The following is a 144,179-nucleotide window of genomic DNA, read 5'->3' as shown; positions in this document are numbered from 1 at the left end:
AGTCGGCAGGAGGGAGAATAAGACATGCAATAAAATATAAAGTGTCAAAGTTAAGGCTATCAAGTGTTTTAAGGTCTAATGTTGAATTCTCTAGAGTAGAAAATGGAGTCGGCGGCTGCTTTCCGTAGTTGTGAGACCTCTTGCGGCTCAATATTGATCCATATGCAAGACTGTCTCAGAAAATTAGAATGTTGTGATAAAGTTCTTTATCTTCTGTAATGCAATTAAAAAAAAAAACAAAAAAAAAACTTTTTCATGATATTCTAATATTTTGAGATAGGACTTTTGAGTTTTCTTAAGATGTAAGCCATAATCAGCAATATTAAAATAATAAAAGGCTTGCAATATTTCAGTTGATTTGTAATGAATCCAGAATGTGTGACATTTTTGTTTTTGTAATTGCATTACAGACGATAAAGAACTTTATCACAATATTCTAATTTTCTGAGACAGTCCTGTATGCAAAACCTGCAACTATTGGGCGATTTAGTATCTACAATTGTATTGTATTGTATCTACAATCCGGATTGTAAGCTGTACTGTTGGTTTTTAAGAAGATAGGTGCGCCTTATAGTGCGGAAAATACTGTATTTAAACAACAGGCTTTTGGCCTTTCGCCACCTTTATAGATCAGGTGACAGAAAGAAATATACTTCTTATACTTTGCAGGTTTCGGAGCGTAAAGGTGGCTGGAGATGCTCGACGTGGACGGCGGGCAAAGATCTTTTCAAGCAGAAGCGTCCGGACCGATGCATTGTGGGAAGGACGAGGTCGGTGCCAAAACCGTGCCTTCAATGACTGCCTTCGGGGAGGGAAGAGCTCCAGATTAACATATGGCGTTTTCAATCTTGCGGAGCCTTAAGGGCCCCCCAGCAGTGAAGCGTACAGTGAGCGGCTCCATTAAGGACCAGCTGCTTGTTGAATCTCGGTTTTGTTTTTCAAACTGATGCGCCGCCCCCACCGTTTCGTTTTTTTTTTATTTTTCCTGTCAGGCCTTTGTTATGGATGTTTTCATAAAAAAAAAAAAAAAAACAAGGAAAAATGGTGTTTATTTGGCCTTGTTTTTTGACGTTTTCTTTTTTTTTACATGTTGTCTCATATTTGTAATCTAATGGGTTTGTAGTCCCCGAAGGCTGATATCCCAATAAATGATTTACGATATATGGGGATGTGAGAAGCTGAAATAATTTAGTTGGTTTAATGACAGGTAAAATAATAATAATAAAAAATACACACACACACACACATATTCCATTCATTCATTATACGCTTATCTGCAGCGGGGGTGCTGGAGCCTGTCCCAGCTGTCATTTGGAGAGAGGCCAGGCCTGTCAATCACAGGACCCTGTACAGGCCTGTCTCAGAAAATTAGAATATTGTGATAAAGTTCTTTATCTTCTGTAATGCAATAACAAAAACAAAAATGTCATACATTCCGGATTCATTACAAATCAACTGAATTATTGCAAGCCTTTTATTATTTTAATATTTCTGATTATGGCTTACATCTTGAGAAAACTCAAAAATCCTACCTCAAAATATTAGAATATCATGAAAAAGTCATTTTTGTTTTTCTTTTAATTGCATTACAGAAGATAAAGAACTTTATCACAATATTCTAATTTTCTGAGACAGTACTTTATGCAAAACCTTTCAACTATTGGGCGATTTAGTATCTACAATTAACCTAAATTATCCTCAGACACAGGAATAACATGGAGACTCAACACAAAAAGGCCCCACTGTGGCTACCTAACTAGGGACTTTCTTGTTGTGAAGCAACAGCAAGCTGGTATATGATTTTATTTATTCATTAATTAATTCTATTTATTTACTAATTCTTTTTTTTTTTTTTTTTTTATGTATTTGTTTTTTTAAATACAAGTGCAGCCAGATAAGCAACCACATGTTATACCAGACTAACATTGGGTTCATCTAAAAAAAAAAAAAAAAAAACTCGCCATGCCTAAGGTGATCTTTGATGAAAGATGCCTTTTTCTATGGAAATCGGGGTTGTGTGTTTACAGACATGTCCAATTGAGTCCAAACACACACACACACACACAGACACACAGAGGTGTGGTCGGACGAGGATTTTGTGCTTCTTGCATCAAGTCCTTCCCATTGTCCATCCCATTTAATTTCGGCTTTCGGAGATGGAATTCCAAAGAGCGGCATCCACCCGCCGGCCATTTTGAGTATTTCAAAACTGCTGATTTACCGGGATTTTTCTCAGCACAACAATGGTCAGGGTCAGCGGGCAACGGCGGCAGCAGAGCAGCCATCCGGCGGCGGTCCTGCGGGTGAAAATGCTGATGGCAGAGGTCGGGGGAGAACGGACGTGCGGGTCTGAGCTGATACCATGGCAACAATACCTCAAATAAAAACCTTTTACAACCGAGATAAGCCGGCGGGATCGCTGGAAAATACGACTCGCCCGATCGGCCCCGGCAGCTCGGTAACGGTAGGAATGGGAATGAATGGAAAACTATTAACTGGTGTGATTGGACTTGATTTCTCCTGCGTCGATCACCAGGTCGGGTGTGAACTTCAATCGATCAATACCTTATTTGGACTTGAGGGTACATTAAGACACTCAGTGAGAAGGGATTTGTTCAATGAATCACTGCAAACTTCTTTCAAGTAGTTAACTTCTATGTCATGCAATTACAGTTGAATTTCATTCCGGGTTTCGGACACACTTCGAATTAAATAAATTAAATACATTTTAAGGCACCAAATTATCATTCGGATTGTAGCCATACAGGACTGTCTCAGAAAATTAGAATATTGTTATAAATTTATTTATCTTCTGTAATCCAATTACAAAAACAAAAATGTCAAACATTCTGGATTCCTTACAAATCAACTGAAATATTGTGAGCCTTTTATTATTTTAATATTGCTGATTATGGCTTACATCTTAAGAAAACTCAAAAATCCCATCTCAAAATATTAGAATATCATGGAATAATAATTTTTGTTTTTTAATTGCATTACAGAATATTAAGAACTAATCACAATTTTCTAATTTTCTGAGACAGTCCTGTAGAGTTCCTATTTGAAGGGGACAGGATGGTGGATACCAGTGTATCACCCTGCAGCAGATCCCAGAAAAAATAAATAATAGTAAAAAAAAAAGAATTAAACTTCTTTGTTTTCATCTTATTTTTTATTTTTCTTATTCTATTGTCTGGTTAAAATTGAGAATTACTTGCATTCTGTTATTACCACATAAGGTAATGGGATTTTTTGTCGGAACTCAAGTACCGTACATAAGTACCTGTCGTTCACATGCACTGTTATGGTAGTAAAATCATAATCCAGGACAAAAAAAAAAAAAAAGCAAACAAACACTCATAAGTAATTTAAAAAAAAAAGATGATTGGGAGCCACAATGATGGGCAAAGAGTTTCCAAAAGACATTCAGAAGCAAAAGAAAGCAAATCAGATACGACGTACAACCCGGCCAATGTAAACAAAGCCGTCGTCGTCGTACGACGCCACTAGAACATGTCTTCACCAAACCGCTCGGCAAATATTTCCAGCACAAAATTTGTTTTAACCTGGCAAAAACCTATAAATCAGAATGATAGAGAGGACTTTTGGTAAATTTATAAGAAATGGCAAAGTAACCATGAAACGCCGTGGATCGAGGATTTCGTCAACTATGAATTACACTTGAATTACACTTGTCCTCATATGAGGACAACTGCATGCTTGTGACAGCAACTTCACATCCTAAGAAATAAAATAAAGCTCAGGTTTTTTTTTTTGGGGGGGGGGGTAAATATATATTTAGTTCAGCTTCAATGAAAAGGAGCCGTCTGTTATTTTGAAAGAGAAGTTTTGACTCTTAGAATTGTGTATTTGAAACAAAGAATGATCTTCGGCCACATTGGATCGTCATGTCATCAGCGATCGCAGCGATGCCGCGGTCGCCTCTTTCCACACGAGGACGAAGGAATATAAATTAAACCACACACGGAATAGAGAACTGGCGATCGTACCGACATGCGGTCATGGTTCTCCAAACAAAGTAGACGCCTTCCCCCCAAAATCAAGCCCCCCCCAAAAGCGTTGCCTCGAAAATTGAGGTCATTTCTATTCAAATATTTGCCATCCCGTCACAGCAAAGGCGAGATATTTCGGCGGTAACGGCGGTGACAAAAGGGGAGACTCAAACTAATCAGAGCTTTATTAAAAAGGGACTGAGGAATACAAGTCTTTATTAAATGGCGAAATGACGCGGATGTCGAGTAAATTTGAAACAACCTCCCTCGCCAAATGCTGACAAATGAGAACGTCGCCCAGGCACGTAATATTTTGGAGGACATGGAGTGAAAGTGGAAAGTGAGGGGAGAATTTGTATTGCGGCGTAATTTATCTGAACATTGGCGTTCCTTTTACCTGTTTAATGAAAGTGAAACAAAGGAGGTCCCTCCTTAAAAAGAAAATAAAATGGGTTTTCACACAATCTATGTGTAAATTTATGGAAATCTGCCGTCCCGGCTTGTTGAATTCACCCCAATTCACTACATAATAAACAGGAAAACCACCATTTCCCAGCCTGTGTCAGAATGTGTGTGGAAAATACGGTCAGATATTATGTTTACATTACATGAATTTCCTGCAAATGAACCAGCTCAATATAAAAAAAAAACATTCATTCATTATCCTTGACGCTTATCCTGCAAACAGGGTCTGCAGGATCCAATCCCAGCTCTCATGGAGCAAGAGTTGGGGTTCATCCTGGACCGGCTGCATGTAGAGACATACAACCGTTCACTCGCTCGTTGATAATTTTGGGTAATTTGGGGTCTTCGATGAACCTCTATGTTTTTAGACTGCGGGAGGGAAACTGGGGAACTCACGCAGAAAGACAAGGGAATCAAACAAGAGACCTTCATGCTGTGAACCACTGGAATATAACTTAGAATACCAAAACCAGACAGTGATAATAGCATCAACTAGCGGGCTTAAAATATATAAAAATAAATTCTCATCATTCAAAATAGTAAATAATTATAAATCATTATTCAAAATCATCTAGACCCTATGGGGTTCAACAAGTGATCGGTGAGGGGGATTTTTTTTTTTTTTTGATAAAGCTTTTTGTTTGAAAAAAATCCCCCTTTTTTTTTTTTTTTTTTTTTTGCACAAACTTGGAATATCTGCCCCAGCGTTCCAACATCGAAGCAAAACGTCCTTGAAATGATCTCAGAAAACCCGACAGACATCCAAACACATCTGTCTCTACGCCAAATCAAGCAGTAGAAGCCTCTAGCCGACGGGCCTCGAGAACTCGGCTCCCGCTTTTCTGCTTTTCAGGAATCGGCGCCATTAGGCGTGCCGATCGGGCCTCTACGGCCCAGGGCGATGAAGCAAGACACAGGTGGGTGGAGGCGTTGTCCCCGGGGACAGCGTAGCGGGACATATGGCGGGTAGGAGCCGGGGACTTGTTATTGCGCCGTAAAGGAGTCCCATTGGACCGGTTATGTAGTAATGACAGCACGGAGCAAAATGAACGAGTCGTATTTCCACAGATGCCCGCGACGGCTCGTGTTTTTTCGGCCGGACGGGCTCGTTCATCAATCGGCTCCGCTGTTATCGTAACGCTGTCGGCCAAGGTGGCGTCGCCACAGCGCTGCGGGCTAGTGCTCACCTTCCCAAGGCTAATAGGACTCTGATCACATTTGGCTCGTCCTCATCTGGCAGGTCAACAAGCGTGTAAAAAACAGTGTTCTCATTAAGGCCACAGAACATTGATTAAGATTAAAATTGAAATGCGCAACGGCAGAGCGAAGCCGACAGGCGGGAGAAATGTGCCAGCGGCGGTTGACGCTACGGTACTTGCGAAACTTTCGAGGAAAACTATGAGGAGCGGGAAATGTGATAATCAAAACAAAAATAGATAAAATTAAGAATGAATTCTATACAGAGAAGGGGACTGGCTGTCAACATTAGTGAGATATATTTAAATATTTTGCCACAATCACAGAAATTGCATTTAACCTTCCTCTTGTGTTAGGGTCGCCACCGACCCGATTTAGTTTTTAAATGCATAAGATAATCACTTAAAAAATTTTTATTGCATCAAGGCTTCTTGACTTTGTCAAGAACCTTGATTTCAACAAAATTCAACAAATTTTTTTTTTTTTTTTACTGCATTATAAAATGCTCTAGTTGAAATTATGTCATTTGTAGTGTTAGGGTCGGTTTCGGCCCGGGTATAAAAATAAGATTACAAAGCAATAATTAGAGCCAAAATCTAAATCATAAATGCATTGTCAGCCAACACAATGACAACCAACTCCTCCCCCACTCATGTGAGCTTCTGGGGATGCTCATTTGTCCAGGATTGCTGCAAAAAAACAAATCAAACAAAGATGAGCATGTCCAAACACGTCACGTCAGGTTTGAAGAAAATATATATGGGTCGAAAATGACCCATAACACCATAGATGTGACTATAGTAATTAATTTTGAAATAAAAAAAATAAATCAACAAATTCATTTCAGAGATGTGTTCTATGCCCCTTACCAATATTCTAGTAACACAACATCCTTTAATTTATTTATATTAATCTCTTGAGGTTAATTTTTCTGTTTTTTATTGAAATCGAGAGGTATACTAATAACAATAAAAAGGCCCAGAGAACCACAACAAAAATTTTTAAACCCAATATTTTCATAGATAAGGAAGCCTAACAAGGTAACCAAGAGATGAGAAAAAGAATTGGAATTTAAGTTTTTATTTTTAGTGTATTTTAAAGCTGATTTAAGACACGGGTCGAAACCGACCCGTTAACACCGGGGATGCTACCAGAAAGCTAACACAGGAGGAGGGTTAAGAAAGTACTGTTTGATTTGTAAAACTGGAATTAAAAACTTCAAATATCAAAATTAAATACACACACACACACACACACAAAGGAGGAAGACAACAACAAACGAAAGAACATCTTCCTACCGAATGTTGCTGGTGTTTTGAGGAAACTCGTGTTCAACAAACACCACATACCGGTATTTTTCAAACCCCACAGCACCCTGAGGCAAAAACTGCTGCACCCCAAGGACAAAACACCCAGGTGCAAGATATATGCTGTCACTTGCACTGAGGATTGTGAGGACGTCTACATTGGAGAGACCAAACAACCTCAACTGCACAAGCAGATGGTCCAACACAGGAGAGCCACCACATCAGGATCGGACTCCACGGTCCAGCTACGCCTGGAGGACCGTTTGCTTGAAGACGGCAATGTCCGTAATCCGGCCAGAGAAGACGGATGGTTCGATAGAGGAGTCAAAGACAGAAAAGCCATTTCTTAAAAGAAAGAGAAAGGGCCTCACAAACGTACAACTCCGTACTGGAATATCGGATTTGCACGCACGGACCAGGACCGACTCCAACCCCATAGCAACCCCCCCCCCCCCCCCTTACACCGACTTTCTGCAGATCAACTCTCCCGCTTACAAAACAAGCCAGCATAATCTGGACCCATAATCTGGGATGGGAGGTGAAACGTCTTCTTGCCAAAACGAGAAGATTTCGGCAAGAATTCACCTTGACCCGGATGACAAAGAACGTCCGCAGACGATTAAAAGTAAGAAATTCCCATCGCTTTCTTGACTGACAAGACAAATGATTATTCAATATTGATTCTTAGATTATTATTAATCCCCTCCAGGATTAAAACCAGACCGTTGTTTGCAGAGTTTAGAGAGAAGATGTGCGTCGCTGTCAGGCCTGATAGGCACATGGGCTCGCCGAGCGTTTTTTTTTCCCCGTCGCCTCGGCTCCGCCGATTACCATCAGCTGGCGTCGGGAGGCTACCGGCAAATATCAGCACATTATCTCAGGTTTAGGCCAGACTCTTAATCACAGCAGGCGCAGACATCCATTAGTTTCTGTCACTTTCTCCCCGTCCCGCCGAGCCAGATCCCAATCTGTCACTGGAATATAAGGATCGTCGGTTTCCCCTGCCGCCTTGTACCTCTACATGCTCCGCTTTTCAATCCAGGGAGGTGAATGACGTTGGAAACATCTTTACGAAAATACCTTTCTGTTACTTCTCCCTGACACGGCAGCTCGGGTTGTTATTTTCTGGGATCAACAGCCGAAGTATTAGAATAACCGGTTAGAGAAGCACTTATTCTGAAAAGGTTTTTGCCCCTTTTGACCCAAGCGTGGGGCAGGATCTCCACATTATAATCTCTCAATGGTTGTCAGATGCTGCCGAGAGAGGTCGAAGGTCAGGGTTGGGTGCGGTTCCTCTAAACCAGAGGTGGGCAAACATTTTTATTCGCAAGCCGCATGGAGATAGTGTATTAAGACACCGGGCCGCAATAACCAAAACTTTCACTTCATACCATACCATACCATTAAAATAAAAAAAAAACATTAATTTTAAACACCAAAGAAAATAATATTTTAATGATGAGAATAAAGTGCATAATGAATATTGACTAAGATAAAATTTTGCTGATATTCTAGTAAAAGAGCTCGTGGGCCGCACTGGAAACTCATGAGGGCCAAAATCGGCCCGCGGGCCGTAGTTTGCCCATCCCTGCTCTAAACACAAGGGATCAGGATTCGATCATCCTGGAACTGTCTCGTACTTAACTGACTAAATACCTGACGCTCCATTTATCCAATCATGTACTCTCTGGTTTGCGAAATGTTGTTTCCATTGTGTCCACACTATTTACCGCAACGCTATTTGCATTGCAATGCTATCTGCGCTGATGCTTGAGCTTCCCCAGATCAGGTTAGGCACCAAGTTAGGCTATGCATTGTGTGTGTGTGTGTGTGTGTGTGTACATTTGGGTACGTCTATGTCCAAAAAAAAAAAAAAAAAAAAAAAAAAAACAGCTTACTGTTCTGTATATTTCCTGTGCATCTTATATTTGCAAGTGTTATTTGCAGTGCTTATGTCCTCTATTGTAAGTCGCTTTGGATAAAAGTGTCTGCCAAATGTAATGTAATGTAATGTTATGTAATGTTATGTAATGCTATTTAAGTTCGGCTGACAAAGGATCTCCAATAGGTTGTCCCAAATTTGTTATTTCAGTCAGATGCAAACACATTTGCCAAAAAGCACAAGCATGTATTTTATGGTTTCGCAATTGGTAGGAAAAAAATAAGCGCATTGAACTGTGAGGATGCAGAAAATTCTGCAAACAGGTCTAAATTGGCTTTTTATGTGGTATTTCATACCGAGCTGAGAATTTTTAGCATCCGGGACAATAATGCAACAAATATATTTTACCTGCTGGAATCCAGAGAAATGCGCGTGCGGAGAAAACTATTTTCAAAATGCACACGTCGACAAATTAGATCGCAACGGAGATCACCACTGGAAAGTCTAAAAGATAGATGTATTTTCATATATATACACACCTGCATCCACCTGCTGCTTTAAACAGGCGGCTGACAGCATTCGCACATCACATGATCAGCGTGGATAAAAATACCGAGTTCAGAAACCGACAAGATGGCCTCCCTCGACACAGCAAAGGTGACAGAAGCCACGACAGCGACATCAAAAGGACACACACACACACACACACACACACACACAGATCAACACTTCAACTGGCATCACCCTGTAAAACTTAAGTCAGGGGAAATCAGGAACCGGCACCGTCATCGACGGGCAAAGAAAACAATCCACACCGGCTCGGAGAGAAGGGGAGAGGAAAGAACACAATTTGAAGAAAACATTATAAACCTGTTTTCGACAACCTCCCTGCCGGAAAATAGACTTCTAGCAAAGGCTGGAAAAGAAATAAAAAAGGAGCTCAGACAGAGAAGGAAGTGCAAAGGTGAATAAAGTTACAATGCAGGCGTCGAATGTAGCGCAGGACATTTCAGAAAAACACAATCAGGAGGAGGACCTTTCGGAAAATGTCATATTCCACTTCAAGCAGAGCAAAAAGCAAAAGGCCCGAGTCCCCCCTCTTCTTCCCCAGCAGCAGAAATCCGAGCCGGACAACATGGAATAAACAGACGACTGACCTGTACACCGAGGGGGGGATCGAGCAGCCGCCGTGCAGACGGAGAGGAAACGCCTCCCTGGAAAGTACGATCCTCATCCCGGCAAGAGCTTGAAGGAAGCCGTTTTTGTTAAATCCGACGTCGGATCGTCAGGTTCGATCACGAGCACGACCGCCGGGGAAACTCGGTGTCCCGGCCTGATCCCGGCCTGATCCTCCAGGTGTGCAGTGGGCGGATCCGGGGGAGTCACATGACTCATTTGGCTCCGCCCACTGCACACCTGAGCGCCCGGCGGTGGGTGTGGAAGCGAAGCAGCCTCCTGGATCGCAGATGATTTACGGCCAAAAATAATTTGAAATGTGAAAATGATAGAATGATATGCAAGACTGTCTCAGAAAATTTGAATATTGTGATGAAGAAAAAAAAAATTGTGATAAGAAAACTTCTGTAATGCAATAAAAAAATAAAAAAATTCCTTTTTCATGATATTCTAATATTTTCAGATAGGATTTTTGAGTTTTCTTAAAATGTAAGCCATAATCAGCAATTGATTGATTGTATCAAGACAAGATAAGATAAGATAAGATAAGATAAGATAAGATAAGATAAGATAAGTTAGATAAGATAAAACCAACTTTATTTATCCTGAAGGAAATTGTTGTGCCAGAGTTTCAAGCAAAACATAACAGTAATAGATAATAGTAGGAAGGAGGGAGAACAAGAAATACAATAAAATATAAAGTGTCAAGGTTAAGGCTATTAAGTGTTTTAAGGTCTCAAAAAGTACAAACATTTGAATATTCCCTTCGGCTGAAGAAAGAGGAATTAAAATCAATCAATAGAATCTATTTTAATTGTTACTTCAAAATAAGAGAATGCCATCCCAGCCAAAAAGCAACATTCCATAACATCAGTGTGTTTATTTAACACCGAAATGAATCAATATATTTGGTATTTATGGCTGATTTTCCTCATGATTACTATCGTTATTGATTATTGATGTTAATCAATTTAAAATAAAATATAAGCCTGCCATTTGGACCAAAAACCTTCTTTTCAAAATATTTACTTTTATTTAACTTTGAGATGGATCAATACATTTTTTATATATTTGTTTTTTTGCGTGATTTTTTCATGATCACTATCATTATTAGTCATAAATCATCAATCAATTCAGTCAATCAATCAAATCATCAGTCAATCAATTGTATCTATTAATTGTTACTTCAAAATAAGAACAATTGTTTCTGTCCAAAAAGCAACATTTTATAACATCTGTTTGTTTGTGTCACTTTTTAAGTGAATCAATGCATTAAAAAAACAAAAATTACTTTTCATGATATTCTAATATTTTGAGATAGGTTTTTTGAGTTTTCCTAAGATCTAAGCTATAATCAGCAAAATATTAAAATATAAGATAAAATATTAAAAGGCTTGCAATATGTCAGTTGATTCGTAACAAATCCAGAATGTACAACATTTTTGTTTTTGTAATTGCATTACAGAAGATAAAGAACTTTATCACAATATTCTAATTTTCTGAGACAGTCCTGTAGTATTGATGAAGAGTGGAAAGGCAATGTAAAATGCAATATTAAATATAAAATCGCGCAGGAGGAGTATCCCAGAGTAACCTCACTGGTGATTGACATGTCATATTTCATACATATTGCGCCAAGCAGAAACTTACAAAATCAATATCGATCTTTTTAAATAAATAAAATAAAAAAAAAACAATCATGTGGACTCGTCCAATATTTTTGTTTATGCCTGCGCAGACTATTTTTACTTATAGAAAAATCAATAGGGCTTGAGTTATCAAATCCTACGCGTCTTAGAAGAGAGTGCCAAAGGGGATCGATCCTGAGATATTGCCTTATTTAACGGGTGCCATAAATAGAAGCATGATGATGTTAACTATTGCTGAAGTGGAGAGAGACAAGGAGAGGTCAAACCACACACACACAAACACACACACACACACACACACACGTGCGCAAACACACACACAACATCCTGCGATGAATAGGTGACGGTAGGTTTCCCAATAAAAAGTCAAGCGACCCGAAAGTTCATGTACGGACACGCGTGTCGCGTAATGGACGGACACTTTTCTGAGGTGTTAGGAAACACGTGTAATAATAATAATGAGAGAAAAATTATTTAATTTAAACAAAGAGTCTGGAAAATCGATGGCTGAGAGGTGAAGAAGATCAACCTTAAAATGTTGAGAAAATTGAGAAAAAAAAATCAATCAATCGAGTCAAAAAATGATATTTTTTTCATCAGAATTTCCTGTTTATTCTTTAATATTGCGATTTTACATCAACAGCAGGTGGACGTAAAGAGGAGACCGACGCGCACTTATTCCGGAAACCTCCTCCATGACATCCAAATGTGGTAACAATGGTATCGAGAAGAGGAAACAGACGCGCTCTCGTTCCAGAACGCTCCCTCATGAAGTCCACTCCGTTATATTAGCATTGTGAGGAGGCTTCTGTCAGCTGCTGCTTTTCTTATAATTAGCCCGGGCCTCCATATCTAATCTGCCATGATGTGGCCGCGTTCCAGCTGCATCTGCTCGACCGGCATCGTCCAAACTGCAAATGAGACTGGGCTCTAACCTCGTCCTTCCCCCGCCTCCCACTCCACGTGCCGCCATCTTTGGCAGAACGACACAACCCGACCAGTCTCATCGGAGATGTTTGTTAATGTTCTCCAAAGTCGCCGCGACGCCTCGGGTGAACATTCAAGGATAAATCTTTGCAAGGGGACGAAAACTTACGGGGAGTGTGAACGTCTCAGGATGTGCGTGTGTGTGTGTCTGTGTGTGTTTGCACATGACACATATGTCTATAAATAATTTCAATTTGAATTAAAAATAAACACAATCATTCAATTTTTTATCATTTTTTTCTTTTTAATCTCATTTAAGATATGCAGGGATATCTTATTTTTCATTTAAATTTTTGATACTTTTTTTATTTTTTTTTAGTCTTATTTAAGATATCCGGGGATACCTTATTTTTTATTTTAGTTTTAATTTTTTTTTTCATATATATATACACATATATATGGATACACACACACACACACATATATATATATATATATATATGAATGATTGGCTTTCGATTGTGTGGCCTTGTGATTGACAAGGAATTAGTAGGAATAAAGGCTCTTCCCTGAGGATATATATATAGATATATCTATATATATCTATATATATAGATATATATATAAAGAGGAAGTTTGCATTCATTCAATTTTCCAATATATCACTCATCCTGGACATATGAAAGGCAGGAAATAATCTGATCCTCTACCTTATTCATACCTGCGGGAAACAGCGAGTCCTTACTTATTGTTTACAGTCTGTGGGAAGAACACGGAGAACCCAGACATTGTTGGCTGTAAACCACGTCACCACCTCCCTTTCAATCATTTATAGTCATTTGGTCTTATCGTCATGAGTAAGTTGTCTGTTTCTTAGAAAGCAGTGTGTCATCCCCTAAAAGGAAATAATACAGTATGTAAATAAAATGACAAAAAAATCATTAATCCCGACAAGTTGGAAAAGTCATTTTCTCTTTGTAGAAGATGCGCAAATAAAAAAAGCACAAAGCATCGTCATCCGGCATGTTTTGATGAAATGGAACAAGAGAAAACACCAAACAAATGGAATAGAAAGTGTCTTATCATAAAGCGACTGTGAGATGAGTCTCCCGCTTAATTAATAGTCATATACGGCATGGTTTTTGCTTCGTTTTTTTAATGAGCAGCCGGGACATCGGGATTGTACCACGCCGTAGAGCCCGTTCGTTATCCCGTTCTCACGGCAACGCTTTTATTTATTCAGCCGCTAACTGCTTTCTTACCGTCCCTTCGACCCCCACCAATATCGGTGAGCTGTATTGATCCCGTGGTTCTTTGGCTTGTTCAGTGCACAGGGGTCACGGGGTCACGGCTGTCAATCACAGGGCCACAAGTAGAACAATCCAGGGTCTCAGATGAGATTACCAGCTATTTTGTAGGATAGACAGAAGTAAAAGAAGCTACTGTTACGTCTCCAGAAATGATGCTAAATCCAGTGGAGCTACGATGGATGCTAGCAGGATGCTAATGGTATATAGCATCATTAGCTAAGAGGTTAGCACAATCATCGATTTTATAATAAATATAATGGTATATAGCATCGTTAGCTAAGAGGTTAGCACAATCATCGATTTTATAATAAATTGGATTTGTTTGTTGATTTGTGAAAGTTGTTTGTAATGTCTTCCCTGCATGTGAAGCGTTCGCTATCCCCGGTATGAAAGCCAGGGATGCTTTCAGGGAGATTTATTTTTCGTTTTCATACTGCTTCTGTCAAACTCCATTGATGTTTTTTCTGTGTTTTTTTTGGCAAAAAGTGAAACCATGCTTCAGCAGGGTCGCGGTTTTGTGTGTGTGTGTGTGTGTGTGTGTGAGACGTGATTATTGTTGCATGGTTTTCCAAGAGACAATCTACCATAAGTGTCATTAAACGACATTTCCTGCTGGATCCACTTGATTCAACGGTCGCGAGTAAAGAACTGCACGCTCGGTACAATTCGGCTCATTATTTTGCGGCCATTTGTTCGGTTGGAGCAGAGTCACTGGTGGCGAAGCTCAACAGATGAGGTCTCTCTCTCCGAGCAGCTGTTGCAGGTTATTGATGACCTCATTAAGATGCTGCCCGCGGCTCCACGACTGACTTTGTGGGACTTCACATGTGGTGGCGGCGGCGCAAAAAAAAAAAAAAAAAAAAAAGAAATGCAACGGCGCTCTTTCCGTGCCAGGATAACGTTTCCTAACGGTCGTTCAGCTGGAGGACTCAAAGGAGGGGAAATTGCAATAACTCCTTGTGAGAGTCTCAAATCCTGCAGTTAGTCCGGAGATTATTTATCAGAAAGTAATACTCTCGGTCACTTCAGCTTTTTGGGACTGCAGTTCAACACCGTGATCAACTTAGAGTTAAAGACTCTGCTATGATATATAAACACATTTATGAGTTTCTGTCGAGGAAGAGTGACCTGTAGTGAGATGTTCATTTACGCTTTGACCACCTGCAGAAAAAGATGGTAAAATTGAAAAAAAAAATTGAATAAAAATTCAATATAATAAAATTCATTAAAATAAAAATAAATCGAAATTAAATAAAATTTACTTAAAAAAATTATAAACATTTATGAATAAATAAAGAAAAACAAATTGAGTAAAAATCACCCTGAAAAAGCATTAAGACTATTTTTAAGTGTAAAAAAAAAAAATAATTGAAACAAAAAACAAACAAATGAATCAATCAATAAACATCAGGTAGAAATCGGCAAATCCTTATGTAATAATACTTGATAAATTAGTACAATTAAATTACAGGAACTTAAATTAAATCTTCAGACCGAAAAAGACTGGGAAATTAGTCAAAAAGCCTGACAAAAAGTTACAACAAGACGCTTATATTATCTAAAAAAAAAAAAAAATTCAAAAAACAATGTACTTCCTTTGCAAGGTATTAGCGTTTGCTGGTTTTATCTTTTTTTAAACCTGTCACTTTTTTATTGTTAGACTTGCGATTTACTTCCCATTTTTCTCACACAGATGAAAAGCTGCGAGCGCGTCGCTCTCATTCCGTCGTAATCAGCCGCAGGTGCTAGGCTGCGTTCGTTTCAAATCCACAAAGCTAGCACGCATTAAATAAAGCCTCATTGAGCAATAATGCTGTAATTAAATATGACTTTATATATGGCTATAAACATTTGCGACAACCGAGCACACACACACACATACACACACACGTACGAGACATAAATTCTTACCGCTTTATATTTTTGCAGCTTTTGTGTGGACATTAAAACCAGTCTCCATAAACACAATCTCTAAAAGCTGTATCACATGACCGGGGGTGAACTTTATGATCATGACGTTCATCATCGCGTCCAAAACGCAAGACGCAGATGAAGAGAACGACCTGCGGGACTTTTTACGGTTTCCTTGAAGGGAAGAGTCGTTTTGTTGGCACCCACACTGATAGATCAATGCATTCGGGTGATCAAGGATAGCCAGGACAATGTATTGAAAATTGATGGGAAGATAGAAAGAGTACTTTGTAGAGCTGATGAATGAGGAAAATAAAAGAGACGGAAGGGTAGAGTCTGTGACTACGGTGGGCTACAAACTAGCTGAGATTAGTAAAGATGAATTGTGGAGGGCAGTGAAGAAGATAAAGAGTGGAAAGGCAATTGGCCCTGATGATACACGGAAGGTATGGAAGTGTCTAGGAGAGGCAGCGATAGAGTTTCCCATTAGATTATTCAACAGGATCTTAGAGAAGAAGTGTGATGGCGCCCATTTTTAAGAATGAGGGAGATGTGCAGAATTCCGGTAACTATAGAGGGATAAAGTTGATGAGCCATACAATGAAGTTATGAGAAAGAGTAGTGGAAATGAGACTGAGAGCAGAAGTTGGCATTTGTGAGCAGCAGTCTGGTTTCAGGCCAAGAAAGAGTACTACAGATGCAGTATTTGCTTCAAGAATGTTGAGAAGGAAGAAGTGGCGTTAATAAGTAAATATATTGGTAGACGGATGTTGCCAGGCAGGAGGTCTAGAGGAAGACCAAAAAGAAGATGTAGTGGATGTAGTAAAAGAGGACATGCAGTTCGTTGCATATCTCCACCTCTCTAGATTTTCCTCAACCTGTTCTCTGCTCTCTCTACAGATTGCAATGTCATCTGCAAACATCATGGTCCATGAAAATTCCTGTCTAACCTCATCCGTCAGCCTGTCCATCATGAATGCAAACCAGAAGGGGCTCAGAGCAGAGTCCACCTCGAACTTCTCTGTTACCCCTACAGCACACCTCACCACTGTCTCACAGCAAGCATACATGTCCTGCACCACTCTAACATACTTCTCTGCAACTCCAGATTTCTTCATACAATACCAGAGCTCTTCTCTTGGCACCCCGTATGCTTTTTCTAGGTCTACAAAAACGCATTGCAGCTCCCTCTACCCTTCTCAAAGCAAATCGGTATTGTTAAATGAGACTATAAAAATGCAAAAAAAATAAAATCAAATAAAAAACAAAACAAAACACCAGATTCCCCTGAAAAATTAGAGATAACATAAAAACAGACGAAATGAGGAAACCTCTCCATCAGAGAGGAAAACACAGAGGACCCTCATCAACGTGTGGGAGTTTCATTTTCCTGCTGATGGCGTTTTTTGCTTCACATCATTCAGAGTGACGGAGGGAGGGAGGATGGTGACGGGGCTGTTTTGGACTCCCATCTGCAGGCTGCTCCAATTGGCCTTCACAGCCCATAAAGTTTGCCTCAGACCTCCGCAACCCCGACTACACACACACACACACACACACACACACACACACAAAACATACCCTGTCTCCACGGACGGGCCGTATAACGTCAATTCTCATACAAGGCAGACATGGGAGCACTGGAGGGCAGAGAGGAGAGGGAGGAAGGGGAGGAGAGGGAAGACGGGGGTTTGGGAGGCGGATCGTTCGACATCCATGTTCTTCAGAGATTCAGTTTTCTAATTTCCGGTTGAGAGAAATGGCCGTCTCATGACTGCAACCACATTCCCATCAGAGATGATCCAGACCAAGTCAAGAATGTTTCTTTAGCCTTTTTTTTTTTTTTTAGATCTCATAATTTTCTGTGACTCTGTCTTTTCCGTTTTGACCCAATGGACATCACAATTAAAAAAAAAGCCAAAAGAAAAAAAAAAAATCAGAACTTAAATTGCCCTGCTCTTAATTTTATGGACGGATATAAATGATACAGGATTGTGATCTGTTGAGTTATCAGCTATTTGAAATAAACCTTTTATACATTTATCTTATTTTGGAGAGTAAACGTTTAAAATATTGGCAAAAACTACGTACATATACACGAGTTACAATATTCATAAAAGATAAAAAAAAATAAAGTAAAAATAATAAAAAATAAATGAAAATAAAAATATGAATCCAATTTTAGGAAAATAATAACTAAAATTAAAAGGAAAATACTTTTAAAAAATGCTGCAAATCCGAAGTAATTGTAATAAAATCTGGGAAAATTCGTGAAAGCAGAGAAAATTTCTAATCAAATTTATAATCTAATAGGGGTTTTAGGAAAATAATGGAGAAATACTGGCTGAAGAATTTTGGGAAACCTCGGAATTATTTTTTAACCAGAGCTTATTCTCAATATTTCGTAATTTCTAGATAGCCATTAATTTTCTATCTATTTAAATTCTTTACAAAAAGTCAAATACAACAAAAGTGACTGACAGCATACTGGACAAAATGAAGCTAAAGAGTAGATACAAACTGATTTTTTTCATATATTTATTTTGTCTAATACAGGATCTGGTGTAGATGCATTTGTGTGTCTTGGGTTTTCTGAATGTTCTCATTTAAATCACTGTTCGTGGTAAACAAAAAAAGGTGTCTTTTTTTTGCCTGCGATAGTTTTAAATTTTTGGATTTCAAAGACGTTTACATGTAAGATTATGATGGGAACGGTGAAGGGTTGACGTTTGACCGAGGCTTTTCAATCTCATCGACCTCTGTAGGAGAATAAACTCACACCACATGGGATCATTAGGAAAATACTTTTCACTGGCAAAATATCTTTTTTTTGACAAAAAAGTGCAAGTAAATGTCAAAACTGCAAGTTCTCCTCGAGGAGCCTTTAGAAAGGAGTAAAAATGATACACCCAGATTCAAATCTATTGTCTCACTGAAATCGTGACATTCTCTAACGTTATATTGTTGTATTGTTGAGGATATGAAGAAAAAAAAGGTCCTTTAAATGGCAATAACAAGAACATCAACAATAGCAATAATACCAATCATCATCGGTCTCAGATGCACGTGTCACTTTCCCGTGCCGCTGTATCTTTTAGAAACGGCGTTGCCTCTTCTTGTGTCGTGTGGTGACATTTTGAGACGCAAATTTCGAATGTTCCACGAAAACCAAATGACTAAGGCGACTGTGAGTCATGCTTAAATGTGTGTGTGTCTGTGTGTCTGTGTGTGTGTGTGTGTGTGGGCTCATTGCGTCAGAGACCTCCCAGGGTAAATGAGCATTAAAGACAACTGGATCAATGACAATGATGCAGAACTATCCTCCGTTAATCCAGAATGGATTAGGTTCTTCCAAGCGTGGATTACACCCGATGCTCCATATCTGACGAACACTCGATCGAGCATTTTCTGTATTACCGGAGTTAAAATACTCGAAAACGAAAAAAAAAAACATGCTGCTATCATTTAATTCCCTTTAAAGGTTGGCTTGTGATCCAATTGGAGGCAGGGACTTTTGGAAAGATGTTCTACCCTTTGAAATTCTTCCAGTCACTGGGATGAAAACCAAAAAAAGAGGAAGCCAGAGTTGGATTATCTGCAGAAGGAAATAGTCCATCACTGCATGTGTTATTTAAAAACCTCTATGATACTTTTTATTTATTTATTTATTTTTTTATTGACGGATCATGAGTCCTAGATTTCCAATAATTAAATGAAAAACACAGCTTTATCATAACCACTTTTCAGAAATCTGCCATTTTAACCTGTTTCCAAAGTTCTCAATAGAGGACATGATTTTTTTTTTTTTTATCTGTTTGTGCTTTTACATGTCATGATATCAATATGACAAATCAGAAATACCTTGATCCAAGCATGGTCCCAGATGCTCCGTACAAAAAAAATACAGAGATAACTCAATCACGAAGGAAGAGATTTGCAGGAATAAATAAAGATTAAAAAAATAATAATAAATAAAAATGATTAAAAAAATCTATATATTTCCATATAGGGCGATATAACTTGATCCTCTCTGTTTTCACCAGAGACTGTTGAATTGATAGTTGCTTTTGTTTATTTTTTTTTGACACATTTTCCACCGGACTCTAATTAAAAAAAAAAAAAAGCAGTGAAACGATGTCATGTGATGACAAGCTAAATGTAGAGCCATTGATCTGAGAATAAACGTAGGGTTTCCATGCATTCACCCGACTCATTATCAAGACGTACAACATGCCTTCCCTCTCAGTTAGAATAGCGTGGCTCATTATAATCATGCAAGCATTAATTGTCCATCCACTCCTAATCTCAGCGGGGGGGAGGGGACAGGGCAGGCTCCGGCATAAAACACTTCCACAGCGTCTTTTGTTTTAACCTCTTGGTAAGAATTAACACTGTCTTAGCATCCGTCAGCCGTCTTGTCATTTCACTGGGAGACACGGATGTTAGTGTCGACGCCACTCACGCGTTTCAAGGTGACAAGAAAAGCTCCGGGGAGGCCTTTGGACCTGACCGAATTTGAATTCAACACGAGACATTCGGAAAAGCCGCAGAAATAGCGGAAGGCTCGTCCAACACCAAACTAAACCTCCACCGGTCCATTGGTAAATTCCTCTTTTTTTATTTACCTATTCATAAATAATAAGATAAGATAAGAACAACTTTATTGATCCCGAAGGAAATTGTTGTGCCAGAGTTACAGAAACCATAACAGTAATAAATAATAAAAAGAAAAGGCAGAATTAGAAATAAAAATAAACTATAAACTATAAAGTGTCTCTGAAACTATAAAGTGTCTTAGTTAACAAGTGATAAAACTATAAGTGTCTTAGTAGCAAGTGAGGTAAGGAGTGCACAATAGTATGATAAAAGGAAAAATTGTAGTGTAGCTGTTATGAAATGAAATATTGCACGAAATGGTACGTTCCTACTTCTCTGACCCAAACCCGTGACGGTTTTTGATTTGACGGCATGACTCCCAGCGTCCATGAACATAGATGAGCATAGATGTCCTAGCGTGGACGCTTTTGTGGTTGATATTTTTATTTCTAAATGAATCAATTTGGTCGTGGCGACAAATTCGCGAAGAAATCCGCGTACGTGAGACCGCCAGCTCGCCGTTTCTGTCTCTCTCCCTCCCTCCCGCTGCCTTTTGCTTATGGGCAACATGAGGAACGCCATGTAAAACCACTCTGGATGAATACTTTATGGTTATACATTAGGCTGGAGCCCATTAACATTAAATCAAACACAGACTTTCTATCATAAAAGAAAATGTCTTTTTCTAAAAAGCCACTTTGGCATAATTGAGCAGCGGCACATCGAACCGCCTCTGACGGGCAGGATTCTGCTCATTAGTGGCAGTGTCATTCATTTCACAAGCTAATTTCCTTTTTTTAATTTTCTATTTTTTTTACATTTTCGGATTGACCTACTTGGAGCCAACCGCATGACCGCATTCGTTGTCCAGCCCGAGCGCACACACACACACACACTCACACACACACACACACACACACACACACACACAGAAATTCAAAATTCTGATAAAGTTTCCAGAGGAGCGACCCTCAGTTAAGTTTGTTTTTTTTTTGTTTGTTTTTAAGTTTGTCATGACCGATATCTTCTCAAACATCTCCAAGTATTCGCCTACCTCATTTTTCTTTTTTTTTTCCCATTTCGTTGGCTGTCTCTCCACAACGGGCTCTGGAGTCCTTTCACATCTCCTCGCCGCTTCCTCCCTCCATCTTTTACATGCTTCTCCCGCTGGCCTCAGTCTGTCCGACGGGATTAATTGATAGTGAGAGATAATAAATCTTCCCATTAGGCGGGAGGCCCTTGCCCGCTGCTCATTATGTACCCGCTGCTCCTCAATGCCGCAACCCGGGATTTCCCGCCTTTTTTTTTTTTTTTTTTTTCCCCCGTCTTCACACCAGCAAGGTTAATTCTCCTCAAAGCTGCTGATTGACCACCTCATATTCCGCCACGTTGGGGAGAACGGACAAGTCGGACTTTCTTTTTTCCCCGACGATTGCGGCTCCGGCGTCCTTCAAAGGAGCTGCTCGGCGACAAGGATACGTTAGCGACTCACAAAGATGGATGACGTTTCCGGAACGCCGAAGATCGCTACGACATACCTCATTAATTGTCATGTGCATGCGTCCGAAACGCCTTGTTGGTCAACCTTCGCTTCCCGGCTCCTTACAACGGACTGTCGTCAGCAAAGAGTCGGAAATGGACGCCTGCGTTGGTTTCACAGACCAAATCGACAAAAAAAAAAAAAAACGTGTCCCGTACTGCCCGTCGTCATGGTTTCAAGCGTCCCGTATCCTTGGCAGAAAAAGTCCAGATAATTGATTTGAATTTCAATTCATCGAGGCTATATTACAGTTTAATCCACAGATAATCCTGAATTATTCAAAATCAAGATGACCTTCTCTGTCAGTCTTTTAACTGCCAAACCAAAAATAAAATAAACAGCATAAAGTATTTAGTATGATAGCATACAGAGTCTGATGAAAGCCTGTTTACATAACAACAGACATCAAGCACAGACAACCATGTACGAGGCTAATTGTTAATCAATCCCCCATCAATCATTATGATCGGTTTGAAATCGGTCAAAGCATGGACCCTGTCTGTATCGCTCTGTGAAATCAATACGAGCCATTCTGGCATGGTTTGGATTTGGATCGCTCAACTGCAGGACTATCAAAGTGATTTTCGATCCAGTCACTCGAAACACAAGCCATCGTGTTATTTTTGAACCTCTTTATTCAGAATTTTCCTATATCTCATGTAATTCAATGTCATTACCCAGAGTAGTGATGTTTTAAAGCAAAATAGTAACTGAAACCGATAATGTGATCACAAAACTTTTCCCTAACAGTGAACACCCTCGATGCGGCGCTGATATATCCCGTTGTTTGGTAACAGTACAGCATCTCCATTGGTTCCTTTCAGGAAATTGCCTGGACCTTCAACCAATCAGGGTGAAGCCATTGAGAGCGGCGCCAAAATTAAAATGGACACAAAAAGCTATAAGATGTTGTAAATAACGGTCATGATTTGCAGAGAAAATGGATCATCGAGGATGATGATTATTTTTCTTATTCATTTTTTATTTCGGTTATCAGTTGAATGTCTTAAACGACGCAAGTACGCAATAATATCAACACACAAAGAATATGGTTTTCATTTTTTATTTAAAATTTCATATAACCCATACAGCAAACTGTACAATTTTATTATTCACAGTGTGTTAAAAAGAAAATAATTCATTAGCTTTTTGAGAATATTAGGTTTAACCCCCCCTTTTTTGAGATGGTTATTCTAATGTTCATAAACACATACAGCTACTTGGAAAACACCCCCCAACAGTTTTATTTATTTTTTTTCCCTTTTTTTTTTTCTTTTTTTTTTACAAAAACTTACAAAAACTATATTCATAGAAATTCTGTGTGTCCACAAAGAAAACCCTGGTTGGCACCAACGTATTTATTTATTGTATTGTTTGAGAGGTTTTCTGCCGAACAGTGAAAGCAGTGAAACTCAAACGGGGGGGGCGGGAGTTCGGGGGGGGATCAATGCTAACCCTGGTGACTGGGGGAAACAAAAAAAAAAAAAATTTTAAATGGTGCTTTCGGGAGCAATTGGGAAATTGGAAAAGTTTCAACCCACTGGCACCGGAGGATAAATGAACTGGACGCAAGAAAGAGTTCTGTCGAATCTTGAAGTCCCCACTGGTGGAGGTGACTGTATTGCAAAAGATCTTTTTTTTCCATTTCTTTTCGTATCAGGCAGCTAGCTTCGTGTCGCTATCTTTTCCAGTCCGGCTCACTAGCCGTCAGCCAAGAGCAAACTTTTCAATGTGTGCACTTCTTTATCCTGATCGGCCTGCGGATGTTCAATGTCCCGATGGGAAATTTCCAAAATCCCAGTTGCCTGAATGCATTTTACACACTGCTAATAAAAGACAGGTTATGCAGCTTACATTTTTCAGAATTGTTCTCCCACATTTCACACAGTTTTGTGTAAAATTACATTATTCACATTGATTTATTAAGAAAAACAAAACAAAATATATATTTCAATATTCCAACCTGACTGAATCAGCCGTTTTCAAAATTCCCACGAAGTCAATTCTGATTCCTTCTTTCATTATCATCAAAATTATTATTATTATTGTTATTTTCCCAGTTCTTCCTCAGGTATTACAAAAGTGAAATACAAGCAAACCTTGATTTTTCATTCACCTACATGAGACGCTAGGAGGTTGAAAAGTAATGCGTCGTGATCGCATTTCAGCTGCGGCCGAACTTCAGACCCGCTTCTAATGAGGTTTCTCTCAAGAAGCTGGAGGATCAGTTTGATGAGATAAACCCTAGTCTGAGGGAAACTCTCCCCGAAACTCTCCCCGATTCCTCGGGGAAGTTCAATATTTCCATTTGTGTCCGCCTCGCAAAATTATATTAGCCGGCATAAAAGAAGATTTACATACCGTTTTCCATCTGAATAATAGCAATCCAATATAGCTTAATATAATGCATTTCCATTAAATAAATAAACCGGGTTCAGGGCTGTGGATCTGGGGTAGCGGGGGGGGGGGGGGGTGCAAGATAAATTGACCTCTCTAATGAAATAAATACCGTCTATAACATTATTTGACTTTGAACAGAATTCATTTATACCAGTATAAATTTAGCAAAATACATTTTCTCCTGTGGATTGTATCTACATACTCTACTCTGCAGAAGGGGGTCGATAAACAATTATACAGTGGATCTCTACCAAACCGATGCTAAGCTTTACAGACTCCGGTTTCCTTAATTTCATCTAGTCACTTTTTTTTTTTTTCTTTTTCTTTCTTTATCTTGACTTATCGACAGGATAAACCTCACAGAGGTTTGTTCAGGTCCCAGGCGACAGCAGTTTAGAAGACACCCGAATCTTACTACTGTATGACACTTGATGAAGGTACACTTATTTTGTAGGCATCGGACACGTCAGCGCGAACACACTGAATCGCCTTCCTCCGTCTCCCGGTCGCCGCACAAATATAATCCGATAAAATAAACTAGACTTCTTTCTTATTTATTAATTTTTTCAATCTCGTAATGCAAAAAGGGTACAATTTGCCGCCGCCACGGGATACCGCGGCGGAACATGAGGTGGAAAAAAATGTGGCTGCACGCGGTCGAAAAAGGAGTTACGTTTAACGGGTGTGTCACGGTCAGGTCCACGCAAACATATTTTTCTTTCTTTGTGCAAAATACGGCTTGTTATTATCTTTCCGTCGACACCTGAGGGCGCTCGTAGCCAATCAGCACACTGTCATCTGCATACGCTGTGACACGGGTTCCTCTACGCTGAACTAAGGACGATCTGGAGACGCATCAGGTGACGGGATGTTTGAGAAAAACAAAAAAAAAAAAAAAAAAGAAGGTAACTGCCGAGATACTCCTCTTGATGATCTCTGTGATGTCATCACGGTCGGTAAAAGTCCCATTTCGATCCCCGTCTTTTAGTGACGTTTTGTTTTTTTAAATGGCCGAGACGTGGCGCTACTGAATCGTGCCACCGGACCGTTTCTCTCCGTTCCCGTCACGACCCTTTGAGAAAGAAGAATCTGTTTTGGATTTTTTTTTCACCCTCCTTTTACGTCACAGAGTGTTGGCGATGGGGCGGTTGGCGAAACCTACAAGTGCAATACAACCACTGTCCCGAAATACAGCTGGATACACATTGGCCCGCGTGGTTGGACGTTTGTCACGGCCAAATCCCTTAACGGTCCCGTCTGGAACCCTCCCGTTTATTCCGCGTCCAACATGGTGGCTGCCGCTCCAGTCCCGGCCTTCACCGATGAACGGTCGCATCTTTGGCAATAAATAACTGATTAAAACTCGATCACGTACAAAATCATTCGGACATTAAAACGCCCCCACGCACGGAGAAATCCCATTAAAATATAGACATTTTGCCAAGCGGAATCTCCTTTTTTTTTTCGTCACTCTCCTGCGTTGATGATCGACTCTTCGTGGGCGGCAACGTGCTGACACATCACAACGGAAATGTATTTCGACGCTCGGACGGCGTCTTTTTTTTGGGGGGGGGTTGTGGGGTTCCGGTTCTTGCTTCCGGCACTTTATCGCAAGACGGTGCCGACCGTTTTCTCCGGTCTCGCGTCCCGCCGCTTGCGCCTCGAAGATAACAGTACGAGCCCGGACGACACGCGTGACGTACCGTTACTTCCGGCGACGACGACACAAAAATGACTGCATCTGTAATTTATTGCCATTCCTTTGCTTCGGTCCATATTTTTTTTTTTTTTTTTTTTTTTATAATTTAAGTCCCGTTCAACCTCGGTCCTTCCACTGATTCGAGATTTATTGACCGTTCGGGTTCTTGTGTTCCTTGTGTTTGCGCACGTAAACATCAGAGTAAAAAAACGGATTATTTCCAAGGGGCAGGGGCCAGGGTGTGTGTGTGTGTGTGTGTGTGTGTGTGTGTGGGGGGGGGGGGATCCTCCCTCTGGATCAGAAATACAACATCCCAGAATACTCCTGTTCCCCCCCCCCTCGCGTGGTTTATTTTTAAAATTCAGCGGTGAATATCGTCATACCTGTGTGGCGGACGCGGCCATTTTCAGCTGTCCGTGTTTTGTCAGCGTCCCCATGTCACTGTGGTTGATGGAGAATCTGATGAGCCCGTCGATGCCATTGTCTCTGGTTTCCGGCACCGACCCGGACACGTTGCTCACGAGGTTTTTGCCCGGAGGGGAGCACACCGTCATGGGAACACGGGGGTCATCCCAGTGCTGCAGCTCATGTTGTCCTTTCCCGGGAGTCGTCGGTCGTTGTAGGCGTGCATGTTGATCACCGCATCCGTCTTCACCGCAACCGGCGGCGGCGGCGGCTTGTGCTTCACCCGCCTCTCGCAGGTGAACGACAGTCTGATCTCGTCCGCCATGGCACTGCACAAAGACCTCTGGGCGAAAAGGGAGGATGCGGAGGAGGGGAGCGAGGAGGAGAAGAGGGGAAAGGGGACGGGGGGTAAATGCCTTAGCTTTAATTCGTTCTGACAGCGGAGAGTGTCGACAGTCTCGAAAGCACATTCCCACAGAACATCAGTGTGGCGGCGATGCCGGCGTGCACGCGGGTGTGTTTCTGTCGAGGGCGCGCGCCTAGCATGACACGCGTCAGCAGAGGCCCGGCGCAAGTCTAACATCCGCGGCATCTAATAATGGAATCGGCTCCAATTTGAGAACGCGGCTGTTAGAATGATGAAATATTGCAGCCACGGGCGCGCTGATCCTTTTGAGGCACATTTGAACCAGCAGCGGCGGTTAGCGCCGATGTGATGCAAGTGTCGTGACGAAAATTTCCCAAAAAAAAAAAAAAAAAAGGTGGGATCAGACGGTTGCTAATGTGGACTTATGGCTCTATTTGGCGTGTACCTGCTCGCGCTCTGCGGTCTTCCTCAGTTTGTAGATGAATTCGGCGATGGCCACGAAAACAGACAGCACCAGGCCGGACGCCAGCACGATGAATATACCACCCAGGTTTTGGATCCCCATGGGGCCTGTCTCGCGACGCTCTTCATCCAAGCAGCTGCTCCCACTCCACCACTTCTCCTTCAGCATGTGTAGGCGCCCGTCCTCCAAGATGCTCAGGATCGCTATGGTGATTTTGTCTCTGTACGGGGAGCCTGGAAGCAGCAGAAGGCCTGTTTTAGTTGGGGATGAAACGCCAGCTGGATTCTGTGATAATGAGGTTCATAAACACGTCATGGCACAGGAATCTGACTGGAAGCTAAAGAAGGGCCGGTGCTGCGGGGCACAGCCATCCTCGACCGGATCTTACCCATTTTTTTTCCAAATAGGATGAAATATTTTTTTTCCAAAATGCGCTTTAAAACTTAAGTCTTCATTTACAAAAAAAAAAAAAAAAAATCCTTGCTCATTGGCTCGGTAAGATAATTTGTAGCCCACCCGCCAAAGTAATACAAAGCAGTTATATACAAATCAAACAAATAAACAAATGAATACGTGGATGAGGAAATGAATGATAAAATATCAAAGGCTAAACAAAGGGAATATGTCGAGGAACTTGCGTAAAAACATGAAAAATGAAACACAGAAGTGTTTGGAGGTGGAGAGAGAAGAGAAAAGCTAGTCTTGGACTGACAGTAGGGACTGTGAATATTAGGACCATGACATGGAAAAGCTAGAGAATTAGTTGACATGATGCAGAGAAGGAAGGTGGATATACTGTGTGTCCAGGAGATCGGCGACTGCAAAGTAGCGGTAGGTGAAAGTGTAGCCAGAAAAGAGGATGGTGGTTTGTAGGATGACTCTGGAGAAGTGGTGAAGCTGAAAAGGGAAGAGTGGCGTATTGTTTTCAAGAGTTGAAAAAGGCCTACATGTCTGGAGAACCACATGACTTGTATGCTAGTGTGGAGAGGGAACCGTATTGACAGATGCTAGACAAGTGATGGGAAGATGGAAAGAGTACTTTGAAGAGCTGATAATGAAAGAGAGGGTAGAAGAGGTGACTATTATAGACCTTGAAGTAGCGGAGATTAGTGAAAGTGAAGTGAGGAGGGCAGTGTAGAAGATGAAGAGTGGAAAGGCAGTTGGTCCTGACGATATACCTGTGGAGGTGTGGAAGTGTCTATGAGAGGCAGCAGCAGAGTTTCTGACTAGATTATTCAACAGGATCTTAGAGAGTGAGAAGTTGTCTGATAGAGAAGAGGGAGATAACTATAGAGGGATAAAGTCGATGAGCCATACAATGAAGTTGTGGGAAAGAGCAGTGGAAACTAGACGGAGAGCAGAAGTCAGCATTTGTAAGCAGCGCTATGGTTTCATGGCTACAAAGACTACAACAGATACAATATTTGCTTTAAGAATGCCCCTAGAGAAACACAGCGATAGAGAAGGTAAAGAGGGTCAGAGGAAGCTGCATTGTGCCTTTGTAGACCTAGAAAAAGCATACGTCAGGCTAAGAGATGAACTACGGTATTGTATCAGGAAGTCTGTTAGACTGGCGCAGGACATGTATGCAAGCTGTGAAAGGGTGATGAGGTGTGCTGTAGCTGTGACAAGTTCAAGCTGGAGGTGGGACGACATCAGGGATCAGCTCTGAGCCCCTTCTTGTTTACAGTGGTGATGGACAGGCTGACAGAGGAGATTTGAAGGAATTTTCATTGCAGATGACATTGTGATCTGTAGTGAGAACAGAGAACAAGTAGAGAAAAATCTAGAGAGGTGGAGGTATGCTCTAGAAAGGAGAGGAAGGAAGGTTCATCAACACAAGACAGAATATGTGTGTGAATGAGAGGCACCCAAGTGGAATGGTGACGCTACAGGGAGTGGAGATAAAGAAGGTGGAGGATTTTAAGTACTTAGGGTCAAAGCAGTGGGGAGTTTGGAAAAGAGGTGAAGAAGTGGTTTAAAGCAAGTTGAAATGGCATAAAAAAATGACACAAAATTATGGAATTCTCCTAAAATGTTAATGTATATATATATATATATATATATATTCAAAAATAGTCTAGAGCTCCTTGATAAATCTTCTTGAAAGGAGTACAAAAATTCTAAAAGTATCACTATTGCTATGTATAAAATTGTATACAGTATATACCTTTTATTTGAGGTGGTATATAAAATACATCAACATCACCAGCCCACAAAAATAAATTGCTAAATTAAAAAAAAACTCCATGGTTTTCCTCCTATAAAGAGCATTTTAGCCAAGTTTAGAATAAGCGGGCCGCAGCATGTTTCCCATTTTCGCTTAGTTTGAGGCTCAAAAAGAAAAATAAAAAGCAATCCCGACCAGAGATAGAAATAAATCTTTCCGTCGATCTTACCGAGGGGGGTCCCGATCCCGTAGCCTTTGCTGTCGATGAGGCCTCCCACCTGCGTCAGGTTACAGTTTCGCCTCGTGATGTAATCGATGGTTGTGGACTCCATGATGAGGGCGTAGTCGGACTTCAGCACCCTCTGAATGCCGTCCTCGATGGACTTGACCAGCGACGTGCTCGGCCGGCTGCTCATGAAGGCCCACATCTTCTCAAAAGTCGACACCTTGGATTTCTGTCGCGGCGGCGATATGGAAAAGCCAAAAAAGGTTCAGACCGGTTACGAAAGAGACATAAAAAATAGAATTATTGCAGGCCGGGTGGGATATTCTCATAAAAAGGCTCTGTTGCGCTGCAGTGGTGCAGTACAGGGTTTCGGGTCCATCAGTTGGAGGATTTAAGAGACTGTAAATGATCCAACCTTAAAGTCCAGCTTATCCTGTTGTCTTACTAAATCCTTGAAAAAAATAAAATTGGATCGAGTAAGCCTACAAAGTATTTAAGATGGAAGATCTGAAATATAATAGTAGTTATTATTATATTTTTATTACTTTTATAACGTTTTTCAATTATTATTTGTATTGTTTAGTCAATTTATCATCAATACTACCGCTATTACTACAACAACAAATAATCAAAATAATTAATAATAATGATAATAATTATAAGAATGATAGTTGTATTTATGTAATATAATTTTATAATCATTAACATAATGATTATCATTATCATTTGAAATTAATGATCAATATTACTATTACTACTACTACTACTATAATAATAATAATGATAATTATTATTATTATTATTATTATTATTATTATCATTATTATTATCATTATTATTATATAAATTGAATAGAAACAATAACAATAATAGTCATGATAATCATGACAATAATAATAGTTACAATTATTTCTCATACTATAACTATTATTATAGGAATAGGAAATGTGCTGGCTGAGTAGGAGACTGTGGATGCCTGGGTCTGCATCCAGACAGATCGACCAGATTGCACGCTGCCGCCGCCGCCGCCGCCACCACCGCCGCCGCCACCACCTCCAGTCACAGGATTAGAGGAGCGTAAATTGAAGCCCTCACGCACATTTATTCTCATAAGTGCGACTGAAGCTGCGATAAGCGGCCTCTCCATTAGTCTTGCATCAGGCCTTGTGGTATTTCACGCCGCCTCATATGAGGTCACATTTATGCCATGTCTAATCCTATGTAATTACTGTCTAAAGACTATAAGCCATTTCAAATTGTGAAAGATGGCATTAAACCAGGCCCTCCATTATGTCCGACTTCGGCGGAGGCAGAGCTCTGTTTGTTTCAAACTATGATATTAAAACTGAACCGGGGCAAGTAGAAGACATGGTGCGCTACATTCGGGGAGTTATTTATTCAAGGTGAGGTCAGAAATAGACTTTGATTCTGTTTGGATAATAGCAGCTCCCGAGTCTCATTTGCAGTCATGGGATGATACGTCAGCCGGCAAGATTTCATCCGACTGCAAATTTAGGGGTGAAATTCCAAAAGAAAATAAGTCTGAGAGTCATAACATATTTATTACATATGTAATGACGGTATTGAAAAACAAATACTTGGTATCCGAAATCCAGTCTCCTGAATTTCAACGTCCCGAGGACAACCATGTCCAGCCTGGAGGAACAACAGCTTCCCCCGAACAACAACATTAACCAAAACAATAGTTTCTGCTTTTGAACAAGATAAACTTGATTTTCCCGATGATTATTTTTATTTCCCGATTTCTAAATCGGGACTTTCTTTTGTTGTGTTGTTATTATGATACTGCGACAATAGGAGCAAATACAGAGTATTTCTCCCATTAAAAAAGAAAAAAAAAACAACACAGAAACAAAAAATTAAACGAAAGCTCATAGAGCCAATGAGATGATTTAACCATGTTTTTCTTTTGTTGTTGTTGCTCAGCAGCACATCTGTTGCTCCATTATTAAATTTAATGGATCATTTGCACGATGCTACGTGTTTTGGTAGATGTTAGCAGGCTTTGTTCAGGTAGAATTTAGTCTAGTTTAGTTTAATGATACTATTCTGGTCTTTTCGATATAAATAAATGACAATAAATACGCGTATGATTTACCCCAAATAATCAAGAAAACCAGTTCTTCGTATAAAAATCCCAAAATGACTTCAACTTGACTGAAAAGTTGGTGCAGAACCTTCTGATTATTTTGTACACCCTTTCTAACACCAACCCATTTAATTCATGAATAAAGGAATGAAAGTGGTTAATATTATACAAAAAATAAGCAGTTTAAAAGAACTCCCTATTGGTATTCATCATTCGATTTTAATCATGATAACAATAATTTATCTTTTATTAATCCCTCATGGGGAAATTTGTTTTCTGCAATTAACCCATCATGGATTATTTATAAAGAAGTCTTTCAATCTACTAGGTGTATTACGTTGTATTTCTTCATTTCTAAATTAGTTTATATATATTGATTCATTTAATTGACATACATCTTTATTTTGCATTTCTTCATTCCCTTGTTTTTGTCAACTTATACATCTTCCCCTACTGTTTATCTTATACATGACTTTCATGACTGTCAGTTTATGAATAATTTGTTTGTTGCGTCGTGAAAACCAGCCCTGCTGCTGATCTTTATTGATCTTATTTGTAAAATAAAAATTGGTTCTATATTCCCAGACCTCCGCACAGTAAGCAATAGTTCATCACGGTTCAATATGGACAATTTGTGGAGGGCAGTTCACTATCTGGGCTGTTCCGGTGCGAAATAGCTTAGCATTTAGCCTCCAAGAGGCTAGCTAACAGAAAAATAGCGAGCATGAGGATCACCCGGTATTTTTGTGTCCCGGACCGTCGGTGAGAAAACATCAAGGAATAATCTCTTTGCATCCGACTCGGGAGTGACGAGAAGCGTTTCACCTTCACGGAAAACAAAACATTATTTGCAAAAAGGTGTCCTGGTGCTGGAGGCGGCATCGGAAGCAAAATAAAAAAGTCAAAGACGCCGCCGGGGAAACGTTGGGATAAATACGATCGGGGGCCGGTGGGAGGCGGACACATCGAACCCACCGGAGGAGCCGGAGAATCCCGCTCTTACGCCGGGAATTAATATCTCATTTATATTTCCCTTCAACCTCTAATTCTTATAAATGGGGCGGCGTCATATTACATTTTGCGAAATGACCATTAAAATAAATCACCCCCCCCGTTCACGCAGGTTCAATAAAACACAGCCTCGTAATCCTCGCGGAAATCGGGATTAACTATCGGGATTTATCCGTTAGAACGTTGTTATACGCGGCCCTGGTGTTGCCGCTCAATCCGTGAAGGCGGCGGGCGAGAGTTTGCGCGGAAATCACCTTGAAGAAGGACATGGTGGCACCGTCCTTCACCACGCCGTACTCGATCTTGGTCTGCTTGGCGATGTCGTCGGCCGAGTCCACGGGCGAGTCCATCCGCTCCACGGTGAGGAACGCCGCCAGGTTGGCCGTGTACGAGGAGATGATGATGAGGGTGAAGAACCACCAGATCCCGCCGATGATCCTGGTCGAGAGGGCCTTCGGCATCAGCTCCGAACCTGGAGGAGTTGTTTTTGTTTTTTTTATATCATTTCATCCGTCCATCTCCTTCTGCTTATCCTGCACTGTTTCATATCATTTCTTTGAATTCACTTTATTGCATGTTTTGATACTGGACTGCTTTGGCCTGTTTGACACAGATCCAATTAATATGGAAAGGATGTTTTTTTTTTCGAATGGGCTCCTTTTATCATCTTTGACGTCACTCACACACACACACACACATGCATGTTTCAGAATGAAATGAACACATAGTACCACACTAACTAAGCCAAAACCAGTAGGCACAGCACATAGTCATGTTGCTATTTTTTTCTTTTTCCACTTTTAATTGATATTGTGATTGGTTTGTTTTTCAATTCAATCAATGACATTTGTTAAATTAGTTAACGTTGTGTTGCTATGCGCTAGTTTGATGGCATAACCTATCCTGCAGCTTTTAAATTGAACTTATATGGAATGAGAAGCAGTACGATGGGATGTAGTAGTAGTAGTAGTAGTAGTAGAATTAAAAGTTAGTGTAGTATTACATTAAATTAAAAATGTGTTGCATAGGTTTCCTGTCAATTATGCTATTATGCTATTTCATCTTTATTAATGTGTTAGCATAGCCGCCGCTAATGAAAATACTCCTACTATCGCCAGTAATTATGGTTGGGGGGGTTTTGGGTTTCCCCCCAAAAACTGAAATAAATAAAACTGGTTTTCCGCAGCAAAGCGGGATGACAGTTTCGGAAAAATGAATGAATGAATGAATGAATGAATATCAGTATTAAAGTTACTTTATATCTCATCTCTGCCAACCTTTATAATACCCTTGTGCTCCGCGCACGCCGCTGCTTTACCCGGAAGATTTACGAGGGCAATTCCGAAGAGTAACAAGCCACCAGTGTGTGTGTGTGTGTGTGTGTGTGTGTGTGTGTGTGTGTGTGGGAGGGACAAAGTGGTCTGCTCTTTAACCTCTCCCACCAAATTTGATTGGGTTTGTCCTTTGAGAGCTCGACAGAGACTGGCGCAGGTTTCCGAATGAGGGGTAACTGAGGGCTGGTGTGGGTGGTTGTGGGTTTTTGGGGGTTCGGGGGGGGGTCCCCGCTTAATCTGCCGCTCATAAACACTCCGAGTAAACGGGTAACTGAATTGGATCGACGCATTAGAAAACGGCCCCTGTCAGCTTGGGGGAAAAGGGTGTGTGTGTGGGGAGGGGGGGATACGACAGCGCACTGGAACACTCTAATAAATACAAAAAGTAGATAAGTCACTCGGCGGCGGAGGGAAATAAAACAGTGACGACGTGACGCCCCGTTGGTTTCTCGGAGGAGAAGCGATGACGACTGCGTTTCGGGAAAGCGGAACATCCCGTCGACCTCGGAGGGCGCACAGCTTCCTCTCTTAATGATGCTTTCTGAGGCGACAGTGTGAGGGAAAAAAAAATAAATGCAAAAACGCAGCTCTCTGTGGATTCCGCGCGTCGACCCGACGTGAGTTTTCCGGACTGTGAACACACACACGTTCACACACACTTGGCGGAGAACGATTACCTGTGTTTTATACCTCGTCAAACACAAAGTCAGGATTGTCTACGCTTTTAATTGCCCTTAAAGACAACTGTGAAATAAATATAGCCGCAGGGGGAATTGCAACCGCACCATATTCTTCTATTGGATGACAAAAACTACAAAACGAAACAAAAACAAAACCAACAAAAACAGTATTTTAGGTTTGAAATCCTCCGACCCCGGGTGAGGAACACACAGACGGATGAAAGAAGACAAATTCAAAGAAGTGTTTTTATCGGCCTGACAGCCGGTGCGGCGTTCGGAGGACGTGTTGCAAATAGATCAGAACGCGCCACGTCAAGAACAAGGGCTGAAAATACCGCGACACGTTAGCTCGAGCCCCGCCAAACGTCTCGCCGCGTTGACTAAACCGCCGCCCCACCCCCCCGGAAAGAAAACAAAAACACGTATGTCGAAAAAAATCAATTCTTAAACATTCAGGATGGGGTTCATAACATGATCGTCTGTAACTAGCCGCATATTACAATGTGTACTAATAGCTTATTACAGCTTTATTACATGATATTTGGATTGGCACTTTTTTTTTTTTTTTAATCTATTTTTTTAAAGATATTCACATCTAGGAAAATAAAACAAAAAACGATTCCAAATGTGCAAATGAGGCGACAGGAAATGATCAAACGTATGTTTGTTGTGAGCAAAAGCCTGCTGAGGACCATGTCTGAGGTACAAAGCGTTTGCTTTTGCACCTCTTTATATTTTGTGTTCTTTGTTTTGTCTGTGACACCTCACTCCCACAGACAAGCTGCTGGATTTCTTTTCCTTTTTTATATCCTCCCTCAAAAGCAACCATTTGCATTTTAAGCGCATCAAGGAAAATGGCTGGCGTCTCGTCTGCTGTCAGCGCGTTTGGCAGACGGGCGCCGCGCCGCGCGTGCTCATCCGACACAGACGAAAAAAAAAAAAAGGTACCTCGCCGCCGCCGGAGTGTGTTACAAGGTGCGGAGAGAGAAGGGGGCGTCAGGGAGGGCGATGGGGGTCGGGTTCCCTCCGCGTCACTTCGAGAACTTCCTTGCTGGTCGAGATGCAACCAAACAATGAAACCCTCCTGGCCTTTAGAGCAAATATCTATTATTATTACTATTATCTATTATCATTATCTATTACTATTATCTATTACTGTTATGTTTTTACTTGAAACTGTGGCACAACAATTTCCTTCGGGATAAATGAAGTTGTTCTCATCTCATCTCATCTCAAATAATAATAAGCAGCATGTTGGCCATTTTGGAAAACAGGCGGGAAAAACAGCGGAGATTTTGTTTTTAACACACGCCGCTTCACCAAACAAGGGCTAGGCTAAAGCTCAAACAGCGATGTGATGTGTGTTGAAAACAAAATCTCTGCCATTTAAGCATTTGTCAATGTATGTCTTCAACACGATTGATTAACTACCAAAAATTCTGAAAAAAGAAATGAAAATATAAATAGTTTAGAAAACCATCAAAATCTCTATTGGCTATTAAATTTTTGAAACCTTTACCCATTAGTACCGTTGCTTAGTGCAAGCACAGCGATATAATGATATATACTGATAATTATTTTTTTGTAACTCATGATAATTAAGATATACTAGTTTAAGGAAGAACCTTACTCACGTTAATACACAAGAATGAGTCGTAGGCTTGAACAGCTATAAGACATAACAATGAACTTGTGATGGACTTCCAAACTATTTGAAATAGACCTATCTCTACGTATTAGACAATACTACTTATTTTCATAAACATCCGATGCACCCCAAATGCAACGCTAGTTGTTTGTAATGCTAGCTGTAATGCTAGCTAAATTTTAACCCTAAACCCATTCATTTAACAACATTATTTTGTCATCCATTTAGAGCGTCGAGTTGAAAAGATAAAAAGTCAAAGCTATTATAAACTTATCAAACTCACAGGTGCTTATTAATGTCTTATAATCTGACATGATGATTTCTGAACCTTCCTCCAAGCATCAGTAATGATTACACTTTTTCAAAAGCCTTGAAATAATAGATCATCCATTGATAAAGACCTATTTCGAGCATCTCATGAAGCCCCCGCCTCCGGTGGGCCATCATGAAGGCCCCCCCCCCCCGCCCCCTTTTAGCAGAATGATAAGGGGTCGCTAACTAGCTCATTTTGCAGAGACCGGCCCGCGGTGCTCGGCAGCCACACTCCCAAAACTCGCCAACTCGGGGGAAATCGACGGCGCTCCGGCGCCTCACCGGCTAATGAATTGGCCAACGTGTTCGGCGCCTGACCGGCACGGATCCGCTGCTGGGGTTCCCGTCGAGCCCCCGGCACTTCCGGGTTAAACACTCGATTAGCCCGGTCTCTTTCGTCCACCTGTGACTTTATTATCTTATTTGAGGGGCCATAATTTGCTTACCTGTCCCTTGAAGGGACACCTGGATGGGGAAAAGGGCTTTTCACGCCACGGCCAATTTCCACCAGCGAGGAAAATGACTTGGTGTAAAATGTACCAAGTACTACTTGTTCTTACGGCTACGTGAGTACTACATTGTACTGTAAGAGTACAGGTCGTACGGTAGTAGAAAAATATACAAATACAAGGAAATAACATGAGGATGTCGTCATTAGCAAGATTATTATCATGTATTTGTTTGAATGTACTTTTATAGCTACTCCAAATGATTATGATTACAGCTTAAAATCATACATTTTATACTGGAAATATAAAATGTACGTATATTTTCCTGAAATTACAGTTTAATTGTAGTGTTGGAGTATTGTGAGGTCATTCATGATAATCCTTTAAAGGGAACCCCATGTAGAAGGACTAATTCCCATCAATTAAGTTTTAGTGTTTGTCTTCAACGTGAATGTGTTGTTAGAATAGTAAAACAAATTAGTATTTCTTTAAAAAACGCAATTTGTAACGCACATTTTAACCAATCGGTGCTGCCAACTTTACACTAACACAATGCATGCTAGGCTACTGACGTATCCAGGTTATACTGGTGTGAATGTTGGCTTTCCGCTAAGGTTGACTTTAGCTCGGTACGATACATACGGAAATAATGCCACATTATGCGGCTTTCGGGTGCAATTTTCAGTCCAAAGGAAACAAAGGTAGTGATGCTACAAAGCTTTACAAGGGACAGGAAGAGAAGAAAGGAGTGGGAAATCGCTTGTGGACGAACATAAGGATCCACCGCCGTGCTCTCGCCGCTTCTCTCCGGATGTATTTGACGCGTTTAGCCGAGCTAAGCTGCTGACAGAGCACACGGACACTAAACTCTGTGCCTACGGTCTGCTTTCAAAAGCGGACAAAAGGTCCTCGGGAAACGAGTGAAACACGCTCGAAGAAACGCCACAGGCAGGAAACGCTGGACGTTCCCCTTCGAGGACGGCAACAACCCGCCACTGCAGAAGTAGCGTCTGATGAGGCGAGACCAGCATCGGCACGATCGCGGAGGAAGCTGACGACGAGTCGCCGGTTCCGTCGGCAGGGCTGTGCCGAAGTCTACGGCGATGGAGCGATGACAAAAAGTGGAACTCCTTGCAAAAGACGCTCTTTCTGCTCTATAACAGTCACCACACACTCACCAGCGACGTTAGCCGACTCTCGCCTCTTGGTCGTTTTGTTCGTCTTCATTTCGAAGCTCATTTGGACTTCAGTCGTCAGCGTTATGCTCCTTCGCAAGTCTTGATCGGGTTTAAATGGAAGGGGAAGGGATGTTTTTGCACCGTAAGGTAAAACGGTCGTACCATCACAATCCAGATAGCATTACGACGAAAACAACAATTTTATTCAAATTAAGATATTTTGAGAAATGTTGTTGTTGTTATGTAGCTGGTACAATCATTGATCAAACGGGGCAACGACATCCAGGGAACCGGGATCTCTTTAAAATCTGATACTGAATGTCCTCGTCTTTTGTCGGAATTTCAGTGTTGGAGCAACGCAAAAACTGACACAAACGAAAATAAAGACTTCCTGGTATATCTCCGTGTGACAACGTATTCCTCTAACTACTTCCCACGCAAAATAATATTGTAACTCTGTATGTCAGAATGATGGAACGGGACCTTCTTGATACATTTATGGAAGATGGCGACATAACCAGGACATAACCGCAGAGGTCGAGGATGTCGTAAACATGAGTACTTGCTGTAATATTTTCAAGTATTATTCATAATCTATACTGCTTATTCAGGCTAAAGGTCATGGTGGCGGGTGGGGTGAAGCCTGTCCTTGCTGTGATTGGATGAGGGGCGGGGTCACCCTGCCTGTCAATCACAGGGCCACATATACAGGACTGTCTCAGAAAATTAGAATATTGTGATAAAGTTCTTTATCTTCTGTAATGAAATAACAAAAACAAAAATGTCATACATTCCGGATTCATTACAAATCAACTGAAATATTGCAAACCTTTTATTATTTTAATATTACTGATTATAGCTTACATCTTAAGAAAACTCAAAAATCCTATCTCAAAATATTAGAATATCATGAAAAAGAATTTTTTGTTTTTTTAATTGCATTACAGAAGATAAAGAACTTTATCACAATATTCAAATTTTCTGAGACAGGCCTTTACATATAACTGTTATTCACATGTCATACAATAGTATTCAACCATATGTTTGGGATTCTATTAAGATAAGAAAGATAAGATAAGATAAACTTTATTGATCCCCGGGAAATTCCTTTGTCACAGCAGTGTACTAGTTATGTAAAAAAAAAAAAAAAAAAGTAAAATTAATATGACTCTAAATCTAAATAGATAGCAAGACACCCAGGAATAAAAAGACAGCAACCACAACGACAACAACAACATCAGGGATAAAGATACATCAGGGATAAGTATTAGAACTTTTTTTTTTTTTCTTGATTTAATTTTATTTTTATTCACTAATCTGCAAGCCATACCCCCTGACACATCCAATTAGATTGCAACGCCGTTTAATTTCTCTGTTTTTTTCCCGTCATAACACGTATTGTCGGGGCGGCGCCGTCACGGCAACGCCTCGCAGCTACTGCTTGCTTACATTCGCTGTATTTGTCAAACCTGAAGTTAGCCTGAGCTCCCGGCGCTTCGGACGCATTAATACAAAGCGAATGCAACCATGTTTTCCTTCCTCACCTGCCAACCTCAGACGAGCACCAGGCGCCGTCTCGTCCCTCCCGTAAACAGCGGGCGGGCGACAGCCCCCCACCCCGGACCCCCCTCCCGCTCTTTGTCATGTACCGTTCGGCTCGACGGTCGATCCTGACAGCTAAATGTCTCTTGAAACAATCCCGGAACGGAAATGGCAGCGCCCGTCTGTGTCTGCGAGGCGGCGATGGGGGGTAAAAAAAAAAAAAACTGGAGACTCGGAGTAAGGCGAATGAAAAAAATCGGGGACGGGGAAAAAGGGGTGAACGGGGCGGTTTGGTACCTTGTTGCATCAGGGAACCTACTCCGAACCAGAAGCTGTTGAGGAGTGTGAAGTTGTTCTCCACCACGTCTGAGCCGGGGTTGCAGGGATGGGCGTCGTACCACTCGTACGGACTGAACCTGAAGATGGGAAAAAAAACTTTTTTAAACCTCGATCTGTGGCTTTTTTTTTTTTTTTGCGGCGCACAAAAAGCCTGTTCAGCTCTCGGACGGCCATCTGCTCGCCGCGTAACAGTCGGCCTTTATTCAAATGTCTGCGCGCTCGCTATTAACCGCTTACTAACGTGCATTACTGGTTTTTAAGTCATTAGCATTTCTTCTGCTGGATATTTAGCTGTTGTTTACTAGCCGTGTGATTCTGTTTTGCACAGTTTTGCACAGATTATTGATAGAAATTAAATTTAAGAAAATATCCGGGGGTCTTTGCCTGTGTGTCAACAGTCAGTTCAGGGAACAATGGAAAAGAAATAAATATAACTTGATTAGCTGAAAAATATTTCAAAAATGAAAGAGATCCTGATTAATTATTAATGTATATTTCAAATATGATAAAATTGTTCACAAAAAAAAATGTATATACGCCAGAGACAAAAACCTGCAATCGAAGCAAATGAGGAGCTTCTGGATATTTTGACTCTTACATATTAAGTATTAGTGTGTCCTTTTTTTAAAGACATGGAATAAAAATGTCAAAATTGTGTTGTTTTGCAGAATACAAGATCATTCTGATCATGGAATAATGGAAATATCTTTTTTTTTTTTAAATGTATATATATTTCATAACTACCTACTAGTTTATTATTGATTTAATTATGATTACAACCGTTGTGAGGGTGATATCCACCAGACTTTTGAGACCTACAGGAGTTTAATCTATAAAATTTGGGGTGAATTAAACAGATCTGATAAGTCTGGTAAGCATATACGATGTGACTCATCACACTGTGTTATGCACAAGTTATATACCCTTCTTCCATCTAATAAAATAATATATTTTCATTTAAACGATGATAACATCAGATATAACATCACCTGGTAGTTTTTTTCTTGAAAAGTAAAAACTGATGTATTTTTTTTTACAACTTGTAGTTTTTTTTTCAATTGAAAATAATAAGGAATCATTCTCATTGAGTTTATCATATTTGTTAACAGTTCAGATTATGTATATATTAAAGAAAGCAGTGAAGAGACAGCTTAAAGGAGGATCACCGATTCACTCGGAAAAATACCTCTTAGCTGTAATAATTCCGTTATAATAGAGACATAAGCGCGGCAAAAAGGCCGTGATAAAACGATGCTGTCCTGTCTTGAATAGTTAGTGGTTTCCACGCATAAAATGTTGTATTTCTCAACATTTCATCAAATGTCAACATCAGCACATTTGGAAATCCATCCTGGAAAAGGGGTTGATGTTTCTGCGCGTGGTTGAACAGTGAGCGGCGCGGCAGCAAATATAATTTTTCAGGGGGCGTAAATGTCATGTTTGTGATCGCCGGGCATCAAGAAACCCCTTAAGGCCTCGCGTGGAGGCTGTAAAAGCGTGCATCTTTCAATTTCTCCGCCATTTAGCGTGACAGAAGCGGCGAATGCTGCGCTCTCACGATTGCGAGTCGTTCTCGGAGGCAGGTGCCGAGATAACGCCCGCTAAATGTCACCCCTCGGGAATTTATTTGTGTTATATGAAAAATCCGTCTCTTTATTCCGGGCAGGATTAGATCCTTTAAAAAAGTACATGCGGACTCTGCGGAAGCGCTAACGGTCCCAGAAATCTCCCTCCCTACTTTTTTTTTTTTTTTCAACCCAGATAAGAATGATCGGCAACACCCGAAGCCCACAAGTGGATATTTTGAAGGGCCGGAAAATCCGGAAAGATTGGATTGCCTGAAATTCGTATTGTCGAAGAGATAGATACACTTCAATCTAATTACACGCTGCTGAGTTATTTTGTCCGGAGTCTGTTTAATCTGAAGCTTAATGATGGAAGCAGCTCCGGCCTTAATCCCTCAAGTGCCGCCATCTTGGGGAAGTTCATCAGATGTTGAAGCTGATTCGGAGAATAAAAAAAGAAAAAGTCGTGCTCGGCGTTTTGTAGCTAAAACCCAAATCAAACATGTTATGCGACAATTAATTTCTGCTTGGTTTGTGGAAAAACTGTCTGTTAAAACAATATAGAAAACAAGTACCCTCTACTTCCTCATATCCAGCCACAAATGATGCAAGGGTCTGTAATGATATTTAAAATAACATTGTATGTTACAGATCCTTTAATTGCCCTCGGCGACGATTAAAGTGTATCTGTAGATGACTGATATTATTGTTATGAAAACAGCAACACTATTCCACTAAAAGAAGGATTTCACTGAAATACGTTGCAAAAAGGTGAATTCAAAGCGATTGTTTGATACACACGTGTATATATATATATTATGCATTTCTTTGCGTCACATGTCGTATGGTCATTAATATGAAGTGCGTGTATTAAAGTACATTTATTCACACTTTGAAAATTTGTAGTAAATTCAGTGACGGTTTAAATGAATTCCTTTTTTTCCTGCTGCGGTAGTTTGGATTTTTTTATTCATTTTGTATTATCAACTTATTTATTGTTTTTTTTTTTGTTTTTGTTTTTTTTGTATTTCCCTGTTTGACTTTTTTTTTTTTCCAGCTAACTTTTTCACAGGGATTCCCTCAGTCTCATGATCTCTTTCTAATGAAATTTATATGTAAAAAAAAAAAATTATATATAAATTTCTTCTCTCCACCTACGGCGAAATGACTCCACCACCCTTTTTGCCAATTTGCTCGTCCTTGCAGACGAGTAGTTTGGTGTTTTTTTCTGCAGCTGTTTGCTCTCCAGTCTCCTTTCAGTTCCCCCATCCCCTTTTTTTTCCCGTTTCCCTCCTCGACCGCTTCCTGATGCAAGCCTCTGCACGGGAGGCGTCAGGAAATGGAAAATCATTAATGTGATTTATCATATTCTAATGTTATATTCATGACCACCCCCTGTCACACACACACACGCACCCACTTACACCCTGGGATCATAGAAAAAAAAAAAAAAAAACACAAATGAATGACTTACAAATGAAATACTTTCAAGCCAATTAAAGAGCTCATCTGGATTCCCCCCCCTTTTTTTTGGTTTTCTGTGACAGGAGCAGATGTGCGCTGAAATGTCACCCGGTGTAAGTTTCTTTGTTTGTTCCAATTCCTATAAAAGAATACGATCAGAAGAGCCATTTCCGTGCCGGGCCTACTTAAATGTGAGCCTTTTTAAAAAAGAGGTTAAAGATCAATTTTTTTTCCCCTGGTGTGTATTCCCTCGGCGCCCGAAAGCCTCAACGGAGTTCCCCGACTCACCTGGCGATGACGAAGAGGACGCAGCTCACTCCCAGGTAGGCCAGGAGGATGTAGATCCAGATGTCGGGCGTCATGGGATTGAGGAAGGAGAAGAAGCCGTTGTTGGTGGCGTTGGGCTTGCGGTACAGGATGCTGATGCCCATGCTCATGAAGGGCTTGGAGAAGTCGATGACCTTCTCACGCATGTAGGTGATGGTGAGAGGCGCCACGGCCAGGTCCGCCCTCTGTCGCCACACAGAAACACCAATATAATGATAGAAATGTATTCAAATGAAATAATTCATTTATTCAATGAATAAAAGGAGCAGTCACACAGCGCTCACTGGGAGAGATGACCAAAAGAGATAAAATAAAATAAAATAAAATAAAATAAAATAAAATAAAATAAAATGAAATAAAATAAAATAAAATAAAATAAAATAAAATAAAATTCATTGTTTTCATTTTCAGGCTTTTTTAACATGTAAAAAATAATTATTGATTTTTAAAAACTCAGACTAGGTTGAGGGGTTTTGTACATTTTGGTGTTTTCTGATTCATTTTCTATTCATGGATAGGCTGCAGTGTGATTGATTCATTGATTCATTGATTCACTAATAATTCATAAGAACTCATAAGAAGTTTCCATTATTTTGGTCATGTTCCTCTTTTTTTAGTTATCCAGATTTTAAATTCATTTAAATTCTGCAGATCATTATTATTATTATTATTATTATTATCATTATTATTATTGTTATTATGACATAAGCCATTTTATAATAATTTTGCTCAACAGTTTTGTAGGTTTGCCTCATGTTCCTCTTTTTTTAGTTATCCAGAATTAAAATTTAATTGAAACCTGCAGATTATTATTATTATTATTGTTATTGTTATTCATAATAATAATAATAATAATAATAATAATAATAATAATAATAATGTTGTTGTTGATGTTGTTGTTATTATTATTAAATAACCAATATTATAATCATGTAGCTCAACAGTTTTGTAGATTGGCCTCATGTTCCTCTTGTTTTAGTTATTCAGAATTTAAATTCATTTGAATCCTGCAGATTTTTATCATTATTATTATTATTATCATTACATTAATGATTTTACAAGCATTTTGTTCAACAGTTTTGTAGGTTTGCCACCTTTTGTCCAATGACATTGGTCAATTTAAAAAATAATTCCCAGGATTGTGTCTAACACGCGACACATAAAAAAGATAACTGCAATCGTGATGCCGTTACATCCCCAACGCCATGAATGACAGAGCTTACGACCGCGTAATAAATTCACTAGCATAGTTTTTGTCCTCTTGCTTTTTTTGTCCCTCGACTGAATCGGTGAGATTATTATCTCATGTTTCCAAGTGCGAGGGTTGACCCCGTGCAGATGTGTGGGAAGTCTCACACAAACACACACACACACACAAATACACACAGTAACACGCACACAACAACACGCACACACCGCTGTCGAGAAAAATACAGGCTCAAGTGGATAATAAAGTGCCTGGAAGTGAGAGACACTCACTTTGTTTGCTCGCTCCCAGGTCAGGCTGTCGGTTGGGTTCAGAATATATTAAGCAATTTAGACACGGCCTTAAGAAAAAAAAAAAAATAAATTGAACTATGTATGAGATTCGTTCGGACAGAAAAATAACTCGGTTTCAGTTTTTATGCGCATTTTCAAAAAGGAAGTAGAGTAGAAAGTGGGGTAGTTATGGTTTCGGTGGAAAAATAGAAACGGTATCAGTTGCCATATCGTATCAGTAAATATTTTTTAAAAAGAACGTGGGGAGTTTTAACGCAACAGATGAAAACAGATGCCGTCCCATCGACAAAGCTGTTAACTTGTGGCACGGGAAGGACAGGCGGTGCTGTAGCGCGACGTGACAGACGGCGAGTTATTCAGAAGGTTACTTTTTACGGCGTCTTCCTCCCCAGTATACACACACACACACACACACACACATACACGCATACACACACGCATGCGCGCAAAGAGTTGATGAATCCATCTGCCGGGTTCACCTCTGATCACAAAGGGAGAATATTACTCATCCGCTGACGGGTGGGTCGCCATGGGAACGGCGTGAAAGAACGTGGAAGGCTTTCTGCAAAAACGGGTGACCGTTTTACCGGTTGAACTGTATTTTAGAAAAAAAGGTTAGCGACCTGTTGGTGCATTATCAATGATGTCACCAGGAAATACTCTGCAGCGTCATGGCGACCAAACTGTGAATCACATATTGCTCCTTTCATTCCCGCCACACACACACACACACACACACACACACACACACAAAAAAAACTAACAAAGCTAGCGGTGCCACGTGGCCCCTGTATTATCTGGGTTTGCAGATGGCGGGCTTTACGGCGTGATCCCAGTGGACAGACCCCCACCACACACACACACACACAGAAACGCACACACACACACACACACACACACCTGACCCGTTGGCACCAGGAGCGGCACGCTCGGTGCAGGCCAAAACCGGGAGCTTCAAGCTACGGCCGAGCGCGTTAGCAGGACAATAACAAACAATTAACAACTGTAGAACTTGATTTGTTTTAAAACTCTTTTTTTTTTTTTTTTTCATTTTTCTAACTTTAAATAACACAGGCTTTTTCATCAAACATCTGACGCGGAGTGTCTTTGAGTTTGTCTACAAACACAAATATCATCGTAGCAACGTGGGGAAACACCCCAGGAGCCCGAGCGGAGCCTCGCCAGCACGGACGCCATATTTAATTGTGCTTTTTTTTTTTTTTTTTAATTGATATTCGTTTTTGTTTTTCCCATCAGGACCTGAACAAACACCCGTGCGGGGATTTGTGCAAAGGGGTCCTTTTGTGCATTCACCGTGTCGACGGGGGCGAAATTCATCCTCTTATGTGAATATTTATACGAGAAAAAACGGACACCTGATGTGGTAAAACCTGTGGTATTACTGTGTATGTTTTATTTACTAACATGGATGTGATAGAAAAAAAGTTGTGCCGCGCGGATGACATATTTGGGGTTAATTACGGGTTTGTTTTTACACCAGGGCCTGTCAACGACCGTTTTATTCATCTATCAATATTTCCCCGTAGCCGCGCTGTAAACAGCGAAGAAAAAAAAAAACGAAAAACTGCATATTTCGATTAAATGTCATGAGAATTTTCGACGAACACGGCGGCGGTTACGGTGTCTCGCAGACGGAAATGTTTTCTGCAGTGAGAAGGCGGGGGAGGGAATGTCACACAAGGTGAGAAATGAAAACAGAATGTGACATTTAAAGACACCCCTCCGACTTCTTGAGGTGAAAACACACACCCGAACGTGCGATCGGGAAAGTGTCCATTCGCAGGGTCCACTGGGGAGGCTTCGGGGCGCCCGCGCGCATTAGTGTTTGTGTTTGGGGACGGGTATTTGGCATTACAGCTGAACTCACACACCCTGCAGCTCCAGGTCAAAGCCGCCCCTTCAACCCCACACACACACACACACACACACACACACACACACACACTAACATGACCACGGCACCCTGTCACCTTCAATAAGCATCACACTTACATGTGTCCGTCCAGGGCGCTCCCGGTGATGTGTGTGTGTGTGTGTGTGTGTGTGTGTGTGTGTTACCTGGCTAGAAACAAACAGCAGATTCTCCTCAAGGTAAGAGGAAGAAGGAAATACACGCCGGTTTCGAAGCGTTCAGCCGATCTTGCCGAGCGGAGATTAATGACCCTGACAGGAACAAGCGACGTGCTAAGCACGCCATTAGTGCTTGCGTTGCAAAGCCGTGTCCGTTGTAACTAAATCAAGTTTAACACGAGCGGTCGCAGCGTTTAACGCCTTCCAAACGCCGTGGCCTTCGACACCGTGACGACGCAAACGGCTGCTCCTGAACCAGGTGGCTACACATTGAAAACAAAACAAACAAAGAAAAAAAAAAAGCGCTTCCTCTTGTTGTGACTCCTTCCCACTGTCAGATCTGCAACTATATAGTTTACTGCAGCTGGGAAACTATATATGTGCGAATTCAGATATCAAATATGAGAATAAGGGGCAGGGTGTGAAGAGAAAATTGACTTGCATCATGTAATTATAAGTAGAATAAACAAGGCTAATGCTCATATGTCCTTCATGCAGGTAAATGAATGAAATGCCTAAGATATGTAATATCAAACCTGCGGTTTTCAACAACTGCAGCTTCAAACCGGCTTTTTAAATGCAATTTTGAACTTATGGTGGTTGAACATTCCATTCCACCCTTCTGCAATCTGTGTCTTATCTGAAACCCCTCCCTAGAAAAAAAAAAAAAATCCTGGACGCACCCCTGACAAATAACACGGAATAATGGCAAAAAGATTGGGTAAGAAAAATAGATACAGAATGCGGGGTATTTAATCTGCAGTGGACAAATGATTGTTTTTTTGTTAAATTCAAAGAAATGGCCGTTTGTCTATCCTGTCAAGAGATGAGACAAAGACATTATTTATTAATAATGTTATTATTTATTTTTCTGATTTCTGTTTTTTTCCTGTCAAGAGCCCAGAAAGGGTTAATATTTGGAAAACAAGGGAAAAGTTATTTGGCCCTCGCAGGAAAAAGGTTGGGGACCCCTGCTCTATATTAAGCACGAATGACTTTTGGGTCCAAAAACAATAATAATATAAAAACAATAATTGTAGATATAGTTGTTTGAACTGTAAGCCATTTGCTCATTGAGCCAATGTGAGAGGATAAACTGTGGAATCTGTGCAGCCACTGCATCAAAAGCTGACAGTCATTAAATGACTGACTAATAAATGAATTTGTTTTTGATTTATATGAGCCAATTAGTTCAAATTCAATTTTATCAACGTGAAATCCCCCCCCCCCCCCCCAGATATTACAAGGTGCTTGTAATCATGCCAAATCAGATTACTGCAATCCCAGCCAATGGATGACTGGATGCTTCAGTCTCTACCGTTATTTGGCAATTACTCGATTTAAGGCTCCTATTATTAGTTTGCAAAGCAAAACCTATGAAATGCATGAAAGTAATTTATTGTACAAATTGACATTTAATCGACTTTGGTGGCATCTACATAATTACTGATAAGAGGGAATGTAACAGATTAGTTGATAAATATTAATAACGGATTACATTCATATAAGTAAAGCGGTGATATTATTAATAGTAATAAAAAGAAACGTGAGGGTTAATTAGTGATCTTTCACACTTAATGCATTATTCATTTGTGTCTTAATGACTAATTACAACCGCCTTATAAAGCTGCCATAGGAACTTGATGCACATGATTATGCAAACCTTAAAATTAAATGTTAATATCGACTTGTCCCCCCCAAAAAATTGCATTTTTTTGGCAACGCAAGAGTAAAAAAACACTTCTCAGCTCGCATTGTGTAAAGCGGCTATAAGCTGAGGTGTTTTTACCACACGGCGGGGTTTTAAACTTGACGTTTCAGGTCTGCTGAATCACCATCAGCTCATACAAACAGACGGGCGGCGGCGGCGGCGGCGGCGGGGGATGGGCTGGTTTGGGGTTGGTTCGGGGGTGGAAGCACCAGACCGCAAAATAGAACTGGCCGAAAAAACCCGAAGGGAGGCCACGCATCCATGGTCATGTGACACGAGCGGTCTAAACAATAAGCGTGCGCTATAGATCCTCATCTTGACTTTCATTGCTATTTATAGACCCCATGCATCTTAATACGTACACATGTGGGGGGGAAAAAAAAAAGAATCAATTCAATAAATGCACCTTTCAGTAGCTTTAACAGTTTTTAGGCTGTTCGTGTCCAAGTTCAAATGATGCATCTTTGCGAGAAAGAAAACACACGCGATAATATTTCCGAAATAATCTCTGCGTCCAGCTTCACCCCCCTCCCTCGAAGCCAGAGCTAATTCAAGATTGCCTCTACGCGCATGTGTGTGTGTGTGTGTGTGTGTGAGTGCCGTTAAATGATAGGGTCATGCATCTTCATTTCGTGCCAGCGTTTTCTACCCTTAGTAATCCATTTGTTCCCCTCAAGGTTATTGTTATCAACATGGATACAGCAAAAAGCCCGGCCAAAGAAGCAAAGTGCGGCAGTGAGGCCCGCCTTCCCCGCGCCTTTCAGCACCGAGCCGTCGACCCCCGCCATACCACTCCCCTCCACTAAATGCCATTTAAGCTATTACAAGTTTTCATCTGAGTATGTCTCTGACCCGACGGGGTTGCCGGGGACAAAGAGAGAGCGCTTACAGGGACGCTTACAAAATGCCAGCGGGGAATTGCACGCCGTCGCTCGGGAAGTGACCGGCGATTTCAACAGGGGCATCGGCGATTTCCCGCCGTCTTCTGGCGAGATGACTGCAGCCATGACACGCAGGGATCACGTGAGCATCCCGGATCTTCGCTCTTTACGCGTCGGTCGGCTCGGGGTTTCTGTCACTCAGGGTTGCCGTAATTTGTGGTCCAAAAGCGGCGGCTTTTAAAGCCCTTTTATGACCTGCCCTTGAATACTTCACATCAAGGTGTTCAACCATTTCTGTTTTTTTGAGCTCAAATGCATGATTGTGGTAGCTTAGCTTAGCATAGAGACAAGTATATATATATTTATTTAAAAAAAAAAAATCAATACAACTAAATAGTAGGAAATATACATATATAAATATGGATGTGTATGAATATTTTCTTTTCTATTTTTTAGAGCAATCAATTGCTTTAATTCATATTTTTAACTTCTGTTATTGTTATTGTTTGTTGTTATTTTATTTTATAAAAATAATAATCAATGTGTTTGATTTTCTTTTCTTAACTGAACCGATATGTCCTCATATCGGGACAATGTCTAGACTGAACAAGTGGTGTTGCGTTACCACTCTTGGCCCAGACCACTAAGGTTAGGATATTATGCATGATTATAGTGTCTACACTGCATAATGTTTTCATGGTAGTTAGTCTGACTTAGGAAAAAAAAAATGTATCTTCTGTCCAAAGGGTATTATTATTCTTGTGGCTGGTTTGTGAGATGTTGACGACAAAACCATTTTTACAGTTTAAACTGTATACTGCATAAAGTGTATATATAAACATGGATATACATATACATATACATGCACAAACACACACACACACACATATATATATAAACATTGTTTAGTGTTGTTCTGTTCAACTGTTAGAGCGATAAAATCTGGGTTATTTTAAGACTGTCAGCCCAGACCGCAGATCTTAGTGGCTCCAGACTGGATCCCCCAAGGAACGTCGTTGGGCCCCGTGATAAAGTCCCGACGTCTTCGAATGCGCACGGTTAATCCGAGTTCAAATTTGTGTTTCTAACAAAACCCGGTCCTCCAGTGGCTCGGATTAAACATGTTTGGTCTGCAGACGTCGGAGCGGCGATGAACACATTGGGATATTTAGACGTCCTTGAATGACCCCCACCCCTTGGGTTGCAATGAATTAACAAAAGGAAAAACTCCTTGATCCAAATTGATTGTATGCTGTTATCAGCACAAAAAAAATATTTTTTATTATTTTAAATTTGATTAATTATTATAAATATTTTTATTTTATTTTATTAGTTTATATCATTTAAATTTAAACCATTTTTCATTGTGATCATGGATTATTTTATATTTTTATCTGTATTGTATTGATCATTCAAGAAGTGGATTGTGAAATAAAATAAAATAAAATAAAATAAAATAAAATAAAATAAAATAAAATAAAATAAATAAAATAAAATAAAATAAAATAAAATAAAATAAAATAAATCAACCACCCCCTTTTAGACTGACCGATTGAGTCACCAACCTCAGTCACCTGTGTTTTTATGCCGTGTCTCCAAACAACAAACCACGGCTCCAGTGGCGGTCAGCAGTGGGACTTACATGCTCGATGAGTTCCCTGATCATCCCGTTCCACTGGCCCTTGTCGTCCTGGGAGCCGTATCTCCCGTCAGGCACGAGGCGGATCTCGTAGGTGAATCCCAGGATGTTGGCCAACTCTTTGAGCAGGTCAATGCAGAACCCCTCGAAACGGTCGTTCCCGACCAGCGCCTTGTCGGACTTCTTGAGCATGACGTACGGCTCCTCCTGCGCCGAAACCCAAACAACCAAAAAGCACGGTTAGCTTTTTTTCCCGATACGTCTCAGCGCGGGAACCTCACCGAACTATCTACGATCGCCGATGTCAGGAGTTAGCCTGGGAGAACCTGAGTTCTGACAAGTACTCTGTACCCGTCTTCTTGACATTGCGTTGAGGAACATTTGCGCTCCCCCACCCTGCTGCGCTTTGACCTATATAGCTGGTGCACAGGTCGGTTCTTTTCATGGTCAGGTAGCTGACACCCTTCGCCAGCCTGTAATATCCTGCCTGGCTGCTCGTAATTTGGGCGGCGTAACCGCTTGATTAGGAGCAGAACGCCGCAGTGAAATGGAACATGCCCCCGCCGTCGCCTTCATCAATTGTCCCCGACCTGCGTAAGAGAGCGACCGATGCCTGCAGTGACAATGACCGTCGCACAATCGCTTATAAATGATTTCCCCTCCCTCCCCCCCTTTATTTAGTGCCGGCTACAATTTCCCAGCTGGATAGGCCAGCGCCTCCTGTTATGCATTTCCAAACACATCGCCGCATTTATGCGGGAGGCTTTAATGCGATTTATTGCCTCAAATAGCTAGATATATATTAAAAAAAAAGGAAAGGAAAAAAATAAATAAAAAGCCCAGGAGCGTAATTGAATCTATCACCAAGGTGACCCTTTGTGTTTTTCCAATGCTACCATATGTAGCACCAAGTAAAAGAGATGCAATCAAAACAGAAGGACCGGAGGCTTGGGGGGGGGGGGGGGGGGGGGGGGGGGGGGCGAGCACACACATCCTTGGAAAATGGTTAAACAAGCCAACGCCAGGCGCTTTTTGTTTTTTTATTTTCTTTTTTTGGGTAATCCCGTCAATTAAAAGGCATTAAATCACACAGAAATATAAAGTGAGCGGTATTTAATTGTTCAGACTTAAAGCTGGTTGGACAGGACAATCAGAGAGTGTGTGTTTGTATGTGTGTGTGTGTGTGTGTGTGTGTGTGTGGCGGGTGGTCTTGAATAAATAATGAGTTATGAAAACTCGATGACAATGCATACAGGGAGCGAACGCCGTACCGAAAAAACTTTTCTCAAGTTGTCCAATTAACTTGATCAAAAAAAAAATGCATGTTGAGGGAGGAAGAAAAAAAAAAAAAGTCATTACCATCTGTTTCCAGCCTTCCAATTCTTTCTATTCCCAAGGGTTTGGACTCAAATCAAAGTGTTTATACCAGTTTTTACCCTCGCAGTCGCAGCATGTGAACCTCGTGTGTGTGTGTGTGTGGGCGGGGTGGGTCGTCGTAGAGACATTTCAGGCAATGGAGTGCAAACAATTAATGTAAGGGGGGGGGGGGCGAAAAAAAAAAAACGCATTAAGTGTCTTAATCCCTCGGAGGAAGTTATCGCCGTAAAACTGTCGGACATCTCGTTCATTCACCGCCCGGATCCGTTTCCCGGCACCGTCATTAACTTCAAGACGTAAGATTGATATTAAAGTTAAAAACTCTCTCTGGGGATCGGAGAGCAGACAGTTCAGTGACCCCGTTGCTAACGATCTTACGTTTTGGAGCTGAGATATTCACTTGAAATGTTTTTTTTTTTTCTTTCTTTATTTATTATTTCACTTTTTTTTTTTTTTTTACTTCCTGCTTGAGGAGTTCAACGTTAAAACCACTTATCCGGTTGATCCACTTTGAGATGAATTTACTCCCGACGCCACCCGACAGGCATTAACTACACCCACCCTTGACCTGGCTTGTCATAATTATAGTACTCGGCGCCGATACGGCCGTAATGATAGTGTTTACTGTTGTGGCTCAGCAGTCAAAGCAGTCAAAGAGAGAATTTCAGTTTTTACCCCCGAAACCCCGGGGCTCCCCTCAAACAAGGATCCCCGACATCCGCGGACACATGGCATAACGCTGGAGGCGGGGCGCTTCCTTAATTATACATACGTAGCTCAGATTTTTTATTTTTTTTACGCCGCCGAATCGCACCACAGTTGACTCATGGTGCTTTCCGTCCAGATTTAACCACATTGATTAAAACGCTATTCAGAAACACGACATTTCCCCGTTCGAAACGGTGGCCTTCTGCCTCGACCAATAATTATATCAATAATAATACATTTTAATTAAGGCACGTTACTCGACACTCAAGAATATTGCACAGGACTGTCTCAGAAAATTAGAATATTGTGATAAAGTTCTTAATCTTCTGTAATTCAATTCCAAAAACAAAAATGTCTTACATTCTGGATTCATCACAAATCAACTGATATACTGCAAGCCTTTTATTATTTTAATATTGCTGATTATGGCTTACATCTTAAAAAAACTCAAAAATCCTATCTGAAAATATTAGAACATCATGAAAAAGTTTTTTTTTGTTTTTTTTAATTGCACTACAGAAGAAAAAGAACTTTATCACAATATTCTAATTTTCTGAGACAGTCTTGTATAGACATATATGCAAAATAAAGATTTAAGAATAAAAAAAGTGACAAAGTGGTGAAACTCAAAAAAAACATTCGGTTTTGGATGTGTTTTGAGTTGTGACATTTTAAATTAAAAAAATTGCATCTGAAGTTTTTTTTTTTTTTTTGTTCTTTCTCTTTGTGCTCGATGCCAGCGGCCTTCTGTTTCTACCGGTTTGGGGTCGAGAGAAAGCTAGAACGCAAGAGTGTGACGGAAACTGAGAGGGGTGTGAGGGTTGGGAGGGACAAGATGCAATATTTGATCGAGTCTGACCGCTGCCTTAAAGCATCAGCAGTTAAACTAAGCAAGTCCTCAAATGGTGACAAGTAAATCAGTATATTTCTTGGAACAATTAAAACGGTTATCTTCTGTCCGACGTCTGGGATTCAGTTCCAATGTCCTCGAGGGAGGACCTATCAATTGTAAAAATTGCTAATTTTTGAAAATAAAGCGCATCTCAAACAATGAATTGACAAAAAAAACGCATCAAGCTAAGTTTTGCCGACGATATATTTTCGTAGCTGTGAGTGAACCGTCGTATATCGAGGCCGGCAAAGTAGTTTTAACGCTAATGTTCTTGACTGATGAGCGCACGGTTGCATCCTTTTGAGAACATTCCCTCGCATATTATTTTTTTCGCCTTTTCAACATTCATCACAAAACCTTGACAGGCCGACTGGCGTCTGGTTCCCGTTGGCCCCAAACTGCGATTTAACAACCGATATCTCGCAGAGGTTTGACATCAGATAATATGCATCAAGTGGATCTTCTATTTAGTTTTATTAGAGAGAAGCGAACCGAGGAGCTCGATCTGCAACAAGTCAAATAAAATGTCATTTGTGGATGCCGCCATGCAGTTCTGAGTCCGCGAATACTTTCTTTTGTTTTGTTTATAGCCGTTTCCAGTCTCCCGGAGGGCAAAGGAGGACTCACCAGTATGGTGGTGATGACGAGGGAACGGTTCGCCAGGGAATCTGTGATGTTCATGCCCTTCCGCTTTGGCACCTCCGTGATGTTAAGACCTCCGGACACACTCCACTTCCCCACCTGCCGAACGGGAGAAACATGACTTCTGACCCTGTTGGCAAGCCTTAAAACTCCTCAACCCACCCCTCCTCTCGTTCAGGGGGGTATCGCATCTCGGGCGGCGTGACGTGACCGGATAAGTCGTCCTCCATCAGCAGGAGGAGGTCACGCGGCGTTCCGAGAGACACGCCGGCCTTGAGACTGTTGGCGCGTAAACACGGCTGCGACCGCGAAAAATATACAATAATAAAAAAATAAAACAAATAAATAATAAAATAATAAAATAAAATAAAAAAAAAAAATAATAATAATAATAAAGTATAATAATAAAATATTATTTATTTCTAGATGAATCAGATCTGCATTTGCTGGTTTCTTAAATTGACAAAATGTGTCAATTGAAAGAGCTGAACCGAAAAGTGGGGTTTAACAGCGGTGAACAAAATAACACCAAGAGTAGTGAAAAGATACAAGCCAGTGGATTTTCTCATTTTCTTTAATTATTATAATTATTTATTATTTATTATTTTTATTATTTATTATTACTATAAATTATTATTAGTTCTATTTTATTGAGTGTAAAAAGCCTCGAAGATGACCTGACGCATTGCCCCTCAATTTTGTTGGATCTGATAAGTTTAAGAGTCAAGACAAGCCAGCGGATTGGATTATTTCATGCCCGTTCTTGTAGCCGGGGGCTAAACCGGACGTCGGCCGCCGCAAAAATCTCCTGTTCTCGGTCTGAGGTCTGATTGTTTTTGTTTTTTGTTGTTTTTTTTACATCCAATAACCAATGGTCGTCTTTTGTTATGATTATTAGATACTCTAATCCTGGTTTCCGATAACCTAATAATTGAAAATACGTTGGGGACTTGAAAGAAAATGGAGTTCTTGTTTTATTTTTAGCGCCTTCATCTTCCTGCGTGCCAGAGGAAGGGAAAAATGAAACGCCAGTCCTCAGTTTGAGCAAAATGGTGTTTTTCTTTTTCCGTTCTTTCTCCGCATATCAGAGCCACGCTTTATTTTTAGGTAACTAATCCCTTTGTACACGAGGAGAAACCCGCCGAGACCCCCGACTACAGCGCTCCAATGTTTACCGCCGAGAGATGGGCTCCCGTTTTACCAGGCTTGTGTTCCGTGTACACATCTTTGAAATTCACCCCCCTCCTTAATTTACCCATTTTATTTATTTATTCATTTATTTATTTGCACATTTATCTGGCCATTGTACTCATTTCTCTATTCATGTACGGGACTGTCTCAGAAAATTAGAATATTGTGATAAAGTTCTTTATCTTCTGTAATGCAATTAAAAAAACAAAAATAACTTTTTCATGATATTCTAATATTTTGAGATAGCATTTTTGAGTTTTCTGAAGCCATAATCAGCAATATCAAAATTATAAAAGGCTTGCAATATTTCAGTTGATTTGTAACGAATCCAGAATGTATGACATTTTTGCTTTTGTAATTGCATTACAGAAGATAAAGAACTTTATCACAATATTCTAATTTTCGGAGACATTCCTGTACTTATTTACCCACTCATCTATCCAGTCGATCACAGGACCACATATCCAGACAGACATTCACTTAATCGTATATCATTTTGTGTATTTTAACATGAATTTAAATGGTTTCATTTATTTGCCTTTGTATGGTGCTGACATTTTATTTTATTTTTTTATTATTATTTTCCTAACTAATCAATGTATAGGTGTTGAGTCTTCCAATCATATGAGGCATTTCTTTATAAAAAAAAAAAAAAAAAAAAGGCTCACACAAACAGGGGTATTATTAAAAATAAGTAGAAATATCAAATAACACAAAGAGACAGCTGAGCTCGCCGAGGTGCCGGATTATATTACGATGGTAATTACGCCTCCCGGCCTCTTGGCGGTAAGACGCATTCGAGATTCAAGGAAAAAAAAAAAATCATTTAAAAGGCCTCCGGCGAGACGGATTATGCATAACGTTGAGACAACTGTCCCATGGCGGGCGGACCCCGCCCACCCAGCCAACCACGCCCGCTCACCCAGATTGCCCAACCAACCAGGCAAACCCTTCACGAAAACCCTTCGTGAAAAAAGAAACAACACCCCCACTTCATTAAAACCCAATTAAAAATGACACGTCTCTATTTTCCCCACCCCCCCCCACCCCACGCTGCTCGTAATTCCATCACAAGCTCCAACGCGGAGGCTAATATTCAATTAAGACTCGGGTAGGGCGGGGGGGCCCCACGCGCCTCGCAGGGTCGGGGAAGTTCCAGCCGATTTTCACGGCGAGCTACTGGATCAATGCGGGATTTGTCAAAACGGGAAACTCTACATGCGGCGTCAAAATGCCACCCCCACTTTTTTTTTTTCCCTCTTAAGGCAATATCAGCGTTCTTCATGACCAAGTGCCTGGGAGGAGGAGAAGGCGGAGGGGCTGTTACACAGTCCCCGGGCTTGAGGGAGCACTTCTGCAAGTCGTAATGGGACTTATTCCTATTTGATACATTCATAATGTATAAGAGGCCTCCAGTAAGAGTCCCGAGGGGGAGCGGGAGGTGGGGCTTTGCATTTTTTTACTCCGACGTGGCAGTCCTACATTTTTCTTTTTCAAAAAATATATATTCATACGCCTCATTACCGCCAAACGGCATTTTGGGCATCACCTCATATTAGCGTTAAGCGAGGCTGCAATTAACACCCTGATGTGAGCCCTAATCCAATTTGCTTTATGATCCACTAACTTATGCTTCTGCTGAAAGAGCCAATTTGCTTCCTTGTTAGGAGGTAAATGATTCTTTAAAAACATGCGATTTCGTGAGCTGAAGATAAATAATTAATGAGTAATGCGTATAAGAAGGCGATAATCCATTTGGGGGGGGGGTGTCACGTCGCCATTTCAGCTGATTTTAAGGATAAAAATGAATAGATTAACTCTGATGAGAAAAAAAAAGGTACCTTTTCCAGGCCGTCCTCCTTCAGGCTGATGATGTCCAGGTCAAAGTCCGTGCGGAGGCCCGTCGTCTTGTTGAATGACAGACGCCCCGTCAAGCCGTCCCAGTGGGACTGCAAAAACATATACATAATAATAAATATAAAAAAAAATTAAATATAAATATAAAAAATATATATATAAATAAAGGAGGGACATATGTGTTTACATGAGAGGCCAATAAGGTAAGTCATCTTGAAAAATGGTATGAATGTCGCCGGGGGAAAAAAAAAAAAAGCTTTCATGGGAAAAATACGATCCGATTGTGATGGAAGGGCGATTTTAATAAAGTGTAAGGATCTGGGCAACGAACTGGTGTTTGGAACCATTGGAATCGTCATTGGAAATGCAATAGAAGAATAGCTAATATTTGGTTTTATTGCTAATGAACACACACGTGTGCACACAACAAAAAAAACAAACATACACAGACAAAAACACGTACATTTCAAAACAGTCTGCAAGAAAATTATCATCAATCTAGTGAGTAATGAGTAAATATAGTAATGAATAAATAAACAAATTAATTGAATAATTAAAGTCACAAAAAAAAAATCTTTGGTAAATGTTATCTAAAACTAAACGAGGAAAAAGGCGAATGGACGGAGAATTAGCAACAAAATATGAACTAATAAGTTATAATTACTGTTATGAATATCTTGAAAAGATATTTTTGCCATTTATATGCGGTCAGTCTGTCAGGCCTCCAATGCAAAATGATCTTCAAATCTGCATTCAGTTCTAAAAAGATCAATAAAACTTGGTTTCTGTCACTGTTCAGTCATTACCACTGGATTTATGGAGAGTTTTCAGCTAAATTTGCTAATTAGATTTCAAATTATTATTTCTATTATTTGTTTTTCTTACCAAATGCATTTAAGGGCATGTCTTAATTGTGAAAAGGGTTTTTTGTGGAAAACGGCGAGAATAATAAATAAATAAAATCCCTATCAACAGTCAAACATATGAATGCAGCAAAAGTAGCAGCGGCGGTAGCACCGCTAGCACCACTAGACTTCCTGCTGGAAGTCCAAACAATGGCGAGGTCGCCGGAAAAGCTTCACCGTCGAAACAAAGCGAGCAACAAAAAAGGAACGTATTTTTCTGCGACTTAACGCTTTGGGTTGGATGGTAGCGATCCCTCCTCCTGCATCCGGGATAATAACAGCCTGCTGAAACCCTTTGACTAGAATGCTGACAACAACCGAAACTGCAGGTTCTTTGAGGAACAGACGCTTGAAAAGGAGGGAAAATTGACGAGTGAAACTTTCTTTTTGAAGAAAAGGAGACAGGGAATGTTTTTCCCTTAAATTTTCAGGATTTGAGAAACTAGCATGCTATCATGCCATTAGCCATTAGCATGTTAGCATGCTAATGGCCAACATGCATGAACACGTCGCTCCTGTAACAAGTTTTTTTTGGAAACTTAGGAAAGCTTGACGTCCATTCGTAGCCCCCGACTCCCGTTTCGCCGAAAAGTCGCTCCATATTTTGATTTCCTCACCCTCTGTTATTACTTTCCCCCAAATCCTGTGTTAGCAATCTGCGGTCTCTGCAGTACCTCTGCGGCCCAAAGTGTCATATTGCATAAGTGTTTTGTTCCCTCTTCTGACGCCGTCAGTCTTGTCTTCATTAAAATGTCACCCTTTCCAAAGGTTACAAATCAATGTTTTGTGGCATAAAAAGCAGGGATTAAAAAAAAAAAAACAAGAGAATCAGGCGAATGTTCAAAAGCCGACAGCTTTGCCGCTTTTGAGTGTCTGTCACAGGGCGCTTTAATTTACGATCAGTGACAGAATTTCGAGCTTATTTTTTATTTTATTTTTTTTTTTCAAAATTTTAGCTAGACTGCCTTGTAATATCATTAATACTATTATTATTATTAGTAGTAGTAGTAGTAGTAGTTGTCGTAGTAGTGGTAGTAGTAGTAGTATTACTTATAATAATAATAATAATAATAATAATGAGAGTAATAATAACAATAATCAGCTTATCAATAGATTTTTTTGATAATAAAAAATGTTTTTTTTTTGTTTGTTTTTTTAATCGCCCCAAATTGCAATAAATTTTAGTACCTGAGAAACACTATTCAATTGCCCACACACACACATAAACACACACTCACGTCGGGTGTGTTTTTATAAAAAAAAAAAAAAACAAGCCAGTGTCAAGGTCCTAGTCACCTCCTTGATGTAGGTCATGAACCTTCCTCCGAACCTCCAGGGTTTGTGGCGGTGACACTGCAGGGAGTTGACGGTCATCTGAGGCGCGTGCTGGTAGGAGACGGACACGATGTGGACAGCGTCGTAGGTCAGAGCTGCATCTGTCTGGAATAAGGGTGAGCATTATTTCAGCTAACGCCCGCAGAGGAAACTCCCTCTATTTTATTTTATTTTATTTTATTTTATATATATGCTCTGTTTTGTAGCCATCCAGAACATGGCTGGACCTCTGAAAGCATCAAAAATAGTGAAAATGAATCACAAATCTTTTTTTTTAAATGATTCTCAAAGAAGCCCAGAGCAGCCAATCCCTTCATATATATGTATTATATTATATTATATTATTTAATTTGTTCAAACTTCACTGATGATGTCAAGATCATGAGAAAAAAGGGAAATGAAAATTAAAGGGGTTACACCATAGAACTCCCAAATATTCTAAATGGATGAGCCTTTTTTTTTCTGCAAAAAAAAAAATTAAATCACATATATATCTAACAACATGTAAGAAAATATGGAAAGATTGATGGCAAAAAAATACATGAAAAGCAAATGAATAAAAGGAAAAAGTAACAAAGAAATTCCCCTGAAAAGAAAGGGAAATTGCTGCAAATTTGCAATCGAGTCAAAACAGAAGGAATTAGCAAAAGAATCAGTAATATCTTGCAAAAAAAGAGGACAAACTAGCATGAAATTACTCTAAAAGTAAAATGCATGACCTCAGATTCTCAGTAAGAAAGTCAAATATAAAAATATAATTTTTCTATTTGATCAATACAACATATAATAGTGATAATAATAAAAGTAATACCAACAATTTGACTTAAATAATCGGTTTTATAAATACCAGGATAACATTATGTCTTATCTTGAATCAGGTGTCTTTTTTTTTTTTTTTCTGTTGTGTGTTGGCATGGTAATGACTGCTCCTTTACGTCAGCGGCTCATAATTCGCACGCCTGTCAATCCCAGCACTTAATCCCATTTATCACTCGACAACTAGACGTCGACCTGACACTCTGACTCAAACACAAATCACTGACATGCGGGGCAGAAAGTATAATAATGCATTTATAACACACTCACACCTAACCCATCCGGTTATGAAACACAGGTGTGTGAAAGCAGAGAAGTCATAACACATACCGTCATGATGCCTTCAAGAAGGCCCGAGTCTGGTTTGGGCGGGATCTGCCTCTCCATGGACCACTTCTCCACGATGGACGCCACCTGGGGGTTGTCCACGTTGAGGATGCGGAAGCCGGTCATGTTGACGCCGCAGAAGCGATACGGCTCCAGATCGATGGCCATCAGGTCCTTCAGAGAGAAGATATTTATGATTCGACGCCATGCTTTTATTTCGCCCTCTTCCTCCTCCACCACCCCTGAGCACAATTACTAATCCTGGATACCTTTTCTTTTTCCCCTTCACATGAAAACAAATCGGTGTGACTCCTGATGAGAGAAGCTTTCCGAAAATGGCGTGAAGAGAAAGTTTTCAATGTCAGAGGAGGCAGGCTGAGGTGTTCCGCTGAGATTAATGGATTCGGGGAAAAAAAAAAAAGAGGCTTTTCTTCTTCAAAATCCTTTTAAACTTGACAAAATGATATTCTCTTTTTTTTTTGGTTTGTTTGTTTTCATGCCTTTAGCATGATAAATTGTAAATTAAGCCGCGACGCCACAAAGAGCCACCGTTTCTTTAATCATGTTAATGTAAGGGGAGCTTTAGATGTGTTTCTTTTTTTTTTTTAATTCTGTTTTAACAACACTCTTGTTTTTAATAGCGGCCCCGAAAAGAAAATAAAAAGATCAAGACGATTAGAAACGTAATATTAGATAGAATAAAATAAAAACAAATGAAACATCCTCCCGGCCATATTAATAATTCATTGTGTCCCACGGCGACAAAAGCAAAGCTGGAGCGTAAAGTTGCATGTTGATGCATGTTGTCTTTGTATGTGTGTGACAGAGACAAAACTTGATTGAACATAGATATTTCATGACCCCCCCCCCCCCCCCCCACACACACACACACACACACCCAGACACACACACAGACACACACCGCCCTCCATGGGGGTTACGTTGGGTAACTAGAGCATGGGAGACACTTTACTGCCAGTAACTAAAATAAGACTCTGCTTTATTTATCAATGTGTTTGTTTATTCTCTTGATATTTTCAATTTCCAGTCGAGTATTCGGAGGAACTTCGCAAGGGAAGCAGCTCTCTGCGTTTTTAACTTTATGCAGCGTGTGACCCCCGAGGTCCTTGTACAGGGACAGAACATACCCGTTCGAGAGTAAATCTGGTGGTAATGCCAATAGACTTTACTTTTTTTTTTTTTTTTTTTTTTTAATACATCCTGTTGGCAAAAGTGTGAAACACCAAAAAATAACACATCCACATTTCTGGGATTTTTTTCATATGAAAAAATTATTGGATATATTTTATGTGGCAATAGTGCATTGGCGTGCAGTCATTTTCCTTTCATAACAGGACATTAATAGGTATTTAAATGAATAAATATATAGAGATATAAAAATGAAGATTAATAACAAATGAATTAATTGATAAATAAATGTTTAAGAAGTAAAAGGGAGCTTTTACGCTAAAGCTTTTTCACAGCTCAGTAGAACATTGGCATACACAAGTAGTTTTTCAATAAACAAGACTGGACAAAAAACACAGATGCCAAATCAAAGAAAGGTCAGAGCCGCCTGTTCCTTCTCAGGAGACTCTTTTAACGTCTGCGGAGCCATGCTGCAGATGTTTTCATAAACAGTGGTGCCCAGTGGATTGGCAGAGATGTATGTTAGACTGGTGCAGGACATGTATGCTGCGAGACAGTGGTGCAGTATGCTGTAGGGGTAACAGAGAAGTTCAAGGTGTAGGTGGGACTCCATCAAGGATCAGCTCTGAGTCCCTTCTTGTTTGCAGTGGTGATGGACAGGCTGACAGATGAGGTTAGACATGAATCCCCACGGACCATGATGTTTGCAGATGACATTGTGATCTGTAGTGCGAGCAGTGAACAGGTTGAGGAAAATCCAGCGAGGTGGAGGTATGCTCAGGAAAGGAGAGGAATGAAAGTTGAAGAAGTTGGAGGATTTCAGGTACTTGGGGTCAACAGTCCAGAGCAGAAGGTCGGAGAAGCTGGACTGAGATGGTCTGCTCATGTACAGAGGAGGGACAGTGAATATATTGGTAGACGGACGGTGGAATTGGAGCTGCCAGTCAGGAGGTCTCGAGGAAGACCAAAGAGAAGATTTATGGATGTAGTGAGAGAGGATATGAAGGTAGTTGGTGTGAGAGAAGAGGATACAGAGAATAGGGTTAGATGGAGAAGATTAATTTGCTGTGTCGACCCCTGAAGGGAAAAGGAAAAGAAGAAGAAGAAGAAGAAGAAGAAGATGAAGAAGAAGGAGAACGCACCACAGAACGCCACAGAAGGTCTTTCTTACCTGTGGCCATCGAAATTTATAACCCATTTCTGCAAGAAGGAAACCTGACAGCGATAAAATCAATATCGCGTTTTAAAGTGAATGGATGTAATGTTGGAGCCGTCCAGCAAAAGAATTTCCTTCAGGATTAATGACGTTCCATTGTACTGTATTCTATTCTATTCTAAGTAATAACCTCGTAGCGCACTTAAAACTACAGTTCCTGTTGTAATAGGGACATATAAACCCATTGTCCGCATTTCAGTGCATTACAATATACGGCAGTAATTTCATGCAATGTTTTCGGTTACATGTTGGAACAAGCTGGAAAATTCCCACAAAGCTACGACGCGCAATCGGTACGCGCAACTTGGAGAACATGGACTACGACGTGTCAAGGGTGAGGGGGCTGGACTCGTATGTGCGGTCAGGACGAAAAACACATCGTCCCCATGCGAGGTTTTGCAGATCCCGCTCATCCTCAGACGTTACTTAGAGAAGGCATTGCAGAATGAGAGCACGTCCATCCGCTCGTGACTGTGGCGGACTCCTCGGCCACGGAGAAGACGCCGCCACCCCCCCCCCCCCGGCCCACCCCTTCCCCTCCCCCGAGCCTGAAACGACGAACGTAAGGAAGTCGTCAGCCGGCGGTCGGAGAGAGACGGAGGCGGGAGGTGACAGACTCATTTTCAGACGACAAGAGAAGTTATTACCCCGCAACGCTCCGCCGTTGCCGCCTTTTCACGCTCTAATAAGCTGGCACCCCCCCACACACACACCTCCGAAGACAAAGCACAGAAACACACCCAGGATTTGTGTGTGTGTGTAGGGGGGGATGCTGCTCGTACTCATCATTTTTTAGATTCTCATCCAACTGCCAGGTAGAATCATTTTAATGGCACGTTTGTCAATATGACTCTGATTCGGAAAAAAAAGATGGCTTCCCGTTACGGGAGGTGAACCCCCGGCCCTCCCCTTCCCCCCCCCTGGTCAGAATCTATTTTCAACGTCCGCTCCACGTTTCCCTGTGTTTTCCTAAAGGGTAAGAGGAAGGAAAAATACAAGGAAATAAATAAATAAATAAATAAAATCGGTGTGTGTGTGTGTGTGTGTGTGGGGTGGGGGGGGATTTTCCGCATGGAAGCCAAAGCCAATCACGTCAAAACAATGCCCGCTCGCCGGGGCTCTTGAGCGTGAAAGATGACACACGTCACGGGCGGGGCCCGCCATGTCACATCGCGTTACCGCCTCCGACCCGTCTTGTCCGGAGAGACGGCGGGTGTCTGAGGAGGCGACAGCGTGGGGCGGGACGGGGCGGGGCGCAGACGGTGATGGTGACAGGAAGCTGAAGGAACGCCACGGAACAGGACGCCGTCAACGGCGTCGCAGCGCCAGGTCACTCGGGGCCTTTTTTTTTTTTCTTTACATAAAGTAAGATAAACTTTATTGATCCCCATAGAGGAAATTCTTTTGTCACAGGAGTGTAACAGCTATAATATCAAAACTAAATTTGAATATAAATATAAATAGATTTAAAATAAATAGAATAAATAAATTTAATATTATATACAATATTATAATACATTACATTAGATAATATGATAATACTATACATATAATATAACATAAAATAATATATAATAAATAATATATTATAAATATATTGATGAATATAAAATAAATTTTTAATGTATTTTTCAATCTGTTAATGATGTCTTGAAATAAGCCTTCAAAGCTCTGAAATATACGTATATTATAATATGCAATAAAATGTACCACGATATATCTTAAAATATACAGTTATACAATTCATATACATTTTTTTTATATTTATACAATGTCCTACTATTATTTATTATTGTTATGTTTTACTTGAAACTCTGCCACAACAGCTCCTTTGGGATAATTAAAGTTGTTCATATTCTGATTCTTATTCTTAAAATTAAGAGGTGGAAATCTCCTTCAAAAACAGTAACTTGCATTTGCAGTAACTATGCATTAAAGGGTGTTACAAAATGTATTTACATGACTGTTTTTTCTCACATTTTAAATAGACAACTTTAATTAAGCAACCAAACTATTACTAGTATGTTGATACTTTTTCCCCCCTTATATCAAAATGAAATTTGCAATTGAAAAAAAAGGTTAATACCTCATTAGCACATATTTTGACAAAAATCATTTTAATATTTTTTGAGAATAAAATTATATTTTGAATTCATTTGTTATAATCAGTGCTGTTTCCAATGGCTCTTCAAAGCTGTTAAACCTCATAGACACCAGTTTATATCCATTAAAAGTCCAGGCAGGTCACAGTTTCATTTGGGCCTTCTATCTCGACCAGCTGGGTTAAAAAATGTAAAGAAAAATTGCAAAATAAGTTTGTTTTTTTTTTTGTTTGTTTTGGGTATTTTATACATTATAAAATAATAATAAAAAAGAATGCACTAAAAATTAGCGTAATAGCTTATTAAGAAGTGTACCCCAACCCACCTTGAAATTACCCACAAACCAGCGAAACCCCAAACCGCAGGGTAGATGAATGCTTAGTGTGTTTGCGTCACAACAAAGAGGTATTTACCAAAGTGGTGAAGATGTAGTGGTAGTACTCGGTCATCATCCCCATCGTCTGGGCCTGTGGAGGGAAAGGAAGGCATGAGAGCTCAAAATTAAATCAGGCAACCCAACATTCAACACTGTCTGAGATTCCATCTTCTATCAAAGGGATTTCATTGTTTTGTTTTTCTTTTGATGTCAATACATTCAAAATATCATTAATTTATGGTCCCTTAAATCAAAGGAAAAAATTAAGGAAAATATCAAGAAAAGGATCAGATACTGTAATCCTACAGGATTTAATGTCACTCTAATTCTTAATCTTATTCTTATTTTTATACTTGTTGGTGTTATTAGAAAATAGGCTGAAGTAAAGGACTAACATTCTGACAGTAAAAAAAACGAAAGACAGTTTTATTAAAAACAAAATACCACTCTTCCCCAAATTAAATCACAGAATCAGATTCCCAGAAATATGGGCTGGCCAAGCTAATCTAATCAGATTAAACTGTTTCCATTCAAAGAGGTTTTGTACGAAATGTTGAAAATCGACATCAGTGCATATTTGGTTCTCCCACTGTGTAGCTCATAGTTCCAGTCATAATACTCAACAATTTTTTTATTTTTTTTTTGTTAAATAAAAAAAATAGAATAAAATAAAAATAAAATAAAAAATAAATCATAATCAGTTAAAAAATAATGAATTATAAAAATACAATTGGTAATAAACCAATTATAAAACTCTCATCTATAGTTACTTGGGTCGAATCAGCCTGGTGATAAATCAGCATTTTCGTAAGACTTGGTCGGTTCTGGCATCAATATCTACGGAACGCAACGCCATTCAAATATCAGGGAAAAGCCTGAGCTTCCGCAGATATTTTGCCCGCCAAGCCAACCCTCCATCAACGCCACATGTTCCGCTCAATCTACAGTTAAAGGCGCCGCGTTCCCATGGCGCCATGCTTGCGTTTAATTGTACCATCTGTCGGGAGGGAGAAGCCAAGGTTATGTAAATACGGATCCGCTCGGAGGTAAATCCACTTTCCCTCCAGTTGACGTCGGGCCAAAAACGCGCGACATTGAAAGTTTCCGCCGCGTGGTGGGTGTCCAGCTCCGGGAGCCAAGGAGCCTTCCATCACTTCCTGTTTCCTGACTAGCCGGGAGTTTTTGTTGAAAGATTTCCTGGCTGTTTTTTGGAGTCAGTCTCTCCTTAATGAGAATAAAAACTTTAAGGCATTTGTTTCTTAATACCCCCATATGGGTAGAATTAATTTGTATTTAATAAATTAAAAGAGACCTTCTAGAAGTTGTCCGGTCAATCACCCGGCCATCTACGATTCAGCCAATCAGCTGCGGGTGTTTGTTTGACATGCTATTGGTTTTTGTTTTGTTTTTTTTTTTCAACTATTTGGGAGGTAAATAAATTAAAAAAACTCTCCATTGTCGAGGATCGCAGAGCAGTTCGTCCTCATACAGGTTCAATTATTTTATTTTACTCTTTCCAAGTCCAAACTATTCAAGGGTTTGTGATAAAAACAGACCCCCAGCCCTCAATAAATCATGTTAGAATAAAAATAAATGCAAATAATTATACTGTATATGAAATGGAGAGATGGAGAGATATACGATGTAAAAAAAATATTCAAACTGTATATTTCTGTTGTTGAAAGTTGAAAGGTAAACTCGGAAAATACATCTAATCATAACTGAGATGAAATATTTTATAATTATAAACAACATTTAAAGTACAAAATCTATATTTTGCCTCAAAATAATACATTGGTGTCATATTAAATATTACCAGATCACTTTCTTTCATTTTTAAATGTATCAATGTGTAACTTAATGATGACTCATTGGTAAATAATATGATAAGCCACGGCAATGCATGATTTAATACAGTGTTATAACTATGGTGATTAGTAACGCTGACACCGGAAAATATGGCGCGGCAGCTGTGGGCCTGGTAGAAAAAAAATAAATAATAATAAAAAAAAAAAAGGATTCCTGTATCAAGCCTGTGTGGCGCTGTTGGTCACCGGCAGATTGATGTCGCCTTCTGTCTCCATACGTCCGGGAGGAGACAATGCATTTGTGTAAACATGTGAACAGGAAGTGACAGGCGGACAAGCGAGGGAGAACTGACATTTATAGAACTCAGCGGATAATGAAGTGGAGCCGCGCTCTTCATCCGGGTCCCACCGCCGCAGCGGAGGAGAAGAAACAGCCGTTTATCTCTTAAATTACAATGCGTACAATGTGTGTCGCATTTACTTATTTGTTGTTTTTTTTTTTTTTTATTGGATGGGCCGTCGTCAGGGGGGCTGGACTTGTATTTCCGCATTTAGATTTAGAATTGAGCAGGGAAGCCACAAGGCTCTTTCCCAGAAGGACACATTTCTCACAAAGGTGTGTGAAGGTCATCCAGGTCACGGCCAATCATCATCAAATATTGTCATGGCAACTCAAGGTTTTTTTTTCCATAAACATGCTCCTCCAAGACTCTCCTTCGTTTCCAATAGACTTTCCAATGCATAACTGTTGGAGGAGGTCGTTGGACGAACTCCATCTCAGGTGAGTCCCCAAAATGTGTACCTTTGTTCCCCAAACGACACGGAGGTGACATTAACATATCCTACCTATTTGCCACTGCTGCTAATGCAAAAAAAAAAAAAAATCCCTCATTACAATAACAAACCCTCTCTAAATTGGACCAACGCCCGGCAGTCAGATACTGGAACCTCCCCACGGTCTGTTGGAACTGAAGGAGCTTCTCGGAGGAAGAGAGGAGGAACATCTTCAGGAGGAAGATCTGACCGTTCCTGACAAAACTTTGGTTACAGCTCTTTTTTTAGGGACTGACTTCTACATATCGAGATAGATCATAGATAGATGGATAGAAAGGGTTGGGGTGAGGTGTGGGTATATTTTTTTTCATGCATTTTTAAATGTATTTTTGTTTAATAATAATAATAATACATTGTCCTGATCTGTCGTTTTTGTAAAATATACACCGGGTCACAATTTGTTTATAATTGAATTCTGCAATCTGATTTCTGAAAAAGACAGACAGATATATATAGATAGACTGACTATTTATCTCTCAATAATGTCATTCTAAAACCAAATAGATTTTCTAAACAAAGGGAGCGGGGGAAGTTGGGGGAGTCGATGAGAAGGTTGTAAATAATTCAGAAGAATTTTGTTGAGAATCTTCAACATATGCATTTTGTTTTTTATTGAATTTTTGGCCGGATTAGCTGTATGTTTTATTTTCTTGATACAATCCACCGTCTCTGCATTTTTGTATGACGATGAAGTGACAGACGTTTCCAGAGCATACGTGTCTTGCTCTCCCAGCGCTCTTAACCTGTTTGGCAAAGCCATCATCGTGCAATTTTTTTTCTGGAAAACCCGTTTTCTCGTTGCACCCCATCTTACAAGTAGAGCCGCCGCGCACTTTCCGTACCTGCTTGAGAATCTGCGCCGCCATTTGGTAGCTGCAGTCGAAGATGATGCGGAACTCCCGACTCCTCTTCATCTCTTTGAGGAGTGGCCTGGTGTCCTGCGTGTCGACGGGGAGCTGGCGGATCTTTAGCCGGATGTTGTACCTGGACGGCGCCATTATCAACTCCTGCAGTCTTATGAGGCCTGGAAGACAACAGTCGAACCTTTGCTATTCGCGCAGTTCCCGTCAATTTCGGCTTCCGCGGTTCGCCCACCTGTGCTGTCGTCGTAAACCACCGTGGCCGTTTTCCACTTGAGAAACTGCACCACGTCCAGGATGGCGTAGCTCAGAGAGGAGTAATCGGGGTAGAGGTTGGCGTAGAAGGTGTCCCTGTTGTCCATGGGGTGATGCTTCCACCGGACCTGGATGTGCGGCACCTCCAGCGCGTTGCAGATCGACTGGACGGCGTTGGACGATGAGCTGTGCGACGGCCCGAAGATGGCGACCACGCCTAAGGAGAGCTGATCGCAGGCTGTGGAAGGGAAAAAAAACGTGTCAGCCAGACGCTAAACCAGGTGGGAAAATATCGAGCAAATTACCCGATAAGTTCAGGGTCACTTCCTGCTTGTTCTCGACATCTTTAGCAGTCGCTTTATTTTTACACGACTCCAGTTATTCCATTCACAATTCTCGGCTTCATCCCTGAGTATGTTATTCATAATACTTCGACATTATATTTTGGCAAATTCCTCGCCAATGAACCAAATTCCTTTCGACTTTCGGCATATTTATTTTTCAGGCACGAATTTCAAGATCATCCGCTCGATCCGTGTTGATAAAAGCTAAAGAATAAAAGTCATTTTCAAGCAGATTTTGCAAAATAGTCCCAGTGTCGATATCAATGTTATTACTCTGTTAGGAAACTCACCCTTTCTGGAAGCCTCAAAGCTGTCGTAGATATTGATCCTCTGTATGTCGTACGTTAATGTCGTGTTGGGCAATAGAGTTCTGTTTCTGTTGATATTATTGACGGCAAATTTGAAGGCGAGCTCCTCGGCGCTGACCAGCGAGACGGGTCCGTCCGTTTGCTCAAAAATGCCGCCTGGGAAACACAGGAAACATAAAAAAAAAAGCCATTAAAATGGGTTTTCAAAAGGGAATGAATAGAGCGGGCGTTCAAAAAAAGGGGGTGGAGGGGCTGAGAGGTGGAGGTGCTCATCCTTATTAGATTTGTTCAGCCAACATGGAACAACCCTCTTCATTTTCAGCAAATCCTCAAAAGAGAAGAGGAAAAAAAAAAAAAAAAGATATGAGGCTTGAAGTCTGCGGGCCATGATGGATCTAAGGACCTGCGCCTGCTCCATCAGGACGGCGGGAAATCTCGATTGCTTTGTCTCTCTATTAAAACATCCACTTTCTTTCTATCGAAAAAAAACCCATCGGTCGGACATGGGTACTTTCTACTCAACGTTGGACTGAAAGGACCATTTTTTCCCTTTTTTGCAGTGTATATTACCATTACCTTCTTCCTGTAGGGCGTTGAATTATGTATTTTTTTAAACATGTCGGGACAGCTACAATAAAAAAAAAGGAGAATCAATACCTCCCCTCCAAAAAAAAAAAAAATAATTCGATATCTATATCGTGCACTTTGGGTTGCGGAGGTGTTGGATCACTCGCCATTTGCACGGAAAATCTGCACTGCTCGCACAAAATGATATTCCGACCCGTATTGATAATAAAATAAACTCATTACAATTTATTCCGTACCATTTTGTAGTGACTTACAGAGTGAAAGGTGACTGATCAGCCAATGATATGATGCGGTTTGCACACGTATTACAAATTTAACCGTTAACCCCTCACAATAATTTCGAATAAAAACAAACGGGCAGTGGCACATCCGCTCACCAAGCCAAGGTAAAAAAAAAGAAATGTAGTTATCTTAGGAGGGAACGGCTGTCGGAGAATGTGAAAAAAACTTTGAAAGTGGGGAAGATTTTTTTTCTTTTTGCGAGCGAGAAAAGGTCTGCTGTGCAAAGACATGCTGCGAAGCCAAAGTAGCCGGCAAGAAAAGTGCGGACAGAACGGATGCTGAACAACCTCAAGCGTCACTTTCAGCACAAAAGTCACGTTTATGCGTTGCAGGTTGGTAATGGGGATCGATACGATATCTGGAGAGAGCAAAGGCAGGGTGTGTTTTCAAAAATTTCAAAATATTTATTTCAAGATAAATACTTATACTTCCAATGGTGAACGCATTACAAAGGTCATGAAAATACTTTTTGGTCTTTTTCCTTGTAAGTGGACTAAATCACTTCATAAAAAGCAATCCAATGGAAATGACTCCTGTAAGCTGTAAGTTTTTAACAAACCATCTAACTTGGACGGATGTGATACTGGCGTGACCGCGGTGTGCACGTGGGAGGAAACCGGGGAGACAGAAAAGAGAGCATGCAAACTCCTCACGAAAATGCCCCCCACGTTGGAATTGATCCGCGGATCTTCTTGTAGAAAGAAAGAATTAAAGAATTATCACTTTAAAATGTTGCTATGACACATCGATAAGTGAAATAAAGGTGTAAAAGTGTCTTGATGTTTATTCTTTGCCCCGCTGGCCCTCAGCAGGCTTCTGTTAATGTGTGTGTGTGTGTGTGTGTGTGTGTGTGTGTGTGTGTGTGTGTGTGTGTGTGGAGCACCCAGCAGCACAAAGTGCTATGAGAACCACAAAAGCAGAAAAGCATTTCAGTTCATGGGTGAGATCCCTTTATTTTCCAGGTTTTCCTCTGAGGATCTTCTTCAATTAGGCAACGGGACCCAAACATGTTGACGTTTTTTTGGCAAGAAATAAACTGCTAATCAACCCGTATTGATGGAGAAGCAGCAAAGTGATCGGTTCCTGATTGGATTCCTTCGGTCCGGCATCTGTTGCTAGACTACCTTTATCCTGGAGATCTATTTTTTTTTTTTTTATATGTTTTCGCATCACCTGACACCATTTCCGATGACTCTCCTATCGTCCACACCAATGCATCCAAAGAAAGCGCATCTATCATCAAACAAATAACGGTTCGATTTTCACCAAAGACCATCAATATGATGAGGAAAATAACTTGTAGTCGGAGCTTTCTACCGGTTCAGTCGTCAAAATGACAATTAGCTAGAAATTCTTCAACTCGCTTTCAGATTTGCTTTGGTTGTATCACCGCGACTCCACCGTCCAACTCCGTTTTCAGTTTAGAAGCGTCCCTCCTCCAACGGTTCACCTTTTAGTTTTTGCTTTCTCAGAAGCAGCAAGGGACCCCCAAAAGGTGTGACTGATTTTAATCAATTAATTTAGTTTCGCTGCTCATTTGCAGATTTTTTCAACAAAAATCAGCCAAAAATAAATAAAAATCTGGTCGCATTCACTTACAGGGACAATTTTTGATATTCACTGAATATGTAGCTAACTGTGCTAGGATAAATTAGCTGCTTTCAGACAAAAAGCGATAAAAGCGCCATTCCCCCAAGGGAACCTTTTATTTTTGCATTCTCACAGGTAGTCAGAGTCCGCTGTAGGGACCAGTGTGATGCAAAAATGTCTGCACAACCAAACCACCGCGATGAAGAGTCATGTTCTGCATGGCGGAACATAATTGGAAGAAAAATCTTTATTGTCACATTCAGTTAGACATAGAGCGCAACAGCGAAATTAGACCTCTGCTTTTTACCCATCATGGATGAACCATGAGCAGAAGTCAGCTAATGAGCAGCACCACGGGAGCAATTGGGGATTCGGTGTCTTGCTCAGCAACACTTCCCCTGGCTAGGGGGGGGGGGGCGCGGGAATCAAACCAAGAATGTTTGGTTCCAAGAACGACGGCTCTAAACCCGGAGTCACGCCGCCCCCTTTCCATGGACGATTGGATGGGTTGTTTTTATTTTCTCCCTGCACTGGTTGCCTTGTGAAAAACTCCGCTTTTAGCTAACTCCTTTCGGCTTTTCCCTTCAGGAGTCGCCACAGCGAATCAACTTTCTCCATCTAACCCTATTCTCTGCATCCTCCTCTCTCACACCAACTACCTTCGTATCTTTTCTCTCTACGTCTATAAATCTTCTCTTTGGTCTTCCTCCAGACCTCTTGCCCAGCAGCTCCAATTCCAGCATCCGTCTACCAATATATTCACTGTCCCTCTTCTGTACATGACCCAACCATCGCTGACCTTCTCTCCGAAACATCTAACATGTGCTGTTCCTCTGATAGACTCATTCCTGATCCTACCCATCCTTGTCGCTCCCACAGAGAACCCTAACATCTTCACCTCTGCAACGTCTAGCTTTGCCTCCTGTCTTTTGGTCATTGTAACTGTTTCTAGGCCATACCGTGGGCTACACAACGGGCCAAAGTTCAAAACTGGGACAAAGTCGCGGGATAACATTGATGTTTATTATTTCATATGGACCCAAACAAGTTTTGCTTCAAAACAAAATATGGAACAAGAATACTTTAATACTATACAATATATAACCCAATATTGTACACATATGAATTCCTGTTTTCTGCCTAAGTCGCAGGGTGCCAGTATTAGCATGAGGTCGCCATGACTACTGTACACAGAGGAGAGGGCGTTTATGGGTCTTGTTGGGATTTTCGTGCCAAAACACCAGCAGAAAATTCTGTGATTCGTAGAATTAGCGGTACATGCACTATATACTACTACGTGCCAGCTCTAATAGTCGTTTGGTAGGGCTTTGCAGGCCAAATCTAGCCCGCGGGCCAGAGTTTGACACCTAGGACGAAAAGCATGGCTGGTCTGACCATTGTCTTGTACACCTTTCCTTTCATTCTGGCCGATAGTCTTCACATAGAAGACATCACATAGGTACCCCTAATACTTTTCTGCACCCATTCCAACCTGCTTGTTAGCTAACTCAGTAATTATTATGTCAAGAATGTTTACATTTCCAGAAACCCCTCTATCGCGTAGCAGGTTAGCAAAGCTCGGACCTTTTAGCTGCTCCATTTCATACGGTTTCTGTCTGTTTTTTTGCAAGTCAAGAGCTGACCGGTGACCATAATAGTGGTTCAAAATGGCGCTCCCTGGTCTACAGGAAGGATCTGGTAAGGGGCGTGACTTATAAGTTCCACCTTCTCAGTAACATGAGTTCCTATGGAATCATTAAAAACAACCTGCTCCAGAGTTGGAGCTAAAGTGGTTGTATGAGCTGAAGTCCCGGTTCTTGTTCCAAACACCAGGAAATGGCCAAGTTCCTGAAAATCGTTCTAGGATTTACAGTTCCTCGAGTGTGAGTGGAGGAACGTCATTCTTCAATTCAAACACAAAGATGCGGAAAATACAAAGTCCTTCATTTTGGTTAGGTCTAGACATAGATACTGATGTTAAAGCAAATATGATGTTTCATGATTTGTCAAAAAAAGACAAGAAAGGGTTTCTAAAGCATCGGTATGTGACATAAAGGGAAACATTCCCTGTTTGTCACGCTAGGGATGCATTTGGATGACAAAGTGTTCTATTATCAGGCCCCTTTCAACCACCTGTTTACATTAAATATAAGCCGCACGCCCTTGGCGTTAGCACATTAGCACTTTAGCATGGGGATGCTTGGAAGACATTTGATTTTACTCGGTAGAGACAAGTAGGCATCGGCTCCGCAATCAAAATCCGACTGAACATCACGGAAAAAAAAGCTGATCAATTGCATATTATTTGGCAGAGTTTTCATGTGACACAACATTTAGCCACACCATTGGATCTGCCGTTGACTGACATCGTCCAATTGGGCAAGTCGGTCTGAGCAAAGGAAGGATTAGATGAAAAATCTCTCAAATCTGGTCCAGAAACACGGCAAACATCAGAAACATCTTTTATTTGTGTCGATCAATGGGATTGGGAAAAAAAAACAAAGTGTCTCTTTCAATGTCGGTGGCAAAGGACATCTGCTGAAGTGCTTTATAAATGAGGTATTAAAGGAGGTGGCTCTTTGTGACAGCGTTTGAGTTGACAATGTCGAGATTGCCTCGCTGGTCTGGCCTTGGCTTCAGAATCCACAACGACCGAATACTTCACAATCACAATCGCAGAGTGATGCGATGAATCCTCTCCGCCGAACCTCTACACCGCGCTATAACTTCCTGTCTCTCTCTGTAATTGACGGCGGAAAAAATTGACGCCGTCTCGCCGGTCGCAACATCCCCAACTTATTCATTTCAGGGGCAGAGCAACAGATTTGTTGCCGTTTTTATTTTCAATATATGCAGGTTCTGATTTGATCGCATCCAGATTTGAGCGATGTTGTCAAATGTTCCAGCCTACAGGATAGCGATGCTTTCTCCCACTTTGACAAAAACAAACAATACACATTTTCGTGAGTTTTTTTGTGAGTTTGATACAGCACATGAAGCTATCAAATATGGCAATTTTATGCGATCAATTGATTATAGGAGCAGGGTCAGTCATCCTGAACATCCCAGTGAGGTTTTGCGGGTTTGACAGATGTCAGGGCTAAAAAAAGGACTGAAAATCAAAACTCGATACCCTTGTATGAACCTGAAGATAAATAAAACAAAATAATATAGGACAGCAGTGGCCATTACCATTAATCCTGTATTAATTCCAGTAGGATGTTGAATTTCTATCTATTTATCTATTTAAAACAGGGAGAAACAACAAAATAAATAAAGTGATCTAAAAATAAAATGTAAAAAAAGAAATCTTAAAATCCACTATTTATTTATTTATTTATTTATTTATCTATCTTTTTATTATTATTATTATTATTATTATTCATTTAATTTTTGATTTTTTTCTAATTATTGTTTTTATTGGTGGACTTGATTCTTCTCCTTCCTCGGTTTGTTTGTTTGCACTCGTCCCCTGCTTTACGCTGCCCACTGGTATGAACAGCGAAAACAGAGACCATCTCAAACACCGACGCAGTGAGTCACTTCATCATATTTATTCTCTTTGGAATTTCGCGCTCCAGGGAGGCAGCGGCGGCGGCGGCGGCTGCGTTGACGTGGTATGAGGTGGTGTTTTACGTCTGATGATGATGGCGGTGGAGGTGGCGGGGGTTTGCAGGAGCCGCCCGGTGGATCGTGCGACATTAAAATAAATGAATCCTTCCGTTGAGAGGGGAATCTCATTATGGTACATTAAGTAATTGCTGAGGTAGATCCAGTGCGATTGGACTGTTAAGAGGATCAAATATGCCTTGCTCAGGAGCACTTTAACAAATTCAATAAAAAGGGAGGGGAAACTCTGTTCCTCGGGAGGGAAGACGGTTAATGGAAAATGGCTGGTTAATTTTCCACTCACGTGCATTAGAATTCTGACGAAGGTTTTAACGCACGAGGGCTTCCGTATTCCACAAAGCCGTCTTTTCGCCGCCGCAGAATGCACGCGCTAATGATGGGGACAGCGATATTCGCCGAGGAGCTTCGGCGTCGGTTTGAGAGGCGCAGACGGCGGGCGGCGACGTAACCGGCTTTTAATGAGCCTCTAACATCCGTCCACTGAGCGTCCTCTGAGGCTTCATGGATCTGCTGCATTCAAAGACCAGCTGCGTTTAAATACACGCGTTCAAATCGGAAATGAATGCGTTTCTTCAGACCGGCGCGGTATGACCCTGCGTGACCCCAGTATAAATCTTTAAATTCTTAATTTATTTATTTATTATTTATTTATTTATTTGTTTGTCTGTTTATTATGTATTTATGTATCTATTATTTGCTTATTATTTTATTATTTATTTATTTATTTATTTGTTTATTATTATTATTTTTTTATTATTATTATTTTTTCTTTAATGTTTTTATTTATTTATTTTTTACGTCTCCTACCGACATGGGATGAACAGGCCAAAGATTAGCATTTCATGAGTTGGATGTAGTCATTGCATAAATCACGTCCTCACCACGGGTTTATTTCATTGCGAAATATTGAAAGTCTCATTATTTATTAAAATCTCCTGTTGCACATTTGCCAAATGAGAACATTCCCAAACATTAATAGATGTGTAATAAATTACACGTGTTTACAGTAAGAATGTTCAAAATATTATCGGGCTGACATTCGAGAGTTTTAGGTCAAACTATCACTTTAACAATAACAAGAAATGACGCATCATTTTAGTAATAAACCTCAGCCAGAATTATAAAAAAAAATCCCATGTCACAAAGGTTGAGTTGACCCGACATGGATAACGACACATTTATGCATGCCAGTCTTCGCTGGCAAAGTAAAAAAAAAAAACAAACATCTGCAACCTTGGCGCGCAAGTGATAACAAGCTGAGTTTTACCCTGACTCAGAAACCGTGGGCGGAGGGAAGTCTGGGAGGCCTGGAGGAAGTGACAGATGCCGCCGTTACAGTGTGAGGTTTCACTCGCAGCCGTACCTGCCCTTGAAGAATAAAAATAAAAACAATTACAAGGCACGGCTTCGCTCGTGCCGATTTCAGGTCTCTGCCATCGACGGAGCCTTCAGAAGCCGAAGATCTGAGTGACGGAGCGACAGGCGGATAGAGAGAAAATTAAAATAGAATGGCGCTGAGGGTGTTTGTACTATTTTTGTTTTTTCGGTTTGTTTTTACGGTACAGTATTTACCACAGTTCCAGAAAGAGGCATCTGTTAAATAAATCCGAAAATACGAGAGACTAAAAGACGCCATTTTGCAAGCGTGTGTGTGTGTGTGTGTGTGCGTGTCCAGGAAACCGCCTTTAGCGGCAATTTTGGCGTGAAGACAGAATCCTGCGATGTTCCCACATAGAAACGCAACCCTTTCCCCGTCACGTCTGAAACTTTTCACGGAGAGGAAAGTGAAAATTTTGAATATGTGCGTGTTAGTGTGTAAATGTCCGCTCTTGATTTCCCGATCTGACCAATCATAGAACGGGGCTAAGAGACACTGATCTCTGAACAGCTGTGTGTTCGATCAAGCAAGCAATAGAAGTTTGTTCAACTGACTCAGTGAAGCCCCCTAGTGGCCATTAGCAGAATTACACCAAAATAAGATAAGATAAGATAAACTTTATCAATCCCCATATGGGAAATTTCTTACTCACAGCAGTGTAACAGCTATAATGTCAAATGTCAAATAAATATTTATAATGTCAAATAAATATGAATATACATATCAATAGAGAGACAGTTAGGCATCCATGAATAAATGAATAATAGACAGCGGGGAGAACAACAACAGCAACAACATAAGGGATAAGAATGGACAATAGACTGGAATATTAAGGGTGAAAAATAGACGACAATATAAATAGAGTGACGATAGCAATGATGAGAATAAAATAACTAAACAAAAATAGGCAGATTTAGACAAAAAGATCAAGTTGTGTAAGTCTTTGCATAACTACGCACATAAATACATACACACATACATATATGAGTGAATATATAATATAAATTTATCAAATTAAGAAAATATAACTTGATCGTTTTTTAAGAATTAGACGCATATAAAGCAATAAATTGGCTTAATTTCCTTTTTCAGTGATTTCAAACATTTAGCGGGTATTTTAAGTTTTGTCTGTGCTAACGTGTGTGTAACAAAGTTAAACTTTCACACACCAGCCTTCTATAAGCCCGACCCCGACCCTTCCTGGAGTCGGTGATGGACAACCATCTTAAAAACAGCCACAAATCTTACCCCGTCGCTCCACTTTTCCTTTCCCCGGCCTGCAGGACTGCTCAGAGAGGATTTTTTTTTCTCCTATATTACAAAATAATCTTCCCCCGTGTATGTAAATGCGTATTTATTACCGAGCCCCCGGTTGTTCCGTGTGACACGTCAAGCTTGTTAAACAAACTCCTGGCTGCAGAGAAAAACCAAAACACCCGGCAGCCCATTATGCTTTCGGTTACATACGTGCCCGCCGCGAATCTCTCCTTTCTCTCCTTTTGTGCTCCCCTCCCTCCGCCGGTGGGATTCCCACCCTCCCTCTGAATAGTGTCCCCGTCTTTCCTTCACAATGAAGCCGCACAAAACATTAACATCCGGAAAATCTGAGCCGGTTTCCGGAAGAATTCGCTCCGCTGTAATTACAACGAAAAACGCAACATGGGCGGGGAGTTGCTATGTGTGTATGTGCATGTGTGTGTGTGTGTGTGTGTGTGTGGGTGGGTGGTACCTGTTACGTAACACCGACTCTGGTATATGTCTTGTTTTTAATCGATGTTGTGTATCATGCAAACCAGCCTGGTCGGCTCATTATTTAGCAAAGTGACCTCAAGGTGAGGAAAACAGGTACGTCTAAATTGCCTTTGCTGCAGGTGTGTGTGTGTATGTGTGTGTGTGTGTGTGTGTGTGTGTTACAGTGTGCCCTTCTTCCTGCGTCTGTGTACATCTCTTTCCAATTACATAATGTTAAATTACACTTCACATAAATATTTTCTTTCAGTAAAAACATCTCATAACAAAGCGAAAGAGCTGCTAAATCACAGCACTAAAACCATGTCTGACTATGTAACGAACACCTGATTCAATATTCATGGCTTCCTAGGTTTCAGTGATGGAGATGTTTTTATTCACGGTTCACTTTTACCTGCTGTTTTTGCAGTAAAAAATAAAAAATAAAATATATTTCATGTAGCGTTTTTGCTACATTGCATTCACTGAACGGCTCTGGTGTCTTTTGATTGACAGGTGACCCTTCCAGGTTAGGCCCCGCCCCCTGCTCCGCGGTCACCAGGGGTTACCGCTTCCTCGCGTCGAGCGGTAAACGTCGATAAACAATCCCGCATTGATTTAACAGTCGCTGTCAATCACCACCAAGTATTGATTAGTCATTAAGAGCCATTGTTGTCCGACGCAGCTCCACGCCACAGTGTAGAACTGTGGGAAGTGGCGTCGTGTTTTTATTTTGAGATGAAGGCAGTTTATTTATAGCTTACGATAGGACGATGGGAACGTGCTGCTGCTGTTACAGTGTCGTGTGATATCGGTAATTGTGTTTGTGTTTGTGTGTGTGTGTGTGTGTTTTGGCTCAAAGTGTAAAAACTCAGATTATACAAGGCAACTCCTGTCATGTGTATTAGCGGGCTGTGTGTGTGTGTGTGTGTGAGGTGGTCTGTTGGCAAGCTGGAGTTTGCACAAGGTAATTGCAAACTGCCAATTGATTATTAAAAGCGTAAAGGATTTGATACCATGATGACTGAATTGTAATTACCCGAGGGCGACTGTGTGTTTGCGCTGTTAAATAGTAATAGCAAGTTCATAACAACCAAGCCAGGTGTGGAACGCATTCAAAGTATCAAAGTAGTCATTTTTAATTATGAAAAAAAGAAAATTACGCCATTAGTTAATTACTGATATGAAATTATATTTAAAGGTCGTTTTATTAAAGATCATTACGGCGTGAATCCGTTTGATTGTCGGGGGGAAGACAAGACGAGACAGCGTCAGACGATTCAACGCGAGAAAGACTTCAAGTTTAAAACAAGATGTCAATTCCGGGGACGGAAGATGAATATTTAATGTCGGGATTTGGGAATTCGATGTGAGAAGGACGTGAATTTAAAGCGAGAACACGTCGGTGTAACTTAACATCGGGAGAATTTCACGTGGGAGTGAAGCTGTCGGAAAGGCGTCGCTGGGTATACAACTCTGGGTCGACCGCAGAGCTCTGGCATCCTAATATTTCATTCAAATCATAAAAAATAAAATATTCAATCATCTGCACTGATGATAAACTAGCTTTAACATGCTAGCGTATTGCTACATGTATGTCACCTACATTACTTAATGCTAAAAATAAAAGCAATAGATAAAAGTCACGTGATCACAAGGAAGCTTTTAAATAAGAAAAACAAAAAATGAAACAAAAGAAAAAGAAAATTTTAATCAAAATACAGCAGTGAATAATTGCGAAGCGGAGAATTTCAGTCCCGTGTCTGCAAAGTTTTGAGTAATTGAGTTTTTTGTTTTTTTTTTTTTTTTTTGGAATTATTTAATGAGTTTGAGAGCTTTTACACATTTGTTCCCAGTGAAACGCATTTGCGTCGGGCAAATACACGCACACACGCACGCACACACACACACACACACACACTAGCACGCAAGCAATGTTTGTTCTTGCCTCAAACTGGAGATAAATTCTTCCTCGCTGCCTCTCGCACCAGGCTGACGGGAATTAAAGCAGGCATTCATCACGGAGCCGCAGCTCATGCTGACTGTCATTGTTCTCCTAATGGAGTATTTAACGTACTATTGTAACAAGCAATTCCGTGGTAAATAATTGTGTCCCCGTATAATCTGCCTCGCTGTTACAGGACCATCTCCCGGCGACGGGGGATTTTTTTTTTTTCCATTGTCTAATTCTTGAGAGTGACTTCGGTCCCGGAACACTAAAAACACAATGCGTTGTGCTCTTCCCTTTTGTTTTTTTTTTGTTTTTTTTTTTTTTATTTTGCCATAATGCACCATACATATAATATTGAAACTGTGGTGGGAACCTCTGGAAGTGTCTCCAAAAAAAAACAAGCAAAACTATTTCTGTGAGTATAAGACAGTGATGGGCAAACTATTTGACGGAGGGGGGATCTTTGCGAACTAATCTAAAGCTAATATATAAAAATGACATGGATAGAATAGAATAGAAGAATATGAATATCTTATGAGTAAAAGGATTTGGACATTTTTTCCAATGCGTCAGAGTCTGGAGTTAGTTTTGTTGTGGTGTTTCTGCCGTCCTCCTGAGGTTTACAAATTAGCTAATCGCTAATTTGAAGACCAGTGCAAAATTTGCTTCGGCACTCAACTCTTTAATCGCAGTTTGTCTGTGAAAACATTCGCAAGAGTTTGTGAATTAGCCGTTAATTTCTGAACTGACCACCCATTCTTGTGTTGACTTCTCGCTAGCATAGTTAGCATGCTTTGTGGTGAAGTGTCAGCTAATATTGTTTTTTTTGACAAGCGCGGCACCCGCTCATTCTTACAGAAGGACTCAAAGGGCAAAGCGAAAAAGTGACATAAAGAATAATGTGAATGTAAGTAAAATATAGGTAAAATAAATGAGATTTAGCTCAATAAAATTTCAAGCCCGACGGGCCGTATTTGGCCCGCGGGCCGTAGTTTGCCCATGCCTGGTGTAAGATATAAAATATGCATATATATTTTTTATAAGGATATACATATATGAAATAAGGCTGGTCTCCAGGAAGTTTTCGTGCCTCCAGGCCAGGCCGATCGATCTGTTTCGTTCCTTTATTATTCATATTGTTTATTCGGTGCTCACAGGGTCAGGGGGCGGAGCCAATCAGATCATTTCAAGAGCGAGTTTAAGTTTGCGGAGACGTCCGGCCGCTCGCTCTCGCTAACGCCGACGGCGGATCGCGGCGTGATTGTTTTTAGACGCCGGAGAGAAGACTCGCTTCAGAAAAAAAAAAGAAAGAATTCGCTCGATGTGGAGGGGCTTCGCGTTTCTCCTCAGAAACCCGGTCAATAATGTTTTTAACGTCCTGTAATGTCTGCTACCTTAACAGACGGTGATATATTATCATATAAATTGAATTTAGGCGTCCGATGTTGGTCCGTAATGAGAAAGGCTGTTTTAATTATGTCCCGTCTCCCTCTAAATCACTGTCCACGTCCGATCTCCGCCCGCCTCCATCACAGCTGAGAGGCGCTCTTATTTATTTGATACGATTAGCAGCGCTAGCGCGGCCCCGTAACGTCGCGGTATCTCCTCCGTCAGAGCGCTGTCAGGTAACAACACATTTGTAAAATCTAATTTTATGCTCAAGTGGTTCTGCTTCTGCAATTTATCGCAGCTATCGCTCATCCTCCTCCTCCTCCTCCCCCGCTCTCCCTCCAGTATCCGCCTTCTCTTCGCCCGGCTTAGTGAGGTGTTTTGATCTCATTATCATTCCCAAACATTCACACCGGATAATCTGTAAGGGCAGGAGCCGGCGCTCTGCGGCGTGCAGGGCGCCCCGGTCATGATTAGGGCTGCAGAGCGTGCTTGTAATAAAAAAAAAAAAAAAAAAAAAAGAAACTTTTAGAAATTTTCCCCTTTAAATGGGAAGAAGTGTATCTTTCTGATGACGGAAGCCGGGTTCGTGTCGATTATGCCCCGCGCTGCTCGAGGGCGACGCCGGGGAAAGGCGCCACGCAGAGCGCGCAGCCGATTAGCCGGGCCGAGCACGCGCACCTCTGCAAATGGCAAATCCTCTTCCAGACGTTTCTCACAATGCCCAATCCCGCTCCACAATGAACAATGCGAGCAGCTTCCCCCGAGCGCCGAGCCATTGTTGCAAACCCGCCTGGCTCTGGAGTGTAGGGGGTTGGAGAACAGGGAGCGAGACAATCGCAGCCCCATGCCAGGCGTTTGAGGGAATCCGAGCCGAGCCAATGTACCTGTGACCGCCGTTTCGGCGTGCCTCACCGCTCGGCGTGCCACCTCCCTTTTGTCCGCCGGTGGCGACGGAAAACGCGCCGGGCCCGTAGCCTCTTGGCGCCAACAGAACGCAAAGCCTCACAATGGGCGGAAACAATGAGTCTGAATGGCGCGGGAGCCTGCGGCGCGACTGGGATTCTAGTCAAGATAAAGACGGGACCTTCAACTGGGCGAAGCGGCGTCGCCTCGACGGAAACGTCAGATCTTTTTATTCTTTGGTTATTTTCTTTCATTTAAATCAGCCGTCATTTCTTTTTTTCCCCCGCTATCTCTGGTAAAATATGTGATCGTTGTACTGTGTATTGAAAGTGGCGCCCCCTAGTGGCGACCATCGGTACGTCCGTTCATCTTTAAAAATAAGAAACCTCCAGTGTCAAGGGATAAACACGCTTAATGAGGGTAAATGTGACTAATTCCCGTAATCCAAAGAGATAAAATGCACAAGGGCGGTTTGTTGCCGTGGCTACGCAATGTTTCTTTTGTGAACCGGCTTTACTGAGCGCGAACAATCTGGTTCATGGTGATGCCCGGAAACTCTGGGTTTCTGCAGGTATCAGCCAATCTCATTTAATGCTGTATGCCCTTTATGATGCAATTTTAAACAAATTTAATGCCCATGTCCGACTACAGATACGTCTATTAATAATAAAAAGAGTAAATCTGGAATAGATTTTGCATGGTAGCAGATATGTGCATATGACCTGAGAGACAACTAAAGAATCACATGGATTATTTATGCGTGTTTCTTAGTTTGTTTCCTTTCTGGCTGCAACTCTTGTATTGTAACTTTGTGCAGCATCAGAAAAACCAACATAAGCAATAACCAATTAAAGGGCTTCGCTCATCAATCATCACATAAATCACACTATTCCGATCAAAATGATTTAATTATTATTTATACAGCCTGATCAAAATAAATTGCAAATAACAACGTGCTTACCTTATTCCGTGTATTTAAATTTTTAATGCATCGATGCAATTCAATGCTTCTTACTGCTATTTAAGACCATCATTTTGGCAAATTGTTTTGAATGACTTTTAATGCTATTTGGTGGCCTGCAAAAACCCTGTCATTCTTCCTTTACGGGTGACTCACCCAAAGAGGTGGGCCAGAAATCTGAGATTCAGAAATTTCACACACAAATACACACAAGCACGCACAAATACACACGTTAGCTTGTCCTCAACAAGACGCTACCTCACACGGTCACATCCCTCGCTGACTCACAGCAGGAAGAGGGGAAGAGAGAGCCAGCACTTCCTGTCAACGGCGGCGTCCTTTTACCGTATTGCTTCTATTCTGAGTGCAACTGCAAGTTAGCTGGGATGGTGTAGTTCAGGGGTCAGGAACCTTTTTGACCGGGAGAGCCTAAAAAGCTAAATATTTCTAAATATATTTCACTCAGAGCCATAGAGTATTTTTAACGTATGATGAATTTAATATGTCTTACTTTTATTGCGACCTCTGGTGCTGCATGGATTTGCCGCTTTATATTTCAACGTTTCATCGACGCAATTTTATCATTGTGTATTAGACAAACCGCAGATCGAAATGTAAATTCCTCTGTCCGTGCAGCCCGGAATGCACGATAATCGTCTTTTTTTTTTTCTTTTCGCCATCTTTTCCGTTACAAGCGGATAAACTAGTTGCTTATCTGATAAAATCGATTTCTTCCCCTTTACAATGATCCGGACGTGCTCGGAAGCCATCGGTTCCCGACCCGTGACCCGTGATATTTATCTTCAAAACTAATTTCTGTTTACTTTAAAATGACACAGTATTATGAAGAAATATTTTAAGTATAAGTATTTTAAAATCAGTTCCATACTCATTTTTTTTTTTTTTTCAACTCAAAATTGTCTGCGAGCCATATGCCATATATGGCTGATGAGCCATAGATTCCAGACCCTTGGCGTAGTTTATTATTTCAAGAAAATGACTAAAAAAAACATGACCAAATAAAAAATTCACCAAAACACACAGTAAAAAACACGGATACTGCCGTGTTATTTTGTACTGAGCGCTCACGTCTGCCACCCGGTGGTTGCGTCAGTGAAATGCAGCGACGCAGAGCTGAGTCAGAGGCATCGGAGGGGCGACGGCCTGCGTGACAGCAACGCCATGCTGATTCTGAAGGGTAATATTGGTATCCGCTTGCTGATCATGTTCAATAAATAGGAAAATTTCTCCACGTCTCGGTCGTAACCGTCCTCGGCGACGCAGTTCAAACACGGCTCCATCCGTTGGAACGGCCCCGCCGCGTTGGCTGGGAGTCTAATGGCTTCTACCTCGGGGGCCTTGCCACCGTTTTATAACCATATTCTTCGCAATGGGTCTCTGGGGGGCCGTGGGGCTTAATTTTCATTAGACGCACTTTAGAAGACCTTTTAATTTTTATTGTTACAAGCTTGTTGCCAATTGGTTCATCCCGGGGGTGGAGGTGGGGGGGTCGGACATAAAGGGAGCCGGTCTGAAGCCCGCTGTCCGAGGCCGCGAGGATATCCATGTGTCCTGGGAACGTCAGATTTTTTATGAAGTGGGGATGATTCTGTGTGATTCTCATCATCGTCACTGACAGTTGAATGATAGCATGTACTCAAATTTAAGGTTAAATTCCCAACCGCCGATGTTTTGATTTCCAACACATGGCAAAAATGTGGGAAACATGTATATTTCTATATGGGCAGTATGGCCTCACAGCGTGAAGGTCCCCTGGTTCGATACCAACCAAGGGAGTTTGCAGTTTCTGTGAGTTTTGCAAGTTCTCCCAGCTTGGGTTTCCTACCGCAGTCCAAAAATATGCAGGTTAATGGGAAAAAAATTGAGAATATTGCCCCGAATGAGTGAGTGAATAGTAGTTTTTCTATATACGTGGCCCTGTGATTGACTGGCGACCAGTCCAGGGTGTATCCCGCCTCTCGCCCGATGACAGCTGAGACAGACTCCAGCACCCGCGACCCTGAGTGAGGTATAAGAAGATGGATGGATATATTTATATATGCCGCAATCTAGTGCAATATTAAACGTACTACTACTTTTTTTATTTGGAACAATTGATATATTTCTCATGCTGCTGCAATTAAACAATTTCCCTAACCCTCATATTATGTTAAGGGTCAATTTGACCCATTTCACCCATTGACCCAATGGGTCAAATTGACCCTTAACATAATATGAGGGTTAATGGAAAGTGCAGTTGCAATAAAGAATCTTAGCTTTATCTTATTTTATATATGTATACATCTATAAATATATACATGCACAACTACCATCAGCATCTTGGAATAAACAGAATAACACTGCTGTTCATCCTGACTGATCACATGCAAAAGCTGATTGTCTGGCAGTCCATCCTGTGCAAGTCTGTGTGTGTGTGTGTGTTTGTGTGTGTGTTCGCACACCCTAAAAATGCCCCTCGATGTACTGGTCAAACACCTCCGGACCACAAAGGGTAGCTTGAGCTGGAAAAAGGGTAGCTCAAGGACATTGAGACGCCAACTTCTCCTTCCCAAATCATAGAAACCAGAAGTGTTGCTTGCGCTTCCTATGTCCCTTTAAAAAAATGTAAGCTTCCTGGGTCGCGCCCACATCATCCCGGGGTTTCCCGCGACCCCAAGATCCCAAATTAACCCCAATCATGCATTATTAATAATCCAGATAATTCAAAATCTATAAATAGCCCTTGATTTATAAAGTCTTTAGGGGGAGGAGGTGGACCGGAGGAGGGGGGACGACAAGAGTCACCCTGTTTCTCAAAGTCACTGCTGGCTTCCTCAGCTAAATATAAATATGCCCCACTTATTATTGGCTGTCCCGCACACGCCAAGCTAATGTAGACAAACGGGGAGGCGGTGGGGGTTGCAGGTGGTATCATTCGGGACACCTCTGGCTAGTTTCCTGGACGGTGAAGCACTCGGACGGAAATTAACTTTGTAACATTGTGACGCGCTTCGATTCGAGCCCGGGGCTCTATTTTTTTTTTATTTTTTTTTTTTATCCACATTTCTCCAACTTTCTGCGCCAGAAAGCGTGCGGGAGATTACTCCCCCCAGGGCGCGGAGAGGACCATGTACTCTGGAGGATTAGCGGGGGAAGCGGGAGGCAATAATGTGAAGGAGCAGCCAGCCGAAGGATATTAACTGATACCCTCGGAACAAAATCTGACATTTATAGAGCCGGAATTGAAGTTACTACAGGTGGACTTTTTCACATTAGCAGTAAAACCCTTCACATTAAAAGCCGGGGATTGATGACTTCAAACTTTTTTTTGAGTCAGGCATCCCCACGGCCCCCAACCAGTGGGTTTTATTTTCACTAATTCACAACAGGTGAGACTACAAGAAATGCAATGTGGATAAAATCCTGTATATATAGCACCTGATTGAGGCTCATTCATTAACAAAAATACTCAAAGCCTATAGTTAGGTCTTCAAACACAGTTTGAATATTTTTTTTTTTTTAAGATATTTTTTAAATACTTTTAGTATATTTTTAGATTTTACATACAGACTCACAATATAAAAAATATATGCACACACACACACACACACACACATATATATATATTTTCTATTATATTTATTGTGTGAATATATTTATATTCAGGCAACAACAACTCTACTTTTTAAGCTTTTCTAATATTTCAGACATATATGTCTGTGTATTCGTATATATATATATATATATATATATATATATATATATATATATATATATATATATATATATATATACACATATATTTATATACACACTATGTAGATATATACATATACACACATAAATATATATGTATTTACACTTACATATATATATCATTTTTATTGTATTTATTGTGTGACTATTTTTCTATTCAGTCAACATCAACTCTACTTTTTGAGCTTTTCTAATATTTTACAAACACACACATATATGTCTGTGTATGCATATATATATACTACGTAGTTATATATACACACACATAAATATATATATATTTACACATACATAAGTATATATATATCTTTTAATATTTATTGTGTGACTATTTTTTCTATTCAGGCAACAACTCTACTTTTTAAGCTTTTCCAATAGTTTACAAACACACACATATGTCTGTGTGTATATATACACATATATATACTATCCTATATAGATATTTTATTAAATCACACAGCACAAGCATTATTCTTGACCACTTTGCTCTGTCTTCTCAATGCACAGGGAAGGAGGCCAACTTCTCCCCACCCCCCCACCCCCCCCCCGCCGCTAAAACCAAGATATTTACATTTCATCACCATCGTGCAGCGCATTTTAATTTGCCGCCACCGATTTTAACAAGGCCGCTCTCCACGCAGTTTCACACATGAGCGCTTAACGGCTTCGTTAGCATCCAGAGGGACTCTCCTCATTACCCGATCTGGTCAACTCTGACAGGTGCAATGACTCTCGTCGCCCATCTTTGTTCTCGATGCCAGGTTCCCTTGCGCCGATGTTCCAAAAGCAGAAAAAAGAAAAAAAAAAAATACATGCGAGTCAAAACGCAGCGGTGCCAAAGTAATATCCGTCACTGACATTGGAGAATAATTCTAATGAGATCAGCGTCCTTGACAAAAAAAAAAAAAAAAAAAACACACAGCCAGAAGTTAAATGTCTGAATTATTTCTGTATTGCCTTTCTAAGTATGTCTGGACTCAGACCAAGAACACCATTAGGTCGTTTTAAACAAACCTGTTATGTGTTTCATTACGCGTACGCTAATACGAACGGCCCCGCCGGAAATATATCCTCATATTTGTTTCCCTCGGTCAAGTAGAATCAAACAAATCTCCCCACAACCCCACGATGGCCTTGTGCGCCCCGGTGATCTCGCCAGAGCGCCATCTAATCTACTCTTGACCCGATGAGGACGATATCAGCAGAAAAAAAAGAGGAAAACAATCACCAGTAAGTGTACAATCGAGGGATTGCAACAGTAGCTCCAGATGCTAACCATGCTAGCTGGCTAGCCGCTGCCGGGAGGTTAGCAGGCTCAACGAAGCATTGTTGTTGGAAAGTCTGCTACCATCAGTGCGAATAAAAACGCTGACGGGTGACACTTTTCCTGCAAATTCCAGCAATTTTCTTTAGATTTATGAATATTCAAACTTGGAAAATAGAGTCTTAAACACCTGATGTAACCCTTGAGCCAAAACATCTGTCCCAGCCTTGGCTAACCCTAACCCTAACTTTGCAAACATGACGACAAAGTGTTAATCGGGTTAAGAGCTTTTAAATGCTTTTTATTGGGGATCGGTTAGAGGTAAATAAGTACAAAATCAGGATGTGATTTTTGGGGGAACAACAAAAGTCCTCATATGGGGACAATAGTTTTATTTTACTCCATTATGGTTACACCAAATAGTGTTTGTCACGTGTTTCCTACAGTCAGTCCCATGTGCCCTTGTATCGATCCTTTCTAAGAAGCAGCATTTACAATTTTCTTACATATATTTTTGTTACTTTATATTTGTCATATCTTGAACTATAAAATGCAAACAATCAGCAATGTTTTTTTTTTGAATGTATTTATTTATTTATCATTATTATTTATATTACTATTACTTTATTATTTGACTTTTAATTTGGGATCAGGATCTGCTGCAGTCATTCACTGTTGTTTTTAGACTTTTTACTATAATATGAACTATAATATGCAAACAATCAGTTTAAAGTATTTTTCACTTCTTAATTTTTAGATGTTTTTTACGTATTTATTTATCATTATTATTCATATTATTATTACTTTATTATTTGGCTTTTAATTTGGGATCAGGATCTGCTGCACTCATTCACTGTTGTTTCTAGACTGTTTACTATAATATGAACTACAATATGCAAACAATCAGCTTACAGTATTTTTGATGTTGAGATTTTTTACATATTTATTTATCACTATTAGTTATATTATCATAACATTATTATTAGACTTTTAATTCAGTATCAGGATCTGCTGCACATTCACTGTTATCCTATTTTCCTAGGATTGCTTTGCTTTGTGTTTACATATCTGTACTTACATGATAATACATACTGTGGGAACTATCTTGGGGGCATAGAAATGAATCAATGGCTCAGTAATTCAGCTGGGTTGCACTTATTTTACTAAGGTAAAGATCAATTTGTGTCAGTGTGTATGTTTGTAGAAAGGGCCGTAATGCAATGTGGGAAAACTAGCGGAACTGCAAGCAGCAGATCGCTCCGTTAACCCCCCGGGCTAAAGCGGGTGTTAGCCGAAGGATACACCAGAAGCAGGGACGTCGCTTCTTTTTTATACAAACAAAACATCCGAATAATAGTTTCAGCTCAAAAAGGGTTACTTCAAACTTCAACCCAGGGAAGTAAATATCTCAGTGTGATGTTTTCAGCGGGTCACGGTACATTTGGGGAAGAAAAAAAAAGGAGGCGCCGGACTGTGTCAGGCACCTCCTGACGACAACACTTCCTGGCAGCGCTGTTCCGAGTTGTTTCCTCACACTTGTTGTGCGCCCGGCGAGCGACGGTCACACACACCGCACAGCATAAATTGTCTCGGCTGTTCTCTTTGATCCCTGACACAGACATGGCGTCCTGCTAAAGTGGCTCCATGTGGAGTTCTGACAATCGGCCAAGCTCTTTGTTGTGGGCAGAGCACACGACGTGCACACCCTGGGACTCGCGTCTGATCATCCACCTGAAAACGCAGCGGAAACTAAATGACCCGCCCGCGACGCGATAATGGTTTGCCCGGAGATTTATTTATTTTTTCTGAATTAGACCGTGAAAGAAACCGAGAGAACGAGAGAGGGAGGGGAGAGACGGGGTTTCTCGCACAGCAGAATCAGAAAAATGATCAATACCACAAGCTGATCGGTTTCCAAGGACATCAATGTCAATGGTATCAGAGGAATATTTCTTTTCAAAGACTGCGATGGAGTAAAACAAAGATGATGGGATATTAAGTAATATCATGTGAATGAATGACTTACTGAAATACATACAGCTCTCAGTTACTTCATTCTCTCTCCATACATACACAGTATATTTTTGCATCAAACCTGTATATAGTATATTGTGTGTGTATAGATGGATAGATAGATGGATAGATGGATAGATGGATAGATAGATAGATAGATAGATAGATAGATAGATAGATAGATAGATAGATAGATAGATAGATAGATAGATAGATAGATAGATAGATAGATAGATAGATAGATAGATAGATAGATAGATAGATAGATAGATAGATAGATAGATACTTTAGAAATAAACTCTTCGTTGTGGATTTTATATTTATTTTACAATATGTAAATATGTAATGAAAAACATAACAGAATACTACTATACTACTTTATTTCTCATTATTATCATAATAACTTCTATATTATTATTATCATTTTTTGTATTATTATTAATAATAATTATTATTATTATTTGTCTTGATCAGTGTTTTGGAAAATATAGTTTTGGAAAAATAAGCGTCATTTTTTAATATTTGGACTCTGAAATCTCATTTCAGACAAAATGAAAAATGATAGATAGATAGATAGATAGATAGATAGATAGATAGATAGATAGATAGATAGATAGATAGATAGATAGATAGATAGATAGATAGATAGATAGACAGATAGACAGACAGACAGACAGACAGACAGACAGACAGACAGACAGATTAACCCATAATGGTGTAAGTTAATAGTTAAATAGTATCGGTATATTTGATCACTTTTCCTGCGATATGATGACAATACTATCACCACATTGATAATTACTTCATTTCAGCCGTACGTGTGGTTTTAAAGTTATTATCTAGAAGCGGGGGGAGAGAAAAGAATGACACAGCAGTTTAATCTGCGGCATACAAAGGAAAGGAAAAAAAAGAAAATAACAGCTGAAATGACGTGCAGAGAGAGGTAGCGCTGTGGCTCTAAAGGGCTAACAGGGCGATGGCGGGTTGCAGAGGAGCAGAGAAGCCATTGCAACAACAACACTCCGGCCCTCTTAGCATTTGTGGGAAAACACAGCGGGAGCATTAAGGGAGCAGATTATTTATTTTGAACGAGGGGCAATTCCATCCCCCTGGTCCGATGGGATCCGCTGAAACGCGGCGCCGCTGCAAAACAAGTGGCCGGGCGCGAGCCGGAGAACTCAGATGTGTGTTTGTGTGTGTGTATACTTGAATGTAATAATGAAAAATAAATAAAGAAAGGTGCCAAAGTGTAAAAAAGAAAAAAAAAAAAAAAAAAGGAAGCTGACAAGTTCATTATCCGCGGAAACCACCTGCCTAACAGCTTTTCAGGAGCGTTTTGTTTGGTGTGTGTGTGTGTGTTTTTTTCTTTGTATTCTTAGACGAATACAGGTTTTCAAAATAACTGCAAACACAGCAGTTTCCGTGTGGTGAGCACAATGCTGCCGGCCTGCCGTCGAACCCGGGTCGCCTTTCTAATCCCATATTTCCCCTCCTTCACTCTGGAGCTGCTGTTTGCAAACAAAGGCTGTTTGTCCTTTTTCCTTTTGCTTTGCTTTGCTTTTATTCCTCCATTTTCCGCTTTGCGGCTCGTCCTCTTTATAAAACAAGAACCATAATAATGAATCATCCTCATTCAACAAAACACCCCAAAATGTAATATGTTAGAGGTACGTTTTTTTTTTGTTTTTTTTTTATTATTATTTGTAAGATTATATTTTTAGTTTGAAAAATACAGTTTAGAAATAAACTCTTAGTTGTGGATTTTATATTCATTTTACAGTATAAAAAAATGTAAATATGTAATGAAAAACATAAAAGAATACAATAAAGAATACTACTTTACTCTTCTTATTATTATAATAACCTCTATATTATTAATATTATTATTAGTAATAATAATAATAATTTGACTTGATCAGTGTTTTGGAAAATATAGTTTTGGAAAAATAAGCATCTCTTTTTAATATTTGGATTCTGAAATACAATTTCAGATAAAATGAAAAATGGACGGATGGACGGATAGATAGATGGATGGATGGATGGATGGATGGATGGATGGATGGATAGATGGATAGATGGATAGATAGATAGATAGATAGATAGATAGATAGATAGATAGATAGATAGATAGATAGATAGATAGATATGGTGTTATGGGTCCCCAAACTGTTCGATATATTTGTGTCAATATGGATATTTCATCCAAATTTCCATTTTATTTGAGGAGAATCCAAAAGAAAAACCAGTGTCTCAGTGTCAACAGATGATCCTACCTAAATACAATAAAATAGATACAACAAATAAGGTTTCAGAAAGCTGTTGCTTGGAAAATAAATTAAAAACAAAAAGATAACTGTGAAATAATGCCAGAGATTGACTTCTGGCAATCCTGATGGCCGGATGAGCATCTATGATGAAGAATGAATGAATGAATGATGATTAATGAACAAAAACGCCTCAAAACATCCAACTACAATCATATGATCGAAGGTCAGTTGGGAGGTTTTAACATAAAACGTGTTTTTGACGGTAACTGAGACAGAGGTAAACAGACCACCACCGAACATGTGGAGACTTTAAGAGCGCGCACACACACACACACACACACACACACACACACACACACAGAGCTGTCACTCAATGTCACTCAGTCAAAGTCACTGCAGCATTTATTTGCCAGATCGAGATTTTTTTTTTCATTTACTTATCTTTGAAAACACTTCTAGAGCAGAACTGCAGTTAGTAAGTCAGTAAACAAACAAGTAAATAAATAAATAAATAGGAGGAAAACATCCCCAACTGTTATGCAGCTATTTTTTCTGTTCTTGACAAACTTGTCACTATTTTGAGGATTTGCTATTTAAAGAATATTTTTTTGAATTAATTAACAGGTTAAAAAAAATAAATCGATGACTCCCCGAAATAAAAATCTGGGCTGCCGGGAAAAAGAAGAAAAAAATCTTTCCTAAATATTTGTTTATTTCTAAAGCTACGAAGGAAACGTCCTAAACTATATCCTCTATTCCACTCCATTTCTGATTTTTAATTCCTCCTCCTGCAACTCTGGGTCGCAGCTGAGGACAGGGAAAAATAAAGGTGTGTAAGAGGATAAAGAAAAGTGGCGGACATGCGTTAATGAAAGCCAGCGGCGGAAAGACGAGAGCTGGACCAAAGCTGATGTTCCATGAGCTGCTTTTCGAAAAGAAATCGAGATATTACGAATGGACGGCGGGATTTTATTATCAGTGCTCAGACACAGAGGAAGCACTTATAAGGCTGTCAGAGCTCATTCCATATGACTTGAATAGATCCCTCCATTCGTCAATCCATTCAACTGTCAATGTATCCGACCATGTATGCATCCATCCATCCATCCATCCATCCATCCATCCATCCCACTATCCTGCATCCTTTCATCAATGTATCCAACCATATATCCATCCATCCATCCATGGATCCATTAATCCATCCATCCATTCATGGATTAAACCATGAGATGAGATGAGAACAACTTTATTTATCCCGAAGGAAATTGTTGTGCCAGAGTTTCAAGCAAACACATAACAGTAATAGATAATAGTAGGAAGGAGGGAGAATAAGAAATACAATGAAATATAATGAATACAATACAATGAATACATGAAATACAATGAGATATAACCACGGATCCATCCTTCCATCCAGCCATCCATGGATCCAACCATGTATCCATCCATCCATACATCCATGGATCAAACCATGTATCCATCCATACATCCATGGATCAAACCATGTATCCTACCATGTATCCATCCATCTATCAATGTATCCAACCATGTATCTATACATCCATGGATCCAACTATGGATCCATCAATCGATTCATCCATCAATGTATCCAACCATGGATCCATCCATCCATCCATGTCCTGTGTGTTCCCTGCAGGCTTCCTCCCCATAGGACGCAGCCTGAACACCTCACCAGGGAGGTCCCCAGATGGTGTCCTTACCGGCTGCCCATCTACCTGATCTGGCTCCTCTCAACAGTTCTACTTCCATCATCGAGCTCCTCAACCGATCTCCAAGGGAGAACTTTCGCACAGGAAACTTATTTCAACCGATCTCATTCTTTTCAGACGCTGCCCCACTGCTTGTGACGACTTGTGAAGGAAGACCACATGTGACATATGAAGACAATGAACCTCATTTTCCAAGCGCTCCCCCAAACCCATGCAGTGAGGGGTGAGAAGTCACAAAATCACAAAAAATAAGAACATCAAAAGAGCTCAAATCGTCAGATTTTTTTTTTTTCCTCCAAGAACCAAAACTAAAAAAATAAAGCTACTGAGATATAAAAACAAGACATAAAAAAAAATATCGCTCTCCTGGTTTCTTTGATCGAGAGACCATTAGATTCAGGTGCTGTTCGGTGAGCCACCTTCCACCCGTGGACAAACGCCCCCGTTCACCGAAAATTTACCAGCTTTCATTTGGCAAAAACGTCGTGGGGAAATCCCATTCCACCAGGAAACAAACCCGAACAGGTGTTTGCCTCTTGTGCCATGTTTGAGCTAAGTAGCTTGCAAAGCTAATGAACACAAAATGGGCTAGCAGACAAATGTTGGGGATAATTCTTGTTTTTTTGTTTTTTTTTTGCTGTTAACAGTTGACACCTTTAGCTTCCACCCGCTTCCTCTGATCACGTAACGCTTTTTCCGATGCCGATGACTCAGGGAATATGTTAGTCCGCTTGCAGGTTATATCCACACCATCAATCCTCAAGATTAATGTGGCTCTGGAGACGACTTATTCAATAATTCATCGTTCAATATTTGCCTGCAAATGAATCCTTATTCAATGTGACAAGGAAAATTACATGATTGCTTACCAGGTAATTTGGACGTAATTATTCGTCTTTCAAGCTACGATGTGATTTCTCCACCTGCTTCCTGCCAGGTGCAGCAATTCAGACGGAGGAGAAGTGCGTACATGATCTCGGAGGACAAAAAAGGTGTTTGAAAGCCTTTATGAGCTCGCGTTTCAAGCGAAGGCGGAGGATCTTTTGAGAGACGCTGGGCAATTAAGCTCAGTCAGCATCCGACCTGCCGCCTCCCGGTGACCTGCATTTAGCCCGGAAAAACGGAGCGCTCTGAAAAATCTGACGCCGGTAAAAGGAATTTACCCCCCAAAATGAGAGCAGCAGCGGCGTACAAAACCAGGGCTTGAAAAGCATTTGGGTCGGACACTTCAGAGGGGAGGTTGTGGATGGAATCTGCCGTCAGATTACCGGAGGGAAACATCCTACAACATGGGTCTCAGACCCGCGGCCCTCAGAACAATATTTTGTGGCCCCCCTGCCTGAAATCAAATCTTTGTGTTTGTGTGGACGTTTTTTTTTTCTCACATGCATCCGGGGGTTTTATACAGTGGGTTTAAAAAAAAAAAAAAAAAAAACGTCAAGGAAAAAATGAAAAGGTTACTTTGCGATGTATTTTTTTGCTTCAAAATTTGAAAGCAAAATGATTTTTTTTTGATGAAAAACATCTAGTGATATTGTTTTAAAACGATCTGTTCTTATTTCTATAAAAAAAACACAAAAACGATATTAAAAAAAAAAAAAAGAAAAAAAACGGCAAAATTAAAAAAATTGATTTAATAACCAAACATTATACCTCAAGTTATACATGATCCCAATCAATTTTCTAATAAATTCTAGTGGCAAATTTTACCACAGTGACCAGATTTCCTCTTTCAACTCAATATTTTTTAGGGTGTAATTTCGTCAATTCTTTTTTAGTATTAATTTGTCATGTATTTTTTAGAGGAACAGTTCATGACATATAACGATTTTTATAAATGACCTGTTTACCTCCTTTACACTAAAACAAAGAAAAAATTTGGGGTTAGTGTTACTTCTAGGTCCGATTACTTACTGGTTCGGCCCCCTTGACATCAAATTAGGTTGTTTGTGGCCTCAAAAATGAAGCACATCCACCGGCTAACATTCTTTATTCTCACATTTTGTTGCTGTTGTTTTTTTTTGTTTTGTTTTGTTTATTCCACTTTAATTCAGGTGAAGGCAATAAATAACTGCCTCGGCTCATGCGTTTGATCGTTTTTCGCGAAAATCAGAGGGACGGGCGCCACGTCCGCTGCACGTTTCCGCCTGTAAAACACAACTTCGGCCAACTCGGGTGAAGCCTGTTGGGGGGGGGAAGGCGGGACGGAGACGTAGCAGAATGTCACTGACTTTGCGTCTCGCGGGGACGCAGACCGAAATGCGAAGAGGAAAGACGTGATCCGTCAGACGAGAGCTGGCGTTGAATTACAATAACGTAATGCGATGTAGATAACATATATATGAACTCCGATGCTCGGGGGATGAAGTCGGTGATGGTCATTTGGAGGATGAAGTCATCACTCTGGGTGTGTAATAGAAGTAAGCAAGATGCACACACACACACACACGATGAATTCTCATTAATGCCAATATTACAGCTTTTGTCACATGATGCTTTACATTTATTGCTACTCTTCTGCTCATAATGTTATTACTTTATCAAAAATTCCAGCTTTCCTCAGGCTCTTTAATCATTACCGCAGTAACCAGACTATAGCTATATTGCCAATGTAAATATTTAAACTTTGTTCCTTTATGCTCTATTCATGAAAAAAAAAGCCCTGCGACCCCGATAAATACATCATAATCTTTAGGCTTAGAAATACGAACGATGGGGAGTCATAAAAATGTTGTTTTTGATTCCAAAGCACAGCGCCCCCATCGATTATCAGACGTCAATTTTTAATGGGTCTTGGAAACGAAAGGAAAATTTTAATCTTCAGCATCATCTTGTCATTAAACCTCCCGTCTCCATCGCAGCTGCTGAAAGTCTGACTGTTTGGCATTCTGTCCGCGGCGTCTGGCGGGAACGTAGACGGCGCTGCCTGGAGTGATAAACCCACAGAGAAGTAGAGGAGAGGAGGGGAAAAAAAAAAAGGGGGGGAGGAGGAGGGAAGAGAAAAATGACTCGCCGTGTCGAAGCGAACAGGCCGAAAAAATGAATCGGTTCTGCCTCGGCCCGCGTTACGGTCGGCGGGTATTACTTGCTGACCGACTGACGCGGAGAGACTGGTTTTGGTTAAAAATAGGACAGCGAAGGAAGTATAAAAAAAAAAAAATAGAAGAAACTGCCCCTCGACAACTGACACGGTAACTGATTCTGATATCTGAACGCCACGCGGCAAAATGAGAACACGCCTCAGATTTCCTGGATCTGAATGGAACGTGAACGCGACGTCTTGGTGGCTTTTCCAGGTGAGCACGGAAAGATACGTCGCGCTTCACGCCGGCGGTACTCGATTACACTTCATCAACTGACTTTCCCGCTCCTGCAAACTGATTGAAAAATGTCCACCATCGCCGACGCTTTGATTCGACGGAATATGAAATCAGAATCACCCTCTCATTCACACTCATGAAGAAACAAAAAATTCACACCATCGATTTAAAAAAAAAAACAGGTAATCGATATCTATAAATTTACAAAATGAAAAAGAAATGTAATAATAAAGGTTAAATAATAAAATAAATTTAGAAAATAAATAAAATTCACTTTGATTCGACTGAAAATTGAAATCAGATTCACCCTCTCATTCACACTCATGAACGCCAACAATTTAAAAAAAGCAGGTAATCAATATCTATACGTTTATAAAATGAAAAATGAAGGTAACAATAAAGGTGAAATAATAAAATTAATATAAATAAAAAATATGCTTTGGTTCAACTGAATATTGAAATCAGAATCACCCTCTCATTCACACTCATGAAGAAACAAACAATCCATGATAACAATTAAAAAAAGCAGATAATCTGCATATGTACATTTATAGTGAAAAAGAAATGCAATAATAAAGGTGAAATAATAAAATAAATATAAAAAAAGAAATTCACTTCGATTCAACTGAAAATTGAAATCTGAATCACCCTCTCATTCACACTCATGAAGAAACAAACAATTCACAACAATTTAAAAAAAGCAGATAATCAACATCTATACATTTATAAAATAAATGAACGATAAAGGTTAAATAATAAAATAAATATAAAAAATAAAATAAAATATATATAATAATAAAATAATAAAATAAAACTAGGTTAAAAATAAAGTGACTTCCGTAGATAAATGGCTGTACAATGTGATGTGCAGGTTTTTTGTCTTTACATGACATGAATGAGAGCGAATGATTGTTTATTTTTTCTCTATGTCGTGCAAAATGAGAGAGTGAATGATTGTATGTCTGCATCTGTGGCCACTGTGATCAACTGGCCGGGGGTCCAGCCAGAACCTTATGATGTCCAATGACTGCTGGAAGAGGCCAGAAGTGGTTTTGGGAGCAGGATAAGAAGTAGAAGAATGGATGAATGTATGACTGAATGATCATATCCAGGTGTTGTCAAGCGTACGGCACGGTATGCGAGCTGTTGTGCATTTAAGAATAAGTGGGAGCATTTCATCGAATCTGTAGCAGTAATTTTGACAGCAGCAGCTGAAGCCCTCCGCCTTGAAACATCACACACCTTAAAAATACTGTGAAATGACCTCCCGACCCCCCCACCCCCACCCCCAAAAAAAGATCAATATTACATCAGGTGTTTCTGAATGTTTTCTATTTGACAGTGACGGCAGACAGAGACAGACGCAGACATTTGAAACAAAGGGAGCTGGATGTTCTGTTTTTTTTTTTTTTTTTTAGATTATTTCCCATGCCATTTGAAACAAAGGGAGATGGATGTTTTTGTTTTTTTTCTTTTCCTGTGCCTTTTTTGACCTTCAGGCGTGGGCCTGAAGGACAAACCGGATCGTTACGCGTCTTGGTTTGTGATCTGGAGAGTTTCAGAAAGAGCCAAAGGAAGACACAAAACAATAGATTTATGTTTGTTTTGGGTTTTTTTTTTTTTGTTTGTTTAGTTTTTTTTTTTGTTCCGTGCCTTATACATTTTGATTTTCTCTGAAGCTGCATCACACTCCCAGCCTTTTTCATTCCCTCTCGCAGCCCCACCCAACCTCTTCCCACACACACACACACACACACACACACACACACACACAAAAACACACACACACGCCCGAAGAGATGCCTCTGCCGTACATGATATTGGCTGGGTGCAGGGCCGGGCCGAGCTAATCTGCGTTCTGCATCAGTGACCTGCAACAAGTCCACTCGCTTTTTCATTAAGTGGCCGAGGGATCGTGGGGGCTGGGGATGAAGAGCGGAACGGCTGTCAAAAAAAACGCCTGCCCTTTTTTTTTTTTTTTTTTTTGGGAGTGAGGTGGAGGCAGAAAAAAAATAAATAAATTAACCCTCTCAGGAAATCCATCTTTCAGGACAACCGCCGCGCAACAAGTAGGACCAAGTTTCTATGGTGGCATTTGACATGCCGCCCGGGCTCAGATGGCTTATCCCGAGGCTAAAATATTTGTCACCATGCTTCTGTTAAGGACGGTTAAGGAGTTTTTTTTTATTTTTCAGAAACTATTGTTTACAGCGTCTTCCATTCGCCGGAGGAAAAAGCAGAGGGAGGCGTTACGGAAGAGGGCTGGATTGGCGTCCCCTGACCGCGAGGTGCCACCATCTCATCTCTCCATCTGTCAGCTCGCTCTTCCGGGGGCTAATTATCCTAATCCCTGGAATCCGGAGCGGAGGCAGGCGGCGCCCGCTTCTGTCCCAGGACGACAGCGTTTTGCCTCCCGGTTAAAACGTGGAAATTAATTACCGCCTGCTCGGTTGCCGGTGGGAGGAGGATGGGAAGGAGGAGGAGGAGCCGCCGGAAATAGAGGATTGTCCCGAGTAAGGTGGGGCAGGGGACCCGGCGAATGAGCCGCAAGCGCCGTCGAGTGACTAGTCGCGACTCGGAGTCGAAGAAGGAACAGGAAACTTCCTTCCTTCCAGGGGACGCAGAGGTCACCGCCTCCGATCACCTCATGTCTCACATTTATCCCCAACACCCCATCCTTTTCTTTCCTATATCCATGTGCTGAACCGAATTTCCTAGGATGGCAATGGATGGATGAGGTCGTCCTGTTGCCGTGCCGCTGCACTGCTCTGTTCCCCGAATACGTGGGCGCTGCGGCCCAACACCAGCCATTGCACGTTGGTAAATTGTCGGCCCCCTTGTCTATTGATTGTTGGTATTTTTTATTGGTTTTATGTTTGAGGGGGTGTTTTTTATTTCTTTCTTTACTTTTTTATGTTGTGTGTCTGACTATAGGACGGCCCCAATGGGTTTCATTGGCTCTTCCAGCACATTTCTTCTATGTTGGTTTTGATACACTTCCTTAATCTATAAGAAAAAAGCAAAAAAACTGCATGTTTTTGTATCATGATTTTTTTTCTCTCTCTCTTATTGTGTAAGTAAACTGAAATTGAAAGAGAATGAACAAAGAAAATTGTCTTCAGGACAAAAAAGGACCCGATACAAGTCCAACTGCTCTAGATTTGATATTTAAGACCATGTCAAATTAAAACGTAAATAAAATTAAATCAATTTCTGAGTGAATGGAAGGGTCTATATATTGTACCTTCACAAGAAGGAAATTCTATTCACATTTTGCATTTCAGAGAACTGTCCCCTGTCCTTGTCCCCGTCTGAGGACGCCACAGGATGTAATGAAGGACATGCTTGAGCTCCAATTGACACTTTCATAACATCCAACTGGACTTCAGGTAAAAACTGGAGCGTTAAAAATCTTATATGCATAAATACACATGTAATGATGTGCCTCAAATCTGAAATATCCACACTTATAAATGTGAATTACTCCTCTTATTAAGGTTATTGGAAGGGGATTTATTTTAAAGGCATAATCACACAAAATACATCTCAACCCCTTTCTGGGCGAAAAAAAAAAGAAATGGTTTTGATCATCAGCAAGTGGATCATGATGAGCAGCTTATCGATAAGTGTTTTATCACGGCGGAATGGTAATACCGAATTATTAGCATAAATCCAGCTTCTTACCGGCTCCATTGAGCCGACCCGCCGGTTGCTGCGACGCGTGACGACACTGATCAAGCTGGCGAGGCGGCGGGAGGCGCCAGCAGGCAGAAACCGTCATGCGCTACTTTAAATTGCGCGGCGTATCACCGGGACACCGAAGGGCCACTTCCTGCCGGGAACACAACGGGTGGTCGGTTTTTAATACACGACTGAAAATGTGTTGCGGTGAGCTGAGCCAAAATGGCGTCCAATTCCAGCGGTGACTCATATCACTTCTTTTTTTTTTTTTTTTTTTTTTTTTTGTCATATCAAATCTTCGCAGAACCCCTCTCCCCCTGGGGAAGATGTCACAGTGTTTTTTTTTTTTTTTCCTAAATGCCGTTCTTGTCTGAACACATGCATCTCCTGCCCTCATGCCGCCCTACAAACACCCAAAAAGGATCAATCTGGAAAAATCCGGGCGGGATAAACGTGACGGGGCAAAACGAATACAAGAGGCAGATCGGAAAATAAGTAGAATATGAAGATGGAACCAAGGGAATAATGTGTGTGAGCTTTGGTATGTTTGCATCACAGACAAATGGGAAGTGTTTACAATCCGACACTAAAAGAGACCTCATTTCAGTGAGCAATGAAAATAAATCAAAATTATTGCTTACTTTGTTTTATTCCGGAAGCAATTTACATAAAACATTCTTCCTGTTTCCTGGGGATTTTAAAAATCATATGACTGTTGGACAAAATACGAGATAATGTTATTTTTGCCAATTTCTACTTGACTTTCCTCACAAACTAGCAACCATATGTGTATAAAGCCACAGTCCCAAAACTAAACTGAGGGAATGTCACCGTATTCACCTTTTGACTCGTTCGAAAATATTCCCCTTGGACGCAGCACATCAGCCAGGATTTTGTCAAAACCTCGCAACCGATTCCAAAAACATTGCATGGATGAAAGACACCGACGCACTCAGTCACAGTTTGACTTTGCTCAAGAAAACAAGGCATCAAAACTCCACCGGACACCAGAGTCACTCCAAAATTGTAGGTTTTACACCGGGGAGTTGGACAACATGTTGTTTTTATCCAGATTCTGTTGTTTCAGAAAGTACGGAGGCATAGTTGCAGATCATGCATGGTGCATTAGCTACTGTAGCCTTACTAGACTAGCTTAGCATACAGTGGCTTATGTTGGTGCGTGTAGCTAAATAAAAGAAATCTTTGATTGCAAGTCGCTAATCCAAATGATGGAACATGCTAATTATTGGTCAGTGTTACACACGATCATGCACGGTGCAGTGCACCACATTAGCTACTGTAGCCTTACTAAACTAGCTTAGCATAGAGTGGCTTATGTTGGTGCGTGTAGTGAAAGAAGAGAAATCTTCGATCGAAAGTTGCTAATCCAAATAATTAAACATGCTAATTATCGGTCAGTGTTACGCACGATCATGCATGGTGCAGTTCACCGCATTAGCTACTGTAGCCTTACTAAACTAGCTTAGCATACAGTGGCTTATGTTGATGCGTGTAGCTAAATAAGTGAAACCTTTGAGTATCTATGTTGATTGCAAGTAGCTAATCCAAACCATTAAACATGCAAATTATTGGGTAGTGTTATGAAATTGACAGTGGAAACCAGTTGCCCCGGAAAATCGTCTCATCAGAGGACGACTTCACAAGAAACGTGCCATCAATAAAGAATTTCCAATTCCAATAAACAACAAACCGCAGTTGATTAGATGACATGCAGTCAGGTAAAAATATATATCACGGAAGATTCTCACCAAATGATTCAGGAGGAAGACTTGTTGTTGCTCTGGCGAAGCGTGAGACTTTTTTTTTGCTGTAGATTGCTAATTCTAACTCTCAGCATAGCATCTTAGATACGTATACATATATAAACACATGCATTCATATACGCACATACATCCGCACACACATGCATACATACATTCATACATACGTGCATGCATACGTACACCTTGTTCTTTCCAAGTGCTTTACACGGAATTTACGTTTACCATTTTACACACTCACAGCTGCAAAACAAGGTGCTAACCAAGCCATCGGGACCAAAAAGGGGGTTCAGTGTCTCACCCAAGGACACTTCAGCACGCAGAGCTAGTGATCAGACCGCCAAACTTCCGATTGCCCGCTCCCTCTCGCTCCCTCTCTATATAAACATATATACACTGCTCAAAAAAATAAAGGGAACACTTAAACAACACGTAACTCCAAGTCAGTCACACTTCTGTGAAATCAAACTGTCCATTTAGGAAGCAACACTGATTCATTTTGTTTTAGGGCCATTACATCAGCCTGTAGTGTGTTTAGTGTGCCACTTTAATTTGGCATGTAACTCCAACTATTAATATTTTTGATTTCCAGTGATAATATATATATATGTATATCAATATCAATACATATATAGATATATATATATAGAGAGAGAGAGAGAGAGAGATTTGGCAGACGCTTTGGATAAAATCGTCTGCCAAATGACTGTAATGTAATGTAATATATTGATATTCCATTAGTCACAAATGTTGGGTTTTATGTTGATACTGTGTGATTTTGGGGATGCTGGGAATTTTGTGGGTGTAGTTTGGGTTGCAATAAATTCTGTTTGTTTTTTTCCCCTGGAATTGAGCGAGAACAGTTGTATTGCAAGCTTGTGTGGCATAGCTGTGGCCAACAACAGCTATTGCTCATTAAACAGACGTTTTACCGTCACACAGGTGTTTCCCTGACTAAAACACCACAATATATATATATTTATATATATCAAGAAAAAAACAACACCATAACCAATATGCTCTCATAAGTCAAGAGACAGAGAGCAGCACAGGGAGCCTCACCGGTTGTGGAAAAGGCGCCTCCACCTTCTCTGCAGCCTTGCACTCCCTGACACACGGGTTTTCGTTTGGCGCAATATGCACCTGACCCACCGCGCCTTGCAGGTAATGGGGGCCATCGCGGAGCCGGTTGCTAGGGCGATAATTAAATACCTAGAGGGGGTGCGAAGTGTGTGCGGTGATGTCAGAGATGTCACGCACTTTTCTCGGCCCTGACGGAGATTTCCATCCGTGGCGGCAGACAGGAAACCAGAGCCAAGAATCTGACCTCCCGACGGTTAAATAACTGCACATTTCCTTTATCTGTTTTCCAAGCTAGCTCAGGCTAAATTGTGACAAAGAAATACATCCGGAAATGTATTTACGGTTAAACCGGAAACACATATCTGGATGATATTTCTTTTTTTTTTTTTTTTTTTTAATCTTTGGAGACAATTATTGGATAAGCGGCGGGATATTCATTAGAAAAATGAACCTGATTAATTCTGTCGAGATAAAACCGCATTATTACTGGCGTTATAATTAGAATGCTAATAAGCACTGCAATTAATGTCATCAGCCGCCGAAAACATTCCATTTATTTGACAAATCACGTGCAGAAAGGCTGTAATAATGCAGCTACCGTCTGAGCCGCGGTGCATCGTGGGAGATGAGGTCCAGGATGTCTTTCCTGTCAATCTTGTGGATACGGCGGCGGAAGGAGGGGGAGGCAGAGCCAAAGATCCAGGCTTTACGTCAAAGCGATAAGCTTCTTCTCAGGCAATATCGGGAGGACGGCGACAACTAAGTTTCATTTGAATCCAACACATGGAGCCACTTGTCATCACAATGGCACTGATAGCTGTAAACAATCCACTGAACACGTGTGAATGCACCTGCTTTATGTGAGATGACTAACCCCCTGAACGCCTCATCAAACGCATTGTCGAGAGACACACACACACACACACACACGCACACACACACTTCATCTACCACAAAGCCAAGTCAGACAGCTTCGGATTAACCCTTCACAACTCCAAGACCAGTCTGTTTGTCAGGGTGTCAAACTGCGGGAATGAATAATATGAAAGCGTAGGTGTTAAGTGAACGCAATGTGCGTGCATGCGTGTTTGTGATGATAAAAAATGCTTTTCATGACCACATGAGGATATGAATATACCGTGCATATTGTGCGTCCACTGTGATATCTTTCTTTTCCCTCCTTGATGATCTTCAGTCGGGTCCTCGGCCCGCTTTAGGCGAAGAAAGGCAGCAATATAAATATTTGAGCTCCTTAAAATTTGCGAAAGTAAGTTACTTTTTGTTATTTATTTCCTCTTCGCTTTCCTAGAGATAACCTGCGCGACTGCCTTCAAGGTTTCCCGGAATATGCCATCCATCATTTGCCAATAATTTTAATGAGTATGTATCTATTGAAAAAAAAATTCTTATAAAATTTCCATATTGAAAAATGTAATACTATCTAGTGAGAATATTGAAAGTGTATGACATTTATTTTTCAAAGAATTTGTGTTTGTAATTAGAAGAATGGATTTAATTCAAAACCCGATATATTTATTCAAACGAAGCGATAGTGTTCTGATATTTCACATACAAGTAGCCTCATGTTACCACTAAATTTCAAATTTGGGGGAAAAAAAACATATATTGAAAAACAATGAGATGAATTTTAAAAATAATATTGCACCGGCACCCCCTCCCTTTTATCACCTGCAGCGACTACCCTCCCAGGATGCGCCGTTTTTTTTTTTGTTTTTTTTTTAACAGATGTGTCGGTATCTTTCTCTCAAAAAGGAATCCGTACGTCTCGGTGTGTAATAAGACAGTAACAAGCAGCCGTGTGACGGGATTCGGGCTTTAATTCTGAATCAGCCGCGCGCGGGGAGATCTCGCTGATTAGCATCCCTTCTAGCTGACAGAAGGAGCTAATTAGCGTCATCACCTGCTGTACCAAAGCGTGCCGTTTCCCACCACTGCTTTTAAGCGAGGCAACTGTCTTCTTCTTCTTCTTCTTTCTTGAAACGATGCTCACAAACTTGATTACAGCTTCTAATGACCTTGACCGCCTGATGAGTGGGCGCCGCGCGCCTCCGCGGCTTTTAGCGCGTACCGCCGGGATCTTTACGCCGCACTTGACTCCTCGAGATGCAATCCCACCTTCACACATCCTCATTAAGGGGCCCCCGTGCTAATCATTAGCGCCTTAAGTGCCTTTAATTTATGGTCATCTCTCGCTGATGAGCGCCATTATTTGCCGACGAGCCCTCGCGCTTGTTAAGAACCGCGACTCTCCGCTCCGGCGCCTTCCCGCGTCCGACCGGCGATGGATCGGAACGTCCCTTATCGTTTGCCGGAGATTGAGCCCTCCTCGGCACGGCGCCCCATCCGTTTCAAAGGTAATGTTCCTACAATAAAGTGCGCCGCTCCCCGAACGCCGCCGCTCGGAAGGTGATATTGGACGAGGGCCTTCACGCGGCTAGCGTGACGCCGAGCTTTCATTACCTTTCCCCTTATATTCCGTATTAACCTCCTCTCTGACAAGGGCTATCGCTGTGGCCGTGCATCATCCGTCGCCGTTTCCGTCATGCTTCTCCCCGAGCGGAGCGTTTAAGCTCCCCGCGCAAATTAATGTCAGTCTTACGACGCGATCGTTACAGCCGTCGACGGACAACAAACGGGCGGCGTAAAAAAAAAAAAAAAAAACAAGAAAGGAATAAAAAAGCCAACGCAGCTGGCTTTTTCATGCTGTGATGAATGCGCTAAAACGCGATCAGAGGCTCTCACCACCCACTAACTGTAATTTTCGGTGCCCACGACTCAAATAAACCATTTAATCGCGGGCGTAAATGAAATCACAGATATTAAAAGGGGAAGCAAATGTCAGGGAAAGTTCGGAGAATCGATTCTGTCGCCGGGAGCCGTTCAGTCGGTGTCCCGTCGCAAGAAACGCACGACAGAAAAGGGGACACAATGAAACGGAAAGGGGATCATCGATCCAGAGAACACTGCAGAACGGGATGAAAAGCTTTTTCTCGTCAACGTGCCCTGATATGCAGATGAATAAAATATAGATAAATAATATTAAATAAATAAATAAATAAATAAATCCAATTCAATTAAATATTTTCCATGCACAATGGTCTCAGGTGATTTCTGCAAAAATATACTATTACTCAAAAAAAAAAAAAAAACCTGAGCTTCATATTTATAATAATTATATATATAATATATAATATATAATGATTCATATTAATATAATAAACACAACAAATTCTCTGTTAACATTTCCAGCATATGCTCTGTTTCAAGCCTATTATTTTAGTATATCAAGCACTAAGTTGCTATGACGATGCGGAATCTCATATCCTAGTCATGTGACTCAACCGTTAAAAACACAGTTAAACAATTCAAAATAAACCCATCATCTTCGTGAGCTATAAAATCACAGTATTTGATAATTGGAAAAGCTTCCAAATATGACAGAGGGGAACGGTTTTCCCCCCAATTCTTTGAATTTAGATAGACATTGTTAAGTCTTTCTCGGTTTCATCACCCGCTTTCACACTGTGGGAACACATTGCAGCTCCGTTTCAGGAACTAGGCTATTTCCTCGTGCATTCAGACAGAAAAGAAAGCAGAACATTGCAACCTAGTGCCGTATGACGCGGGTGCTTTGTGATTGAACTCATAAGCCACGCCTATGACCACATACCACTTGCAGATTGTGCTATTTAAAAAAAAAAACTATTAAAAACTGGAGAGAAACAGTGAGAAATAGAGCGAAAAAGAGGTCACAGAGGGGTTTCCAAGGGCTCGCGGCAGGACACGAACCTTTTCACCGTAATAAGTAGCCGGTAGCTAATAGTGGGCTTTTTTTTTACACCGTGAAGCAGCGCAGGGGGAAAATAAAACACTTCACCCCATTTAACAATCGTTATTATTCCCGCCATGCAGAGCATGAATGCTGAGGATCTCCACATCGTCATCTCCCTTTTCTTAGTGCACGTCGCAGATATTCGTCACATCGGTTCCTACTACGGTCCTTCAAAATGCAAAGCTTAAATATTCCCCTCCAAATTCGTAGTTGGGAATTTTCCTAAGACTGCTATCCAAGAACTTTGTTGTTTTCAATGCATGATCGTGAACAATAATAAAAAAATAAAATAAATAAATAAAGAAATAAAAACCTAGACTCATTTTCCAGAATCCTTGAAGTTTCAAGACCACCGTGCTAAAAAAAAAAAAAAAAAAAAAAAAAAAAAAAAAAGACGCAATTACATATGTTTAATGGGCGGATTCACACCCTTTGCACCCTAAGATGAGACGAATCTGCCACGACTCACTTGGCCTTTCTTCCCCCGAAACCACATGGAGAAACAAAAGGGACATTTCTAAAAATCAACAAAACGTCAGGAGGCCGCTCTCTTCTTCTTTTTTTTCTCCCTCTTCTGCAGCAGCAGGAATTCGGCAGCCGGCGTCCGACCGCCAGGCATGCTAACAGGCTAACGACACGCTAATGTGTCCCATTACGCCGGAGCCGCCGGGAGGGGATTCTTTTCGTCGAGCATCATGCTGCTGCTGGATTTCAGATGGGCACTGTATAATGACGCGCGCCTTTCTTTCTGGCTCATAAAAGATAGAAGAAACGGCCCTGCTGAGAGTCATTAGGAGGGCCATTTACACTGCGCTTTTCTTATTCACACGCCTTTTTTTTTTTTTTTTTTTTTTTGCAAAAAAAAAAAAAAAATTCGCCCCCGCCCCATCCTCCATCCCCAGCCCCCAAAACGCACAGTCTTTGAAGGGAAGCGCTGGGCTCTTCGCAGGCGTGGAAATGAAAAGTGAGCTTCCACTTGGGCAGAAAAAAGTATCACCGCAAGAGATGAAAAAAAAAAAAAAAAAAAAAAACCTAAACATCCAAACATCTGCTCGGCTCTCGTAATTATCAAGGAACGTTTGACGGGAGTGAATGAATTAACGGGGGCGTTGCGGTTGGAGGTCGGCGGCGGGGTTGGGGATGCGTTGGGAGTGTATGAAAGGCAAATTAGCATGGCGCCATGCATGCAAGGAGGAAATCACATGCCTCCTCTCTCCGGCCTTCCTATTGCCATTCCATCGGCAAATTGAATCCAAGGCTGATTTGAATTGCGCCGCTGTATAAGCTCTTATTTATTCATTGCTTTTCTCTCCCCTACATACTATTATATCTAATAATTATTTTTTTTGTCGCTTTCTCTACAACCAACAACAAACCCAACGGCGGGGCGACATTGAGGCTTACCAATGAAAACCCAGCGCTTCCTTATTAACTCCGTTGTTTCCCTCCGACACCTTATTTCGCGATTGTTTTCATTATGCTGATTGATTTTGATCGAAATACCGCCAGTTGCTTTTATCACACAGCAAACTCCCACCCCCTCCATCCTCACGGTGTAATATGACTACAACTATTTCCGGGAGATCATTTGAGAGGGAAAAATAACAGACTCGTCTTTGTTTTTTTTATAATCTGCTCCGACTTCTGCTCCCCGCTGCGGAACTATCAGTGTAATAAAGGTGTTATTACATGTAATAAGTATGAAAACACCAATATGACAAATACCCATGTGACATTTACATGAATCGCCACTTTGATCACAAATGGATGCATTACCCCTGCAGTTTATCTATTTATACCCTATTTATATGTAATAGGTTGGGTTCATTTATGAAACAGGCATGTATTTGCATTAGGGGTGGAGAAAGACCAGCCACTTAAGGAAGCCACTTTGAGGAAGGACAGCCACTTAATTCCTTCCAGTGATGAGCGAATATGGGAAAAACAATGAAATTATTCATCTCAAATAGTCCGAATAGTCACGTAAAAAAATATAATCATGCCTTGGAGGAATCATTTTCCAGAACGGCGGTGATAACATAAGAGAATCGGGGGGGTTGTAACTGACGCCAGCTTAAACTCGCTTTATTTTTATTTTTCTGGAGACGTTTCTCTTCGATGTCTACGGTTTAACCACGATTTTTTTTTTTTCCTTTCGAGCTCACGACTTCCCTTCTTCCTCACTTAGTCATCCCCGAAACAAATCTGACACCTTCACATAAAAGGGGAAGGAGGTCGCGTTGGTTCTCCTTGACTTTATTTATTTTTTCCCCTATTTTCAGGACAACAGGTTGATATGATGAAAGCTATGATAGTAAAAACATTATCATTACTTTTAAAGTGCCAGGGAACGGCCATGTTTGACTCCGAGATTGACGGACCGACTCCTGCTTAAACAAACCATGCATCAAAAGGCCCTCGCAATTAAAATTTTAAAGCCTTATTTTGGGATTCCGTTTGATTCGCTTAAATCCGAGGATTGGTAGGCAGCTCTGCGCCGTCCTCAACGGGCAGATAATAACTCCGCTACGTCTGAAATCTACCCGCTGTTTACTCTGCGCTCGCCCTCTCGGGCCGAGCGCTATTCCTGACAGGAAACGTAGGAAAAGAGGCCACGGTGGCCCTCCGTGTACATGTGTGTGTGTGTGTGTGTGTGATATTAAACGAGTCTGAATTATTTGATAGAACAGAAGCATCAGAGCTCTTATAATAGATCTCATATCCATCCTTGTCTGATGCAATCAAATACAGCCTGGAAATCACTGGCGTCCTATCTGACTGTTTGCATGTGAGAGCAGAGCGGGGGGGGGGGGGGGCACTGAAAGCGAGATGGATGATGGTGGGAACCAACCGCTGTGCCAAGAGTTCCAGATTTAACAAGAATAGATGTGCAGTCAGTGGCCGTCATTGGCTGAGCGGTCTGAATTAGCCAATCAAAAGGAGCAGCCAAAAGTTGCATTAAAAACATGACAGCATAACAAACAAAACATCACAAAAGTATGAAAAAACATGTAGGATGGATGGATGGATGGACTTTACATTACATTAAATTCCATTCATTTGGCAGACGCTTTTATCCAAAGTGAATTACAAAAAGTAGCATTAAAAACATAACAGCATAACTAACAAAACATCACAAAAGTATGAAAAAACATATAGGATGGATGGATGGATGGACTTTACATTACATTACATTCATTTGGCAGACACTTTTATCCAAATCGAATTACAAAAAGTGCAATTCAGTCACCGAAGATCCAACAAATTCGGAAGTCAGAAGTGACCACTCTACCAAATAGCCATCTCAGAACCATATACATGAATACATTCATTTCTTCTTTTTCTTTTTTTCTTTTTTTTTTGTTTTCGGGGGGGGGGGTTTAGGGTCTAAGTGCGATTAATGGGGTACTGCTTGGTGAAGAGGTATGTTTTCAGCATTCTTGTCGAAGTCTAACCCTAACCCGTGACAACTGGAGTCGAATTTGGAAAATAGGAGTGGACAACAAGCTAACACGACCTCGACCCGCCCAAAACCCTGGCGGTTTTATTCGGAAACTCCCAGAAGGTCCTTAGAACTGAAGAAGCATCTCGGATGAGGGATGAAACATCTCCAAGTAATGAAATTCAAGAAATTCAAGTGATTCAGTGAATTCAAGTGACTCCTGTATCTTTTTTAGAGCAGAGAACAAATGGTTTCCCGTGTGACTTTGTGTGAGTGTGTGTGTGTGTGTGTGTGTGTGTGTGTGTGTGTGTGCGTGTGTTTAGGGGGGGACAACTCACTCCCCAATCCTTGCAAAAAAATTTTTTTAGCATTGGGGTGTTAGCGTCTGCTAGCCAGTGAGCATCTACTCATAAATTTGTAAGAACATCAATTTAAAGACTTACATGGACTATATTTGCATCAATTTTTGTTTGCGTTCTCCCTGTGTGTCCAAAAAAAAGAAGATATGTGAAGATAAGAACCCCTTATTTGTTCTTTCAGTTATTGTGTAACAGAAAAAAGTGATCCGGGATCCGGAACAAAGATCGTCTTTTTAAAATCAAAATTTGGCATATTTTTATTTTTAGGATTTATATAAAGCAGATAGAGAAAAAATATTGAATAATATATATAAATATATGTATAATCTTACCCGTTACCTTCATCAGCTGCTCTAAATTCCTCTAAAATTCTAAATTCTAAATTTTGATTCCTCTTCCCTCAGCAGCGGGGAATCTTCAATCTTTGTAGTTACTGCTAACAGTTAGACAATTCATATTTCATTATATTTCTTATTCTTCCTCCTTTCTACTATTATCTATTACTGTTATATTTTTGTTTTGTTTTTTTTACTTGAAACTCTGGCACAACAATTTCCTTCGGGATTAATAAAGTTGCTCTCATCTCATCTTATCTCATCTCATCTAAACGTTATAAAAGACATTTTCTCCTGAAAGGTTAGCCGCCGCTGTCAAATATCTCCATTTGAGGCGCGTGATGCGGCGATGTAGTCATGCGCGTATATAAATATAAATAATCCCGGTTTGACTTTTATTTGGTGTTAACAGAAGTCTCTTCTGATATTGGAAGGCCAAACATGTCTGTTTTGTTTCTTCCTAATTTCAGCCACGGTTTGTGTTTTTCAACGTAGCATCGGCTCTCATTAATTGGCCTTTGATTCGCGGCGGCATCCGGATGCCCCATTTAAGCGACGAGAGAGATTTCAACACTGACAGACTTCCCGTGGAGACGCGACGGTGAGGCAATGCGCACACAAACACACACACACACACACACACACGTGCACGCGCTGTTCGAGGAAACTCGGCGACATCCAGCTACAGCTTGTCAACACACAGTGACACGCCTGGCTTTGAGCACGAGGTGAACGCGACTGTCTCTCGCGGTGACACGTTGCGAGGAAGGGAGTTTCGAGAGGTGTTAACGCGCGGCGCCGCTCAACCCGGGTTTCATGTCATGTTTCATCCTTCTGCACAGCTGTGTGTGTATGTGTGTGTTTGTGTGTGTGTGTGTGTGTGGGGAGACAGCTCCCTTTTGTTACTGCACACACGCCGGCGTTGATGGTGTTTATGTTTCTGATTCCAAATTCCGCTGTTTTTGCAGAAACATCCGACACGCCGAGTGGTACATCCTGATTATCTCTCCCGTACTAAAAAATAGAATTGAAAAACTGACATATACCTTCATGTGTCATCTGCTGTAGCACTGATGTGGTGAATTAATTAATAACACGTTTACAATTCATTCAGGTGTTGTCAAGGGGAAAATCCAAGTCAGCGGAATAACCCCAGAAGTTAGCAGGGAATAGTAGAAATACTAGATATAGATAGGATATCAATAGTCAATAGCGAGCCCCCATTTAAAATCCTTATGAAGTCCATCTAAATCTTTCCAGACTGTATACGGAGATAAATGATGCTTTTAAAAAAAATGAATAAATTCAAAAAAAAATAAAACGGTTTACGGTTTTGATGATAAAGTGTCACTCAACAGCAGCAACCACTGAAATTGATGTCGACCTTGAACAAAATAAGGCTATAAAACATTAATACTACTTCTTTTTATGCCAGTAAATTTGATCTTTCCATGCTTTATTTATTTTGATAAAATATGTCTCTATTTGCGTGTGAGTAGTGAGGAAAATGAAGGAGATATATTATCAAATAATAGATAGCAATGACGATAATATTAATAATAGTACCAATCACTGGAGACTTATTCCTTGCTGACTGGCAGGGATTTCCTTGAAAAGTTAAACCAATTTATTTGTTTATTTTATTTTTTTTTTAAGTTCGTCTGTTTGATTGAAGAGCATCGTGGTAAACGTTGACACCACTTGCCGACGTGTTAAAAAGAAATTATTCTAAATCACGATCGATTGCCTTCGTCATCCGTTCAACCTTTCGTTGAAATGGCCGACCGGGCCAAGTTGTGTATTTCGGTGACTTTTTTTTTTTTTTGAAGATTCGTCCATAAGCGATGAAGCATCCCAGCGTGCCTCCACAGAAAGGCGCTTTTCTATGCGTGCGTCAACCTGGCGTGTTCGCATTAACATCAACTGAGCCGGAACAAACATATCATCGGACGCTTAAGGATTCCGTCCCCGCTCTGTTTTCCATTTCCTCTTTCATTGGTATGCGACCATTGCGTCGTCCGCTGAACCGAGTGCCGGGTTGAGCTGTGACGTTACGCCCCCTCCGCCCCGTTAATACGACGAACGGTCAACGTTATTCTCAGTTTGCTTGAAAGCGACAGGAATCTTGGGACTTCTGTTACTGCAAAGGGAATAATCATAATCAGGTTATTACGACAGTAATAACGAGATTGGCAGAGCAACAAAATGGCATCCCTTGTCGGTGTGATAACAGAATTTATGTAAAAACTGTACTACTATCAAGAATCGGTAGGGGCGCGTGGTTAAACCGAGTATATATAGATGATCCCGGATGTTCAAGTTCCAGTTGTATTTTGTTTTTGTTTCAGAATTAAAGAACCGAACTCCTCTACGCCTCCGCCCTTATTTCATCGTTGAAACACCACAATGTCAACTACTAAAAAATTATTCGGTAAAAATAGTACAATCACGTAGTTTGATTTCCAAGTTATTTTGATCAAATTATTCAGTCTTCAACTTTGTGGATAAAAATGATAATATGAGAAAATATGATATATATAACTATAAATATAATATGATGATATAATATGATAAAAGTACTTACTGTACGTATACTATACTGTATATTAATTATTGCATTCCCATTCCTGTTAGTAGAATCAGCTACACACACACACCAAATTTCACAAAATTATAACTAATTTGTAGTGAATAATAGCTTGGTTATTATTACATAATAAACCAAGTGAGATCTTTTTTAATTTGATCCTTTTTTTTTTTTTTAAACTAACTTAAATAAAAAAATAATAATAATAATAATAAAAAATAAAAAATAAAAAAAAAAATTCAATCAAAAATGAGGAGCTTGTTCGTCGGGATGAACCAGCCCGGATTTCCTCTCAAAACCCCAATCGAAGCAAAACAAGGCCCGTCGATTTATCTGAAGCCTCTCAGCCCTTCCTATTCTCCTCCATGCGCCTCAAAAAAAAAAAAAAAAAAAAAACTGACCTGTTTCTGTCACAATAAGAGCACAAAATTTCTGATAGCAAACAAGACAGTGGGTGTTTTTGTTGTTTTGTTTTTAAAAAGCCAGATTAAAAAGACTAATCTTGTCTAACGATTCAATCAGAACCAGCGGGATATCCAGAGTTAGTGATTCGGTATTTGGCGGCGATTTGGTCGGACAAAAAGCCATTTAAAGTGATTCCCTTGAGGTTTTGACCAAAATAATTACATCATCAAGCGTTATTTCCTTTCTACTGGTGTGACTGTGGAATAAGCCAGAAATGAAACCCACATAGAGGCAGAGGTTGTTTTAAATAAGCCTCTTCCTGTCCTGGAGTCGCTCCTTTTGACGCACTTTGACGCATTGACTCTTTTTCAGACCCGACAAACTGTTTGGAAAAAGGCGTCCATCAGTCGCAGAGCGACCATTTGATCTGCACCTGAAACCATAGGAACGGACAATTCCTGAGTGCGTCGGTTCGCTCATGATAAAACCAACAAGAGTACGGACTGAAATAAAGTGTTCGAATTCAACGGCTCGACACTCTCTTCCCTTCGGGTGCATTATTTTTATTTATTTTTTTTATTCTTTAATAGATAGGCTGGACGGTCCGCTAATGGTCTAGTGGGCGCAGGGGCTGCAAGCTACTCTCTTCACGCAAAGGTTACCCGTTCTCTCTGGCCCAGTCTGGCCTTGGCTTTCCCTCCAAAAATAGTTGTGATAGGGCACAAAATGTTCAGCCACACTTTGCGGGGAGCAAATGGGAGGGCGGACGTCAATAAACCTGAAGCCGGAAGCAATTTCTTTCGCTTCTTTAGAAAATGCTGTTTATACTACTTGCACCGCGAAGACCAGCGGGTCATCTTTTGTGTTTGCGGCCCTAAGCCGCGAGTGCCCTGGGGTTCCGTGACCGCTGCCAAAAAAAAGAAAAAAAAAAAAAAGGATAAAAGCTTCCAGGAGGTAAAACGGTAGAAAATATAGATACCTGTGTCTCGGTTAACTATAACGCAGCGGCCGGAAGACCCCTCGCAAAGACGCGATGTTTGCCGGAGGTATAAAAGATAAACTGATCGATAGCTCTCGTTATTGGAGGCGACACAAATGACCTCCCGCTGAGTTTATTTAAATGTTAGAATGAGATATCGTTCCCAAAAATGTGCTGGTTTGTTAATTTTCTGTCTCTCTAAACTTCAATGCAAGCGTGCTTCACGGTTCCAGACACGGTCCCTTTGGAAACAGTGCGTTTGTTGACGACACTTTAGCTAATTTGTAGATTTTAAATAAACATGAGAAGATCAATGCGATCCTGTTGTTAATTCCTGATGCGTTAAGATTGGATATCGATGGTCTGTTTTGGGCCATGATAAGAAACCTTTTGCAGTTTATCGACGGCATACAGACACTGTAAAAAATAGCAAAAATAAATGCATGAAGTAAAAAAATTTTAAAAATTTTTTGCTGCTTTGATGAAAAAAAAGTCACCTGACAGCAGGAAACAGATACGGGAAACTCATTATTTTTGCTGACGACACCTCGATGTTACTCCAAAAATTTAAAATCCAACAGTCACAGATTGTAGCTCGACCAGAACGAGATCGATGCGATCCTGCCGCGGGAAACCATATGTATCCAATACCGTCCGCCATCAAGAGCCGACAAAATCATCCGGCAATTTCTCTATGCAGGTCAATGCCGATAATACGACTGAGAGCTAATAATCCACAGATTATTTACAACTAGCATTTGGCGGTAGACCAAGTCTAATTTTCTTGCGCTGCCCGTGATTCTCGACCGAAGCAGCACATTCTAGCTTGCTCGCAGGCGACGCCGGCATAAAACGTGTGCCAGAATGTAAAAATAATTGGCTTGGTCTATGATTTGATGAGCGTTGCACCAATCAATCAATAACAGATCGCTGTTTTGACTGCTAATGCTGGCGAACCCGCTGATTGGAAATGCCAGGACGGAAATCCTATTCCAAGTCTATGACTAATAAAGTCTCATTTGCGGATACTGATGCCGGCAGAGCGGGGCAGTGCGGAGGAGGAGGCGGGTTCCTCGTTTTTATGAACCGGTCCTTAAATCCACATCCCGTGCGTCGTTTCATGTGTCGTTGCACTTCCTCATGACTGCGGTATTTCAAACGCCCGCGAGAAGAGAGCTAACGGGGGGAAAAAAAAAAAAAAAAAAAAAAAAGTTGCGCTTGGTTCAGACGAAGAAGCGACAGCGGTGCCCTGGTCACCGAAGCAGGATGGTGTACAATTATGAAGCGCTGTGCAATCAAGAGGGTCCCTGACAGGCTGAATGGGGTCTGATGAGCCACTGTGTCACTCCGGAGCTCTGGGGTTTCTGCGGCTAATCAACCACCAAGGAGGGGCTCGAGGGGTGCGATCACTCAAGCCCTCCATCACCGCACAATGAGGAAGGCAATCACCGGCTTATTTCCATGCGCCGTTTATCCCGCCCTTGCACCCCCGACATCTCCCTCATCTGCGATTTTCAAATCAAGGTTCACGGGGGTTTGGGGAAGGAAAAACTTTTAGTCCTGCAAGAATCTCTTTAACCTCTTGAGACCCTGAGTCCTCATATTGGGATATTTTGAGTGCTTCTCATCTCAAATATAGAGACTTCCAGTGCACCTACCGGTGGCTGTCAAAGAAAATGACACCAGTCGGTGTGAAAACAACATGGAATCATGTTGCGGCACATCCTGAACATTTTTTTTTTTTTAAATGTTAATTAACATTTCCAGTTGGGCTGGCTCGGAGGAACAGTGGTTAGCACTTCCTGCCTCACAGCAGGAGGTCCCAGGTTCAAAAAGGGGGCAGTCCTCACGCTACGGGTCCTCTGGTTTCCTATCAGAGTCCAAAAACATGCATGAGGTTTATTCGAGACCCTATATTGTATAGGCGTCAAACTCTGGTCCGCGGGCCAAATTTAGCCCGCACTGTAATTATATTTGGCCCGCAAAGCCATACCAAATGGCTATTAGAGCTGGCCCGCCGGGATAGTCTACAGTGCATGTATCGCTAATTCTACTAATCCCAGAATTTTCTGCAGGTGTTTTGGCACGAAAATCACAACAGGACCCATAAACACCCTCTCCTCTGTTGACAGTAGTCATAGCGACCTTATGCTAATACTGGTACCCTGCTACTTAGGCAGAAAACAGGATTTTGCATGAGTGCAATATGAAGTTATATATCGAGTGGCATTAAGCTATGCTTGTTTCATATTTAGTTTTTAAGCAAAACTTGTTTGGGCCAATATGAAAAGGTTCATTGTTATATCCGGAGGAAGGTTTTTTTCAATTAATATCAATGTTGGCCCGCGACTTTGTCCCAGTTTTGAATTTTGGCCCTCTGTGTATTTGAGTTTGACACGTTGACGTTGTAGACGTTGTATGTCTCTATAGGACGTGAATAAGACGGCGAACGGTTGTATGTCTCTGTATGAGGCCCTGTGATTGGCTGGCAACCGGTCCAATGACATCAGGATAATAGAAAATGAAGGGATTCATTTCTATTTGGATATTCATGTAAGCATGAAAAAAAAAAACAGTGGCAAACTACAGCTTGAGGACTCGGGATTTTAATCAGTGGCCAAATATTTGCTCATTTTTATTACAATTAAATAACCTTATCACAACTTTAATAGCTGTTTGGAGCCCCACTCTGATATTTCCCTGGAACTGTTACGCAGTAGAATAAAGATATGATGGTCTTGTCATGTTGAAGTCAATGACTCGTCACATATTTAGCCACTGCTGATTCGAAATCTCTCCGAAAGTTCTTGAATCAGAGCACGTCAGAAAATTCCGCGCAGTCTGATTTTCAAATGAAAAATGTAAAAAAAGGATGCTTCTTGTTATGGCGCATCGGGGAGACAGGCAGGTTAAAGTTTGCCTCGTGAGGAAAGGAGGAACAGCGAGAGCGTGAGGAGAAGGGTTTGGGAAATGTTTCATGATCAGAAAATAACAATAATGATCAGAATAAATAAGCAAACATAAGTCTGACGTGATCAAACCCAAGTGCAGGTCCGGAAGGAGAAAACCTCACTGCTCAATCCCTCCCTGTCCGATTATCTGTGCACAGTAGATGGGAAATGATGCATTTAATAAAAGGGGATATTGAGTGCCTGCAGTGAAATTAGTGTGTGTGTGTGTGTGTGTGTGTGTTTAAGAGATGGTTCTCATATCAAGCGATTCATTTTAATCATAATTAGGTTCAAATATGATGTCATGTCAGTTGAACGTGGAAATGCTGTAACATGCAAGCGGTTGTGCATTTGGATGTATGTTTTTGGAAAAATTATACATAAAATATAGCCCCCAGAATTTGATTTGTTTATATATATATACATATACTTATATATTGAATTTGTTAGTAAAAGGGGAAAATTTTAATCTAAATTTTATACATACTCATAGATTTTTTTTTCTCAAATTTCACTGCTTTTGACTACTAAAATTACAAAAATAGCAATGAATTCAAAATGGTACAATTATGAGAATATGTAAAATAAACTGAAAAATAAATATTTAAAATAATAAATAATATTTAAAATAATTGACATTTCAGCTCAGTTACTTTGCTTTATTGGTCCAAAATTGCTGCGTTTTTAATAACCTGAAAAATACATTGTAAGGTAATATGGGTATATATAAAATTTATGTTAAAATGCATCTGCAAAGTATTATTTAAATGGGAAAATAATCCCAGCGCAAGTTTCAAATGGTTTAATGAAGAGATGGCTCTCCGGTTGTTACACCATGTTGACTCGCAGGAACGGGCCAAACCACATTTAACGTAATTACCGCTTTGTTACAGCTTTGGCAGCGAGGCAACCCGTATGCGATCAAATGGGGGGTTAGGCGGCTCAGGACATTAACCGAGCATTAATCCCGTGATATCAGCGTGACGGCAGTTATTTTCAGTTTTGGTTTTTCTTCTTAATTCATTTGGACAAATCAAGCCGACCGGAGCTGCCAGGTTAGAACGGGAGGCTCCGGAGCCAAATTCTGTGACAAACTGTTGTGCTATTTGCATCCCAGGGATGTAAAGTCACCGTTTTTGCCCATTAAAAATTCCTTCATTTATTTGCCCTGCTGCCAAACAACAGCAAAAAAAATAGCTTTAGATGAGATTGCAAGGTTTTTAACATAGTAATGATCGTGCATTTAGGTTTTTGTGCGTTTTTTTTTTCTTTTTGAACCGCAGGAATTTTGGTCGGAAATCAAAGGCTGAACACGCGTATTGTTTGCTTTAGCCAGTGAACATAGCGGTCCCAGCACTCTGCAGATGTCTCCTCGTAATTTGCATCCGATTACTGCAGCTTTACTTCAATTGAGTCCTTTCATGGGCCGCATAATACTTCCTGATTACAGATTATTTCGGAGCGGGGAAATTTCATGGTATTATGTTCACACTTAGCGCAGCGGCAATTAGAAGCATTACTTTTAATTGGGGCTTTTGTGCATGTGTGTGTGTGTGTGTGTGTGTGTGTGCACGCGTGTGGTGGTAGCCACTCTGTTTCTATTCCTCTGGAGGACTAAAAGTCAAGCTCTCCACTTCAGGGTGAAAAGATTCTCCATCTGGATTTTTTGTGCTCCACCTGGAAATTGGATTAAAAGCTCGCTAACGCACAAAGCCGGCGTGTGATTGGCGCAGCGGTTAAAGACGAATTTATGAGAGAATAATACGATTATGGCGAGAACGCCTGCTTAATCGGCGGCGAGACCGCGGCGGCCGCGCTGACGTGGGATGTAAGTCGATTTTGAAGAAGAAAATTAAATGTTTAAATAAAAAAATTAAAAAGCTTGAGGCTCAAATGAAGGCACTTATGACACGTGTTACTGTCTCCATCATCAACATGCCGGCCGACTGATCGCAGCTTTATCAATACTTTCAATTATGGATTATCTGGGCAAACTCTATTACGGAATGTGCCCAGACAGAAACAGGCCCAGAAAAATAGACAAAAAAATTAATGCATAAATGAATGTAAAAATAGATCGGTATGATTAAGTGTCAACTCATGTGGAAATCACGTCAGAAGAAAGATCGATCGCAAAACAATCAAGAAACAACACAAGACCTTTGCACATCTTAAAAAGTATATTTATATCCTATTTACATTCAAATATTTTATCCTCGTGATGATTAACCTTAACGGGTCAGATGAGATGCAGCCAAAGGGCATCTGCCTTTTTTTTTTTAATTTAATCCTGTGTGTCAAGGACGCGACGATAAATAGCGAAATAGGACATTCTTAAATAAATACTTCCATGCATTAATAAATGCATGAATTAATAAATAAGACAAAATAAAACATAATCGAGATAATTGGATATTTCATCATCAAATATCTCCCAAAAGTTAAAGATTCTTCACAAAATCATCAAGAAATGACGCAAGTTACTTTGAACTTCATATTACAAATGCATATCATTTAAACATGTTGTTCTGGCTTCATATAAAAAGGCCACCAGCTTCACGAATGGTTTTAGTTAAATTTCCACCCGTCGGGCCCTCGTCTCTCCCGCTCCGGGCGTCCGACGGCGATCACATGCAGAAAAGCTGTTGTTGGACGAGTACCGGTGGGTGATCGCGGTTAACCGCGACCCGGAGACGGGAGACGGTCACCGGTCATCTCGCTCCAGAGGCAACACGGATGCGGAGATGGATCCTACGGGTATCGGCAGCCGTCGCAAAATTGACATTGACTTCCGCCCTCCAGGCTATCCATCAAGGAAGAGAAGGAGGAGGATGTGTGTGTACGTGTGTGTGTGTGTGTGTGTGTGTGTGTGTGTGTGAGGGGGCTTGGAACGTTACCCCATCCCGACACCGCCAACTCCCGCACCTGCGTTCTTAACCCTTAACAAAAGAGCATCCTGCAGCAGGCTTCCACTAAAAAGGATCGGATTTGAGTCGCTTATTTTCGGTGATAGCCATTTGTTTGTGGTTGTTTTTGACTGAAAACGCGAGTGTGTATGTGTGTGTGTGTGTGTAGAGGGGGGGCAGCCTTCTCTCTCGCAGTTTATTAGCAACTCCTGCTCTAGCCGCGCTCCCCCCTGGCCTACGCTCCAGGGATTCAACACCAGCTCCCCCTTATCCAGCCGCCCGTGGTGCACACACACACACGCACACACACTTCTTCCTCTTCCCAAGCCCAGATGCACACATGCATGCACACACACACACACACACTCACACAAACCTCCCCACGCAAGAGCAATTTGAGGGAATCACACATCCTGACATTTGCAGTGCACCTATAACAATGAGCGCTTGATTAAAAGGGCAGAATGAAACAGTGCCATCCCTCCGCTCATTGTCCTCCCGGTTAAATGGGTTTCAAACCGACGCACTGCGGGCCGATACCTGATGGCCGGGGGGGGGAGACGGGTGTGCTAAGGGGGGGGGGGGGGGGGGGGGTTAAAAAAAATAAAAGGTTATGTTAGCGCGGCGCATGTGTGCAGCCGGTGTGTCGGAGGTGACCAAGTTTACATGCCGGCGTTTGAAAAGGCAGGAGAATAAAGCTTCTTTTTTTTTTTTTTTTTATGATTATAATTCTTTCTTTTTAATCTGGCTGGTAGTCGGGGGACTGGGGGGGGGACACGGAAGGCGCCAAGTAATGCAACGCTGTGTTTCTTTTTTTTTTTTTTTTTAATTGGGATCAAAAGGCTCAAGCTAATTAACAAGCTTAATAAGAGTCCCTCGGAGCTGGGTCACGTGACCACCCTCGCCGTTTGCCAACATATACAGTCTGTCTGGGAGCGGCGAAGACAAATTGCTCGCCGTACTGCAATGCAAAATGTAATCACAGAATTACCTCGGACGAGATGCTTCTAATTAACTGTTATTACGCCGGTATGACTCGAGGAAAGAGAGAGAGAGAGAGCGGGGAAGATTCATCCCTTCCTCGGTTGACGCTATTTGAACCCCCGAGGAAAGCTGGAATCCTGGGGTGGGCGTCGGACGTGGGAAAAGGGGGAGTCAAATGAAAAGGACAAGGGAACATAATAAAGACAAATGACCGGAGCATGAAATTTGATTCATAGCCTCAGTACAGAAACGGTTCGCAGGGAAATAGTCGATGCTGACAAGCTATGAATTCTCAAAGAAAAGAAAAAAAAAGAAAAAAAACGCTGTCAAATCCAAACCAGCCTGCTGTAACAACACCGGAGGTCGACGGGCGCAGAAAAGGAGGTTTGACTTAAACGTGAAGTGAGGGAGATTCGTTAAGACCGTCATCCAGGACGCGCTGCAGACAGACATATTGTATAATAACATCCTACATCCCAATAACATCCTAATAACAACAGGGATTGTTAACAGAATATTCTGTATATATATATGTTTATGTATGTGTGTGTATTTCACTGCATTTTTGGCAAAACTAATATTTTGCTAAGGTGACAAAAATTATGTTTTATTTTGTTATTATCATTTTTTTTAGTTTTTTAGTTTAGTTTAAGAAGTTTATTAGGCACAGAGGCAGAGATGTTTGTACCAGAGTGTAGCTCATAGCTAATTTGCATCTGTAGTCCCGGGTAGACAATTTAATTTTAAACTGTACAAATAGACAATATATATATAAAATATACAAATAGGCAATAAAATAACCATACAATATATAAACAGGCAATAAAGTGAGTAAAACCCAAGTTGAAAATGATATTGTTGTGATCAATTATGTCTTTGCAACACCTGGTCCTGTGCCTTATAAATACATGCCTTATAAAGAAATATATTTACCACAGTATTTAACAATACTTGGGCTAAAGTCTTCATCATCTTCATGAAAATAATGATTAACAGTGTTCCAGAATATTTTGACAAGAGTATTCTTCAAAATAACTCAGAATTAAACAATTTAATGCCTCATCATGTTTGTTTTTTTTAAATTGTAATTGTAAAAAAAGCTTTTTGGAGGGGGAGGAGAACGTCACACTCAACTTCTTCCAGTGTTTTTTTTTTTTTCAATTCTTATTTTATCACTTTGCCAGTGCTTTTGGTATATTATTATTAAATGTTATTATCATAGCTTACCATGTAGACACCCAGTCTCGGAAAGTATGCAAAAAGTAAGACATCAAATGGACAATCATTTTGAGCAGTTTGAAAGTACGGGCGAACTTAACCTGAGAAAAATATAAATATATGAGACGTAGCCATCCAGCATGGCAATGATTCTCTTGCTTTCTGATAAAAATAAAAAATAAAAAAAAATAAAAAAGATTCAATTCATGGCCCGAGATAAAGCACCACCTTATTTATTCCACTCGGCTTCTGAAGCATATGCTTTGCAGCAGACCTTTCACTGCAGAGAAGCCACTTTGTAGTATCGTATAAAAACACCATCTGGTGCACGAGCAGCGGCTAGGCTAAGTTAGCATGGGCTGGAAAGGAGGGGGGTGGGGGGGGGGGGATCCCTGCTGTGTCACAGGATTATCTTACTGGTTGGTGGAGTCTCTCTATTAGCCCCTGGTGGCTTGGATTATTGGATGTTGGTGTGGATGCATGTGTGTGTGTGTGTGTGTGTGGGGGCTAAATACCTGCACCTTCTCCGTCTGCTAACGCTAGCCCCCCCCCACAAACCCACAACATTCATCAGGTTATTCACTACCAGTTTTTATGACTTGATTTAAAAACAAAAAAGAAAAACAAAAGAAGAAGAGGATGAGGTAAAGGAGGAGGACGTCTCCGGCACACCTGAAGTAGGAATTCGAATCGCTTCCTTTTTTTTTTTGTAGAAACGTCTGAGCGGGATCACAAGCGAGTACAGACGACGGCACGATCGGAAAACGGTCGCGGACAAAATGAACATCTGCCGTTTCTCATCAGCGGGAACGAAGCTAATGACGAGCCGCCGGTTTGCTGACAAAAGAGAACGGAATTGGACCGAGTACAAGAGGCCCGCCGAGACCGGCCATATGTTCGGGAAAACACTGTGGACAGAATATGGGTTGTTTTTTTTTTGTTTTGTTTTTTTAAACAGACAGGCATCTGTGCTCCCCCGAACCCTCGACCTCAACCCCATATTCATTTCACGTGACCTCTCCTTCCAGCGCCAATCTCATTATCCTTTTTTTTTTTTTTTTCCTGCCGTCTCCTCCTCCCCACCTTCCTCGTCCTGATACCGAAACGCACGCCTGAGTCATCGCGGATGAGACGTCTGAGGAACGCCATCCCGCAAAAAGGAGTTAATCGCATGAAAAAAACTTCTCCGCCAGGATAAACACCGAATCCTCGTTTGAAGGCGCCCCCTCCCCTTCCTCCTCCCCACGCCGTGACCCCGGCTTCCGGCTCGCGTGCGACCGGTTGCCGCGCCGAGGGAAGCTGAGGAAATTAAATCAGCGGCGAATCACAAGGGGGGGGGGGGTTGATTAACCGGGGCTGATAAAGTGCTCTAAGTATTAGGTAGATAAAGTAATTGATTATTCAATAAATCCCCGTCAGGTGCCGAATGACCTCGCCGGGAAGGAAAAGACGGAACAAATGATGAATTATTTTCATCAGTCCAGAGATAAGCGGTTATATATGTGTCATTACGGCGTAATAAACAGTATCTGAGAAGATAATTACAAGATGAGGTTTTTAAAAAAAAAAAAAAAAAAAAAATCGGGACAGGCTTTAAAAATGTAACATTTTATTTCCGCTATAGTTGCGAGAAGTCGGGATGTCACGTCGAGGAAAGGGGCGCCTCACGGCAGGTCGAGAAGGGGGGGGAGGCTCGATGAGAAAAAAAAAAAAAAAGCGCCGACGCACCGGGAGTCGTTTCATCACAGAGGAGGAAACACAGCGGCCATCTGGCCGGCGCTCAGATCAATGCCCCGCGAAAAAGCGCTGAAATCAATGGCAACAACTCTACCTTGGATGCCCACCATTACCCAGATGGCGCGCTCGGAAAACGCGGCGCGGGGGCCACCTCGGCGCGAGCAGACACCGCAAACACAGAGGAAGAGGAGAGGTTGGGACGGGAGGGTTGCTGTGTTCCAACGCCACCCACTGAGATGATTTGTCTGTTGCGTTTTGGCTCCACCGCTTTTCTTCTTCTTCTTCTTCTTCTTCTTTTTCTTCTTCCTCCCGCGGGATTGTTTTGCGAGTGACGTTCGAGCAGCCCTCTGCTGGCGGCGGCGCCGGCGGAGAACGCCAACCGCACGCCGAAGTCTTCCGAGATAAAAAGCGGTAAATGTGACCTTTGCGAATCAAGGGTACGGGATATTAACAACCACGTGTTTTTTTTGTTGTTTTTTTTTGTTTTTTTTCCCCTAGTCTTGCATGGCGACCCTTTGTTTTCCCTGATATTTGGCACTGCGTCAGATTCAGCGACCTTCTCAGCCAATCGCACGTCGGGTTATGATATCGTCACACACACACACACACACACACACACACACACACGTGCACACACACACACACTACTCCCATCTACTCCCATGCAGCCATAGTGCAATTGTAACACATTTCAAGGTACATTTAGCTCTGCACTCATACATACAAACATAAATCTTTTTATTTTCCAAATCTAATCTTTAAGCTTTCAGCAAAAATATGAATGAATGAATGAATGAATGGATTCATGGACTCACTTTTCACATCAGGACCACTTTAGCTATAATTGTCCCGTCTGGTGATTGATTTGCCAGACGACCCACAACCTCAATCAATCAATCAATCAATCAATCAAAGCAACAGATCTTCCCCTTCTATCAGCTCCAATGCTCTGGGAGACGGGAACGGGACCGAGCAAAGGCCACTGCATTCAGCCGTGGAGCATGTGTGTGTGTGGAAGGAGTTATTATTATTAATATTATTATTATTAACATTATTATTTTATAACCCACTTTTTTTGGGGGGTGGGGGGTTGAGGGCGACTTCGTGTACGTGCCAGCGTGTGTGCAAGGTGGGGGGTGGGGAGGGTGGGTCGACATGCACGTCCTCGGGGTTTGATATCACAATCAACACACACACACACACACACACACACACTATAAACAGCCCCGTCTCTGCAAAAAAGCAGAAGAGCCACGGACACCGGATTGGACAAAGACACAAACAACAACAGAAAAAGCAAATAGTGGGGCATCGCGTGTGTGTGTGTGTGTGTGTGCGCGTTTGTGGGGGTGGGGGGGCGGAAGGGGGGGGTGAGACCCGCACCCCCCCTTAATCCCCCATTTCAGGAAGGCGTCGTACTCCTGTTGCTGCTTTGCCTCTCAAATAAGTCGTACCGACAACACACACACACACACACAGAACACACACACACCGCTGCGTGACTCCCGCACGAGGAACTTTCAAGGTTACGGCGGGAGAAAAATAAACACGGAAAATAATATGAACGAATCACATAAATAAAACTGCTTTTTTTTCAATATATATATATAAAAAAAAAAGGAATAAGCCACGAGAAACTTACCTATCCGGATGACGTGGGGCATCCCGGAAGAGAACCCGACCCACGACAGACACGCAAGCAGCCGCGTCCAGTATTCCCAAATCCCACTCCGCGGACGGGGCCAGGTGCGTGTCATGGCTGAGCAGCTGCAAGATCCACTTTTATTTTAATTTTCTTTTTTTGTCTTATTTTATTATCAGTGTTTTTATTATTTTTTTTTCCCTCCTCCTCTGAAAACTGGTTAAAATTCCAGCGGCGGCTCGGACGGGATCCGCAGCGCGGAGACGCGGGAGGGTTCGTGTGTCTGCGACGGCTTCGCTCTCATTCTCTGCAAAGAGCTTTCTCTCTCTCTCTCTCTCTCTCTCTCTCTTTCTCTCCCTCTCTTTCTATTTCTCTCTCTCTCTTTCTTTCTCCCTCTCTCTCAACGAGCGGTGCGCGGAGGAAAAGAAGAGGATGATGATGAGGAGGAGGTGGTTCTTCTATTCTAGTCCGGTTGGGTCCGGATGCGTTTTCGTCGGACCCGAACGCAAAAAAAGAGTCTTCGGAAAGGGTGTTTTTTTTCCGCGTCCACGTCGCGGGGGTCGCTATCCGTGCGTGGAAGAGAAAGCTGGACTCCCGCGCTTCTTTTTTTTTTTTTTTTTTTCCTCCTCGCGGATGAGGGAGATGCGCCTGCGGAAGTTTGGGGTCGCCGGTGTGACGGAAGGGCAGTTCCTTGCGGACGCACGGGAGGGGGGGGGGGGGGGACACACGCACCCACGGGAGGAAAAATAAAGAGTTAGGTTAATCCGAAATTTCCACTCGTGGACAGATGTTCCACGGAGGTCCGGTTTGCGCGCGGCGGTGACGAGACCAGTCCGCGTCCGCTGCAAGGCGCTCTTGGCTACGCGGAGCTCCCAATGTGCGTGTTCGTGTCCGGCGTGGAAAGGCGACACGGGGGGGGGGGGGTGCCTACGTGCGTGCGAGCGTGCATTTGACCCCTCCCCCCACGCACACACTCACACACACACGCACACACCCGGCGCCGTCCCTCCTCCCTACCTCCCCACTGCACCCACTTCTACTCCACGGCGTCGCTGTTAACTTTCGTGTCCAGCCACTTCTCCAACGTGCACACACACACGCACACGCGCGCACACACACTGCACGCCCCCTCTACCTCCTCCACGCGACACGACGGCGGTCACGCGTGGGTGTCGCGTATTATAGTCGCCCAACTAAGACGGAAATCGACGTCTCGTCGTGCGCCGAGAGCAAGAGGAGGGAAAGGTATGACTTTTTTTCGTGCGTGAGTGTGTGCGTGTTGCGTACCTGCGTGTGCACGCGTCGAGATTAATCTCCCCCCTCGTCAATAAGTACATTTACCAACCACACCTGCCTGTTTTTTCTATTTGTTTTTTTTTTTTTTTACACAACTAGCCGTTTAACGCGGGGTTACGCACGCGTACTCACGCACGCACACGCACCAAATGCGTGTCTCGTCGCTGCAGGGGAGGCGCGGGAATGGATTCCAGCAAGTGTGCGGGATCTAACATGGAAAATGATTGACAGACCGAAACCCCGCAATGCAACGCAAATCCATTAATTGCGGATATATTGATTCCAACACATCCCCAATAATAACAATGCACTAATTGCCTCTTCCTATTTTTAATTAAAAATTATGTGTATATATAAATACACACAATATATGTATTGTTTGGGAAAAAAAAAAAAAAAAATAGTATATTTCAGTTTCACTTTTTTTGTACTTACCAGAATGCCGTTGATGAGCTAGCGCCTCGGCTCATTGGTTTTATTTTCTCCCGTTTGGAACGAGCGAGAGGAGCGGAAAGCGCATACAGGGGTGTGTGTGTGTGTGTGTGTGTGTGTGTGTGTGTGTGTGTGTGTGTGAGTGAGCGAGAAACAAGTCAGAAAGACTGCCGCTGCATATTCACGTCTCCCTGTCGCAGATTTATGGCCTCTTGGCACAATGTAAGGACTATCAACGTGAGTTATGTGGCCCGGCTCTCGCATTATCGAGATTCATTGACTCGCCGCTGTTTCAAATATAAAGTGTAACGCGGCCGCGGCGGCGGCGGCTCAAGCAGACGGCGAGGGGGGTTTCCGCGGGCGCCCCGCCGCCGCTGTGACACACGCAGCTCCACGGGCGCCGCCGTGTCACGGCTCACTTTGACCTTTTGACCCCGCCCACTACGCAGAGCAAACCGTTGACTTTCACTCGCTGTAAACGCTCTCACTGATTATAAATGTTCGTTTTCCTTTCTCAGCAACGTCATAATATTCGCGGGGAATATTAAAACATCCGGGAACATTGATCCCGCATTGTTTCCATCCGTCATTCCCGAGGACTATTATGATTATTGATTAAGTTGATATTTATTTGAGGTTATTTCTCTCAACCGAGCCGGAGTAGTTTCTCCACCTTTCCGAAAAAACAAACAAACAAAAAAAAAAAAAACGTCGGATCGACAGGAACGGTCATCGAATCCGAACGTGAAACTCAAAAGCGAGTGTTACGAATGATTTATTCACCAACATTTGGCGAGATCTCCAACAAGCTTGCGGGAAGGATAAAGGAATTTTTTTTTGATAATATAATATGAAATGACATTGCAAGCAACGCTTATTGTAGTTTCACATACGGCCAGTGGGGGCAGCGTAACACTTTTACATTACATTGCATTTGGCAGAAGCTTTTATCCAAAGCGACTTACAATAGAGGACATAGGGACTGCAAATACACTTGCAAATACACGATGCACAGGAAATATACAGAACAGTGGAAAGCTGCCCGCAAAACACAGACGGCGTTAAACAAGTCCGCGATAGCGTCGTCCGAGACGCGACCCCTTCGTCCGGGTTCGAGCCCTCGACGTTCGCTAGTAGCGGAAATTTAGCTCAGAGAGCTTCACAGCGACACAAAAAAAAGGAAACGTCGCTGCAAGACTCCCGGACGGTTGGATGAATTTGGAAAAGCGGTTTACGCTTAAGCAAGTCCAACATCTGTATGATAACCCTTCACACGTATATTTTTTTTTACCCGGTAAAATGACTGCCATCGCGTTTCCAACGGGACCGGCGATCGATGCCTCGTCTGGCTAGTTGGTCGGGACTAATGGCAGCCGAGATGTCAGGCCTCCATTGTGAAACCGCCGCCATTGACGGACGGTGTACTTAGTTGACTGGATTGATCAGCGCTTCTTTTTTTTTTTTTTTTTTTTCTTCTGTATTCTATTTTTTTGGAGGTGGTTCTCCGAGGGGAGAAAGAGGACGATCGATTCCCCCGCCGGCGCTTGCATATACGCCAAACAGCCGAAGACGCGCAATCCGAGCTGTGAGATTGCTCATAATTATTTGCGAGTGGGGGGAAAAAAAAATAAAATAAAATTGCCGTGGTTCGATTGAGCCTTAAAAACTGAATAGCGCAACGTTTTGGCCATTGATTTTGCTTTTCGCATCAGGAGCAAATATAAAGAACTCTGTCGGCGCGCTGAATATTACGCCGGGGATCGAACATCTCCATTCAACAATGGGTCAATAGGAACTCATCTCTAAGTCTGATTTGCTGAGAAATTAGATGTCTTTTTCTTTTTGGCTTTGTGATGGGATTCGCTTTTTGCTTTGTTTAAAAAAAAAAAAAGGGACAAAAAAAAAAAGATTGTTTCATCAGTAGGCCGCGTTGGAGTCGACGCCTCGTAAAGGAAAGGGAACCGCATTGATCTCCAAGGAGAAAAGATGGTGACAAATCAAAAATGGGGGATTCGCAGCGCAGCCCTCCCTCTGCGCCCCCCACGATCGCGGGGGGGATAAATAATTTCACATTCATGTTGTTACTGGAACGAAGTGTGCCGGAGTTATGTGTCGTCCCCTCCGCGCTCCTTCATTGAATTTCAAAACGCTTTGTTCGAAACGCGCCGCGAACGCCTGCCGCGTCACGCGACGGCGGCCAGCTAGCGACTCGAGTTTGATAATTAAAAAGCTGATCTGCTCGCCTCGGCCGGGCGTTTCGGAGCAGCAAACGCGGGAGGCCGCTCGAGATGTGTGTGTGTGTGTGTGTGTGTGTGTGTGTGTGTGTGTTGCGGCTGACGCGCGGCGACCGAATGGCGGGGAGGGGGACGGACGGGACAATCACAACCCTGATCAGTCATCCAGACAGTCGGCGAGATGGGAAATGACTGCTGGTGGGGCTCAGCCGCTGGTTATAGATGAGGAAGGCACAGAGTAATAATAGATTCCTGACCGCCCTGATTTATCAATTGAATTATTAGTCTTATCGTCCTTATCGCCCCCCGCCATCTATCTTCAATAACCACTGAATGCCAGCTTAAAATTGCGAAGCAGTTTGTATACACGGACGGAGAAAGAGAGACGCGCAGTCCCGGCTTCACCCCGGCGTCTCCGGGGAACGGCGGGGATGTTTGCCGCCGAGCGTCGAACCGCCGGGTTTTCATAAAAACGACGGCTCCGTTTTTCGCAACACGGTTCCGTGTGAAAGCAGAGCTACAGTATGTTTCCCGGGGTAAGAGACCCGGCCGTCGCCATCGACAACGCCGTGGTAAGGCCAACTACAACTGCGAGAAACCTGGTTGCGGCCCCAAACAACCAACTGTCATTCTCAGCGAACGTCGCAGCAGTAGCTTCAGGAAGATTTGCAGATTCTTCACGGAGGATACAGCGCAGATACTCATCCTGGATCTAGTCATCTCTTGTTTGGACTACTGTAACTCCCTTCTTTACTGCTGACCATCAAGCCCCCGGAACTTATTCACCTCCTGGTGTTCAACGGTCCTAAATTCTCCCACTCCCACTTATGACCCTACATCGGCTCCCGGTAGCCGCCGGCATCAAGCTGAAGTCCCTGGTGCTCGCCTACCGGGCGCTGGATGGGACATCCCCGTCTTATCTCCGGGATGTGGTCAAGCTACATGTCCCGACCCGTCCCCTCCGATCTGCCACCTCCGGGCGACCGTCCGCCCCATCGCTCAAGAGCCACCGGCCGCCGATCGAACCGGTCTCGGCTCTTCTCGGCGGTGGAACAAACTCCCGAAAAGGTCAGAACAGCGGGGTCGCTACCCGTCTTTCGCAGTGAGCTGAAAGCATACCTCTTCACCAAGCACTACGCTACTAATCGCACCTAGCTCCCAAACCCCCGGAAAAAAATTTAAAAAAAAAAAACGATGAAATGAATGTATGTATGTGTACGGTTCTGAGATGGCTTTTTGGTTGAGTGGTCACTTCTGACTTCCGACTACTGGTACTTCCGATCTTCGGTGACTGAATTGCGCTTTTCGTAAGTCGCTTTGAATAAGCATGTCTGCCAAATGACTGGCATGTAAAAATGTAATGCGATGTTAGCATGCCGAGGCACCGGCATTCGTCTGCACCCCAAAAAAACAGCATCTCAGGATTCGTGTTCCTCCTTCTGTGTTCATTGGTCACTCATTGATCCGTTACTATTAGTGTTATTTGTCTCACAACGAACCCTCAGTCACAACTGATAAGAACTTGTGTGTTAAAGTCAAACACACGCTTGTAAATGATGTACTTTCCGTGTGCGATGCGGCCAAATCCGACAAATCCCCCTCTTCTGAGGCAACAGCCCTAAATTTGACATTTAAAAAGATAAAAAAAGTTGTAACAACTCCCAAGACCTGAGCCAGAACAGAGGGCACGTCAAAGAAGTTGTTCCAAAAAACAGCTGATTCGTTCGTCGCTTCCCGATGTTCAAGGTGACGTGAAAGTCAAGAGGAAAAGCTGCAGGACGAGACTAATACTTTGTGCAAACAGAAACTGATTCTTACCTCTGAATTAAGTTTTTTCCTTCTTAATTTCTCTTGTTGTTGCTCCCATTTCCGTCCTTTTATTTGCTTATCATCTTCGGACCATTTAATTTATCCAAATGTGTAAAACATGACCATATTAGTTTTTACTTATTTACTTATTGTGTTGCTTCCTGATTTTTTTTTTTTTTTTAAATTTGGTCACTTGAAGGTCCCAAAATCCTGGTTTGACCCGGGTTGTTTATCACCGCTGTTGTTTAATCAGCTTCCACGGTTAACTACACGGTAACCTACGACAAGCCCTCAATTAAATTTCTTGGCATTAACCTCCTTCTGCGACGTACGCTGGATAAGAGTCATTTGTAATCCGAAAGGTGGCGATGGCAATCATTCCTGAGCGTAAAAAAGCTAATTTGTTGATATTTCGGGGAGGAATTATAAATTCCGGATAACAGGGGATTTACGATTAAACTTTGATTAGTTTGTGCAGTAGTTGATTAAACAGCACATCTACAAAAACTGGTGTCCGTGGGAAATCCTCACGCCACCAGAAGAAATTTGAAATTTTGTAGAGATATGAAGAAATGTAATAATGATGTTAATGATTGAATTAGTTGCTTAATATGTAAGAAGAACCTCGTAATTCTAGACATTAATTTTCCTTTTTTTTTAAATTTAATTTTATATGAAAATAAACTTTGTTGAAAAAATGTTTGCAAAATTTCTGTCAATCGCGATACTTGAGATGTCGTACTTTCCACTTTGAATGACTGTGACACACATAACAGTGTTTTATCATTAATAGCTGAGGATGTTGAATTAGATTTGTGTCCAGTCTATTGATTTATTTTTTCCTATTGTCTCTTTCCTACCGCTTCATCTTGGACTATTTTTTGCGTTTTCTGTTTTTTTGTTTTTTCCCCCCAATGTTTGGATTGCAGCTCATCAATCTAATATGCAATTTTAATCCAATCCACTTTATTTCACTCATATTTGGTCAATTGATGGGGTTTATCAAACAGAACCCACAGCCGTAATTTATTCACTCTATTTTTTCCAGTTGGGGTTAAACAAAAATGTAAAGTTGGGTTCAAGATTTCAACTCAGTTGCTACAAATACACTCATCTTAACTACTGAAAGTGAAGATGACTGGTCTAAATCAAGCCGCGTGTTCGTATTTCCACCAATCGTCCTCACGTTTTTGTTCGACAAAGATCGTTCCACGGCCCAAACGTTTTCATCCTGATGAAGTATGGAGCGGTGCTTTGGAAAAGCACTCCTTTTAGCACCTATATTATATATTCTGCACCTTATCACCTTATTATTATTACCACCTATTATTATTGCACCTATATTATAATATTTACAATATGCAGCTACCAGCTGAGGCACAGTTAAGGTTCAGTTATGTTATGTTTAAATACCTGGATTTTTCTCTATTTTATCTAGTTCATAATCTATTTATAGTTTTGTCTGTCTATATAGTTATAGTTCTATCTGACTTTTGCGCTACGTGACTTCCTCATCCTCAAGCGCCTGCCGACAGCAGCAAATATAAACAAATGCAATCTGTATTAAAAAAAAAAAGAATGGTGAATATCCGCAGCAGAAGACAGCAAAGCTTATTTGCATTTGAACTTGCTGAGAGGAGTTGGATGAAAATTTCAAATTAAATTAGCAGCCGTCACACGCCACAACCACAGCAATTATAACACACACACAAATATATTTGCACACATACATATATATATATATATATTTATATACACACAAGTACGTATATACACATATATGTATATGTATATGTATATATGTATATATACATATATGTATATACATACATATATACATAGACACATATATACATATATATGAACACATTTTCATATAAATATATACATAAACACACACACACACGTATACACATATGCACATGCATGCATGCATGCATATATACATACATACATACATTGAATGGGAAAATATTGATTCTCATTGGGAGTCAGGACAAACATTGCCATCTATTGGACATTTTGTAGAAGCGGAAAATAAGTAAAACAGTAAAATAAGTGGAGCGATGTATATTAGCCAAGCACCTGAATGGGATCTCTGCCCATTCCTTCATCCACTGCCCTTGAAAAGGCATTTCCTGTGGGTTTATTGTAAAATAACTGATTGCTGATGCATGTTGGTGCCTTTCTCACCCACATGGAGGCTTTTATATTTGTCTACATGGTCTGTTTGTCACCTAAGGGGTCACACCAACCACAAATTGCACCGAACTCTGCAACTGCACTTGTTTTTATCGCTGTCACTTTAAAACACTTGCTACTTAAGTGTTGGATTTTGTCATGACTTGTCTTTGACATTTGTATTTTTTTTACTACTGCGTCTTGAGCCTTACGGAAATACAATTTCTGCGTGTGTAAAAAATATCGACAAAAAAGTTGACTTAATTAGTGTAAGCTAGCTGTTAACTCTGCTGAGTTTTATTCTTCTTTTTCTGTTAATAATTACAAATGGTTCATCCGTAAATGTTCAGAAGAATGCAACACGAGCCTCTTTTCGGAAAGAAAAATCCTCCAGGAACTATCCGGCTCAAGTTTCGTTCTTGTAACTCTCATCCCCCGGAGGACTCTTTTTCGCTTTTCATTCTGAGAGGTGGTAAGCGACCGGGGTTGGGATGCAAGTGTCTGCAACGTGCTTCCTAAGCGCCACACTCAAAAACAAACCACCATGAAGAAGAGGAAAATGACAAGGACAACACGGAGAGCCAAGCTGCTACTGCATTCGTGTTCTGCATGGCGGAAATAATAACCATAGCCTATCAAATGGGTTGAAGCGCTTATATTTTCTCCCTTCGCTGCTTCGTCATGTGAAAAGACGCGCCGTTAGCTAAGTCTACTCTTATTTTGGCCGAACGTTTTTACGTTCCACGACAAGCCCTGGAAACCCCTCCGAAGGAATAGCGGCGCGGACCACTTTGTTGGTAAATTTCTGGCTGATCCTGTTGGTTGTGTCAAAAGAAAACAGCTGACTAGTCACCAAAATAATTTTTAAAAATGGCACCTCACAGTCTGCAAGGAGTATTTGGTAATGGCCGTAGCTTAGGAGTTCCATCAATCACCAAGCGTCTACTTCACATTTCCGATTGAAACCTGCTTGCTAGCAGGAGCTTAAATAGCTCTGAGGTCCCTGTGCTGTCCAAATTCACTCCCAAAAAAATGCCACCTGAAAAGTTTCTGCAAAAAGTCGATTTATAAAGTGATGAGAACTCTGTATTACCTCTTCAGAAAAAGCTAAATACCCCTTTCGTCCGTACGAGGACAGATTTGTGGCGACAGCATCGTTTTTTTAACGCGCAAATAAAAAAAAAAAATCTGAAAGTTGAGTCTTGCTCATCGCAAATAAAATCTCGCGCTTTGGGTCTTAAAATGTTAAGTTCTGTTTACAGGAACAGTATCTCTGACATTTATAGTCTCAGTGCTAAAAACATATTGCTAATTATGATTTTTTTTTGTTGTTGTTGGTGGTGTTGTTGTTCAGAACTCCAGAAAAGGCCATCAGCAAAGCATTTTTAAGTTTATGTTTTCCCTCCAGAGACACGGTTTGGTGCTTGAAAGTGAAGCAGAGCGAGAGGGCGGTGTCACAACACGCCTCGCTAATATACCGTAGTAGCCAATACCCACGAGGCTGTGTTTCGGAGGTTATCTTCGCTCGCCGCTCGGTTCACTCCGGTAGCCTATTTATCTGTGACGGAAAGGCGGCGGCGGTGACAGCCGCTGCACGATTAGACGCTATGTTGGCTAATATTGTGCCGACAGTTGAACAGGGCCAGCCTTTGTTGTTGTTTACACAGTGTTTGCCCATCATTAGGCCCGGCAGGGCTGGACGCCTGCTCCTTTTGTATTAATTAAAATGAATACGGAGTAAAGACGGCACGTGTGGCTCCCAGACACGATTCTGAAGTAAAACTCAATTAACCCGAATGACCCAGTCCGATACAAACAATGAGAAATTAATTATACGCGTCGTCCGACCCAGCAGGGCTTCAGAACTACATTATATTTGCACCAGAATATATTTACACCTTTGTTTTCCTCACCATCCCACAAATCAATGGGCCTTAAAATATCGAATCCAAAACGGTGTCACCCAGATGCAGTCTTGACATTATTTTAACATCAGTGAACGGGAAGTCAGTGTAGCGTGTGTGTGTGTGTGTGTGTGTGTGTGTGTGTAGATGGACACTGACCTTTAAATACATAAATAAATGACAGGGACTTAATGAAAGATAGCATTACATTACTGTTTTTTATCTTCCCACATGCAGTGCATCCTGCAAGTGATGACATGAGAGCCCATGATCAGAAATCAGTGTGTGTGTGTGTGTGTGTGTGTGAGAGAGAGAGAGTGTGGCAGGGCAAGAATCTCTGAAAATCGAGCAAGAAATCGCTTTCTACACAAGTTTTATGGATTCAGTATTTAATTTTAATATGACGTTGATTCGGCCAACACATGCATTTGTGTGTGTGTGTGTGTGTGTGTGTGTGTGTGTGTTTGAACACGTCTGCAAATATTAAAACAGGAACCAATCGCCTTTGGACCATCAACTGCTGTCTAACAAAAGCCGGTGAAAAAGCGATCGTGTATCAATGACAGGTCAGTTGAGAGAGTAGATAAGGGCTTGTGAGTTAACAAGTCCAACCTTCAGACACACACACACACACACACAAAAAACCACTTGATAAAAAAAAAAAAGAAAACGTCCGTCTAATTAGAAACCCGTGAATTCGGGCACAACGTGGCGATCAGCAGACTTTATCTCACTGGCAGCGAGGAGATGAGATGGGATGAGATGTACTTTAATGATCTCATGCTTGGGAAATTGTTTAAAGAGTAATTGCCCGCTGCTGCCTCCCCCTCCGTCGGACCACTTTTAATGAAGTCAAAATCGTGCACACGTGCTCTCGGATGAACGTCCCCACTGAGGTCTTGAAGGATTCATTTCGGGCGGCTCTTCAACTAGGCCCGCGTTCGCCAAATCGCAAAAAAAAAAAAAAAAACACCTATCAATCTTAGGGGATAAATTCCACGGGTGGTGTTTTCCAATGTGAGTTTAGGGGATTATTTTCGGTGTCGTGTGTGTGTGTGTGTGTGTTTTGGAGGGGCGAGGAGTAACGCCTGGAGCTGCTGCTGGGGGTTTGGACAGAGAATAGGGGAGATAGAGGCCTGACAACATGAACAAGGGAACCTAACGGGATACATTCCTCAGGCACCGCCGATCATTTCTGTCTTGTACTTCCCGCGCCTGCAACATATCTCCCTGTGGAGATAAGCGCTCGCACGTGCCGTCCATCATCGCGCAAGCAGATGAGCGTGAAGCGGAGCGTGCGCGACCGGCGGCGCGCGTCACACTTGTACGCAGGGCTCACAGTTAGGAGAGTCTTCCTGATGACCCTGTGTTTTTAATCCCAGAGTTTAGAAACCGATCCTCAAAATAGAGCATACAAGTCTTGTGCACTCCTTATCTTTCACTTGTTACTGAAGACCTTAAGACACTTAATGGTTTTCGCTTGTTACTTAAGACACTTTATAGTTCCCTTTTTTTTTAATTTTTTTTATTGGTCATACAATTTTCAATTGTTCCCGTATTTTTCGGACTATTCGTCGCTCCGGATTATAAGTTGCATCAGCCAAAAATGCATAATAAATTACGAAAAAAAACATATAGGAGTCGCACTGGAGTATAAGTCCCATTTTTGGAGGGAAATTTTTTGGATAAAATCCAACACCAAGAATAGATCTATCATCTTGAAAGGCAATTTAAAATAAAAATAGAATAGAGAACAACAGGCTGAACAAGTATAGCCTAGTATAGCCTATATGACGCATAAACAACAAACTGAGAACCTGCCTGCGAGGCTATGTTAACGTAACATATTACGGTAAGAGTCACTCAAATAACGATAGCATATCGCACATGCTACAACCAAACAATCGGTGTCACTCTTAATCACTACATCAAACGAATTCTTCTTCTCCGATGTCACTTCCGAACAACTCTGCCAACTCCGAAGGTAGCCAATTCGCCGCTTCCTCTTCTACCGGTACGTCGCTTACGTCAGAGTCATCGCCACTTGCAGTTCCAATTATTCCAGCCTTTTTGGATCCCGACAGGATGTCGTCCTTGCTCTGATAGAGAGGCGATTGCGTTGCATGAAGCGGTAACACCAGGAAGGTCCTAAGTCATTTATAATCGTCTCCTCGGCAACTACCTGGGTGTGGAGACGCAACTGTCCTGTTGACAAGCCTCTCCCGGCAGCATATTGTTCAAGCGCCCAAGTGTGAACCCGCTAGCTTTTAGCCCGCGATTAGCTTTTTTAGTTTTCATTTCAGTAAGACTAACCTCCGCTTTTCACCAGTCCCTTACAAGTTTCTCACAAACTTCTAACTTTCTTTCTGCAGCTCAATCGCCGTTTTCGGTTGCATATTTCACTACTTCCGGCTTGTAACCTGCAGAATATGATTTTCTTTTCGGTGCCATTTTTGTTCAGCCCTTCTTAGTTGTTTTTATAAGTTACCGCGAATGTTGAAATGATCAATTTTCATAGCTCGAGAAGTAGCAGGTAGCATCTTTTTTCACAACGCACTTCTGCCATGACACGCCCCCGCTGAATTTTGATTGGTTGGCGGGTGTGTGTGATCGCTGTTATATTAAAAACACACATGCTGATACAGACACACACACACATCAGAGCAAGAGAGCTCAATAATTTCACACATAAGTCACTCCAGAGTATAAGTCGCACCCCCCCAAAACTATGAAAAAAACTGCGACTTATAGTCCGAAAAATACGGTAATTATTATTGTTATATTTTTCTTGTAACTCTGGCACAACAATGTCCTTCGGGATAAATAAAGTTGTTCTTATTCTAATTTATTATTTCCAAGTCATCAGGTAGATCCATCACTCATTCATCACAATAAAGGAGGTTATTTGTGTATTCTCTGTGCACGTGGTTCGTCTGGCTCATCTGTTGGTCAATATCGGCAAACGCAAAAGACGCCGTGGCATCATCATCGTTCAAATGTAAAGCAATGCCGGATTAATATTATTGCGAACGATCAGTACTTGATTTGTTAATTTATTGATGTGACCCCTTGTTTTATTCAATATGGATTACGTTTTTTTTCTTCTTTTATTCACCGGATTTTTATTTTGAGTAAGGCTATTTATACTGCGTTTCAGACATTTTTGCTTATATTTGTAATTTGTTAAGCATGTCAATAGGGTGAAATTTTATCTTATATGTTAAAGACTATGTTAGACGCGGTGGTACTTGATTTCTTCTATAATCGTAAATCGCTGATGGAGGGGGGGGGAGCGGCATTTTAATTATCTCATCCGGGCGCGACATTGGTAAGGGCCGACTCTGAAAGCGCTCGCTTTCCTTTGCGACAATAAAAGCGTAATCAATCAACAGACTCTGATTTCATTCAAAAATACCCTGCTGGAGCAATTACGCTCACAAAAGGTAATATGAAATACTTTGTGAGTATGTCAACTACTTGCTGGGATCTGTTGTTTTCTCGGAATCACAAAAGGAAAAGCGATGAATACGCGGATCTGTCAAACACAACAATCCCGATGGTCCAACGGGATGGAACATTCACGTTTGCAGAAGCCAGTCTTCACATGTGCATTTTCAGTATGTGCCAAAATGTTCACCCTCAAGAGAAAATGTGATATTAATATAATTTTAATAATGATTAATATATTATGCCTTATGCGTTACTATATTCATATATAATATGAATTTATATGTCATTGATATATACTGCTCAAAAAAAATAAAGGGAACACTTGAACAACACAATGTAACTCCAAGTCAATCACACTTCTGTGAAATCATAGTGTCCACTCAGGAAGCAACACATTCATTTTGACTTGTTTTAAGGACATTACATCAAAGTTGGATCAGCCTGGAGTTTGTTTTTACACTTCAATTTTGAGTGTGATTCTTATCCAGACCTCCATGGGTTGTTACAATTGATTTCTATCGATCATTTTTGTGTGATTTTGTTGTCAGGACATTCAACTGTGTAAAGAGCAAAGTATTTCATAACAATATTTCATTCATTTAGATCTAGGATGTGTTTTTTAAGTGTTCCCTTTATTTTTTTTGAGCAGTGTATATTAATCAGATTCTCCCGGGATGCCTCATGAAAAAGTGCAATCTTGAAAAAAAAAAAAAGATCACATTCATGCACTTTCTTTCCTGCAGAACATCTTTATTAGTGGATATCCTGAGCGATATGACTCCAGTTTTCCAGAGAGGGTTAAAGCGGCGCAGTGGTTAGCATTTCCGGCTCAAAGCAAGAAAGTCCCTGGTTAGATCCCGACGGGGTCCTTCTTTTGTGGGGTTTGAAAGTTCCCTCCGGGTTCTCCTTTTTTTCTCCCGGAGTCCAAAAACCATCGTTTCATCGGAGACTCTTAATTTCCCACTGTTTCCATATGTGGCCCTGTAACCGCTGGTCGCAGAGGGTGTACCCCGCATCTCCTGAGCTATGGCGGCTCCCTGACAGCAGGATAAACGGTAAAGTTAATGAATGAATGAAAGGATTAAATTAGGCTTCGGTTTCGAGCCGATGAGTCCCACGGCTGTGAGAGAGAATGGATGCTCCGGTGTTCCGATGAGGCGAGTCTTCAGACGTAGCAGGGGCGAGCGGAGGCACGGGTCATTTAAAAAACGTGCTCTTGAAATCAATGTACACGGCGGCGCGGTATCTTAATCAAAGATCTCTCACATGGCTAATGGTGACAAATCAAGCGCGCCCGACTGACATTTGCATTTATTGAGTTACGGGAGTCAGTCCGGTGTGATGTTATCTACGTCCGTCCGGGGAGCTCTCGTCGCATCAGCGGGGTCCCG

General features: G+C 41.3%; 1 protein-coding gene across 1 annotated transcript; it reads right to left on the bottom strand.

Annotated features, from left to right (window-relative positions):
• Positions 1 to 24,677: 24,677 nt before the first annotated feature.
• grik3 (glutamate ionotropic receptor kainate type subunit 3) lies at positions 24,678 to 129,793 on the bottom strand. Its single transcript, XM_086154061.1, has 16 exons — positions 129,483 to 129,793; positions 70,769 to 70,942; positions 70,115 to 70,372; positions 69,862 to 70,043; positions 66,415 to 66,468; positions 61,538 to 61,708; positions 60,353 to 60,496; positions 58,136 to 58,243; positions 55,089 to 55,202; positions 51,488 to 51,691; positions 43,624 to 43,847; positions 40,265 to 40,383; positions 33,079 to 33,296; positions 29,707 to 29,932; positions 27,290 to 27,540; positions 24,678 to 26,818 (listed from the first exon to the last, which is right to left on the bottom strand). The coding sequence occupies exons 1-16, from the start codon at positions 129,595 to 129,597 to the stop codon at positions 26,450 to 26,452; spliced, it is 2,931 nt and encodes a 976-aa protein (XP_086010187.1). The 5' UTR covers positions 129,598 to 129,793; the 3' UTR covers positions 24,678 to 26,449.
• Between the last annotated feature and the right edge of the window lie 14,386 nt (positions 129,794 to 144,179).

Source organism: Fistularia commersonii, chromosome 10 (assembly GCF_037954325.1).
Source record: "Fistularia commersonii isolate RoL2024-O1a breed Wild chromosome 10, RoL_Fcom_v1.0, whole genome shotgun sequence".
NCBI lineage: Eukaryota > Metazoa > Chordata > Actinopteri > Syngnathiformes > Fistulariidae > Fistularia > Fistularia commersonii.
The sequence above is the reverse complement of the archived record's forward strand: the minus strand, read 5'-3'. Positions and strand labels throughout refer to the sequence as shown.

Coding starts and splice junctions, on each gene's coding strand:
- grik3 (XM_086154061.1), bottom strand. CDS start 129,597: ATGACACGCACCTGGCCCCGTCCGCGGAGTGGGATTTGGGAATACTGG. Junction 61,709..66,414: donor ACTACATCTTCACCACTTTG/GTAAATACCTCT, acceptor TTCTCTCTGAAG/GACCTGATGGCCATCGATCT. Junction 40,384..43,623: donor GTCCTCTTCGTCATCGCCAG/GTGAGTCGGGGA, acceptor TCCCATCTTCAG/GTTCAGTCCGTACGAGTGGT.